The following is a 140,769-nucleotide window of genomic DNA, read 5'->3' as shown; positions in this document are numbered from 1 at the left end:
CACATAGTGACCTGACTGACCAGGCCAGACAAACAGAAAAGCAACAGCGCAACAATCTGTCAGGGAAAATAAGCAGCTGTGCATCTGAACTTCTCATGTGGTCATGTCACACAAATATCAACTTTCTTTCCTCGCTGCGTTTCATTTTCTTTTGACCACTCGCCCTTGGGGAAACCCCCTTTTAAAACCAGAAATCAGCCTGTCATCATGTTAAGTGCCACTGCTTTCTGCCAGGAACCAACCTCTGAGTGCTGAGGGAACGGGGCTGTACCCGATTCTAAAAATCTGCCCCGTAACTATCTGGGGATAAAAACTCAAAGTTCATTAAAAGCTAAATACAACTGATAAAATACATTTGTTAGCAAACCCATTTAGATTGTGATCTTTTTCATGTAAAAAGCGTTTAAAGGGATTCATCTTTAAATTAGCAGCTCATTTTAGAGTTCAGTTGTCAGAGGACTTTGTCGTGTCACAAAATGTCACTCAAAAGGAAACTTTGGCCTGATCCACAGTCCTTCACAGACAGATGAAACATGTCTATCTAACCCTAATATCAAAAGCAAACAAACAAAAAAGGGATTTCAAATCAGTGATGATAAAACTGGTGTGTCTGTGTGTTGCAGTGCGTTCTCGCAGCCTGCTCTTCTACAATGAAGGAGCTCCGCTGGAGGAGAGTTCGGTGACGTCAGAAGGGGAGAGGCTGCAGTCAGAAGCCCGCTCCCACATCCAGACGAGCCGATACACAGCAGACGCCCAGAGCAACCAGACAACTGGGCCCAATTCAGATTGGAGGTCAGAATCCACCTGAATAATGTTAGTTGTTAAGTTATCTTTGTATGTTACATGTCAAACAACATTAACAAGCTTTCGTCTCTCTGTCTTCAGAGAAACCAAACCAGAAGGAGTCTCAGAGTTCTTCTAACAGACAGCCTGACTCCATCTCACATGACTTCTCACCTCTGACCCCTACAAGGACCAAAACCTTCTCATTCCTGGACTCTTCACATCTTCATCTAACTCAACCAAAACCTGCCTGTATCTACGTATTTCATCGTCCCCTTCAGTGAGCTTCGAGACGCAGTCCTCCCGTTGTCCTCAGCCAGCTTGTACGTTGTGCTTCACGACTCCGCTACACCTGAATATACTTGATTTTATATGGGCCCTATTAGCAGAATGTCCATTGTTACATATTTAAAGTTCTAAATATCCCACCAAAATATTCAGTTTTAACAACCACAAAGACAATTTTAATTCATTTAACCTAATTAATTAAAGAATATATTGAAATTTCTAGCATGTTCACATTAACTATTACAAAACATCACATAAAGAGTATTATGTGATCATGTCATGACAGATCTATAATGATTATGGACCACGGCCACTTTTGCCTTTTAGAAAAGAGTTTTATGGGATTTTTATGTGGCGTCATATATGAAATATATTGTGTACATGGAAAACTTCCATGGGCTGGCTAGGTGATCAATGCAATGTACAACCAATCACACACCATATGTTGACAAAGGGCTGCAACTAATGATTCTTGTGATTAATGAGTCATCTGTTATTGTTTTGATAAATTAATTGCTAAAAGTCCAAAACCAAAAAGGCAGAGACAGCGAAAAAGGCCCGTCATAGTTTCCAAAGCCGAGGACAAATCATCTGCTGTTTGTGTTTTGTCCAAACACCAGTTACATGGATATTAACCACAGGAAAACAGCAAATCCTCTCATATGAAATGCTACAGCATCAAATAACCATTCCACCTCTGTGTTTTTAACAGTAAACATAAAATCATTATGTGTTGCAGTAAGCACATTACACATCGAGACATGTTGGTGTGTTTAGCACAAACACGTCACTGTGCCAATGTTAAAGTGCCTTCACTTCAGTCACACACGACTAACTTGGCCTTAACATGAGCTAAACCTGGAAACTTTAACTCCAACTAGTTCACTCAGTGTATCAATCAGAGCTGGCCTCAGCTTCATTTCACCACTTCTTGTATCTTTTAACTAATCTTAAACTGGATTAATGTTCAGGATTGACCTGGGTGTATTTGGGGCCATTGTTTCCGTTGCCATCTTACATTTTTTATTCCATCTCTAAAGTTAAAGGTAGTTTTTAAAAAATTCAAAACTCATATTTTTTAGGGGAAACCATATTTCATTAAAGGGGTTCTGACAGAGGTTGGGAAACAAAGTATTTTTATGGAATTTAATTTTGTATATGTAATATATTTGCAGCATCAAAAAAAGAGCATATTTAATTTATGCAACAAAAAAATAAATACTGAATTTTGTTTTTAACGTTAGTTTATATTATTGTCTCATTTTTCTAAATAATGTTCATGAAAAAAACTAACAAAAATACAACTCATAATATATTCTGAGCATCAAAAAAGAGCATATTTATTTTATGCAAAAAAAAAAAGAAGAAATTGTCTGTTGTGATTTGGCATTTAGGATGATGTGAGGTTTTACATGATGGTGTGTTGTTTACATGCTGTTTCATGACGTATAAAGCTTTGACATGATCTGTTTGTCTTAACTGTAATACAGTGTTTATGTTTCACTGCTGTCGCATGAAAATCTCGGATTTTGTCCCCTCATAATTTCAAAATGTCCATAGATCACATAATAAACCACAAAAATAAATTTTTGTCTCTGAATCTGAACTGTCTCTTGACCCAAAAAGCACAAAAAAATAATAAACCAACTGTAGACTTTAAAAAATGAACATTGACAATAATGCTTTAATTAAATTTTCTGCTAAAAATAAATAATTACACACCCAAACAGAAGAGAAAACTTTTGAACATGGATGCTAAATGTGCTCATGCGACAGCAGTGTATGTTGTATTTATTCCTGTTTGTAGAAAGTGTGTATATATTGATGAAGCCAATCAGGGGACTAATACATTCCAGAAAGTGAAACACCACTAGCTTTGTTCTCTGCACAGTTTGAAGGAAGACCACGACATTTAAAATAAATCTTTATGTCATCACCACTAGTCAGAAAAACAAGGATGCTCCCAAAAATGTCATGGTTTTCCTTCAAATTAAAACTTACTAAAACCAACATTTCACTGTCACAGTCAAAATCCTGGAAGAAATAATTATAGGTTCTGACAATAAAACACCCATATATACTATTTTAATCTCCAAAACATTTCAATTAACTACACTTTTCTGTTTTTTCTTTCCTGCATTTGTTTCCTTTTTTGTCCCTCATGCTAAAAATACACAAAACAATCATGTGACTGCAGCCTGTTGCGCAAACATCCTGTCATTCTCACACTTAACAGTCTCAGAGCACCAGTGTACATAAATAATGACAACTTAATGTGCAGATGTTGTAAATAAGGGCCTTGTTTTTGTATTGTGATATGGTCCAAGATTGTAACCTGTGGAACTACGTGGGAACGGGGAGAATAAGAAAAGTAATTAGTGGTTGTTTTGGGGAAAAAATTGGGGAGGGACAAAAGAAATAACAAGGAATGTGACTTTTCCCACTTGAAACCTGGACGACACAGTAGCTACACACAGTTCGAGTAGTTATAAAACACCAGGAAGTGCTTGGTTATTCTAACCTCTCCTTGATTATTTGGAAAAGGTTTGAATGTCCAGAGAGAATAATCCAGCACTTCCCAAGGACTTCAGTTATTTGAAATGTGTTTGGATATGATGTTGTCTTGGTTTGTTGTATAGCATCCTGCATGTTCCTCCATATAAAACTATGTTATCTTAGTGTAGTCAGTAGAGTAGAAACCAGCAAAATATTAAAAAACTGCATCAGCAACTCTGTGTCTGTGGACTTTTCTTGCTTTAAATATAACTTCAGAATCATTTCTTTGGCTAATAAAATACAATCAGTCTTTATCTCCTTCAAACTTCAGAGTTCAGCTAAGTTTAGCTGAAGTGTTTAAGAATGAGCTGTGTTCTGAGGTCCTCTGCCTGGCTGTCGCGGTCCTCAGGTCTCTGTTCCAGGCTCTCAGGTTGCTCTAGAGGGTCAGTCCTCTCCAGAGTCCAGGCGTCTAATCCAGACTGTAGTGAGGCGTTGTGCAGGACACAGCAGGCCAGCAGGATGGACGAACTCCTCTCTGGAGAATACTGCAGACATGAAGAAAGAGATGACCATAAAGGCTTTAATACATATACAACACTGCTCAGTTTAATACTAGTCATTAACTCTTTTTTTTTTTTTGATTAAGTGATAATGATAAAGCAACATAGAATACAAAAAATAGAATGAACAGTACTGTAGAGAGCAGAGTAGTGTACCTGTAAGTATCCTTTGGTGCCATCTAAACATTTGAATCTGGTCTGGATGGCTCTGAAGGTTCTGTCCACTATCTCATGTGTAGCAGTGTGGGCTAGATTATATCGAAACTCTGCAGGTGATTCAGGACAGTCAACCGGCGTCATCAACCACTTCTTTAGAGGGTAACGGCGGTCACCTAGGAAATAGAAAAACCTTAAAATTCTGATCTCTGTAACAAGGTCCAACATCTACTGTGTGCTGGGTCCTTTTAACACTTTACAGAGTGAAGTTTAAAATCTGTGTCTCACCCAGCAGCCAGCCCTCCTCTGTGTCCTGCAGCTGTTTGCAAAGAGCAGATCTCTGCAGAACATCAGTGTCTTTGAGCCCACCTGGCCAGTGGGTTTCTGCACTGAGCAACAATCCTCGCGAATCACAAACCAGCTGACAGCCCACAGAGTGAAACCCCTTCTTGTTCACATAAGATGAGTCCTCACTGTTTGGAGCTTTGATGGCAACCTGGAGAGGAAAGATAAACAAAACATTGTTAAGCTGTTAAGCATTTTCCCCCTCATGCTGTCATCTGCAAATGTGGTGACTAGAAAAGTAATATAATATAATATAATATAATATAATATAATATAATATAATATAATATAATATAATATAATATAATATAATATAATATAATAAACCTGAACACAGTCCAGCACCCCCAGAACTCCTGGAAATCCTGCAACCCTCTGAAATTCCTGGAAGGACTGCTCTCTGCTGGAGGGATCTCTGTTTGGAAAACAGTGTTATTGCATCTGTTGTCTTTGTCTTTCTGTAAAGGTAATGATGTTCATGCTCATTCACAAGCATGAATCAGACTGTGGGTTGTTAACTAGTAAGCCACTGAAGTGCTGTTTTTCTCATCACTGGTTCTTCTTTGTGTAACCACAAAATTGCTAGCATATATCACACCTGTTGAATGTGATGAACTGAGGCGCTTTCTCCACCAACGCTCTGGTCACATTGGACACACATCTTGACATGGAAGCCTGGCTGATCCCTATAGTGTCTCCCATAGACGTCTGGAATGAGCCCGATGTGTAGAAGCCCAAAGCCGCCAACACCTGGACCTCAGGACTGATGGCTCTAGACCTCTGGGTGCGTCTACAAAGAGCCTAACACACAGAAATAATAAACAACATAACCACATTAAACTTGACATAGTTGTATACAGATTTTGAGGAAGGAATTGGAAACGTTTTCAATTGAATGTGTGTATTGAAAACTGAGGACAGGGACATACTCACCTCTCTGAGTAATTCGACCAGATACAGAATAAACTCCCTGGGGAAGCCAAATTGTGTGAGGAGGAAGGTGTCTGAGACAGAGTCCAGGTCAAAGCGGTCCAAGGTCTTATGACCTCGACCATGTAAGAGGAGATCACAATCCAAAATGGCTATGGGGATTGCCATACTGGAGGTAATTCACATAAATACATTATTTCATAATATTATGATTTTGTTTTACATTCACATGTTTATATTTACATTTTGTGACTATACACATTCATTCAAACCACTGATATTATCTAACTATGGGCTAAGGCTGCAGTTTGTTTACACATATACATCTACATACAATGTAGAACAACTACCATATAAAAATAGCCATTTTGTGCAGTATATTTTCCACATTATATCACACTTTTATTTAGTTTCCTGCTATTATTGTGCCATTATAACCTCTGCAGGCTGAATACATGTGAAGGTATGAGTCTGCAGTATGTATTCTACTGAATGAGACACAGTCATGAGATAAACAGTCCTTTCTGTTTAATTCAGACATATTTATTTTGTTCATTGTGGGCTGTTACTTATAAATTAATGGTGTTTTAAAATTATGAAGCAATGTGCCCATTGTTTAAGACTTACTATCAGTAAACAATCAACCTAAATGTTAGCTACTACAACATAACTGATTCAACGCAACCCAGAGTGCTAACTAGCTAGCTAGCTAGGTGTATTTTAGCTAACGCTATCCTAATTGCCGCTTTGCGTGCTTGTGGTAGTTACTGAACATATCTGCATATATATTTAGGCTTACATCTATAAATAAAAACAGAAAACATGATTATGTGCATTAATCGAAAGCCCAGCTTACCTGTACGAAGAGTTATGAACCAAAACAAGCCGCACGAACCCAGCTTGCGGCTCAAATTCGCAGATTCGACACACAGAGAGGACTATTGTGTTTCCACAAAGACGAGAGTTGTAAAGTAGGAATTGTCATTTTATTTGTATAAGATTAGTCTTGTTTTTATTGTGCATGTGTGGGTTCCGGGCTGTACGTGTTAAAGACGTTTACACGACTTGTAGGAAAGTGCTTCTGTGAACGTGCCGCTATCCAAACACGTCGACATGGAGAAGATAAACAGAAAAGTAGCACAGCCGCTGTTGATGTTGTTTACATCGGCATTGTGTAAATAATTGTTTGTGGGGCGTATGGTTGACCATCACCTGTGTCGACTTCAGTTGTAGAGCATTGAAACTGCATTGTGAAGGAAAAAGCTAATGTAAGTGTTGTGCTATTTTACGATAAACTTAGAGTGCGTCGTGTTCAGCCAGTTAGCTAGTTAGCTTAGCCGTAGGCTAACGTTAGTTGCCCAGCGACTCACCTATCCAGTGTCGCCTTTATGACACGTAAATGTCGATTAATATTAAATGAAATTATCCAGATGCATTATTTTAATTTGTGAGGGGATGTAGTGTGTCGTGTAAGGTGACCGTCAGTGTTCTGTAGTCTACCGTGACCTCCAAATCTTAACGTTAACGAACAGTTTCATGTGGACGTGGAGGCCTCGCTTGCTAGCTTGTTATAGACAGATGCTGAATGGAGGGTTAACAGGAGAACTGTGTTAGCTAAATTGTAGGTATTTATCACCCTTAATTCAGTTAAAATACCAGTATACATAGGCTATTTTGTTCTAACCTAAATGTTACTTGACTGTAATGTTAGAGGAGCAAATTAATTTTTTATTCATTTATTTAATTTTAAATATTTACAGATATGGTAGTTAACATTCACCCTATTCTGCAAATATTTGTATTTATCCATCTCAGTTCAGTAAACACAATTTTCGATACATGTAAATAATAGCTTGTGCAGTTAATTTGAAGCTGTATATTTTCTACAAACTATCTCTGTCATTGGTCGTCTTGTTTGATTGCAGGGTTTTGTCAACATGGACAGTGACCTGAGCCCCCAGGATAAGAAAGACTTGGACAAGTTCATAAAGTTCTTTGCCTTGAAGGTAAAAGGCTGATACGATAGTCACATGCGTCTGCTGAATAATGTCAATGATAAAAGGTTACTGAGGGGACTTGCTGAACCCAACAGGGCTTTCTAGTTGCCTTAAGTTTCCCTCAATTCTAAAGGGGCTTAATAATTAATTACTCGAATCTTGTAATCCCTTTCTTCATGTTAATATAATAGACATACAGTATATTTTATTTCTGGTGCTGACACCGTTAAAAAATACAGTTTGAACTATTGAGCAACATTTTACCTTTGCACAACACAACAGTATCCATGTTCGTCCAGGTAAATTTTGTGGCAGCTGTTTGGTTTTTCATATCCTGTTATGTATTTGCAGACTGTCCAGGTGATTGTCCAGGCTCGTCTTGGAGAGAAGATCTGCACTCGATCTTCATCATCGCCTACTGGCTCTGATTGGGTAAAATAATGTAGTCCTTCTCTGTTCATGTTTTGTAACAACTGATGACAAATTATATCACATAGTTTGCTATAGATTAACATACATGCACACAGTTTTGATTGCTTGTTTGTTATGCCTTGTAAAAGTAAAATTAGGTTAGTTTTATATTCAGTGGATCTCTTTTCTTACATCCTAGCTTTTTTCTGTTCTGTTGCAACCTGTGTCTCCCCTCTATGATCAGTAGAAATCTTATCTTCTTCATTTTCTATAGTTTAATTTGGCTATAAAAGACATCCCGGAGGTGACTCATGAAGCCAAGAAGGCACTGGCTGGCCAGCTTCCAGGTATCGGACGGTCCATGTGTGTCGAGATCTCCCTGAAAACGTCAGAGGTAAAAACCTCCCTATCTGGGGCAACCTTGCCTCATATTCTGCTTATCTCGTGATTTCAACATAACGTGAGATCAGGTGAATAAACCATAACACCAAACGTGTTTGTATAAAAGAAGTTCATAGAAATATGATCATTATTTTACGAATTGACATCAATGGACTCATCTACTCTGTGTGTTTAAAAAAACAGAAAATTATTTACAATATTTTTTTTGTCTCAATGTCATGCTCCTTTGTTCATTTGTCTTTCTCTGACTGACTCAGGGTGACTCCATGGAGTTGGAGACTTGGTGCCTGGAGATGAATGAAAAGTAAGTTGGGTTTTGCTTTCACATTGGTTTTTAAATGTTCAACTGGGGGAATCTTTAATGAAACACAAGATCTATCTGCACCGTCTACATGTAACCTAACCAACAGGATTAGTCTGGAAGACAATGCATTCGTATCTGTGGTAATAGAGTTCAAGTTCTGATGATTGTTTTGTCATGCGCAGCACTCTCTCTGCTTGGTTTTTCAAACAACTAAAACACAACAGTCTGTCACCTGTATTGGACATAAAGCTTTGTGAGTGGATTGTGGAGAGGCATAAAAATACATCACAGCCAGCATTTTCACCATCAGCTTCACTGAGCTATAAATGGTTCACTTTGTCTCTATTTCAGTGACACTTTGTAATTTTATCACATCTAAAGTGCTGCTGTTTGAAAAATGCAGTTTTAGTGAAGGCGAGACATCCTGTCCAAACCTTGTGCCACAACAGGTCCCCACTGACCGTGCATGAGTTAACAAAGACACTTAAGGAAAACTATATCTATACCTAGCCTATTAAGGAAATTTCTTAATGTTAGATTAGCAAATTGAAATAAAATAGTGTTGTATGCATGTATTCTAACAGGAAAAAAACAATGAATTTAAGTCATATTTGATAAAATAATGTATCTCGGGCAACAGAATTGTCAGGATGTCTTTAGTTACTGCTTCTGCAAAAAATGTGAAGGATTACTGATTTTAAAAAAGTATTTTAGGACTAGGAACTATTGAGATCATATGCAATAAATTTTTCTTCTTAATGGAAAGAAGCTTTTAATGATAACAATAGGACAACAAGCAAACTACAATGTCCATAAAAATATTCTTATTGACAAACTGCAGATATTTTTTAAATATGAAGCTGACATTTAGTTAAATACCACCAAGCTGCTGTATTGTAACAAGTCCGTGTATTGTCTGTCCTTGCTGCAGGTGTGATAAAGACATCAAGGTGTCATATACAGTCTACAATCGTCTGTCTGTCCTTCTTAAGTCTCTGCTGGCCATCACCAGAGTAACACCTGCATATAAACTGTCCAGAAAGCAGGGACACGACTATGTCATACTGTACAGGTGTGTGGACTGTTAATTGCCTCGTTAAACAGTAGATTTGCAATCACACTGGTTTTAATCTAACTTTCTGGTTCCACTGCTTCTGCTTAGTAATGTCATTTAAACATAGAGGGTTTCTCTTATTTCTGCTGCTCTTCTTCTGTTTAGGATATACTTTGGAGAAGTCCAGCTGACTGGATTAGGAGAAGGTAACTGTAAACTCAGCTTTACTGTCTTAAGTCACTGAAACAAGACTCACATTTAAGAGTCTTTGCAGCCTCGTGTGACTTCAGAACTTATTAACATTTCTGAATATTTCAGAAGTAAATTAACTTATTAGATGTGGTTACCTAGTGAAGTCAGTGTTTAGGATAACACATTGATGTCTCTAACTAGTTTACTCAGGTTTGTTGATGTTTGTTTTAAAGGTTTTCAGACGGTGCGTGTCGGTGTTGTTGGTACGCCTGTTGGCACAGTCACACTTTCTTGTGCCTACCGCACCAACTTGGCATTTATGTCTAACAGGTAACTTATACACCGCTGCTAAACCAAAACAGCTCTCTCACAAAGAAAGTTATTGTTTATTTGATTGTCTTGACTTGTGAAAATTAGCATAATTTATCTGCTTTTTAAACGTCGTCCTCTGCAGGCAGTTTGAGCGGTCAGCTCCTATCATGGGGATCATTGTGGATCATTTTGTGGATCCTCCCTGCAGCAGCCAGCGTCCTGCAAACATGGGACAGCCCTGCAACTACAGGTAGCTCTGCAAAGCACGTAACTGTTGATTTTGAAATGCTGATATCATCTGGACAAAACGCCACTCAAGTTTAAACAACCACAAACAACAGAGAGCTTATAGGTGATGTAATGCATCCTTTGGAGGTCACATCAGGTCTTTCTCACTTATGTCTATTGGACTCTTATTTAATATTTTAACATGTGACTCAACTGGACCAACAGAATACAACAACAGCTTTTTTATGAAGGGATTTTAGTTTTAAAACTATAAATATATGTCCATATAAATATGTCATATTATAAAAACACGTTTTCCTTTTTGTTTTGTTTTTTGGAGTTGATTCTTCCATATAAAACAATGTCCTCACATAAATTATAATATGCGTATCTAGAGCCCCAGACGAGGAAGATGGAGGACCATTTGCAGGAGCTCAAGATTCACAAGAGGTCTGCACCACGTCCTTCTCCACCTCCCCTCCTTCTCAGGTAGGTCAACATGCTCCATTACTCCTCTGTACTGTGTCGTTCTTTATCAAATGGTGACTTCTCTTCATTTTCATTCCTGTTTTTACTTCACTTTCTCCCTCTCTTTCTCTCTTCTCTTTCCTGTTGTCTTTTTATTGTGTGTTTATCCGCATGTGTGTCTATGTGTGTGTGTGTGTGTGTGTGTGTGCCTGCGTTCCCTCAGTGTGTGTGTACACTGAGTCCGTCTCCCTCTAAACTGTCTAAGCCCCTTCCCCTGGACAGTCTGCAGCTTCCATTGGCTCCTGGACTTGTCACTCACACTGTGAGTCTATTCTGGCCACAATGAGAGTGTGACTGTGTGCGAGACACCCTGAAACTGGAAATTATTTCTCATTTGTTTTGGGATGTGTGCTGCTCTTTGGTGTGTCAGGGTTGCATCAGAAACTTTTTTTTAACCATCATCCTTTTTGACTGTGTTCAAACTTCCATCACTTACTTCAGCACAGAGCTTATAGTGTTGTAGCTTCAGTTTGTTGCGAATGCTGCTGTTAATTAGACCTGTTTTATCATCTCCATGCGCAGTAGTACGCCTCACTCATCCTTCATCCATGTCGAGAGCTGTTGTTTGACTCATACTTCTTGTTTCTGTCTGTTCCGTTCTCTCTAGCTGTATGCTTCTAGGTTGTCCTACCAACCTCCAGCTCTAGGAGGAGCTGCTGAGCTTTGCCACCCTGCTGCCAATCCAAACCAGGTGATGCATAATCATTCAGTCATTAATTAATTTTAATATAATAGTAGACTCTGATACATTACCATACTTTTTTTTTTTTAGGTGCTAAAACACTTTAGCTTGATTGTTGTACATGTGACTTTATATCAGTTTTTATGGGATAATCAATTTATTAAGTAAGTTTTGGGATAATCCATCAGACGCTAACTGAACCCTGACTAATATATCTAAAGAAAAAGCAAGCATCTTGGTATAAATAACAAAAAGCACTGTTCTTCCTCTTCAGGTGTTGCAAGCTGGGAAGGAGGGTGGGGTTGTGTTGGTTCCTGCTCAGCCTCCTGATGTCCATGTGACAGTAGAGCACGCTCTCAACACACCTGGCAGCAGGTACCTCTCTCCTGGCATCTCCTGAACTCAGCATTTCTATTTCTGAGATGTGATATTTCAGTCTTAGTGTGAACCCGCTGTAACAGTGTCTGATCTCTCTCCTCAGTGGCGATGACGACGGCCTGTCACAGAGTGGAGAAGGAAGGAGGAGTGTTTCTCCCTCTGATCCCGTTGAGTCTCTCAATGCTTTCACAAGGAAAGTTGGAGCCTTTGTCAATAAACCCAGCACACAGGTAAATCAAACGGAGTTGTGTTAATTCCCTACATTGTGTAACTGTTCATTAACACAGTGTCAGAATTGTCTTTGCTGAAGACTAGACTGTGTGTTATTTGTAGATAACAGCAGCCAGTCTGGATCTGCCATTTGCTGCATTTGCTCCTCGAGGCCTGGACTCAGAGGAGAACGATCCCATGGTAAGTGTAGATTTAATTTTGATGACGATCCTCATGAAGTCCTCTCATTAATATTTTAAAATGGAGATGTTTGAATCTTAAAGATTACATAAAATTTCCTAGCTAATATTGTTTGTGTTCAGGTGCAACCTCCAGAGTCTCCTCCCTGCCCATCCCCCCTGCAGGCCAGCCTTCACTCCGAGGGCTCAGAGGGATCTGGGCAGCAAGATGATTTCGTCATGGTCGACTTTGTACGTAACTATTATCCCATTTTCTACAACCCAGGCTTGAAACTAGAGGTGCAACAAGATCAGATATTGTGTTGAACTGTGAATGTTGTTATCAGTACTCATTGTGAACTCCACGTGTCTCTTCATCTGTCTGTAGCGGCCGGCGTTCTCTAAAGACGACTTATTGCCAATGGACCTGGGCACCTTCTACAGAGAGTTTCAAAACCCTCCACAACTGGCCAGTCTCTCACTGCACATCAGCTCCCAGTCCATGGCTGATGACCTGGTTAAGTGCCTGTTCTTTTTATTGTTGATGTCTTTGTTTTCATGGTGTGGTTCAGGGAAAAACATGAAGTCAAATAAGTAATTTTTGCCCTTTTTCTCTGCAGGACTCGCTGCCAGAGAAACTGGCCGTGTATGAGAAAAACATAGATGAGTTTGATGCTTTTGTGGACATGCTCCAGTAGTGGAGGAGTGAGCGCTAAAAGGAGACAAGGACTACCTGTGAAAAAAGACTAAATGAAGGAGGGAAGAAGAGTGAGAGAAGCTGACTGGAGGATGTCATTATTTATCCTGTGAGAATCACTGACTAAATCACGTTTCAATGTGGAGCACTTCATTTCTGACACCTTCCTGTTCCACACGCTCATTTTGCTTACCAGCTTGTACAGATCGTCCTCCTCACTATAAATACTGTATTTTCTCCTGACTCTGGCACACTCTCTCCTCCCTGCTCTGGTAGTGGTAAACTGAATCTTTATTTTCTGCTCATCAGTCTTTAATCAGAATCATCATGGGGTTTCCTGTCACTTTAACAGCCATGCTATTCAAGAACTTTTTTTTTTTTTTAAACTGTACCTCACTAGAATTGATGAATTGATCCCCTTTTGCATCCAGCTGGCCACTGAAGGTTTCATTTACAACATGCTCTTGATCATGTCTAAGCTAAAAGACCAGCATTGTTACTTTAAATCCAACCAGTACTGTTTGTGCTTCAGAAGAGATTTTAAGAACTGACATCTTAAATCTGGTTCTAGCAAAGAAAACTGCATTTTGCCTTACAGCAGATACTAGTCCTGTGTTATGGTTCAGAAATGTCTTTCACACAAGAACGGTGCAGACAGGAAGTGACAGACCTTCATTTGCCCTAGCCCCGTTTTCCCAGCTGGTCTGGGGATGTAAACTTCCAAGTTCAATTGTAAAAAAAAAAAATAACCCCAGTAAAGTTTAAAGTGAACAAACTCATTATTTTCCCTGCACAAACAAACATTCTCCAGCAACATTCTCCAGTGGAACAACATTACTGCGTGTTGCTAATAAATTATATTTAGCTAAAGGCTAATACAGCAGCCCTGCAATAAACTATTTTATGAAGATAATGTGGAGGTTTGCGCTGCTGGGTGTGTTGTGTAATACTGAGGGTGTTTAGAGTATTTTGTTTATAAGTGTAACACCAGAATTTAAACAGCACAAACTAGCCTCCAACTGACCATGACAGTAAATCGTTACCAGTCCAGTAAAAAAAAAATATATATATATAAAGCCTCTGTAAATGGAGGATTTGTTGCAGGACTGTTGCATTACCTTTATCTACCTAACAAACTGCATGTCTTACTGCAAGCTGTACAATGTATATTTTGAAAAACAATTCCAGCTGTCTACAGAAGACACCAGGTCACCATCCATTAATGTAGTTTGGTTGAAAGCTTTAATTTTTTTTTGTTGTTGGTCTAGGTGTTTGAATAAAGCATGGCTGCTCTGTTGAAACAGACTTCTGTCAACAAATGCCTGATGTCTTGGGTTTGCATTTATAAGGATACAGTTAACATGACAAAACTCATTCTGCTTTAGTTTACTTTAAGCAAATGTTTTACTCCTGAAAGATTTATGCAGCCACTTTGACTAAATATGAATTCACTTCAGATGTTGTGGGAAAATTGTGACATCTCTGAACATGCAAGGGTCAGTTTTGTGACCAGTTTATGAGACGTAACTGCCAAAATATAGTACGATAGCATGTAGCATGACTGATTGGTGAGAGAACACACTTCAACACCTCCATGTCAACAATTAATGAGGAAAAAAACTAAACAAGCAATTTGTTAACTTAGTTTAGAGAACAGAAACTACGAACTGTTGACAACTTTAAAAAATGTAAATTATAACTTTCTGACAAACATCACATTTAACAAAAAATGTGAAGTAGCCTCTTTTGAAGACCGTTTCTTTACTTTTAGTTACCCAATAGTCGTATGGATAGTCCAGCACCTGACCCAGATAAGACTGCCTGTCTTCACAGTAATTTATCCTAGTGCCAGCTTTTAGTAAGCCAACAGGTTTCAACTTGAAGCTAGTTAATCCACCTCTGCAAGAAAACTAGATGTATTTTAGGTAAGTAACAGACTAATTTCTCTGACTTCTCAAATGTTATTTTATTGTTGGTATGTTCTGGAATTCCATCACAAACCTGCAGGACTGCAAAGGGTCAAAACCATAAAGTTAAGAATATGGTAATGTTAGCACGCAGATTACAAATACTCTACTATTCAAGTTCCTCCAGCTTGTACCACTTTGTGGCCATGACCAACTAACGTTACAGGTTACCGACTTCTTAGAACCCCTTACTCTTCTTAAACTGCTATGTTTAATGAGTTGAATTCAGCAAACATTTAATCTTCAGTCTCAATTCATTTCCTGTGAACAGCTGTCTGGAAGGCTATGGAGGAGAGCTGCATAAATCAATGTTAATTCTTCCAGACAATGATGTAAATTTCCTAACTATTTATATTTTCTAGAGTTAGCCACTTAAACATGCCGATACTGTTGAAACATGCTCTCTGGAGCTGTGGCAGACAGAGGCAGTTTCCCTCCCCAGGTAACACTGGGGACATGGAACAAGTAATAAAATAAAAATACAAAAAAAAAAAAATTCACAGGAGACAGGCAGTGATTGCCCAGTGTGCATTTTCACCCCATTCAATTGCTCAGTCCATTCGAGTGTCCTGTCCCCAATTCCCCCTCCCCCACTATGGCCATTCTGAGCCTTACTGTCCAATGAGTTGTGTTGGCCAATGTAGAGAACAAGTCCATCAGGGCACAGCGAGACAAGTCAAACGTCAGGGAATGGTTGGAAACAAAACGTCCAGATAGAAGACTTAACCGTGATGACCCAGGGATTACCGATAGACACTCGTTCCCATTTCCTTGGGCACGGGGTGTATGGCTCTAATGTGGATGGCCAATGTCCTCTGTCAAATGTCCAACCTGCTCCCCAGTTGGCTTAATGTAGGTAGAGTTATACAATAGTAAGGTGGGGGTGGTGATGAAGCCAGCGTCCATACACACTACAGATCAGAGCAGGAGGAAGAAGGTGTATGGAAGAAATCCAGGAGCTCAACTTTTCTTCACTGGCTTTTTCAAGAGCGGGGAGGTGACGGGGGATTCAGGCTCAGGCAGTATTCAGTAGGTCCTGTATGGCTTTCTGCTGCGTCTCGTTCAGCGTTGATACACACTGTGTCCATAACCCTGCTGACACCTGGAGCACACAACAAAAAGTGGTCAATCTCTGAACTGACATATGGATGTCGAATAATGCCCATATCAATTGTGACTGAGCTCTACAACTTTGGATGTTAAAACGTTAAGTTGTTAGATTCTTAAGCTTTACTACGATTTCCTTATTGACATGGAAACTTCAAGCCAAGTGTACTCCGTTTCCAAACTTGTTTCTAAGAAGTACCTGTACTTGACGTATGACATTTGCAAGTCTTTTGCTGCAAGCATCTTCACTCTTGACAGATTCGTTTGCAACTCCATCTGCGATGATGAGGAAAATTTTAGGAAGGTTGGAGTTGTCTGGGCCGAGGACAATGGGGTTGTTGCTGTGGAGAGATAAATAAGGAAAAAAAACTGAAAACAAAAATCTACATTTCTAAAGATTTGATGCATCATCATCTGAGCAATTAATGGGGAAAACTAGAAGGTGGCTGTCCTACCTTTCAATGAGGTCGCACAGAAAGTCAAACGTGTGGACAGCCTCCTCTTTGTCCTCATTGAGTGGGAGCCAACTGAGCCAATGGGGAAGAATCTCATTGACATTGACGCACTCTGGCCGAAACCTCATGACCTTTCCAACAGCAGAGATGCAGTTTTCTGTGGCATTGACATTCTCTTTGGAGCGTGAGTCGGCTGCCTGGATGACTCTGACCAACAGGGGAATGGCCTCTGAACCAAGCAAAGATGCAAAGACATTAATTGTCAGCTAAAAGCAATATGCTGCCAATAGCGTCATAACGCCAGAGTCGCATTGTACCTGTACAGAACGGGCGATAATTCTCTCCTCCATACTGAGCCATGACGCCGACCCCATAGGCTGCGGCCTGTCGAACCTCTGGGCTCGAGTCACACAGTGACTGCAACATTGGCCGCAGGAAATACTCTGCATATTTGAAAGAGGATGGGCTACAGTGCTCCACCACATCATCAAAGATGCACAGACCCCACTGCCGGTCCGCCCACGGCCTGTTGGGACACTGGAACAGTTGCAAGACAGTTTAGTTACTGTTGAATTCTCAGTGTGTGATGTGCAGCATAATTTACAAGTAATGGAGGTGCTGTTCCCAATCAGGTATGGGGTACTTACTATTAGCTGTACGATGAGCTGCAGCAGCTGTTCAAACCATGGCAGCACCTTCTCTTTGTAGCTACTGAACACAGAGTGCAGGATGTCCGACACTTTGGTCAGGATGTACACGTCATTCTCATCCTGTTTGGATGAGGGAGAAAAAAAAAAAAAAAAAAAAAAAAAAACACAAGAGGAGAGATGAGCACATTGAAGGAAAGACAGCACAGTCCTACATCCCAGAGTAAAGATTGTGTGTAAGACATAGCATGAAATGGCAAAATTTCCAGGTGTTTGTAACCACACTTACCTCATCTTGTAAGGTTTCCTCTACCTGCTCATCATAGTCTTCATCCTGTCTCTTGGCTGTGAATGAGTGTGTTTAAGGATTACTTAAAAAAATGTCATTAACAACTAGTACAGTTGTAGTACAGGAAGAGAAAAAAAATGCTGCAAGCATGACTCATGTCTATAATTTGAGCCTTCAGCTTCTGTCCCCAACAAGTTGATTTGCATAACAGTTTGCATTGTTAAACAGCAGACTCACCCTGTCTGAGCTCCTGGTTTTTAAAATGCTCCTCCAACTTTCCTTTTAGGATGCCGCCCAGCTCCTCAAAATGCTCGTTGTTCAGGCAGCCGTCTCCCATCAACTCAACACACTGTAAACAAGCTCCAGTCAGATCAAAGAAGTGGACCTGGTTCCTAATGCATTCAAATTTTCTGGGACAAAGGAAAACAACAACAACCGTCCCTCTGATGTTACCTTGGCAAAAGCGTGCATGATTTCCGAGAGAACATCTGAGTCTGGCTCGGTGCCGATGGCCTTGATCAGGGCGTCGCACATGAAATGCCACATCTGGGTGAGGTACTCTGGCCCTCGGACACGTGCACACTCCAGCAGCAGGGGCATAGATTCAGCTGCTGCGACCCGCACGCGTGAGACAGTCAAGGAAACCAAACCAAAAACCTAGCTAAATGTTTTGTAATTCATCAAGTACGAAACTAAAATGAGTGAGAATGTCTAATGAAACAAAAAGGATATCATCATGGAAGTAGAACTTGAGTAGTGGAACCATCAGCTTCACCACCTGCTCTGTGTACTCGACAAAACCCTCCTTCAACTCTTTGGCGTAACAAACCTGGAAAATAAATTAAAAAAACAAAACATTTTTTTTAATCAACAAACAATGACCTGGGTTTTAAGGATGCTGAGAATTTGTGCATTTTGCATCTCTCAGCTCACCAACATCTGGCAGGCGGTGGCCTTCTCCTCCAGGCCGGCTGTCTTGATGCCAAAACTCTGTTGGTCTCCCAAGTTTACGAACTCCCAGCCATCATCCTCTGATATGTTCTCCATGTCCTGGGCTGAAGACACAAATGCACATTTTCAAATACTGTCTGAAAAGCAGAACAGCTGTAGATAGAGAAGTATAAAGTTACACTGAAAACAAAGTGAAACTTGTCTTAGATGTTCAAAGCTTTCAGCACAGATACCTAAATGTGTATCTGCGAATGCCACTCTTTATAAACCTCCACAGTATATGGTTGAAATACATTGTGCTACTTACTGTCAAGGAGGGCCACCTCAGGCTTGATGGAGGCAGTCTTCATCAGGGGGCCCATCACCACAGGCAGGTACTGTTGAAACTCCTTCCCCAAGATCTTACACATTCTGGCCCAGGCTGAGATCATGTAGGAGATCTAAAAACCATACAACGTGACACATTTACTACACAGCAACAGAAATAAAAAAAAAAAGGATCATGAGAGATATAGAGAGCCAAGTTTTCATACCTGAGGATCGTCATCCTCCAGGTCATTGAAGTCTGTCTGGGTTTTAAGGAGCAGCTGCATGACAGCAGATGCATCTGGCATGAACTAGGACAGAAATAAGAGAACAGCTATGAAGACATCTGAAGCACAAACAAGCAGTGAAACCTGTCAAAAGTGGATAGTTTGATTACAGTGGCTGCACATACCTTCTCTTTGCCAACAGCCAGGCCAATTAGACTGATGCACTCTATAGTCTTGCCACGCAGCAGCCGGAGCTCCTTCTGCACTGCGTTTTCTACGATGTGTTTCAGTGAGGGCATGAACAGGTCATAATATGGCACAAACTTCTCCTCAGCTGTGTCAGCCACTGAGGCAATGGACGTCACTACCTGCTCCAAGACCAGTTTGGTGCCCTTCTGGATCAGCTGAAAAGGCAGAAGCCGACATTTGTTGAACATTTTGGCAGCAGGATCTAAAATGGCAGGTTTCAAAGAAACAACCAAATTTCTCTTTAAATTTTTCTTAAAATTAAGGAATATTTGTACCTCTTGCAGCTTGGCAACCATAATGACATGAAGGTGCTGAACCAAACTGTCCAGATAAGGAATGAGCAGTGATTTGGGGCAGTCCTCTGTAAAGTTTATTAAGGCGGCAGCAGCGTGCGCCTGCACCCTAGGGTTACTCTGGTCCTCCATGGTTTGAAGCAGAGCTGAAATCACCTGAAAAGGACAGAGGATGGAGGCTCAGAGTCTTGACTTGGAACTGTAACCTTCTTCCTCCTTCTTGACAACTTTGTGAAGACTTTTCTTTGCACACCTTGTTAGAAGAGATTACAGCTTTACTAAACCTATAATTCACTACATATCACTTTAGTTACCTTGTCATGGAATTTCTTCTGGAAAGTTGGAGCAAAGTCTGTGGCCATCTGTCCAATAGCGTTACAGGCAGCATAACGCACCCTCGGGTGCTGAGGAAGGAAAAGGAAGCCAAACTCAAAACCACCTTACAACATAGCACCTGCTGTGTAACCAGGTCGGTAACCAAATATTTTGCCAAAACAAGAAAACCTGATCATCTATTCATACATTAACTAATGTACTTCACACGTCACCCTAAGCTGACGTAAGGTTGCTGGGTGGTTTATCTTTGTCTAAAAGACTCGAGTTTGAATATGTTTTGCTTACAGGGTCGGAGCAGAAGAGGAGGACAAAGCTGACGATCTCTTGGAGGATGGCCTCCATCTGCTGATGACAGCCCTCACCAATGGCTGACAGCGCCATCAGTCCAGCATGGCGGTACTTCCAGTCAGCTAGAGACAAACCGTGTTCATATCATTTTCTAGTTCTCAAACTTATTGTGACATTTTGTGTTGAATTTTCAGTGGTTTCACTTACGGTTCTGCAGCATCTGCATGATGTGCTGTTTGATCATGGGTAAAATTATCTTTCCTCCCAAACCACATGCGATTCTGTCCAGAGCGCTCTCCCCAGCCACTGCATTACTGGTAAGTGGCAAGAAACATACCCCAATATAAACATTAATATATTAAAAAGGAACAAGTGATGTTTCAAGTTTAAGAAATTGGCAAAAATAGATCAAAGGTCCTACAAAGTTTTTATCCTAACAGTTGTGATAATGCTGACAGTTCTGTTCTATGAGGTCATTAACCAACAATCAAAACATGTTGACTGTGACGTAATGTCTAATCCTTTGAATTGTCTTTGTATACCAGGCCGTACCTGTCAAAGTCATCGTCCTCCAGCTCATCAGCCATAGCCCACTCATCATCATCCTCAAGGTCCACCATCATTGCCAACATCTGGGGCACTGAGCACACAAAGAATGCTACTGTCTAAAGGTATTCCAGACATCTTTTAGGTTAGCAAATCTAAGCTAGGCAACAGCAAATACGTTTTGACGATTCAAATCCTCACCACTCTGAGCCACAATAGTGGTGTGTTTCCTCAGCATGGCTGCTGCCGTCTCAGATAAGGTGACAATGACCTCCAAAGCCAACTGCCTCTGCATGTTTGTTAGGTTGGTGTCGGCACATAGCTGAAGAGACAAGGCAACACTTTGGTGAAACGTTTCAAATAAAGCTGACCATGCAGACACCACTAAGCTTATGTACTTTAATGGCAGTAAAGTGATACTTGCTGTCTCACCTTCAGACAGAGCTGCAGAGTGGCCTCTAGGTTGGGCCTTAGGTATTTGGGAGCCGTGTCTGCAATTTCCACTAAAGACTTGAGCACAGAATCATCTCCCTGGTAGCAGGACTCGTTGATGGCCTAATCGAAACCAAAGTCAAGGTTAGTGTTGTAGCTCCACCTGGCAGTGGTTTGCAGACAATGTTGAATTTGTGGCTTAACTACCACCTCTGTCATCCCAAGTCAGACTGCTTAGTAAGGAATTTTAAACATTGATAGCTGATGTGGAGTGACAATGTTAATATACTACTTACTAAAAAAAAAAAAAAAAATGAAAAATTATGAATATAATATGAATATAATATGAATATATTTTAACTAAAGAGTTATATAATCACTCCTGGGACAACAACCATCTGTTCTGTAGGCTGTGAGCACATCGTGTGTGAATGAGTTTCTTACCTGCAGGATTCCCGGCAGCAGGTCAGCAAAATGTTTCAGCAGTGCCGTGTTGCTTTCGTTGGATAAAACAAAAGATGCTGCAGCCCTAGCTGCCAGGGTTCGAATCTGAAGGATATTTAAATAAATTAAATATACAGGCATATGAATTAAGTAGTCGAGTAGTCAACTGCCTAAACTGAACAGTGCTGAAAGCTCACCTGTGGATTTGCTTGGTCTTGCATGCACTGGACCAGCATGCGCTTGATAACTTCCATGTAGTGCTGCTGCTGGTTGCCAAAGATTCCTGGAAAGTTCCTAGAAAAAGGCCAAGACACAACGTGGTAAATAAAGCACACAACAGCCCTAATGTCAGTAGTTTGCCTGTTGATCATGTAAACACTTTTCATAAATAAAAAGGAACCCACCAGAATATGTGCAGGGCAGCTTCTCGTAGGCCAACATTGTCAGAATTGACAGAGTCAAACAGAAACTTCAGTACCTCTGGCCACTGGTTATTCCCATCATCATCTAAATGAAATAAACCAAAAATCAGATTCATCTTAAGAGCAATAACTACAACGTTGTTTAATGACTAAGGCATTATATGAATAACTAACACTCAAAAAAAAAAAAAAAAAAAAAAAAAAGTATAAAATCGGAGAGAGCAAACGAGATATATTCAGTCACTGTTAACCTTTATATTTCATTCTCACCTGGCCACTGTTCTAAGTTCCTAGAACACGGAAAATACCTACATAATCAGTAAACAGCTTAAGGAGGTTGAGAAAAATGCTAGAAGATCATTACCGATGAGGTTGCGTGAGAGCTCAGCAGCAATGTCGCAGACCTTCTTGCGGATGTTTGGCGAGGTTTCTTGTTGGATGCTGGTCAGCAGCTCTGTCTTGATGGCCGTCTGCATCTCTATGGTCAGGCTTGGGTAGATCTCCTCAAAGGAGGAAGACAGCAGTCGCCGCAGCAGCACTGCTGCCATCTGTTTGACCTGAGCAGATGAAACACAGGTGTTTTAACCATAATCACATCAGACCTGACAAAGTTGTTAAATGTAAGTGTCACAGGCGAGAAAACATGTTTGTAGCTGTCAGATCATGTACAGGGTATAAGCTGAAGTTTTTAGAGTGGATAGTGACGATCATTAACAATTATAATTTTTAAAATAACAACCGCGAGAAGACCTGCAGCATCGCAGAAAGGCAGAGTCACTCTCCCTGGGCCAAGTACCTCTCTGCCTGCTCCCATTTCAAGACTAAAAATATCAGCCTCGAGGTAAAGCCATGGAGAGGAAGCATGAGGGACCAAGCAGCTGGTGGATTCAGAGTAAACATTACTGCTCAAATGCCAAAACTGTGACTCACTACAAGTCTTCGCGTCAGGCTATAGTGACGGCCCACATGTGACGACCAGACTACATTCTCAAAATGCCTTCAACATGCACTTTTTAAAGTTAATATATTGCTTTATGCAGAAAGGATCGTCACTGGAGATGTTACATCACATGAACTTTGACTTTCCAAGACTTGGTACCAAGGCCAGAAAAGTCTGTTTATAATTGACTAATAAATTTGAATATCAGACAACTGCAAGCACTGATTTAACCACTGCTGTCAAATCACACAAGAGTATACTAAAGTCTAACATGGGACAAATGGACAACAAAATAGGTTTAAAAAAATAAATAAACAAAAAAAAAAAAAAAAAAAGTCCCATAGCCTTGTCGTAAAACATGTGAAGCCTTAGAAGTCCATATACGAACCTCCTCTGCAGCAGCTGCATCTCTGATGGCCTGCAGCAAGAACGTGATCTTATTCTGTCCTGGGATAGTGTCATACGTCTCCTGTAAAGAAAATGAATGGACAGTGGTAAGGATGACACATACCATTTGGTGTATGCATCACATTGGCACACTTAGTCTCATGGAAGACTAATTTCTACTAGTAAAGGAACATCATGCCAACTTTACTACAGTCCCAAATGGCATTTCGCACACGTTTGTAATTCTACGCTTTGACATGTTTAACTAGAAACTATGGCTGGACAAACATGGGCGTGACCATCAAAAAGGTTTTTATCAGCTGGATTTTTTTACATTTTATCTGTATAACATGGCTGAATTGAAAAATGTAAGCATGTTGTTCAGTGTTGAAAGAATAATGTGCACAATATGTGAACTTGGAAGCTGTATATAGATTAAAAAAAAATAAATAAAAAAATAAAAAATAAAAAAAAAAAAAGATATTTGTAATGAATGACTCACTGGGTTGGGATTTGGAAGGGGGGAAAAAAATGAAAGAAATGAAGCACACACCATGTATCAACAATGACTACTCAAATTTATTCTATTATGTCATTATGAAAATACAAAGATCCCCAATTTACATCATGGGATATGTTTTTCCACTAAAGGGCCAATTTAACATAAACAAGACTGGTCGTTCAGATGCACACTATATTCTGCCCATTTGTTTTGGTTTCTGTTGATCTTAAGGTGGTTCATTAAGGTCCCATGAGAAATGCAAGCACACAGGAGGCTCTGTGGGGATGTTGTGACCCATGGGTGTGTTTTCTGAGAAGATGATCACTGATCATGCACAAGTTGTACTAATGGTAAACAAAACTATTCAGTCTTGTAAGGTTGAAGGACCAAAATCCAGCTAACACCATTGGGCAAAGGTGAAAAACACTCGAATGGATTTTTAAGTAGAAACATTTGCATAACAAGTAAAAACTAGCCAATTATATGGCAATAAACCACAACTGGCTTCTCCTTAACATGATGTCAAACAATAGACTGGTCTTGGTTAAATAGATGCCACTAGCTGTAGCAATCCATCCCCAATACTAGAAGAAAACCACCACACCCCCATTTTAACTTCAACTTCCACTTTGGCTTCCTATAACATATACATGTTCTAACTTCACTGATTACCATCACCCTCACCTACAAATGTGTATTAGTGGAAGTCACTGGCTGTATGAATACGGGTTTAAAGTCCTTTATAGACAGATCTATTCCTATTATGTGAGTGTAAGGCAGAGAGAGCTCCTATAAAGGATGGATTCCAATGAGCTTAGCATCGCGGCCGACAGTCTGCGTTTTATAAAGAGAAACGCTGACTGCCAGTGGGGGTTGTGTGATAAGATTCAATCACCTCATCCAAAAGTCGGGGTATTGAAGAGGGTAACAATGCATTGCCTCAACGAGAGGCTAATCGTGGTGGGGGGGAAGTGAATAGGGCAGCTAGACTGAGCCCAAACAAATCCTCAGAAGCTAATCCAGTGAGAGTGGATGGCCAGTGTCTTTCTAATGACGTGGCGGAAACCGAGATAATTTGCTTCACGGATAGCATTAAACTATACAAGAGATGAGAGAGAGCATGTTTTAAAGTGTTCTGTTAGACTGATTTTCACATATGAAGTGACAGAAGGCCATTGCCTTACGTACGCAACTGCTAACCGGGCTCGTCCTCTGAATGGGTTGCCCCTTTAAACTTCAGCTAAAACATATTTATCAGGGGGTTTCGTTGAGTGTCGCCGCAACTACACAGTGGCGTATATGTCTACGTTTAATCTCTGGACTCCCACGGTTAATGTTGAAGTAGTCCAAGAAGTCTACTGCTAGCCTGTTAGCTTAGCCACCGTTAGCTTCATGCTACTTCCTGCACTCCACAAGCTACACTACCAGCTGGAGAAAATGGGATTGGTACCCAGCAACGGGAACATTTCACGTTAAATCAACGCGCCTGGGCTTCACACAGACACACACGAACAGACACGACACAAGTGGGCTCGTATGTGCATGATCTACATGATGTCCACGTAACTACGCAGCATGGTGAAGGTAGTTAGCGTTAGCTGACTAGTACTCGCTGTCGGCTTCACACTGCACGTGGGCTACGGAGCCTGACGTGAAAGCTCGCTGCGCGCGCGGCCAGGCTGGCTAGCTAACGGGCGGTTAGCCCCAACTAACCCCGTCACACTGTGTCCTACAGTAGCCGAACTTGTCAGCCACGTTTTCTCGTCTTACCTCTGACTGTTTCCTGACGTTGTTGTCAGGGCTCATGAGGTTACCCAGCAAGAGGTAGAACTGCTGCTGTTCCGCCATTGCAGTGAGATCCAAAAAGAGCAGCCGGGTGGAGAAGCGGCGAAATGAGCCCGGCAAGACCCTGCTTCGGTCACACAGTGATACTCGACCCCCATTGGCTGGTTTTACCGATCCTACTTGCAGCTCATTGGACGAAAGAGCAGCAGCACAGCCTCCCAATTGGCTCAGACGGATTCTCAACGTCGGTTGGATGGTATCGACCCAGGAAAGTAAATGCGTGCTTTCGATTGGCTGATAGTGAATTACCGAAGCGCGGGAAATCTCTGCATCAGTGCTGCGAAAATAGAAACAACAAACAAAACATAGTATTTATAAAAAATAATTATTCAAGTACTCAAGTACAAGTACTTTACTTTTTTAATGTTACTTAAGTATTCTGCTTCACTACAATTCACAGGTAATTATAGTCATTATAACTTCAATCCAAGCTAACTATAAGTTCTCTAAGTTAGCTAACATGTTAGCTACTTTAGGAAGGTTTTTAGGAAAAGCACTTTTAAGATTTCATTATTTAATGTTTTATAAAATGATACATAAGAAAAGTAAATGCTTCAATAGTAATTTGCCTACAACTAACTTACAACTAACTGTAGCTCACACTGGTCTTCTTAAATCATACCTGTACAATGTCACAAAGTCTCACTGAATGGAACCTAACTCTTTTGGTTGTATGCAAAACTCAGGTGTGTGCATTTAAAATAACCTGGCTCTGTGACCCATTAGTTGTGACATTTCTTTCTAGTACATATTTACTCCAGACTGAGAAATGTATTTATATTCGTGCCATTTAAACTGAAAAAGGTAAATGAAGAGATAAACAAAGACCTAAGTTAATGCTTCATATGGGACAAATGCAAACTGAATTCAGCTCAATCTTTAGTTTAAAGAACCATCTGCCACTAGATGGCAGCCATGCTTTGTTTACCAACACATCAATGAACGACAGTAAATGCTGCAAACTTGAAAATTAAATGCTGGGTAAGTAGCCAAGTTGTTTGCCTTTGTGTCATTATTATTATTATCAGTATTGTTCTGTGAATCCCCAAGATGCTACATGTAGACACAGTTCAATCAGGATCTTAAAGAAAGAAAAAACATAATATAAATTGTCATAATAATTTCTAACCATGCGATGAAAAGCTATGGCAATAGTTTGATTTACACTTCTTTTAAATGAAGTGTATGTATTTATTTCATCTGGCCTGGGCCACCTGTAAATCCCATTTTAATGGGTGTTTTTTGAGCAGAAAAATCTCTACACATGGGACACAAACTCATGTAAAAAACGTTATAAAAAGTTATTAAAAGTTAATATATTATGGCAGCCACTTTTCAGACAGAGAGGGACGCACTCCTATTTTAAGAGCTATTTATTGCTATGTTTTTTTAGTGACTGTTCTGTTCACAGCACCCCTATTGGTCTGAGTTAGACCTGTAACTTGCCACTGTTCACAGTGCTACATCAGTCCAGACCTCCTGATGGTGAGCTGCCCTGAATCTGCACCATCTCTGCCTCTGTGTGCCACCAGGCAAGTTACATCTGCAGGGAGCCCACGATGAGTCAAAGTGAAAGGTAAGCTGCATTCACTGTCATTCATAACCGAGCTATTAAAACACATGGGAACAGTCTCATTGTCGTTTTCCGATACCTTCAGCGCCGACGTTAAAAAGGTGAATTTCATAGAAAAATAAAATATTTTTTGTTGTCGAGCTTTTTGTAAAAGACTTAAGTACTTAAAACATGTAAGGAGCTTTTTGTATGCGCTACAACACTTACAGTACAGCCAGCAGTTACCAGAGATTAGTGAAACCTGTTTGAGGAAAATATAAAGCTGGACACAAATTCGTTAAGTTCTTAGCCTGTAAAATGAAGCTCATGTCACTGGTGTGTTATTGTTTTTAAATTAAGGAAGACAGGGAGATGAATTCCACCTTAAATTAGGCGTCGTGCCAAAAAGTGATAGTCTGCCAGAAACTGATTACAGTCCGCGGGAGCGCGCACAGCCCGTCAAAGACGGTGTATCTCCGACTACAGCTGCTTGTGTCGGTATCAAACCGTCTTAAATAATCGTAATAACAATGAGAGGAACTCGATGCCATGTAAAATGCTTTAAATCAGTGTTCAGTCTTAACTGTGTTGTATTAAAACCTGTATGAAATTAAACGAGGACGAAGACTGTTCAAATACTGCACATGATTGTATCTTGATGTTTGTAAAGGTTACCTACGTTTAAATGTTTTATGTGTCTGATATTCTGCTTCTGTCTACTCTACTGATGAGGACCACATATAAAATAAGAAAGTTCTAATGAGTCAGGGACTTTTCCTGCCCTGTGCTCTGCAGTATAAACCATCCAGTCCATTTGACCACTTTCTACACCTCTCTTAAAAAGTTTAGCCAGTGAAATGCTGTTTTCTCATTGCCAAAATGTGATTAAGACCAATGTCTTGTTACTGAAAGGTCTTTTCTGTCTCAGTTTAACTTTATTTCACTCTTGTTAGTTACATTTAAGTAATTCTTAAACATCTGATCCATTTTACCAAGTTCCATACCTCTGTCAGTTAAACCAGTAAATTGCTGAAAGGTGGGTATGCTGATAAAAAGAAACTTTTAACTGCTACATTTCAAGTAATTGTACATCAATTTTTATTAAATTAAACACATTTCTGTGTTAGCACAGATTTCTTTTGATATGAGTGTTAAACTTAAACTACCTTGAGTTCATTAATTCATCCCAACTGCTTTACTTTTTGTCCTTGTCAGGTTTTGATTCATACCACAGTAAAATAATCAGGAGCGAGTGGCCACCTATGGCAGGAAAAACACATTAAAATGGAAAGGTATGTAGCAAGACAGCCAGACATAAATTATGTAGGAAGTATCAGATGTATTTATTGTTATTTAATAGTCAGAGCCATAACTTGTACTTTTATTTTCCAACATATCTTACATACCAGCTAAACATCTTTTTGTGAGCTATGAAAACAGAGCTGACTAGGGTCTTCTATCACATAGCAGGACTTACTGCTGCTAATGTATAACTCAGTAAATGCAAGTAGCATTAAATCATTAAACCAAATGCCTCAATGCGGTACCCACAGACCTCAACGTTTTCACTGGTCAGACTGAAGTGGAAAAGGAGAGAAAGATGGATGAGGAGAGTGAGGGAAAGAGAAAGTGTAGTGCTGAAGGTGCTGCTAGACAGGCGGCTGGTTTTTCTCCACTCACACAGCCCAGAATTCAGTAGAAGTCTCCGTGACTGTGTGAGAGTTAATCAGGAAAAGTTGTTAGTTGTTTATGTTTTTCCTAGAAATCCCAGTAGAAAGCCACAGTCAGCATGTGAGCATGTTGGTGTTTACCACCTGGGGGGAGAAAAAAGAAAACAGAGCCTTTATTAACTTATCTACTAAAATTTTCTCAGCTAGTTTAGGGATTTGATTCAGCAGCTTTTCAATCACAAGGGAATCACAGGTAAGCAGAGTGAGATCTTACATGAGATGTTAACCCAAACTCTTGTGCAAGAAATAGCTCAACTGGTCCCAAAACCACAGTCTCTCACTTTTACATTTCTATTTCTACACAAGTAAATAAACAACATATAAAGTGTATACGAGACATGTTTGGAGCTGTCAGACTAAGAATACAAATTTCTTTTTAAATTTTTGACACAGCTTGGCCAGCAGCTTTCCTTTACCCCAGCACGTTCTGGTTAGGTCATATTTAGCATATTTCTCATAACTTGTTATATTAACATAACATTTACCGCAATGTCACACACTCAGTGTAACCTACATGCTTATAATTCACTATGAATGTTTTCAATGGGCTGCTTCTCTAACCTCTAAACTCCAGCTTTCCCTCGGGTGTGTGACTCTCGTAAGCACAGTTTTATTGCAGGAGTAGAAAAGTAAACCTCAGTGACTGCAGGGTTTCCAAAGATCAACACAGCTAGGCTTGTTTTAAACGGAGCAAGCTTAATGTTTGAAGTATTAAAAGTCAATATTTCTTTGTGACACACAGGGCAGCGTTGTGTGCTGGACAAGGAATCCATTGAGGGCTGTGAAGCAGGGGTGGGCGGCGGGGGTCGGGTGCTGGTTTGGGGGTTAAGGGTTGTTGGGTAACCACTGTAGGACTCCCTTACAGTCATGGATTAATGGAAACCTGTGGAGGATCACTGATATATTAGTAATTGCTGCATGGAATAAAGGTATTAACAAATTCATAATTATTATAAGAATTTAAGTAAGTAAAATTCTTCTCTTCAGGTTTATCATGTGAAAAATATCAGATTTTCTTAGTTTTCTATAATGGTAATCAGATTTTCTTTCAGTTTTGAACTGCTGTTCAGACAAAATCAGACGTATGAAGACACCATATCTCTAGTTGTGTGAAACTGTGATGAATTTTAAACATTTTTTGATATTTCAACCTGCAGTGTAATGTGTTTTCTGATTATTTGAATATGATTTTTTTCTTTTTTATTATGACATACTCTGCAGGCCAAAGATGCGTCACCATATATAGCAACCGATCAACTGACTACATGGGGTAGCTTGTACTGAAAAAAGCATGGAGACTGTTTATTACCAATTCTGCAGCAACTCATATTTTTGTTTTGTGGTCTGCAACTTTACAGTTCTGATTCGTTCTCATTGCTCTCATTAATCTAATTTCCAAATGCATCAGACAAATAGACTGTATGTTATCATGTCAAGCACAAAATAGCATTCACAGAAAGTAACAAGCCAAATGTAATTGAACATGTAGCAGCTAAAGAGCCACATTTCCCTCAGAAGTTAATAAACTTCAGTACAAAACAGACCTAAAAACAGACAGTGAATTAGACTTAGACTCACCAAGAAGCTAGAAACACAACTTCATATATACTGAACGTCCATAACCTTAAAGCCAGCATGGCTAATCTGACCATTCTGCAGCTAGACGGCCCCAAACACAGAATCTGTGATGCACTGTGCGTTCTGACAGCCACCAATCATGACCAGCATTACAGTTTTTAGCAATTTGTGCTACAGTAGCTCTTCAGTGAGATCAGACCAGACAGGCTCCCCACTGCAAGAACTAACTTTTCACATGCCGCCTAACACATCTCAACCCATGTGACAGGTGCCATTGTAATAAGCTAATCGGTGTCACCTATGTACCTGTTAGTGGTTTTAATGTTGTGGTTGATTGGTAAAAGCTAAACCTTGTGTGCTGAATGTGGAAATAAATAACAGTTTAACATTTTGTCATATGAATGTTGACCTCCAAAATTAGTAATTAATTTTTGAAGTGTAAGTGTTGATTAGAAGATATACTGGTAAGTGATCCTTAAATATGATGGTTATTGTTGTAATAAAATAGTACATAAATAGGTACTAAAATGATTTGGAACATCCATCTGCCAACTTTTCAAAAGATGCTGGGACACAGTAGCAATCATTAGTACTGACACATTTCATACAGTTACAAAGTCATATAGAAGTTACTATCGTTTTCACTCATTTTAGTTGACAGCTTGTTGGCCTTCTTTTAGCCCCCCTGAAGTCCACTGTCCTCTGTAGTGTTCAAATATGATCTTTCTGTGGTCCTGGTTTTGGCTTTCGCTCAGCTCTCCCCCCTATGTGACTGTAATCTTTCAGCCTCAGCAGTGACAGGAGGGCTGTAAAAACAGAGCCGGAGGAGGTCATCCTGAAGTTTGCACAGGAACGAGCCATTCGTCCTCTCAGGGGGGTTTGGTGCTCTGCTGTGGTGAGACTGAGGCAGGGAGAGATGAATATCCTGCTCTGTAAAGGTTGGGGATGAGGCAGTGAAGTGTTATTTGTCTCTCATGCCCTGCTGGGCACGCAGGAAGCTAAACGAGCCTGTCGTTTTTCAGCGAATATGATTTATTGGCTCCATTAATTTCCCAAATAGGAGGTCACCCCTTCGCCTTCTCAGATTGACAGTCTCTTCCACAGTCTTAACTGACTGGTGTCTCTGCCAACAGTACAGAGACCTGACATATTTCATGCTTGTTGACATACAGAGAAACTAGGCTGATGGATGTGAAGTAGAATACCTCCATACACAGTAAATTTGAGCGTGCACCATTTCAATCACATTTCTGGCCTCCATCCTCTTAGTTTTACTGTCACATAACCCCCTGACCAGGATTACCTAAAAATAATGTTGAGAGCAGGACAAAATTAAACCTTGGTGACATGCTGTACCTTTGATAATGTATTACAAACTTAAGGTTTAGGTCATTGTTCAATTCAGAATAATTTATCACAGAAAGTTCATTGGTACTTTCCCTGTTGTTCATGTGGGTATCAGCTTACCCTGAATATACATGTAGTGCATTTAGTGAAGGAAAAAAACTTGCTGAAAAATGAGAAAAGTGTGAAATCATGCACTGGGATTTGAATGAGCCTTTAGGGCAGAACATAATGAAGCTCAGTCAGCACATGCAGTTCAGGGGATACACCTGGAAATCTAATGTAATTCTCTGACCTGTAATAAATGTCACGTTTCTGAACAATGCTAAGAAACTGTGAGGCAAGAGGGGTGATTTAAAGCCACTATGTGTAGTAATAGTAAGAATATAACTTGTATGTAAGATATAAAAGAAAACATGAACCCTTTCAGTATTTTTTAATGTTGCACTCACTCTTTGTGTCATTGATGGTGACTCTGAAGGCCAGACCTGATTTCTTTGTTTAGGCAAATACAATGTTTGTCAGAGTTAATGACTTTTGCTATTGACTCTGTCCCCTGATTCATTTGCACTGTGTTGATGATACTGCAGCTGCGTTTGACCAACACCAAGGTTCATTTTTGTATCCACATGATTTGATCATTTAGTTTGCCAGCAGCAACAAAGTACAATATGCAACATAAGCTAGTGCTATCATGAGATTGGAAATTAATCCACTCTGCTCCACCCAACCTTCCCCATCTCTGCTCTGCTCTGCTGTGCTCTTCTACTGTGTGCTACGCTATGTTAAGTCACTTCTGACTTAACAGGAGAGGTAGACAGTACCTCTTCACAATAAGATAAAAAAAAGTTTTATACTTTTACTTTATTTATTGGGAGAACTCAACAAGCCCGACATGTTTATATATTTCTTTTACTACAGAAAAAGGTTTTGACAATGGTGAAAATTAAACATAGCTACATCTGGATTGTCTTCTGCACAATGTAAGTGTGGCTCTTTCCATTTGTGATCAATCAAAAATCTTATTTTTGTGATTTGTCAATTGAAAATGGTTTATAAAGTGTAGCAGCACAATGTCACACTTATAAGATACCAACAAGGCTGATAAACGACTTGAACCAGTCCTTGAATTAGAACAAAAAAGATTGTTTGGCTTCTATCATGTACTTTCAGGTAAAATGTATTACTACTAGAAATTCTACAAGAACCTATTGTTGAAATAACAAAATAGTTTCTTTCATGATGTTTAATGTACATAAATATGATTTTTTAAGTAGACTTTGATAAAACAATGGAATATAGAAATTTTTGAACTAAATCTAGTTGCAAGAGTTTCAAGTTAGTGCTTTTGGCACTGTTAACATTTTAGTTAGGTTAAAGATGCTATTTGGACTTTACTGTAAATTAAACTAAAGTTAGAATTATATATATTTTACAACAACACATATGTTTTTATTCTTCTGTTTGTTGGTTGATTGGTTCCCCTTTTTCCCTATTATTGCAACCACCTGTTAATTCCTGGAAAACATTTTCGCTCTTTAGCATTGAAAGGAAGTCAACAGGGCTTTTTTTTGGATACTTTTGGCTTTTGGTTCATTCCTCAATTCACCAAGTGGCAGCAGAATACAATTAATGTTCACACCAACCAGTCACTGACTGTTCTGCATTATTCTGGGTTAGTGGAGCAGACTGAAGTGAAAACACCACAAAATTAAGCTTATAATATGTAATATAAGGACAAATCATAACAAATGTACTTGTTTCAGATTGTTACCGCCTTGATCTCAAATCTAAAACTGGATCTCACGAGCATGTCGACACAGACACACACGCTGACACAGGACAGACATCCCCTCTCCATTCAGCGACTTAACAGTTTGCTCTGCACAAACAGGAATGCTTTGCTCCCCCCACCACACACACCCTTTTACCCCCACCCCCCACCCCCCCTGCACACACTCTGGTCAGCGTGCCACCGTGTGTCGATGTGTAACAAGTTCTCCCTCTCTTGTTTCTCATACCTCTTTCTTTCTCTCCCAGCATGTGAGGCGTCTGGATCGGTGCCATCCGTTCGTTTCGCAAAGCAGTTTGGTGATGGTTAACAAGTAAGTTTGTTTTCCTGTACATATAGATTTATTTCTGTGCGCAGTCTGTGTATCCATTCACAGATCCCATGTGGAGATGCTGTTTCCGTGCAATTACTTATTCTTTTGTGTTGTCCTTTCTGTCTTTGTGTCTAGCTCGCCTACTTTTTTGTGCCTGTTTTTGTGCCTGTTTGCCAGTTTATTTGTCTCTTTCCTCTCTGCTGGCTCATTTCTCCTTTAATGATCTATAATCTGACCCTTCACCTCTCCCTCCTCCCTCTCCCTCACATTTCACTCCCATCCTCAGCGTATATCACTCTGTCTCAGACTTCAGAGGGTACGTGTAGCGTGTGTTAACACTTGGGGGGTTCAGGTAATGTGTGATGGATATTTCCTTTGTTCCGTCTCAGGCATTAGTGCTGAAATTGGCATGAGGATGGTGTAGGAGAGAGAAGCAGAGGAGAGAGAGAGGGAAATACTCCCTCCCTTCATCAACAACCTCAGTCTGGATTCTAAAATAATGTCTGAATGTGTGTCATTTATTTTAGCTGGATGTTCAGTATATGATTAATTAGCCTTTTGTTAGGCAGGAGCCACATGTTGCACCGTTAAGATACTAAATAGTCTCACTAGACGTTGATAATACTTTGCAGTTTCTCTCTAAAAATTGCAGTTATCCTTTCTTTTTCCCACAAAATAGCTGGTACCCTTCCTTCTTGATTGAATGACTGTAATATTGTGATGTGCAGCTTTTTAGTTGATTAGTTTTTCATGGCATTTCTATGAAGCCAGCTATTACTCATTACTGGAAAATAATGGTATCACAATTATTCTCACAGAAATGCTTCAGCCTGTAATAAGAAATAGATATTATGTTACTCTTCTCCATGACAACAACATCGATTTGATGCAATGGATTATATACAGTCTCACCACAGCCATGCGTGACACAAGATATAATAAAGAAAATAATTCCAAAGACATATTTTTTAGTTATGTATACTTGTGCTATACGTTATAGCTTTTTGTCCATTTTTTAAATGGACTATTATGGTCATTTTTAAAAGACTGTAATAGTTGTTTATATTGAAACGTATCGGCTAATCACACATGATATTGTCAGGTGGTCCTGCAGTGTCTGTCTTAGCTATAGATGACCACATTTGCCAAAGATTCAGATTTAATTGTTATGTATCCAGATTTTGAGTAAGCACATTCCTATCTCTCATCAACTTGTGATAAATAAGCTAGAAAACTACACACATTTGACCAATTTTATTAATACATCCCAAAAGAATAAAAGGCTTTATAATCTGAACAGCACAGAACAACACCTACAATTTCTTTCGCCTCTTATTGGGAGCTTTTAAGGTTGATATTGCTAACGCTTTGGCATCACACATCCAGAAGACAAAAAGCAACTTTAGGAATAATTTTGAACAACATCATCAACATAAAGGTCACTCTCCATATGATTTTGTTTTGCTCTCTATCAAGTCTGCAAAACATGTCTTGCTCTTTAGTAATTAAAAGCTCTGTTAGATATAAAACAAACTGTGAGCTGATAATAGGTTTCTTTGGCTTTGCCACTACCTTACCTTTCACATCACACGTACTCTATGTATTTATTTGAAACATTATTGAATATGTTTATCTGTTCAACTTACACTACCTGAACAGTTGCTTAATGGCTAAAGAGTGACAGACAACACTGTTCCAATCAGTTCTTTCTCATTCTTTTTTCGCCTTCCCTTCATCTTCCATTTGCTATTGCTATTGATATTAATGTTAGAAGACACTGGGTGGGACAACCAGTTGTTTTTCTTCTTGTCTACTGATGGTAGGTATGAAATTGGTTTTATTTATTTCAGAAAGTGAAAGAAGCAGGAATTCATGATAAGAGAACAGAGGGAGACAGAGAAGGGAGAGTAGCGATAGGAAGAGCAGGATCAGTGCAGCTGTGTGCCTCTTTAGGATTCCTGCTCTCTACCTCCTCTCGCCGGGGCCAAACCGGCATCATTAGGTTTGGCAAATTACCCGAGCGGCCATTGTGGCGCAGCCATGGCACGTTAGTGTGTCTTTTTAACTGTGGCTAAACTCAGTCTATTCACTTGTAAAAGAGAGCGGCCATTGGCAGATAGTTGGCAGGTTGCACAGAGAGGCCATTCACCCCGGTAGGAAGGAGCTGAGAACGCTGCCTCGGAAATGGTCCTCTCTGAATTTTTTGATGGAGAGACTTTGGATGCACCCTCAGTGTCCATTTGGTCCAGCTAACAAATCTCCATGAACTGACTTCATTGGTAATTAATATTATTACTTTCTATAGCTGAAGGCTCAGTTAACATTACAGTAGGAGCTGCTGTACTGTAGCACTCAGAGAGATTTCTGCTTTCAGTAACAGTTGTTTTGTGAGCTTCTCTTATTTGAGGAGGAATTGTTTTTTTTTCCAGTTTCCTTTAATGATTTTGAATGTAGTCCAAGTACTCTGGTGGAGAGCGCTTAGACAAGAGGCTGATATACAAAGGTCAGACGCTGCATTCCCTCCTTTTATTTTTGATGCCTCAGAGGAACAAATTACTGGGCTTCTGAATGAAGAAATAATTAATTGTAATTAATTTCCCGTCATATATCACCTCAGTAAAGAGGCTTTGTCTGGATTTTATAGAAGTCCATTTATCATGTACACGCAGTGTCTCAGCATGCTCATTTTGTAGCCCGAGTAATCCTGGTAGAAGTGCTATTAAGCTTTTTTTCAGGGTCATTGTGTGTCTTTTGTAGCCAGATCACGACATATAATTGCCTATAATAGCTGTTTTGTAAGAAATGACTGGAGAGGTTCTACTCCTGACAGAAAATGTAATGGCACCTTCACAATGTCAGCATGGCTGTCCTATTACCCTCAAAAACAGTCTATCCATGCCACACTCCCTGCACCATCAAATCAGCTCATTCATATATAAGCTATGTAGTGAATCTATCCACACCATGGGTGGGCCGTCCTTTTGGTTTCTGTGAAGGCTGAAATGTTCTACTGCTTCAGTTTATCTAAAGACAAGAGTGCTTGAGTCAAAGGTTCTCAAAATAAAGCAGAGAGGTTCAGTGAAAATACCCAAGTTCAATGCAACTTTGATTTTGCATGCATTAAAAGATTCATTGCCTGTTTTTTTAGGTTGTGGCAGGAGTGGTTGTTCTTGCAAAAGGGGCGTAAAGCCAAACAGACAGATCTCAAATTGCCAAAAGGGTATTTATAAGGAGAAATAACCCTTTAATTGGCCACCACTTGGAGGCATAGTTAGTAAGGAAAGTCAAAAAGGTCGAAATTGAGTGATCCACGCTGCCATCTACTAAATGATTTATACATATGATTTCTAACCTAATCAGGATGAAATTTTCTTATAGCAGACATTCCAGTAAAGCTATATCCACTTTATTCCTAGCTACATGACACAACCTACTTTCCTGAATCATCCAGGAAAACTCTCAGTAAACAGGGAAAAACAGCTGTAGGACACTGTTAATTCTTTTGCTCATTGACATTTAGTCAGGGTAAACATAAGGAGGTCTTGCCTAAGAACCCCTACTGGAGGTAGACCGCAGCCAGGATTCGACCCCTAGTCTTCCGCATGGAGGGTGGTGAGCTTACCACTAACTATAATTCCAGGCATCACTAGCAATCAGGTGCATATATTGGTCAATAGGACAAGGAGATACCTTAACTTTACCCTCTTTTTAAGTACAAAAAGGAATATTTATTTAAATGTGAATAAAATGTCAGCACGTGCATTAGCATCAAAATTCAGTTTGGGTTGAGAGAAATTAAGATCATTATCAAACTGAATTTGTTGAGAGAGTACCGTCAACATATGATTGTTTGGGGGGGATTGTTTTACCATACATGGTTTGCGTATTCTTAAAATGAAGACACTGCAACAAATCAAGTACCAGTGATAAATGTCAAAGTAAAACAAGAGGGCAGGTAAACACTCTATATATGGACATACTGTATGTTTTAAAAAAAGGTAGCGATGACCTGTTTTTGTTAAATCTATAAATGAAGGGATTATGGACGACTCCTCCAAGTTAGACAAACCTTTAAGGATTTTAAGACCAACTATGATCATGAGTTTGGTCAACTTGACTTTGGTTCAATTGTTTCAGAGTTGGTTTGTTCTACTTGCTGAAAAACAGTTCAGAGAGGAAATCCAACTGCCAGTCTCTCAAGAGTTAACCTCATCCTCTCACTCAAGACCAGGCTGATTTGCATCTTGTTACACAATCAGTGCTCAGATTCATCTGTGTCTTTTTAAGCAACTAATACATATATGCATTGAATTCCGCCTTGTGTCAACAGTGAATAATATGAGGTGTTATTTATGCAAACACTTTCAAAGCAGTTCTACTAATATCAGAGTCTTGTTCAACATACAGTGGAGACAGATTATATAAACATCTACTCACTCCATTGTTAATATCATTTTCTGAATCTCATTTGTGAGCAATGGAAGTTTGACTCCCTTCAAATCTTTAATTCATTTCTGCAAGATGAACCTATTTTAACATTATTAATATATTTAGTTTGTGTTTTAGTGTCTGTATGTATCTGTGAAAATGACACAGACATTAAGCAGACACACTAACATGCTGCATGGTCTGTGGTGGTCTCAGAGTGAGGTGATGGACTCCATGAGATGTTCAAGTGCTCCTCAACGGAGCAGTTACAGGGAAACTGAAGGAAATTAATCCAACACCAGCCAAAAGTAAACAACCACCTGTTGTAGTTTGTTTAGGTTTTTTTTGATACAGTCATTAAACCATGACTTTAACTTTATGCACGGTGGCTCAGAGGTTAAAATCTTGGCAGTGTTCCTCTCCGTGTAGCTGTCACATGTTTACCCCGTGTTTCTGTAGCTTCCCGCCCCCAACAGTCCAAACAAGTCACATGAATCGGAGACTCTGTATTGCTAATCTCTTCAGAGGTTGTTATGACTTTATGGTGTTTTTCCAACACAGGCAGCAACATGAATTAATTAATGTTCTGACACGCTCGTGGCTCCAGGAAAACAAAGCTAGGACTGGATATTTGCTGCTTTTGGTCAACTCTGGTTTCCTCCCAAGAGACTTTAATGTTTACCATGTTTAGTGTGACATTAGTGTAACATTGTAGTTAGTTTTGCAGGTATTTGGACATTTGCAACTTTGACCTGCTGGTGGTGCTAGATATAGAGTCAGAATCCATTACCTGGAAGCCATTTGTACAAGATTTTATTGCAAGTCATCCAATGTTTTTTGACCTAATCTAGTCTGGATTAGCTAATCCATTTAGCAGCAGTTCTACTACAGAAATGTAAAGACACACTGTTAATTTGTCAAAATGCCAAACAACACAGACAAACTTATTAGCTCTTTCTTCTAGGAGCAGTACTTATTAACTTATTAACAAAGTTAATTAAAAACAAAGCATTGGTTGTTAAATTGCTTTAAAATTGATTTAAATTTCCCTGCCTTGAACTCTTATAATCTAAGTTACAGTTGTACTAGTAATGTATGTTCAAAGCAAAGGCAGAAGCACCATTAAGTCATGGTTGGGTGTACAATGTGTCTAAAAGTGACTTTTACATAATAATAAAGTGTTGTGCACCAGTTAATATATGTCTCTTTTAATCAAAATCTTTCTCTACAAAAGTAGTTACAGCTGAACAAACCTGACTAAAAGATCCATAATCAGACAATGTTCATATGAACATTTTTCTGGACACTGGCCCATTTTGTTATTTAGGTGGACTTGTTCACTCTTGGTTCTTAGCCAGGGCTGACCACAGAGTAAAAATCTACGTCTTTGCATTTCCTACTGCCCCTGAACAATCTGACTGACGTTTGCTGCAGCTCCCCCTCGTTGCACTGAATAGACAAATCCCAGAACATTAGGCCTCTCACTGGCCAGTCTTTCCACGGTGAGAGGAGTATGGCCACATAACAAAAGTGAGGCCAGCGGTGGAGGCTCTGTTACTGTCGCTTCATTAAGCAGCAATGTTAGACCCAGTAGGTTGAAATCCTCTGCCTCCACACACTTTCTGTCCTCGTGGTGAGCAGTAGACAGACATTCATTGCTTCTATTCTCCAAAGCACAGAGGAGCTGCAAGGACGCTGGTTTTAGGGTTAAAAGTAGGAGAGAGTGGGAAAAGATTAAGAATGAAAACTGTGGTAAAAATGGCTGTATACTTTTTATTTTGCCATTTAAAAATAGTTCATTTCTTATTTTAATTAGTCCAACTTATCTTCTACCTTTTCAGTGGCTGCTTCAATTACACAAATGGATGTAGGTGAGGGAGGATTCTTGAAAACTGGTGTAACTGTAGCTGTTTTAGCAATAATCTTCTGATCCCTGTCTTCTTACCAGGGAGATTTGTGTGATTTTTTTCACCATTTAAAAGAACAATGCACGTCCGCTTTGTTAAAACAAGGTCTTCATCATTGCTAACAAGCAACTGCCACAACAATTTTCTGCTGTTAAGATCTGTTTAGCCAGTCACAACAAGGAACAAGCTGTGCTGGTACTTTGGATGTAGTTAGCACAGCTTGTCACAGCTGTAGAAAATCAAACCATCCTTGCAATTTAATCCAGTGTTTTTTTACTATTTTGTATGTCTCGTATGTTCCAAATAATTGCCGCTACAAATCCATTCAACCCTTTTTATAAAGACAAAAATGTTGCAAGCATTTTGGTTGAGTCACAAAATGTGCTTATTCAATGTGAAACTTGGGACACTGTGAGCAGCAAGTCCAGTCTGGGTAATTTACATGTATACAAAATCCTGATATTAAGTATACACAAGACAGGAAGAAATATCATATTAATATTGATTTGTAAATAAGATTTGTACCTAATATTTAGCTCTTCTGTCATAATTATAAAGACAGATTATTTTTTTAATTCAGGTACCTGATGTAAAAACTGAAACAGCTGTTTACTGCAGCTTTGTTCTCTGTTCATCATTAGAAGTGTGGCTGATATCAAAGAAGACATCTTCTGTTTAAATCACAGTAAATAATACTTTGGATACAACAAGTAAACGGCTTAATATTAGGATTTTGGGCTCAACTATGACCCCTGTGCATACATAGTGAGATAATCATCTTTGATTTGATGGATTTTGATGCCGAGACAAAGACCCTTCATGTGGCTCACAGTTCAAAGTTCACACCCCCTGTTTGGCTCTGTGCCCAGGCTCGTTTTTGAATAGGTCTCCTCAGTCATGAAGAGCTCTGCTGATGGCACCCTCCGTTAGAGAGTTGGCATTAAGAAGATTGGCAGCTCTGGCCTTTTGAGGTGAATTAGCTGTGGCCGAGTCATGCTGACAATGAAAGACTGGACACCCAGAGCAAACAGACAGAGGCAGCAGAGTGACTTCTGGGCTACAGGACTGGCAAAACTTATTTAGATGGATGGATAGGCAGGCAGAGAGCAAGGATGTAGTAAATGTCTGGTATTAAACTGAGATTTGAAGACAATGACCGAAAGACTGTTTCCCTCTTGAGCTTCGATGTAAAATTATCTAAAGATGTCGCTGGTGTTTTAACAGGTGTTTCCTGAAGACCTGATAGAAGACTGGATGTGGTTGTAACTATGGTTCTGCCAGGGTGGGGGGTGTGGGCCCTCTTCCCCTGTGGCCTCGTGTTGGTCATCTGTTCATCTGTGTGTCTGTCCCAGGAGCCTCACATCAAACCTGCAGACTGCAGTAGAAAGGAACATCCTGTTGTCTCCTACCAAGGTGAGTGAATCAGTACAGTGAGCTTTTCTTCCAGTGTCACTTTTTTTTATCATTGCTCGACCAACTTAAGAGATTGGGGCAAATTGGTTAATAAGGAATTAAAATTTAAAGAGGAACCTGATTGTACGGGCTACAGTAGCCCAGCAGGGAGAGCAGGTCACCCAGTAATCGCAGGGCTGGTGACTTAATCACCCACTACTCTTTTTCATATGTCGAAGCATCTTTGGGCAAGACAAGTGCCAGAATTGTTCATCCTCCTCTGTGAATTAACTCTACAGACAAAAAGGTAGTAAAAAATCTCTTCTGGGTTTCAGCTACACCCTGACATTATCCTGTTGGATACCTCAATAAACTTGGGAATTTGATGATAGCCCAAATCGTGATGAACCCTTTATCAATCTTCTCAGTTGTTTGGATGATGTTTTCATGCTGGTTTACAGTGTCTTAAGAAACTCTCAAGAAGACAGAATAACCCACACTGTACCTCTAACTTGGTAGATTGGACTCTTTTTGAAGAACTTGTTATTGGTTAAAGTAGATTTGTTCATAATAGCCACCTCTGACCACTTTAATACACATTTAGATAATTCCAGATGAGGCCAGATGGTTATATTTCTTGATCAAATATAGCACAAATATAAATATATGACACATTCTCACTTATAAAACATATTGCCAACAAACATAAGGAGGATGAAACTAGACTCCACCCTTATGAATGTTGACTCCTTGCATGCATGAAGCTTCGATTGTCTGTTTTCATATTTGATAGGCTTTATCACCAAATGGGAGTCTTAGTTCTCCTGTAGTTAACTGTGGGTGAGGCGTCAGGATGAAACTGAAAACCAGTCATACCTCCTGCTGCGCTGTTGGAATATTATTTGTGAATATGACTGTATGCAGTGACTGTCTGTACTTGTTTGTATTGCCACGGGTCTTTATGTACACATGCAAGTCAACAAAGGCAATTTGGCAATGTCTGACATAGAATTGTCTTTTTAATGCTTTTCCAAGTGAAGCTGAAGCCAGACAGGCATGATGGTTCAGTTTTGTGTCTAATAACCAGGTTCTTCAGACTGAAGAAGCTACTTGAAAGTGTAGTGAAATGTTTCAACCTTACAAGAAAGAAGTCCAGCTGCCACGATTCAGCTTCTAGATATTTTGACACAGTGTTTGCTCATAATTTTGCTCAGTGAAGGAGGCAGAGCTGAAATTTAGTATACAATGTCTGTTTTTTGGGCTTTCCACATATAGTAGTCTTGCTCAAAATGTTGCTTCTGATGTTTGGCTTTAATATAGCGACAATAAAAGTCTGGCAGTGCTCAAAGCTCTCAGATGACATTAATCTGCATTAATGAGGTTTTGTGTGTTGTGTTTCTCTAATGCTTGCAATGAGATGCACTGAAAATTATAGTCAGTGTTTACTAATGGTTAATATTTGGGAACAATGCTTAGACATTTTAACAGGCAAGAAAATAACTTGACAACACGAGTTTACTAATGGAATGATCTTCTTTATCATACCAATGCCTTTCATCAGGGTAGTTTACAGACATAAAGATTTCTATGAACTTAATAAAAGTTGTGAAGTCTCTGCAGTGAGGCTTCATTAAATATTCCTCAGCTATCACCAGGCTTGGTGATATTATTTGACTGGATGTCAGTTTCCATCCTTTCAAATTGCTTGCCTGGCAAACTGTGCTGTTATTGTTTTGGATTTAGTTGTCCAGAAGAGCCAGCTTTCATTTAGCTGAGGCAGCAATAATTTGTTCTGAAACAGTGAAGAAGGATTAATTTGTTGCACGTCATGCTGCCCAAAGCTCATGTAAAACAAATGAGGTTTTGTTTATCATCATGCCTGCATCAGAGTTTTAAATCAGGAGCATTTAATTTAATCCAAAATAGATAAGCTAAAAAAAAAAAAAACGGAAATAAGAACACTGCACTTTTGTTTGCTCATTTTAAAATAGCTAATAGAATATAATTTAAATTTAATTCAATTCAATTCAATTTTAACAGTCATCTCAAGGCACTTTACAGTGTTTAAGGTTTAAGGTCTTACACAATATAACTGTATACAGAATTATTTAGACCCAACCCAACAACCCCACTGAGCAGCACTAGGCAACAGTAGAGAGGAAAAACTTCCTTTAGAGGAACAAACCTCCAGCAGAACCAGGCTCAGGGTGGGGCAAGTCGGTAGGACCAGTAACTGCACTCAGGAGATATACAGCTCTGGGGTCGAGGAAACCTGCAGAAAAGTGCAGAGAGAGGGAGGAAGATAACTCAGAGATTCCTCACAGTAGCAGTAAATGATCAATTTCAACACTGTATGTCAAAACAAGATCAACGGTTTGATTAAAACAGTTAGGGGTAATAGTGAATAGTAAATTAAATGCAGTGTTGAGGCAGTTATCATCAACATCTACATGAATGTTGAAGTCACCCACTATAATGACTTTATCTGGACTGAGAACTAAATCGTCTGAGAAAGTCTGAGAATTTAGTTAAAAACTCAGAGTAAGGGACAGGAGGACGGTACACAATAACAAACAGGACTGGTTCAGAGAGGCTAAGAGTGAGGCTCTCAAATGAATTCAAACTATGTTTAGGTCTGAGGTTGATTAATAAGCTTGAGTGGAAGATTGCTGCTACTTCTCCACCCCGACCTCTATTTCTAGGAACATGATAATTAATATGACTTGGGGGGGTTGACTCATTCAGACGGACATTTTCTTCCTGCTGCAGCCAATTTTCAGTAAGACAAAATGGTCACTTATCAAATCATTAACTAACAGGGATTTAGACGAGAGAGATCTGATATCTCTTGTGTTGGTTTTTGATATCTATAATTTAGGTGGTCGGGGAGCAGACACTGTCTCTATGGGGTTCTGGTAATTTTGGGGGGTGACGACTGTGAGGAAACTGCAGAGAGGTGTGTAAGACTGCATCTCTGACTGCTTTGGCTCCACTCTGAGATGTCAGGCTTTATGTTGTCTGATAAACTCAGCCATACTTCATACATATGTATGGGACATATGTAAACTAGAACCACTTAGTTCAAGTCATCAAATATATTTTACACCGAGAGAAAAAAGAGGGATAACTAACCAATTAATACATTTGGGACTGAGCCTCTGTTCTGCCATCAGCTGTAAATTTAAAGACTGATCCCACATTCTTGACGTGCTGGAGCTTGGTGAAGACACATTCTCACACAAATGCCGGTTAACTGAACTGGATGTCTTTTGTCTCTCCTCCCATCAATCTTTATTCTTCTCTTTGTTGCCCTCTTCATTGTTCATCTCTCACCTACTGCCACACCCTGTCTTTTCTCCTCTCGTCCCTCGTCCTTTTACTTAACTTTTACTCCAACGATTAACCTTTTTCTTCTTGCCACCGCTCATTCTCCATGCAGCGTTAAGGCCATGGATGTCAGAGTTCTCCCATCCAGGAGTGAGGGATTTCTCCCAGCTGGCTCTGGACCTGAGCAGAAACCAGCTCATTGTTGGAGCAAGGTAACAAATAACTACACTTAAAGTTAGCATTCATCACTAAGTGTCTTGTAAGGAATGTACAGTGAAGTGTATAAATAAATAATGATTATATGTTTTTTTAGTTTGTCCTCTGACCATCACAATAAGTGGAGTCAGGACTTGTAGCTTGTAATCACGAGGGTGGCATTAACCATACAGGAGTTACAGCCATTTTTATATGCACACACACAGTTTTGGAGGCTCATAAATAATGGAAAGAATGACTTACAAGCTGTTGCATGGCCATTGATCCATTACTTATGGTTAACTGTATAGATAGCTGTATCCAAAGAGGTTTATAGGACTGTGTCAGGAGAGAAAATGGGAGAAGATATAGAAATATTGAGACATACAGGCTCTTATATTTAGAAATACTATAAAAAATAACCTGGACACGCCCAGAGTGAAATAAAAAATCATATGTAGTCTATAAAACCCTCTGCAGTCTGTGTTTGTCTGCTGCTTTACCTCCAACATTTTTTGGATTTTATTTTTTTCAGAAACTTCATTTTCAGACTGAGTTTAAGTAACGCCTCCCTCATACAGGTAACATTTAGAAATAAGTTATGTGACATTCAAACTTTGGATTCCTTCTTATTTTGCACAACTAAATTAATAAAAAATAACAAAACAACAACTTTATACTGCATTGTTTTCTTCAGGCAACAGAATGGGCACCTGATGAAGACACAAAACGTTCATGTCAGAGCAAGGGCAAATCCGAGGTAACGTACTCTGTCATAAAATGCACAATTATGGTCACATAAGTTTTTTCTTCACGCTAATCAAACTGTGGTTAAGATTAATTATCATGAAATAGTAAAACGGGGTTGTGTGTCTTTTTTTGCAGGAGGAATGTCAAAACTACATCAGAGTTTTATTAATCAGTGGAAGGATGCTCTTCACATGTGGCACCAACGCTTTCACCCCCGTCTGTATTACCAGGCAGGTTGGTACATTAAATTATCATGAAGCAAGTTACTAGCAAGATCAGGTTTTAGCCATCAGCATCATTCCTCATCAACATTTGTAAAAAAGACAATTGTTAGGAATAGAAATGTAGAAATGTAAAGCCTGATAACTGAAGTGATCTATGAAAGCTGAAGAGGATTTCCTCTTTTGATAATTAAGAAGGTAGTGCAGCATCTGATCATTACCTTAAATATCAGTTAAACTGTTTTCAGAAAATGTGATGTATCAGAAGATGTGACTGTCAAACTGTTAATTAAGTAATTTTCTGGTTATTAAGTAATCAATATATTCACATTCTATTTTATCCATAAAATGCATTTAGTTCTCTGCAATAAATTGTTTTGGCATCTTTATGATCCAAGTCTTAATGTGTATAAGAGATTTTTCTAACAAATTAATTAAATATTTTAAAAAATGTGAATGGGAGTTCAAAGGTGTCCATAAAACCTAAGCGAAAGACATTATTTGCCAGTCATTTAATTTGCAACCCACCGTGCAGACAAAATACTAAAACCGAAGCTGTAGATTTTCTTTTCCCTGTGTTGAATTCACCAGTTTTTGCGTTGTCTTTCTGTCAGATTGGTAACGTCAGTCAGGTGTTAGACACAGTGAACGGTGTTGCCCGATGCCCTTACGACCCGCGCCACAACTCCACTGCCATGATAACAGAGAAGGGCGAGTTGTATGCTGCTACAGTGATCGACTTCTCAGGACGTGACCCAGTCATCTACAGGAGCCTGGGGAACCTGCCACCACTGCGCACCGCCCAATACAACTCTAAATGGCTCAATGGTAAACAAAGCACCACGCTCTTGTCTGTTTTTTTCTGACCCAAGTATCTGTTTGTGAATATCAGATCTTATTTCCCTGTTCCTCCCTCATGTGTCCACCAGAGCCTCATTTTGTGTCTGTTTATGAGATTGGCCGGTTTGCGTACTTCTTCTTGAGAGAAACTGCAGTTGAAAACGACTGCGGGAAGATGGTTTTCTCTCGAGTAGCCCGGGTTTGTAAGAATGACATGGGTGGAAGATTCCTTCTGGAAGACACTTGGACCACCTTTATGAAGGCCAGACTGAACTGCTCCCGATCAGGAGAAATACCCTTCTACTACAACGAGCTGCAGAGCACCTTTTACTTACCAGAGCAGGATGTGATCTACGGCATCTTTACCACTAATGTGTAAGTGAAGTTCATTGATAACCTCTTTTAAATTCACAAAAACTAAAGACTGTATTTGGATACTTTTTGTATATTAAGTATTTGAAAACTATGTAAAAGTAATTTTGAATTAAAGTACTTTGTGTAGTATTAGTGAGAAGATCTAAACTACTTGTTTCTCACTCACTTTTGCTAAGATTTACAAAGATCTAACCACAATTACATCTTGGCTTCCTTCAGGAACAGCATATCTGCTTCAGCAGTCTGTGCCTTCAACCTGAGCTCCATCACTCAGGCCTTCAATGGACCCTTCCGCTACCAGGAGAATCCCCGCACTGCCTGGCTCTCCACCCCAAATCCCATACCCAATTTTCAGGTAGCTAGCATATTTATATAAACAAAAAAGATTTCAAACTGCATCCACACAGCTGTTTTTCTCTGACAACATGGTGTTGATAGGTGTGAGAGAGTTTTCTCCTTCCACAATTTCACTGCCTTTCCCCAAAGGCTTATAAAAGAGTTTTCACAAGACTGACATCTATTTCACCTCTGTGTGCTTACGGAGATAGCTTATTGCAGTCCAGCGCACAGAAAATTGCAGCCTAGCTCTATTAAATGCACCAACAATAAATTCATGGAAACTTTCCAACCACTATACAAAATGTTTTCTAAACAGCTGGGACATTGTAAATTATGTAATGGCTGCATTTCATATGCAAAAGTTCTGCTATTTGTGGTTTTGAATTTGCATTTATTTAACATATATTTATTTTTGCCATTCATATTGATGTTTCCAATGCCAGGAATTTTGGCTTTAAGCAAAAAGCAATAAATAAAACACATGTATACCCACTACAATGTCTACATCTAATTCAGATACACCCATTAATGTTTCCAGTTGCACTAGAATAATTAAAATTAGCTGCTGAACTGTATTGTTTAAGTGAAACTTTTCTGTTCTGACGTCTCAGTGTGGCACATTGGAGGAGGGAGGCCCTGGAGGTAATCTAACAGAGCGCAACCTCCAGGATGCTCAGCGACTCTTCCTGATGAATGACGTGGTCCAGCCAGTGACCATCAACCCTCTTCTCACACAGGACAATCTGCGCTTCTCCAAGCTGGTGGTTGACATTGTGCAGGGCCGAGACACACTTTACCATGTCATGTACATTGGCACTGGTGAGCGAGAGAAAAGCTGGCTTTTTATTCCTTCAAGTATGTAAAACACTTAATTCCAGATATGTTCTGATTTCTCATCATGTTCAATCAGAATATGGCACCATCCTGAAGGCTCTCTCCACAACCAATACAAGCCTTCATGGCTGCTACCTGGAGGAGCTCAGGATCCTCCCTGAAGGGCAGATCAGGCCAATTAAAAGCCTTCAAATCCTCCACAGTGACAGGTCCTTGTTCGTGGGACTTGATGACAGACTGGTGAAGATCCCATTAGAGCGATGCTCCAACTTTCCAACAGAACGGTACGATCCATAGCGTCCTCAAGGCTGCAATGGCAAAATAAGGAATTTTTCTTTGGGATTAACAAGTGGGGCTTTTAGATAACTTGTAGACATTTGTTTATAACAAGGAGCATAAATATGAGTGGTTAAATTTAAGTATATATTTAAGTATATGCAGACATCCGCGATCGGATGTCAGCTTAAATTTATGAGCCTGCTCAGTCTGTAACTGTTCTTCTGCTGGTGGTTGCAAATTTACTAACTCAACTTAACAACACTTAAAAAGATTTATTAACTGCATTGAAGAGAAAAACACCTGTGGATGTCCAGGTCTGGACGGCTCCCAATAAACACTGAGAAAGATGATTATGTTAAGAGCCCAGTTTATTTTCCCTGTCGAGAAACTACTTTTGAACTGTCAGTCTACATTTTGGCACAGACCAGACATTACATAAAGAGGTTATTAATTAATTTGTTGACAGTAAATTAACCACTAGAATTTGCTGTCACCCTAGCAGAATACTGTATAATGTACAGGAGTTTGTCAGAGCCCATTTAGCAGCCTTAAAATGTACCAGAAATTCTTTTATAGAGAGAAAACATCTGTACACTGTATAAATATCTTGGCAAACAGAATTATGTCACAGAGAGACTTGTTAATTCTGCAACAGTAACAATTTAAGACAAATTGTCTGAACTCACATTAGTCATTGCATGGAGGCTCGAGACCCTTACTGTGGCTGGGATCACAAACAGAAGCGCTGCACCACCATCGAAGAGAGCTCCAACATGAACCAGTGGACCCAAAACATCACAAAGTGCCCAGTAAGATACACAGTTAGTGCTGTGTTTTTTACTAAATACACAATGTATTTAACTATAAATATATTGAACTGTAGTCTGTGAGGTTTTAATTTGATACAAATCATTATTGTCCAGAATTAATTTCACATGTAATTGTTATTTATCGCATACAGCAGAACATGTTACATACTCTTAGCAATATCATGATCATATTTGTGAGATACACAAAATACACAAAAGGAGTTTTGGTGCATTTAGACAAATGTGACTTATTCGGGTGCCCCTGGCCCTTACATATCATCTACAAAGGTGAGGAACCTGACACAGGATGGGGGTTTTGGTCCTTGGACACCGTGGCGACCCTGTAATCACGATGATGGCGAGGGCTCCGTCAGTAGCTGTTCATGTCGGTCTCGGTCATGTGATGGACCAGTAGCTCGATGTGGTGGAGTCGAGTGCAAGGGCCCAACTATCCAGGTGGCAAACTGTTCCAGGTACGGCTTCTTTATAAATATTATAATACATTGGTTAAAATAATGTATTCCTGGATTATGTGACATTTACTGTATATTTCATGTCTCCATGTCTGTCCCTCAGGAATGGAGGCTGGACTCCATGGTCTTCATGGGGCCAGTGCAGCAGCAGCTGCGGAATCGGTTTTGAAGTGAGGCAGCGGTCCTGCAACAACCCCTCCCCTCGCCATGGTGGTCGAATATGCGTTGGCCAGGGTCGAGAAGAGAGGTGACAAGATTGTGTTTATATAATTTTGGCAATGTTAAAACAGTCACATACAGAAAATAAGAAACACATGTCCAGTGAGGTCATTTTTATAATTGAAAGGGTTCATATATCTAATATCTGAGGAAAAGGGTCTTGTGTCAGCAAAAAATATAATGATCTATCAATGCATTTGTTTAATTATTTATGTATGTTTATTTCTTTTCTGGAATTATTATTTGAACTATGTAAGCACCTTCCTTGTAGGAGTTAAACTGCTGTATTGGTAATTCTCATGTAAACACATTACTACATAACACTGTTTGGATTTCAAACACCACTATTTTGGATAGTAATAACATCAGTGTCTCTGTGTTTCCAGGTTATGCAATGAGAAAAAACTATGTCCCCTGCCAGTTTTGTGGACAGCGTGGGGCCCCTGGGCTCATTGCAGCGCTGAATGTGGAGGAGGGGTCCATTCTAGGACCAGAACCTGTGAGAATGGAAACACTTGTCCTGGATGTGCCACGGTATTGCAGTGTATAAATATTAAAAATGTAGTTAAGATGTTGCTTTGAAGTTTGAGACAAACCCAGATTATTATTCTTAAACATTTAATTTAAATGATATTTTCTTGCCTTGCCAACAACATAAAATTGAGCAGTGGAGTTGGTGCTGACATGGCTTTTTAGATTAAGAGTTTGGCAAGGTTTCTGTACACTTTAAATAATATGGTTACATTTTTAATTCTAGTCTCTGAAGAAGATGGATAACTGAGATAACTGAGATGAAAGATTATTGAAGGTGGTTCCTTTCTGACATACAGTACATACTATGGATACATTTTAATTTTTATTTGCAAATACCAAACAACAAGACAGTTACAGACAGCAATAGCTGGAGCCTGCAGTGACAGGTTTACACTTTTCATTATTAGTAATGTTGTTGCTTTTGTACATCCTGTCTTCCAGGAATATAAGGCCTGTAATCTGGAGGCTTGCCCTGAGGTGCGCCGCAACACCCCCTGGACACCGTGGATGCCAGTGAACGTTAGTCAAGATGGGTCACGGCAAGAGCAGAGATACAGGTACATCTGCCGGGCATTGCTACCCAACCCCCAGGAGCTCCAGTTGGGCAAGAAGAAGGTGGAGACCCGGTTCTGCCCTAATGACGGTTCTGGAGCCTGTCAGACTGACTGTGAGTACTTGGAATGGTATACGTATATAATGGAAACATCATATTAACAGCTCTTTCCCTTCGCACATTTTGTGCCACAGTAATGTTGATCGTGTTTTTCTTTTGGCAGGTGTCCTTAATTTTTACTGTAGAAACACAGATGGTGTGGTGATTATTTAGCAGTGTATCCAGATGCCATCCTAACCTAGAGGCTGGGTTACTGGGGCTTTTTTACGGTTTCAGTTGTTTGCGCAGCTACCTAACTTGTTTAAGATGTACACAAGGATGTGATTAGTCTAATTCACTGTATCTGTAAAGCAGGCTACAACAGATGTCTACTTCCTCCAAACAAGACACATTCAACTTTTCTCATCATAGAATCTGAATTATTTAATGTTTTTTAATTATTATTTTTTTATTATTTATTGTATGATTAGATTGTTGATGCTTATTTATTTGTTTTTGAGACCCCTTCGCCAAGAATGTTCTGGAGGAGTTGTGATTTCTGTGGTTGAGCCCTCGGTCCTCATAATTCAAATGTTATCTGAAACCCTCAGGAAGTCTTGATTTATGTAGATAATTTGTGATTGTGGGTGCTCGTGTATACACTGGAAATACCAACTCAATCTTCAGCACATCTCACGTTGCACTCACTAATTAATGCTGCAAAACAAATTTCTTCTGCTGAGTTTGGGGATATAAATATTAAGTTCTGTGGTTCTCATTTAGGCTCCGAAGCTTCTAGAAGTTAAGATATTCTGAACAAAACACTCACTCAGCATTTTGTGTGAAAGAATTAGTTTTTTGAGTAGTAGTAGTTTGAGTCTTAGAATTCTTTCTCACATTGCTCCAGGTGCATTGCTTATCATGTGAAGGGGAAATATCATGCTTTTATATTCTAATAAAGTATATGATAAACTTAAAATGTTTTCCAGCTCTGGTTGAAGACTTGGTGAAGACTAGCGGCCAAACTCTCTCCCAGCCTCAAGGTGCACGCTGGGGATCCTGGGAAACATGGTCCAGCTGTTCCCAGCACTGTTCCAGAGGCTTTCGTACTCGGAAACGTAGCTGTTCAACAGCAGAGGGCAGAACCAACCCCAGTGTCTGTGTAGGGTCTCCAGTGGAGTATCAGGACTGCAACACTCAACCCTGCCCAGGTAATAGAACATTTTATAACTAGTTGCAAACTATGTCAAATGTATATTATATAAATAAACACTATTGTGTGCACGTGTGTTCTAGTGAGTGGGGCCTGGTCTTGCTGGTCCTCCTGGTCCCAGTGCTCGTCTAGCTGTGGGGGCGGACACTACCAACGAACTCGGGCATGCAGCAGTCCACCACCTGCCAATGGAGGAGACATCTGTATAGGTCTTCACACTGAAGAAGCTCTCTGCAACACACATGCCTGTGAAGGTATAAATATTAATGCATAAATGTTGTCTACATTTAAAATGAAAGAATGTGTGTAAAATGGCTTACAATTTCTCCATTTTATGCACATAACTGTTTGCCACAACTGCCCTTTTGGTACATGCATTAGTTTTCTTGTGTATAATAATCATCATTTTATGTTAAGGCTCTTGCATATTTGTTATTTAAATTGCCCATTTTTCCTTTCAAACCTTTTTTGCTGTTTACCACGTGGTAACTATGTGCTCCACAAACGTATTCATTTATCATTATGATTAGACCATAAAAACACTCTATAGACCACTCTGTCTCCCTAGATTAAATAATGGTGTTTGTATGGGCGCTGATCGGAAATCACCTCCACACAGCAAGTGGTGAATCAATATTTGTGTTGCAAAGGCAAATAACATGGTTTGGAGGCTATCCCAGCATGCATCAGCTCAAAGACAGAAAATACACATGAAAAAATGTGTTCCCATTTACACCACAAATGCTGTTTGTTTGGTCATTACTTTATTCTTTTGGTGTTCAAAAGAAAAATAGAAACATGGGAAGCAAATGGGGGTAATCAACTTCTCGTTGATTTTACTCTTTTGTCCACTGAAACAAAGTATGTCTCGCAGACAGACATGGAGGCTGGACGGGCTGTTGACTGATGATGACCATTGTGCTGTAGCCAACATTTCTCACCATGCACACTTGTTAATCTTCCATACGCTTTCTCTGCTCACAAAGTTCCACATTTTGTTAATGTTCTTCAAAATGTGCAGAGACATGTTGTTCTTATTAGATATCTATACAAAAAAGTTACTTCATGCTGCCTTATTGAAGAAAAACAGCAGACATGGATTTGGTTACATAAAAGAAAATAATTCTAAATACATAACTGCATTGTGAGTTTTCTTTTAAAGTTCTTGTATTTAATGTTACTTGGCAGTAATGTGCCGATGCTGCATCTTTAATGCTGACTATTAAACAAGAAGATAAGGACACAGGAGCAGATCAGATAATTGTTTTTGTCAACTCTCGTGTTCGGTTGTCAGGTTGGGGTGAATGGACAGAGTGGGGGGACTGTGATGACGAAGGTCTGCAGCATCGCACTCGGCGCTGTAGTGAGGACCACGAGGCTGAGGCCAGTCTCTGCCAGGGCAACATTACCCAGTCCAGGCTATGCCAGCCTCATGAGGTGCCAGGTAAGCGTGTTCTTTTTAGTAAATTGCTGTAACAACTTTTCTGCACATAATAAATTGCTGCAGACGGGTGCTGATACAAGCTGGAAAAATCCAGTTTGTCACACAGAAAGTTTAATCAGGTTAATGCTGACTTTTTCATGCCGTGTCTGTAGAAATTAAAAAGACAAATGAATGGGGATGTCAGCATTCTGCCTACCTCGAGTAAAGTGGAGCCTTTGAGGGACATTAACTGGTCTTGTCATTTTTGTTGTTCCCGATTCCTGATTTTACTGCATGACAATGTTTTTTCAGTCTCTTTTTCATTTCTGTCTGTCTGTCTCGTTCCAGTTATTTTACCTGGACAGGACGACCAAAGCTGTGGAAGTGAGTGAAAACAAGTGATGTTTTCCATGAAGTCTCCCCCTATTCTTATAGTCACACACACACATCCTGTATATGTGTGTGCACTCTAATTCCCAACAGAAAATCTACTTGATTTTGTCCCTTTGTACTTTTGCTGTATCCAAAGAAAATCAATGTCACCTCAGTTTAACTGCAGTCTCTGAACATCTAGCAACACCTAAGCAAGGTTACTGGCTTGTTTCCTTGTTTATGTACCACATAGTAGGTAGCATATTGACTTTTATTTACGACATTTGGCCCCCTGTGGCAGGGGATTGGTGTCGTTTCTGGCCTGATTGAGTTAGATAGCAGATAGTGACAAATAATAAAGAGCATTATAAAGGATTTTCCTGTCCTGTCCTATAGGGACTACTACTGTTTACCCTTCATAGTTGTTGTACAAAGCAACATAGCATTTACCAGCCAGACTGCAATGGAATTCTATTTGGCTATATATGTTTCCATGATGATTGTTCCTAATTACTTTATTTAATTACTTAATTACTTTACCCCTCTTCTGTCCATCTTGTCCAGAATCAGGCCATCATCCATACAATTAACATTGAATCTGCAGTAGCAATTGCTAAAAGTACATATTATTTTATTTGTCACATCAGTTGAATAAATTAAAATACATTTAATCATTATTTCTGTAATTTAAATTACCACATGTTCACCTTTGTCAAGTTTACATGCAGCTGTTGTCATTTTCCTGCATCTGGCACTGGAAGATAACGTTCCAGTTTTTAATCCTCTGGCTCTGACTTGATTGTTATTCAAGGAAACAACTCAAAACTGACTCCAGATATGTTTGAAAAAGGTTAGAAAACTAATTTCATGACCTAGGTTAAGGATAAATCTGTCTCCATCCAGCTTGAAGATGCACAGGTGGTGGCATAGACTCACCTGAGATACTTGTTCCCCATGACAGAACTCATGCTTTTACGTAACAATTAGTCAACATTTTTGGTTTTATTAGTTTTTCTCATCCTCTGTCTCTGCTCTCTCCTTCTCTTTTACCCAAACTGCTTCCAGCCTTTACCTTGTTCCAGCTTGTGGCTGTGGGCTCAGCTAGTTTCTTTGCGGCAGCACTACTGTCAGCACTGGCTTACACCTACTGCCACCACATGAATCGACCATCAGCAGAGTCAGCAGTCATCCACCCCAGCACACCCAACCACCTTAGCTACAACAAGCAGGGCAACTCCGCACCAAAGAATGAAAAGTACATCCCCATGGAGTTTAAGGTAGACCAGTTCAGCTGTTTCATTTTCTATGAAGTCATTGTTTGCTGCACTCTGTGGCTTTAGCTGACCGACTGTTTCTCTGTCTTAATCTAGACGCTAAACAAAAACAATCTTCATGTGAATGACGAGACGTGTAACCACTTCCCCTCGCCTCTGCCCTCCAGTAATATGTTCACCACCACCTATTACCCTTCAACCCTGAGCAAGTATGACTTCCATCAAGACTCCCCCTGCAGATCCTACATGCAGAGCTGAGAGAAAACCAACCTACTTTTCTAACATTACCACTCTGAAAGGTTCCAAATTTTCCCAGGATTTTGATAGACTATCCTTTTGGTCAAGAAAGTCTAAAATGAAACGACAAAATCTACCTTGTTGATGAAATCCTAAAGTTCAGTTCACCCAAACGACTTAACAAGCTGTCTACAAACAGTTTCAGTTTATTTGGCCAGATTTTCCAATGTCTATTATTTCTTTCAGTGTTTCTTCAGTAGAAAATTGTTGCAGCTTCATGTAACTGCATTTCACATTGTGCAGTTACTGCTACAACTTTTTACTGAGTTGCTGCAGCAAAGATTGTTAAGCACTGACTTGTGTGCCATCTGCTGACCATGTGTTCTGAAGGTGTGTGTGCACCATATACAACCAATTACACATACATACTACTGGGTTCTTGTCTGAACAGAATTTTTTTACTGGATTCTAAGATTTAAGCTGAAGAGAACATTTTTGTTATCTGGCTAAAGGTTCACTTACGAATGCTCCGTCCAACAAAACAAAGTGATGGCCGGCGGTGTATATTCATAGGAAACAAAAGTGAGTATTTGCAGACATTACTAATCTGATCAAACTAAGTGTGCTTTTGGATTGGTTGGTTGGTTTGGTGCAAAGTCTCTTGTGAAACCTGGCCGCCTAGTTTTCTCCCATTTTTCAAAATGTGGTTGTTTTCTTTTGGATTGAGACACACAGACACTGGTCACACAGACAATGAGTCAGTCACCAACAAGAAGCTGCGTGCACTCAGGTAGACTGCAGTCCTTCTTACAAATTTAGGGCACACAACAGCCTTTACAGTACCTCCCATGTTTTCAAGGATCCAGGTCCAGCTGGGTACCGGTGTCCCCTTCCTCTCACTTCACCCACCCTGAGATGCTCTATTTGCGCTCAGGTCAGGTTGAAAGCAAGGTAGGACTCCAAACTCCAGGGCTTCAACTCGACTTCACACTAACTACTGTATATACCTGGATCTCCACTGGTCTGAGAAGACACTCATCTGCTGGTTATTGTTGTGCAGACTTTATATATTTTTGGCAGAGGTCCTCAGAGGACTCAGTCTTACTGTTTGCTTCTCTACAGGAGACGTGGGCACTTGTTGACTGTGTGCTGCCATCAGCAAAGATGAATATCTGTGAAACATGTCCACACGTTTTCCTTCACATCATGCGAATGGAACAAAACAATATAACAGAGACCTGCAGATTTCTGCCATATTTGCTTTAATTTTTATGTTTAGCATCTTTTACCAGGAAAACAACACTGAAGGGGTCTCACTATGCACATCATTGACAGGAAAGTCATCTGTGCTGACTTTCCTGTCAGTAGGCTATATTAAATATTTCCTGGATCTTTTTATTGTATCTGCTGAAGAAGATATTTTGCTTCAGAAAGGGCATTTATTGTCTCATTCCTTTTTTCTGGATGTGAATGCATTGAGGTTATTGCTTACCAATCACCAAATATAATGCAGCTCTAGGTGTCAACAAAAAGTAACACCACAATACTGTACATATTACAGTGATGGGTTAACTTGCTCAAGCAGGTTTCAAGTCTTTAAATCTTGTTTTCCATAGTGTGCTGAAATAAATGGAAAACAATGGCTGCCAGGAAAGTAAAAAACATCCTATAACCTTTTTGTATGTAGAAATTGTTCTGCAACAAAGTGAAAAGTTATAACTTTGAGGTTTAAAGAAAACAAAGCAAACATGAATTTTATGGACTACAGCTATGCTTTCTTTTTACGCTTTGGAATACAAATAATCGTGAACACATTAGAGGAGAACATGTAGAAAACATGTTTTTTGACCTTTTACATTTTTCCATGACTGCAAGGATTTTCTCCAGGACTCCAGTTTCCTCCCACAATCCAAAATCCTGCAGGTAAAGTGAACTTGATACTCTAAACTGTCTAATGTGAGTGTTTTTGTGCGTTCTGTATATTTGAATTTTACCTATATGAGGTATTAGTGCTCGTACTACATGCAACCAGTAGCCTCCTGGACTCAATTGTCACATTTACCAGTTTAACATCGCTGTACTTGTATAAATGTTTTTCCGATTTCTTTTGCTTCTTTCCACACATTATGGAGAACAGTGTATAAGCATTTATTTGGTCAAATGTGCTAGATGACCCATGTGATGTCAAAATTAAGTATTTAAAATGTATTCTAAAAAGTGTAAAATATCTAGTTTTTGCACATTTTGCAGCTGAAAAGCCACAATGGATACTACAGATAAAAAAAGACATTTCCCTGCATTCATGAATTCAACCAAGTATTTTAAAAGTTTTAAAAGGTTTACAAATAAAACTATGTCAGATTAATTCATAATTCTAATATCACAGGGGAAATCTGCACATGGCTTTTAACTTTGAAAACAAGTTCAAATATTCACCATCTGGGTTTTCTGTTATGTTCCATTACAGTAGCATTTATATTTAAGTTAGTATGTGCTGTAAAATGTATATTGCATACAGTGTCTTGTCTTTCTATATTGTAAATACTAAGAAATGTAGTCAGGTGTTTTGCACCATTTACAGTGTGTTATGTGAAACAAACTGCCCTGATAATATGTGTTCATGTTTGTTTTGGTGCTTGTGTATAAGTATTAGCCTGCACTTTTACATGAGAAAACAATATGAAAAGCAGTTATTTTGCTTCCCAGAAACACAACACTTCTCAATAAGATTGTGAATGATGTGAATTTGACTGAATGCTGCCTTTCCAACACTGTGAACTTTTGGTACTCTATATTTTTGTACAATGTACACTGTATAAAAAACTGTAAAAATCAAATTGAATAAATCAGTTTTGGTGCCAATATTTTGCTTCTACGTGGTAAAGCCCTAGCCATGACTGAAGATATTAGAAAGTGCTTTTGTCACATTACAACCAGTTTTTGCAGTGGATTTTTTATTTATGTGTTGGTATTCCTGCTCACAATATTGAAAATCAGTTAGCCCTTGCACAGTAGCTTTGTGGCTTCCAGGGTATCAAATATTTTGGGAAAAACCTGAAAACATCTACCACTGAGAAGCTGGAATGTTAACTTTCTGCCAATAGAATATATGAAAAATAGGCTATTGTTATCTCTCTATTCACAGTATAAATGTTGTTCATGCATTTGAGTAGTGGCACCACTAAGTAAGTGTTATGTATTAATATTCCACCATGTACATGTATGTATGATATTGTATTACTTCACTCTGTCACTGTGACATCACGTCACACTCCGTCATGTCTTTAATAACTGACAACGCTTGAGAGAAGACAGACAGGACATGCAGGTAAGTCATAAAGATCTTGAACAGTTTTATCTTGTGTAACATGGAGATTATGTGTCTGACTTTTGTGCAGGCAGGTCAACCTACCTGATGAATACAGGGACCAATAGATACACCTGGTGGCGGGAACAGCAGAATATTCCCCTGATGTTTTTTACATGAAACTGAGAGATGCCTCTCTCTCATCCAAGCAGTGATGTCAGCAAGGCATGCAGAGATGTGTAGTCATCCAGTGGAAACAGCAGGAACCTAGGGATGTAGTATAGATGGAGAAGCGTAGAGGACCAAGAACTGAGCCAAGTGGCACGCCAGGGGAGAGACAGTGAGATTAGAGAATGGCCCCTGCCAAGAAACTTTAAGGTACGTCCAGACAAGTGGGACTTAAGACAGGCCAGAGCTGTACCAGTGATGCCTAACTCTGAAAGTGTAGAAAGGAGGATCTGGGGGGTCAAAGGCTGCAGATAGATCAGATTAAGACAGATAATTGAGCTGCAGCTTTTGTAGCCTGCAGATATTCCACAACCTTCAGGAGTGCTACCAGTACCAAACCTGTGCAGACAAACGTCCATGACACAAGAAGTGTTCAGACACATACAGTATGGAGCAGTCGGACCGTGACATTTGTTACTTCTGGGACTCTTTTTTTTTTTTTTTTTGGTTATTACAGTTAAAATATTGCTACAGTCCACAATATTGCAATTATATAAAACAGAAAAAGGACAAATGTCCTGGCATATTTACTTAAAATTCACTTAAATTATTTATAATTTAATAAGATTATTAAATATTCCTCGTGTGATCCACCTTCATGATTAAAATCACCACAGTATAAGCTGCAGAACATTGATAACAGGAGTTTAAAAATGACAGCACTTACAGGAATATAATGAGATGAAATGTGCCTTACCACCACTAAAAGCCTTTTATACAGCTGTCTGTTGAGTATACCAATGCTCTGTATTCACCATTAGAAAGTATTTTACTTTGTCTGTGGTACAACATCACCCTCTTGAGGTCCAGAAATCACTTGTGATGCTTTTCCAGTTTCCTTCATTTTGATACTGCTGACATCTGCTGGTCAAAGGGAAACTAAACACGGAATAAACACGATTTACTGAAAGATATTTCTATATTTTTAGTCTGTCATAAAATAGGTTTTCATACGAATGCTGATATAAAGCCTCAATGGTAGATGCATATCTTGCAAAGTTGCAGCTTTTCTAAATTACCCCGTTTATTGTGATTCTTCCACTACAGAGTGGCACTACAGAGTGGTATAGTCCAGGTAAACACTAAGAGAGAGTTTTATACTTTAACTTTGGAAAATTATGCCCCTGATGTAATTATGTTTCATATTAGCTGTTGTGCAACCTATTACATTATCATTAGTTAGTAATATTCCCCTAGTCTTGCTAATGGTAATTTTACCTCAGAGTATTCTTTCCATGTTCTTATCAGTAGTTTTTTTAGATCACTGCATACATATTGTATATTCAGGTTTTAAAAGTGACATAAAATAATGATCTTGCAAAACAAGCTGTTATTCAAAATGTTTCTGAGGGTTGCGTAATACTGGGCTGCAGTGGTCTGATCAAAAGGATTCAGAGGAAGCTTTTGCACTGTCCAACACATGGAAATGTCATCAAATGGAAACATTACCTGTGAAAGTGCCTTCAAAAACTGTTTTTAACAGGACCTCTGGGGACAGAGCTTTTAAATACAAGAACAGCTTGGCAATCATGAAGCATGCACATTATTACACTTGGCTTCACTTCCCAGGGGCTCAGGAAAAACTATGCAGGTAGAGGAAAGAATAGCCTACATTTTGAGAAATATTCTGGTGAAGGTAAAGCAGCAGCTACAGGACAAAGAAGCAATCATGCTCTATATATTCTATTTAAAGAGTAAGATTTTGCAGCAGCTTTCATATTCCTTATACCTGAGTTTTATAGATAACTTGTGGTGAGAGCTCATGCACAATCTAATGGCCTATTTCAGAACTATCAACATTCAGGCTTTCAAAAGGGTGGAGGGCATTCTTCAATGTTCTGTTATTATTATTATTTAGAGCAGTAGATCCAGTGACAAAGCTGGTGTATAGGGACCTGAATGATTATTTATATATGGAAGTATTATTTTCATAGGCTATATTGCATAGTGTTGGGATAGTGACTGAATTTAGTGTCACATTTAGAACTTGACTTTGTGTTTGCAGAACTTTTCCAGCCAGTATCTAAATCTGCTCATGTTCATTTTGTGTCTTACCATTGCAGGTCTTTTGGTCGTTTTGAACCAGTTTGTTGTCATTTTGCATGTTTTTTTTTTTGTTTTTTTTTGTAATCTTCTGATATGTTGAAGTTGTATAATTGACTTTGCAACAACACATGTTAACAGTCAATCAGAGGCACTGATGCACTAATTCACCTATTAGGTCCACTGGTCTAATCCATTAATAACATCCAATAGGCTACTAATGTGTTGTTTTATTTTAAAAACATAACAGATGAATATTAAAGAAAGCTAAATCTGAAATCTCATTTTATTTTACTCTGTGTGGGGTCATGACCCCGGGTTAGGAACATCACACCGTCCACAAGACCGTCAAATCCATGATTCCCCTCATACTAAATAACAATAACAATAAATTGTAGAAGTACGTGATTAATTTCTCCCTGTTGCTGGTTTGATCCTAAAATAGTCTCTTGTTATATGTAAAACTGTCTTTTAAAGACACTTGTCCTGCTCGCCCCCCCCCCTCCGGTTTCTAAAGTAGTTCCGTCCATCAGTCAGGCGCGCGCGGCAGACCGAGCCGAGCACCTGTCTCGAGGCGGACCGTTGAGAGGAGAGGAGCTCGCGAGCGCACGTGCTGTGCCGCCGCGCGGCGCGAAGCTGGAGCACGCAGCCCGGAACCCGGCGCCCCCCCGCTGGGCTGGACCGGAGCAGCCGGCCCTGTGGACCGATGTCCTGGCCGAAATGTCCCGACACATCTACATACGGAACAAGATCGGCGAGGGCATCCAGGCGCCCATCTTTCAGGTAGGACCGTTAAAGTTCGCTAACGGGACGTTAGTCAATTACAACATACGTTGGTTTCATTGTTCATTCGCTTCAGACACGTCCGCGAAAACACTTCAACGAACCGGGTTTAGTACCAAAGTACTGGAGACAACTAGCTTAGTCGGCACACGAATACCAGCGGTACTCGGATAACTGTAGTCAAAACGACAGAACCGTGTATACAAACTGTTTTACCCTGTGTCCCGGTGCTGGTGACTTCAGTTTTGGTTCCGTTCTCCGAGAACTGGACTTGAACCTGACATTTCACTTCTTCAGTCTGTGATAACGAACAAGGTGAAACACACAGAAAACACTGTGTGCACAAGTCAGAGCTGGTTCACATAAACAATATCTAAATAAATAAAACGTGTCAGAGCTGGTTCACATAAACAATATCTAAATAAATAAAACGTGTCAGAGCTGGTTCACATAAACAATATCTAAATAAATAAAACGTGTCAGAGCTGGTTCACATAAACAATATCTAAATAAATAAAACGTGTCAGAGCTGGTTCACATAAACAATATCTAAATAAATAAAACGTGTCAGAGCTGGTTCACATAAAAAACATCTAAATAAATAAAACGTCTTTGATAACATTCACCTCTGTATATCTCCGTGATATGTATAACAACTAAAGGACATAGATCTATTTTTGGAAGCCTTTAAAAACCTGCAGGTGTGTTAAACATGTCATGTGTAAATGTGTAGCTATTAATAATATGTATGCAGAAACTTTTTGTTTTCTCTCATTAGGGTGTTGTGTAAGTGTAATACATGGGTTATTTATCTTCTTTCTTACAGTTACAAATTGCACACCAAACACCTAACAACATTATCATTTATTTAAGTATAACACCGTTCTGCCTGTTGTTTTTGCTGCCTGTTTATTTTTTCGTATTGTAACCATGTTGTCCTGTTAATGTTTTTAAGATATTATCCCTTATATCCTTATTTATATCTCATTATTTAAATTAACAGATGCTAGGTGGGACAAAATGTATGTCAAATAAATAAGCAATTAAGCAAAATGAGTATTAACTGATTTGGGTTTATAATATGTTTTAAGGAGTGCCTCATAGAATTAGCTGATTTTTGACTGAAGTTCTGTGTCTAAAGATACAGTATCTGACTGTGTCAGCCTGCAAAGTTTTCTTCACCTTAACTGATCAATTGAGTCTACGTGCTGATATTAATGGCTTGCTATTTATAGACTTAGCTAACTTTATCCGTCATATCTCTTGGCTTTGGGCTGTTGGCTTGAATTGAGAGACTGAGAGAGAGAGAGACAGACGATAGATGGTGACCCAGATTAATGGCCCTGTTTTATAAATTCAGGGAACTAGGTTCTGACTTTTTAACGGTGACATTGTCATTAACTCTGGAGACTTGAAAAGAAATAGGGCAAATCACTGGCAGATAATTAATTTAGCTCCCTAGAGATGAACTCTGTGGATATATTTGGACTTTTTGGAAGAGAAAAAGAAAGAAAGAGAAAGTCAGGAGGTAAGTAAAAAAAGTATGTAGACAAGAGAAACATAATGCAGAACCATTTACTTGTGGTGAATGTGTTTTGGGTGCTGTGGCATTTATACACGTGACTAGATGCTTCTAAAGTTTACCCTATTATTTGACCTTATTGTGCCAATTAAATCTTTATATATCTTTTTATTTATTATTATTTTTTGTGCAGGTGAACCGAGGCACTTATTCCCGGAGGAGTCGACTCAAGAGGTCTGATGGCAGCACCACCTCGACCAGCTTCATCCTCAGACAGGTAGTGAACTGCAGCCCAAAACCTGGGACATACAGTAGGTTTCTATTCAAATGGGTACATAGTTCTTAAATGTTGAAGAAAAACATAATGCTGAGAGACCTGCTAATGTTTCCACAGTTTGGTTGTTATCTTCTGTGAGGAGAGAGTATAAGCAGCTCTAACTTTATGGAAATCACATCAGTATAATGAACAGATGTTTCTATGTTAAGCTGATCTCATTCGTTTGTGTCTCATTCATTTGTGGTTAAGCTTCTGTGCACAATGTTTATGGTTGAAGGAACTGTCTGGACTTTGTGACATCTACTGACCCTTTACAGTGATGAGCTGATGAGCGTGTTTTACAGTTGTTTGAATCACACCTGAGACATTTGACGTAGCTAAGGGAGATGATACGTATGATTGTTGACAGCAGAGGGCAGTAATTTTCTTCCAGTAGGAGTTTGGAATTTACCAGGAGACAAAGATCACTACACACGAGACACTGTGTTACACAGTGCATGATTGTATGAGGAAAAGCAAACCTTATTTTTTATAAAATATATTGGTGTGTAAAACGCATATTTTTCTGATACAAAAGTAGCTCGTAGTCAGCAAAATATTTAGCATTAAAAGTGCATGTGTGCATGTTCATGTGCATATTTGTTACCAGGTTATGTGTTGTTTAATCCCTCTGTCTAAACTTTCGAAACATCATTAATTTTCTACATGACTGTGTATTTTCATGTGTTGGACTAAAAAAATGCAAAATACACAATGCATAATGTATCAGCGGATCTTCAACCCCCATGCAGACTCTGCTCCCTTTGCACCATATATAGATATAGCCACTGCAATGATGCACATCACTACCTTTTACCAAGTGCACAGACTGGTTCAGCAAAGTGTAGGTTGCAGATAGTATACAATATTTATGATGTGTATAATTTAGAGCTGTATAATGTAGCTTTATTTGTAACTGTAATATACAATAGATGATAGTAGTGTATTCTCAAAGGTTCTATTAATGCTTAGAGAGGATTAGGTACACCAAGCTGAAATAGATTTTAAGGTGCCAGTGGCCAAAACTATAAAGAAATCAGTAAGGAAAATCCACACAATAAGTAGGCTTCTGTCTATCATGGGTATAAAGAATTTTATTTGCAGACTCTGCAGACATACACATATCTAATTCAGGTTTTAATATGTACAGCTCCAGTGAATTCAGTAGCACTCTGGAAGAACTCCTTGTTGAATACAGTATATTTTTAAAAAATAGAGCACTGTTTTCCAGCATATTGATATCCATACATACTTTGAAGATAAAGTTTTACCTGGACCTCATGGATATAAGTAGGTTTTAGGATGGTCTAGAACAGATATAGGTGGTTACTGCCTCTGCATGTTTGATGGTGCTGTATTTTTCCCTGATATTAGCATTTTGTATTACTTTATACCTAATACCCTGTGTGTTGTTCACTGCTGTAATATTAGGGCTGTCGAAGTCAAGTGTCAAGAGAATAAATGTCCCCTCATCACTTATCAAATTTCCTACACTTTTTTATGCAACTATCCTTTAAATTTGACGTAGATATCTATCAATGTACTTGTCTGCCTCAGTATTCATTACACTTTACATGTGGACAGAGACACAAAGTGTTTCTTAGATGCCGTGCAGAAAGAATGTTTTAATCCAGTGACACAACCGAAATTACATTAAGTCGACTATATTTGGTATTAGTATACTTTATTTCAGACAATCCAAGTCTGAAACAATTGTATTTTCTGACTTGTCATAATCTAAATAATGACTCAGTTAATTGAGAAGGTAATTAATCGATTAATAGATAATGAAAAAACAGTTTGATGGAGCCCTAGATTCTCAAGATGATTAATTTTATTGTTTTCCAATTTCATTCAGTGTAGCTGGACTTTAAACAAAGGCTAGCAATAAATAAAATATCTGAACATACTGTTGCTTTCATAGAGAACACTGAGGGGTTTTTACAAGCTTATGTCAGTATGTTCACACTAGATATACTTCCATTATGTTAGTATTAAGCCAGAAAAAACAAAAATTGAAAAAGCCGAACTCAGTATAGATGGTGGTGCCTGAACAATACTGTATACAGCACCAAATCTATTTCTTGTATAACAACAAACCCAAACTAGAGTTTCCCATTTAGGTAAAAAAATATATATACAAAACATAAATACATGCACATTAATGTTGATTTGATTCTCAGCAGGAAATTAACTGTTCATAAAAATGAATGGCTCAAATGTATAAATTCATAAAACCTTGTTTTTATTAGAACCAAATTAAATGTGTTTGTCTGCTTTGTTGTAAATAAGCAGTGAGGATAAGGGGTAACAGGGAAATGGAGGATGCTGCTCCCCTCTTTCACTCCTCCTTCCCCCTCACCCGATCCCTGCTACCTCCCTGCACGAAAAAAAAAAAAAGAAAATCAAGGAGAGCGCTCATCCAAGCTGAGTGGACAGCCAGCCAGCCAATCAGCTCCTTGAACAGTGGGTCTGTCATCAGGCTTGGATATTGAGGAAGGATCCGCTGCTCTTCTGCTGCTGCTGCTGCTGCTGCTGCTGCTGCTCCTGCCTCTTCTGCTCTTGCTGTGTGTGTATATATATATATGTTTGTGTGTGTGTGTGTGCATGTGTGTGTGGAAGCTTGATGAAATGAAATACCAGGATTGGGCTACCTCCAGGGAGAGCCTCTCCATCCTATAATGTGAGCAGCCAACAGCACTGTGGGATCAGGTAGAAGCTGCATCTATCAAGCCACGGGGCCTCCGGAGGACCAGGCGTGATCCGACGGGAGGGGAGATATTTTTTTAAATTATTCTTCTCTGCTGTGGAGAGACGGGATTGTCGTCATCACCCCCATCCAGCCTTTTTTTTCCCTCTGTGGTGCCCCCTCCTTCCTCCTCTGCCTCCACTCTCATTTTTTCTCCCTCATTCTTCTAAAGGTGCTCTTCGGAATATCAAACCTCCATGTATGACAATTTGTACCTGCATGGATTTGAAGACTCGGAGGCGGTGAGTGTTTGGGTGTGTGTGTATGTGTGAATCTTGCTTCTGTGCTCTCTTATTGATGGAAGCAGCTCAGCTGTGCACACACACACACACCAACACACATAAGAGGCCTTTGATGGGTTAGCCAACGGTACAGTGTAGCGTGATCGTGGGCTATGCTTGGCTGGAAGGGGGTTGGGTGAGTGGGTGGGTGTTGCTGTGTGTGTGTGTGTAGGGAGGTTTGCACATTAGGCAGATGGCTTCTGATGAGTGACATTCACACATTTCTGTATATCTCTCTCTAAATATGCATGTGCTTGTGATGTGTGGTTCTGTATTTGCTGTATAAGGCTGTAAGAACGGATGTCAGGAAACCACCAGAGCCAAGAGGAGCCATTTACCGTTCATCACACTCTGTACCTTTCAGAGATGGACCGAGCCCTGATTCAAAGAGGAAGAGGAGAAGGTGTTCTTTTCTCTTCTAATGCCCATAACACAGCCACACTAAAATGCTAAAGGCTTGTGTTTTACGTTTATCACTTTTTAAAAAATGTTCCGCCGAGCATTTCATATCTGTCCCTATGACTGTGTGTTGAATAGGCTCTGCGAAACATGCATCGTGATGTCATTAAGTGGATTCTGATGCTGATGAGTCACATGCTGAAGCTACTCCATTGGATAATAGCTCGGATGCTACAGTGCACCCCCCAAAGCTTCCACACAGATAGATGAAATTATATTCAGAAGGGCTTGTTAATGTTAGACTGAGTGATTATTGGACAACCATATGAAGAGAATTTGAAGAGTCTATTTTTAGGACACAGTTTATGCTTCCATAAACAGTAGAGAGACTTGACTTATATTTATGATTGTTAAATAATTACTGCACCAAGATGTCTGATCTACTGCATGATTCATCCAATCAACAGAGGATGAAATATTCTGACTTTTAATGTGTGGTATGTGTTAAACCCCAAAACCCTTCTTCCTTCAGTTCCCATAATGCAACTCAGTAGCATCTTTCAATAGACATTCCCCATTTGGTTCATGTTTTTACGATTCCACAGCGCTGTGTTTCTGTTAAAAAATACAGAGCCTGAGATAACCCTATTAACACTACTGTGTCAACATCAGGATTAGATTTGACAAAACTTTAGAACTTTAGAGCCACAGAAGAGGTGCAAGTCAACTGTATTGATCATCACTTTCCATGACTGATTGAGAGGGGTGCAGTTAGTGCAGTACCCTTTTTAATACAGTACATCTGAAATTCTCCTGACCTATCCAGGAGAAATATTTGATATTGTTCCAGTTTATGACCTTTCTGTTAATTTATTGTTAAGTGTGTTTGTATCTTCTTAAATTAAGACATGATTTGAACTCCTTGAATGTGCCACTTGCACAATCCACACTTGCACAGTGTGCTGAAGTCAGACCCTGCTACTGCTAGCTTGTGGGGAAAAAAACAAAACAAAAAGTGCTTAGCTGTGATGACTAGCGTGATTGATCTTCTTGAGACTAATGGTCTTGCTTAATTGAATCATCACTAGTTGCTGATTGTTTAGATTAACACAGCAGAAGGAAGCACTTGATCCAGTCATGTCCAAGCACAAAAATGTAGCATTACAGGAATCCTCGTGCTGTTGCAGGGTGAATTCTAGCAAGTCTCAAAGGACTGGAGTAATTAAAAATAGCTGATGGTGTGCTCACTCACAGTAACTAAACAAAAAACAAAACATAAGTCACAAACTGTGAAGGCCTCCATTAGCTCCCTTGATTGCTAAAATCGGCTAAGGTTAATGTACAGTAGAAAGGTGTCACTAAAAGACAAACATTCAGAAATCTGAGGATATAATCCAGCAGCACACCTTTATGACTCAGTGTGATGTTGTACTTTATCATCAAAGCTCTTTGCAGTAACTTTCCAAACAGTTGTGCATCACGTGTTAGTTATGTTTACAGTGTTTGTCCAATTTCAAAACACAGATAAGTCCTTATGCTGATGCTACCGCTGTAATGCTGCTTATGTTGACACGATGAACTTGTTTGTGCCCTTTTCTGTACTTTATCCCTTCATGCTAAACTGCAGTTTGCCATCACTTCACTTAGTTTTGAAAGGCAGTTAAAGTTACTGTAGTAGTAGTAGTAGTAGTAGTAGTAGTAGTAGTAGTAGTACACTACTAGTGGTAGTTTTGTGTCTCTTTGTGATCATTTTGTATTTTTTGTTGTTGTTTAGTGTATTAGTTGTTAGGTTAGGTTATTAGGTTGTTTTGTCTGGGAGATATGAATACTTAGTGCCTCCTGACCCTCTGGGCCCCCTCGACCAGTGCCCAATAGGCCCATATAATAATTAGTACATGTACTTCAGGTTCATTTAGAAGGGTGATAAATTATTTCAAAGACATAACTTTGAAATAACTTTGTTTATGAGTCCAACTAAACCAACATCTAAAGTTGTTATTGTAAACTGTGTTTTTGAATGTGATTGCAGCCCATCTTGTATTGTTGGGGAAATTCTGAAAAATAAATATTGGTAGCCACACAACTGGGTCTTGAATAATAGGTAGTTTGTCTGTATGAATAAAGAAAGGCCAGGATGCAAAAGGTGGGAAACGTATATGTGACGTTTCACCAAAAAGGCTTTCAAGAGAGAGCAGAAAGAATCATTCACATTTCAACCGCTGGAAGTGTTTCAATGTAAAAGAGATGGAAGACATTTGCATGATCAACACACAACAGTGAATCAAGTGTGTGAGGGCAGATCAGAAAACCGAAGTCTTACTGATTAAATTGACTAATCAAACACATCACTAATAATGGGCAGCTGTCAAACACCTGCACAAGTACAAAATATTATTTATATTATATTATATATTTATATTTGTCCCAATGCAGCAGCTGCTCCATTACTGTCAGCTTTGTTTAGCAGAAATATATACAGTGGGTGATAATACTACAGTATTGGCTAAAGTGACACAAACACACCCTGAGTTTAGTTTCAGTAGCATTTGTCAAATAATTAACAATGTTTTTGTCTCTTGAAAGCAGATGATTTAGATTTTCATATACTTTTTGTATACTCCAAAATATGAAATGCTAAATGAATACATCATTGATGTAGAATGTCCTTATTTTGTCGAATAGCTTATATTCACTTTGTCTTATGACCCAATGTGTTTGAACTAGAGCTTTACAAATTCATATATATTTAGAGCCACATAGTATAGTTTGTTTTTTTTGTTTTTTTTTCTGGCGTAATGGGGGGTAAGCTTTTGATAGCTTTTCATAAGGAAAGAGATATTTGCCACTCGTTTTAGTTTTGGATCATGTTAACATGTCACATGCCAAAAGTGCACACAGGCCTTGGAAAGATATTGTGAAGAGTCAAGTCATGATGAACATTGATGAAATTCATCACTATCCAGAATTGTCTATGTCAAACTTGATTGATCCCACAGCGGGGAAATTTACTTGTTAGGCAACTTACAGATACAGTTAAGGTGCAAGAAAGAGAAGTAAATATCAAAATAATACAGGTATTTTCCAACATGTTTACAAAGTATTTACAGAATTGCGCTGTGATATTTCAAAGTTTTTTAAGAATTATGTAGTAATATTTTAAATTGGAACAGTATGACCAGAAGAATGCAGTTAAACTGTTGAGTTGTACAGTCTTACAGCGGTGGGAATGAAAGATCTGTGATACCACTCCTTTCTACACTGAGGGTGTATCCGTCTGCCGCTGAAGGAGCTGCACAGAGCCTCCACTGTCTGATGCAGCGGGTGAGAGGTATTGTCCATAATGGATGTCAGCTTGGCTAACATCCTAGCAGAGTGAGATTGGCTGTGTGTGGTCATAAAAACCGCTGACAATACAGGAATAAAAATTCCACTTTGTCCGAGTTTCTCCTGGCAGTCGGATCTTCCTCCTAATCCGTTTCACCTGGTCTGCAGTCAGAGTAGCAAGTCCAGTGTGGTGACTTGGCACGGTGAAACCAAAACCTGTGATAGTCTTCTCATAAAAAGAAGAAAAAAGAAATAAAGTAGATAATAAAGAAAATAAAGGAAGTTTTATTTTTCTCTTTTGATCTCATTGTTCTAAGCAATTCTGAATTTAGATGAAGTTACAGTTCCTTTTAATGTCTATATGAACCTCAGAGCTTTTGTGCTGTTTGAATGTTTAGAGAGAAAAAGCTAGTACTGGATCAGGGTCTCACTGTATGGAAAGGTGTAGTGTTTTTGTGACTCAACATAAATGGATTTTTAACAGTGAATCATCAATGAATTACAAGTAGAGTGCTCATCTTTATTAGCCATGGCGTGATCACACATTCACAGTTCTGTTTATAGTCCAGTTTCCTGTTGATCTAAATGCAGCTTTGGCTACTGCACTTGCTGGGCAGGGTAAAATTTTACAACATCGCTGACCGGCAAGAAAGTCGAGTCTACAGTATTTTAACTCCCTTCAGCAGGACTGCAGTTTTTGAGTCTAGTCTCTGTCTTAAGGTTTTCCCACTTTTTCACACTTTGTATAATGGACCATAACCCTAGGAATGTAAGATCAGTAACTTACAATTTGATTTCTGTTTGCAGGGCTCAGCTGATTCTTATACTAGCAGACCATCAGACTCAGATGTCTCTCTGGAGGAGGAACGGGAGGTGCAGGGCCAGGTCCAGAGCCAGAGCCCAAGCCAGAGCCAAGGACCGGGACAGAGCCGTCAGGAAAGGGAGCAGCAGGCCGCCATTCAACTGGAGAGAGCCAAGGTAGCCACCCTGCGACACTTGATCACCAAATTCTTCTGTGCTTACTGTAAATACACAGACTGGTCTCCTTTTGGCCTTATAGGAGTTAGGAACGTTGGTGCCTACAATCCTTAAATCCAGACAATCAATAATTTTTTTTGCTGAGAAAAGCTTTTAAAGGCAGACATTTTCCAGTGACACATAAATACTTATTCCAGCCATGTAGGTTTTGTCTCGGATATCAAAAGTGCTCTTCATACACAAAAATATTAGGATTTGTGTAATCTAATTGCAAATGTGTTTTCACACTCTAGACGAAGCCTGTGGCATTTGCAGTAAGGACCAATGTCAGCTACTGTGGTGCACTGGATGAGGATGTTCCAGTACCAGCCACAGCCATCTCCTTCGATGCAAAGGATTTCCTTCACATAAAAGAGGTAATGAAACATGGTGCCTACTGCATATTTGCCTGTGTTGATGGTTGTCAGCCAAAAATCTATCAAATGTGAACCTATTCATGAGAGTTTTTATTATTATTATTTTTTGTTTCTCTTTTTTTTTTTTTTTTTTTTTGTTCTTTAATGTTGTCGTTCTCAGAAGTTCAACAATGACTGGTGGATCGGTCGGTTAGTGAAAGAGGGCTGTGAGATCGGCTTCATCCCCAGTCCCCTGAAGCTTGAGAACATCCGGCTCCAGCAGGAGCAAAAGAGAGGACGAGTCCAAGGGTAAGTAACAGAAAAACACGCTTTCCCATTGTCTGTCTCATAAACTAAGCACAAACATAACACATTGTTCTTTAAAGTAGCTGTGAATTTGTGTATTGTAAACTGTATAAACAACTTACAAGTTGTTCCATCCATTGATCCATAGTAGTATACTGACAGAAAAACAGCTTGTGCTCTGAAATAGGATACCTCAGCCTTTCATTTTTAGATATTTAATACAGTAAGTAGAATAAGAGAGTGACAGTATATTATGCAGTCAAAAACAGAATCGGTGTGTGTCCACACCGCCCCTGAGCAGAAATGGGTTAAAGTAATATAGACACTATGTATATTTTAACCAGATAAGGTACATTTTGTCCATTAACTCCCCCATAAAAGGCTTACAATCTCATCGACTGTCAGTCCTACTTTATTTTCAAATCTACTCTGATTCAGGTCTGCTTATGACTCATGCCTATTTACTCCATCAGTTCTACTCACGCCTACTGTACCAGTGAAACAGTTTCAGTAGCTGTAATTAGCGCTCCTATCAGCCGCCTAGTTCCCGTGTGTGTAATGTGTTTTGAAGGTTCTGTCATCCAGAGTTTGTACAGTAACTCACACGCACTACCACAAGCCTTGTTTATGAGTTTAATACTAATCTTACTAGACTCAAGTGTTTCATCACTTCACATTCTAGTTTAACTTCTGTGGCTTTGTGTCAGTGAGCCTGTCAGACAACGAGAGACCCTCTGAGAGAGATGCTGTGTTACTGAGATGTTGCGTATCTTTCTTGAAAGGTGCTCTATAAATTAACAGTTGTACTCTTATATTTTCTATTCTCTACTCTTTTCTAGATAAAGTATGGTCTGTGTTGCTCTACTGCTTTTGTTGTTGTCAGACCAAACATAGGTGTTTCCTGTATTGAAACAAGCAACTTTGTTTATACATTTGTGAGACAAACATTTGTTGAATTACAGACAACCAGACAATGGTAAAATATTTGTACTGCTGTGAAATGCGATTTTTAATAATTATTTATCTTTAGATTTAAAGAGAGTGCTTTATTTCCCTTTGCACCTAATGGCAACTCTGAATTATGTTGGAGATTTAGGCAAAAAGTGAATGAGGTTCTGTTGTAAATGAGTCTTTAGACTCCTGAATTATGGTCCTCTGTAGCTGATCATCTGTAAGTTTCAGACTTCCCGCTTCTGTATGGAACTAAAAACATCTGCTTGTTTTCTTATCCTGTGTAAAGCCAGTCCAGGTCCCTGTCATAAATACATATGGACCATGCAGTATCCTATTTATCAGAGTCTAAATGACTTTAAAAAATGGACACGTTGAAAGAACCAGTATGGGTAATGTAATCTGCATTTTAGATTTTACTGATCAGTAGTCCAGTGTGTGGATTTGGAAGAGCTGAGACTAGAGGGTGAATGATTCCTAATGCTTTGTGCAGATAAAATCAGAAAGTAATCAGAGTAATATAAGGAATGACTTTGATATTATAAAGTGAAGGCCTTCGTAGGTTGTCTGTGTAACTATGATTATAACTGAAAATCTTCACTTTTATGGCCACGGACATGTGACATCACTGGATTGACTCTGCAATTGGTTTTGCCAAAGGGAAGAAATCAGATATCCGGCCTCTTAAGTAGTTATTACAGTACATTTAACATGAACATTTTACAGTTGATAAATTACATTTATTGCCATTATGGTATGAATTATTAACATTTACCCTTTTGTGATCCATGTAAAAACGTTTTTCTTCAGCCGTCTTGGTAGTTTGATTTATTTCATGATATATATTTTTTTACTTTTCTGCATTAATACCGTGATGTGTTTTTGTCTTTTTTATCCCCTCTTGTCTTTTCCAGTAAGTCTGGAGGGAACTCATCTTCCAGTGTAGAGGATGAGGTATCTGCCTCTATCCGACCCCTCATATCCTCAGCAGGTGAGAACATCGTGCAGGGGGAGAGGGCTGTTAATAGCCAGCTGCCAGCTTAGAGCCAAGCTTCTTGAAGTGCTGCAACATAGAGAGCATAAAACTCCAAACCCTTCCCATGTCTCTGCATAGAGCATAAGTTCACTGCGTAGAGTTGTTGGTACATTTTCCCATGATCCTCCTCTTCCTCCAGTTGAGGACTGCAGGCGCTCTGAGACTGGGGCTTACCACAGTGTGAACCCAACGACAAGACTATGAACCCCCCTCTGAACTGCACTCATGTGACCTTGTGAATATAACCTTAGGACATAGAAATATATTTATAAATTTGTTTCCTATTATCTTTGATAGGTTTCATTTGGTAAGAATTATGATGAAAAGTTGCTCATGTGAGGCATGTTTGGATGTTTCTAACATCTTATGGCGATGCCTCCTCTGGCCACAGCTACTGACAATACTTTCACTGTCTTCTCTCCCTTCCTACAGGAAAGCAGAAACAGAAAGTGGTAAGTTGGTGACGGTAAAACCCACTCATTTACCATCTACTAGACTTTTGTTACTGCCATCATGAAATTATAGACATAAGTACCAGTGAAACTTTTTTCAGACAGAAAGTTAGAGCCCTGTGCTACAATACTTCAGCCCACTGAAGTATACTCTGCCAAATCATCACCATTCCTGTGACGCCAAAGTACTGAATTCAGGCTTTGATAATAATGGTTCTGATAATATTTCTGGGAAACTAGAAGGCATTTTACAATTGGTTTTATAGATCATAACAAGATGGTGTTTTATGTAGTTGAAGTCAATTGTGGTGGAGTCAACCGTTTATAAGGAATCATATCACATTTGGGAAATACACTTGTTCACTTTCCTGCCAAGATGAGAAAATGTACACCACTTTCATATTTGTACAGAAAATATGAAGCTACAACTAGGAGATTAATATATGTAATTTTTGTACCAAACCAGGCCATCTGTTTCCCACTGTTTTCAGTCTTATGCTAAGCTAAACTAACTGGCTGCTGGTTACTGCACAGACATGAGCAATGTCAGTGAATGAGTGGATTTCCCGAAATATCAAACTATTCATCAAAAGCCAGGAGAGCATTTCATGTACAAGACAGATAGAGGTGTTCTGGACAGAACGAGACATCTGCAGACATTTTTATTGCTCTTTGAACTAAAAATATGTGACCTGAGCATAGTCTAGAAAAAGCTCATTGGAGTTATTAAAATAAAAATGGCTTATAGAATAAATATATATAGAATAAAGCAACTACATAACTAATACTGAAATGAATATGTATACATGGCAAATTGTATAGATCACAATTCACAGAGCTGGATATAGAGACACTTACTTTTTCTAGAGCTTTCAACTGCATCTCCTGATCCTCCTCAGCTCAGTTTACTGTCTGTACTCTACTGTCCAAACTCCATCCACCGAGGTAAAGATGGGTGAGAAGGGTGAGATGCTGTTGAATGCCCAGTGTTTTTATTTCAAACTACTGTCCATACGGTAGCTCACAAACCTTAGAACCCCAGAAAAAAATACATAAAGGGCAAACATAAACATTAAAACAGATAAAGTAATAGGTAATCTCAAGTTTTAAACTTAGTGGTAGTGATACTATTTATTTATTTTTATTTTTTATTTTATTAATTGTTGTGCTTTTACCTTAAACTGATTTCCATATCTACACAATATTTAGTATTACCACTTTGGCATGGTATGGTGTCATGGTGCTTCTTATTGTGATATTTGGTCTGGTATTGTGTTAATGGGTTAGACTTGTAATGTTTACAACATAAATGAAGCAATCATATCCATCTCTGTAGAAAATGACAACTCATTTATTAGTCAAAATGTAATGACATGTTCTTCTAAGTGGTGTGATATTAAATACAGTGAATACAACAAAGGATATATTCACTAGCTAAAATGCTAACATTTTTATTATCTTATTATTATCTATGTAATAATAGATAGATCAGTCAGTATAATAATTCCTGCAAGACATTTTGCAGGAAATAATTGCTGCAATATTTTCAGTAAATTTCATTACATTTTGACAAGTTACAATAATTTGTCAGTTGTCATTTGCTACATGCAACAACATGGTAATATACCAGTCACGCATTCTGCACATTTGATTGTAACTGAGGTTCAGATATCTGTGGTTTTAATTTAAACTATTTTTGGGTGCATTGTTTTGTTTGCGTTGAGTCGACTGCTGCTGATTAAACATCTTTGTGTTAACAGACAGAACACATTCCCCCATATGATGTAGTTCCCTCCATGAGGCCCGTAGTTCTGGTGGGACCCTCTCTCAAGGGTTATGAGGTAAGCTGCCAGTCGAAGGAAAGGAAGTCAAATATGTCCTTTTACTTTTGTCACTGATTCAGTGTATATGAATGAAATGCAAAAATATAGCAGATTACATGCAGCGTTTGCTGCAAAAAGGATAAGACTACAGAAAGGAAATGAGTCCTGTACATCTTTTCAAAATTGCTTGTTGTTGGCGCAGTTAATTGTGAGTGTGTCATCGCCCACATAACATCCAGATTGAAGCCAGACTGTCGTGAAGAGGTCAGATGAAAATATGTTGTGTAATTGGCACATCTGAGCTTTTCTGGGGAGAGCTTTAACTGTCATATTGATTTCATTAAGGCACTGTTTAAAAATAATGTTTAAAAAATTAGGGACAGTATGCAGTACTGTTATCGTCATGAAATACACATTTGGTGAGGTAAATGCAAGATATAATGATTATCACTGGAGGTTTAGATTCACAGATTCAGGAAGGATACATTTAGGATTTACAGACTTAAGATAGGAGCATATCCATAAAAATTACATGCTTTTAGCATAGATAACACTAAGAGAAACATCAACTATGACTTTATGACTGCATAGACCATTTGCTTACAGGAAAACAAGCTGAAAATAAAACATTTACATACTTGTAGCATATTAGGAATATGTGGATCATAAACTTCATATTAATGGATACAATTCCAAATGCAAACATGCAAGTTCCTGTATAAAAAAGTCACTTTAAATAATTTATCCCTCTGTTGCACACATTTTAACCATCCAGCCCAGTAAGATTTTGAAGAAATACTGTAGATATCTTTAACTAATTTAACACAGTCAGAATTAAACAGAAATGTTATACATCTACATGATGTTGTCCTTAAAATAACAAAATTGCAACTTAAACCAGCTCAGTAACTTTAAATAACCCTAAAATAATTATAATATTCATGAAGATGCAATGTCTTCTCTTTTTCTGTTCAGGTCACAGATATGATGCAGAAAGCACTGTTCGACTTCCTTAAGCACAGATTTGATGGCAGGTAAGACGAGTGTGACAAACATTTGTACTGATATAATGACATATAATGATATAACTAAAACTTTTACAGTAGATGAATTTGTTCTGTTTAATCATTTTGCAGGATAACTATCACACGTGTGACGGCAGATATATCTTTAGCCAAGCGCTCTGTTCTCAACAACCCCAGTAAGAGGGCCATCATTGAAAGATCCAACACTCGCTCAAGCCTAGGTAAGAAAACTCCCCATTCTTCTGTGTTCAGTTTATTTCCAGTTTAGTCATACTAAGAAGAATAAGAATTAAGTTCCTTGTCTTATCTGAATTTTCTGATACTAATTGTTTGAGTTCTAAACTATACTATTATTAAAATAGACAAGGACATGGACGGATTTAATTCATTTTCTATATTTGTCTCATCAGCTGAGGTGCAGAGTGAGATTGAGAGGATCTTTGAGCTGGCTCGCTCCCTGCAGCTGGTGGTGCTCGACGCTGACACCATCAACCACCCGGCCCAGCTCCTCAAGACCTCCCTCGCCCCAATCATCGTCCATGTTAAAGTCTCCTCGCCAAAGGTACTGTATGATGAGAGGACAAAGACACATGGAAAGAGTCTTACTTTTTTATTTAGTGGGTTAAAAGGGTTATAACCTAATCATCATGTCAGATCTTAGTATTAGAAAATTAAGCAAATGACATGATCTCTACAGATCCTGTCCCACAGAGTCAGTTGGTGGAGACAAACAACAAGACATGTTAAAGGTAACAGATCCTATGTTAGACTAGGTTGATATGTTCCCTCCACTGATGCAGCAGCTCAACATAAGCACAATGCTGCCTGCAAAACCAGCATGACATACTTTGTTTTAAAGCCTTTGTCTAAGTTGCAAGGCTTTAAATCCTGTGTGAGGAGTTAGTAGAGGCTTTAAATCTGCACTGTAGCTCACCTCTGCATGGACAAGTACGTCTGCTGCACGTTCTCCCTCTACACTGGGACACAGCAATGACCACTTAAACTAGCTGAGAGCTTCACAAATACTCTGTCTGTCTTCAGAGTTTGACTGAGAGGGTTGCCACGCTACACCTGAATGTACAAACAATTAAAAATCCAGGAGCAGCATTTTCGAAATACTTGAGAAAATATATTAAATCTGTTTATATTTCATCATTTATTTCTTAATATATATATATCAGCTTGTTTGCTTAACATTCAAATGTAATTCTATTATTCTACATGCCAGTAATGATAGTGTTTCATTAATATAAATGTTATGATGAACAGGCATAAATACATTTTATCAGGCTACACAAGATACACCAAGTATGCAGCGAGTGATTTAATTAATTATTATTATCGGATTCATAGATCATTCTGAAAAATAATGGCACTGTAGTTTATCTATAAAGAGCTCCACTTTCTGTCCTGTTGCCTATTATGAATTCGAATTTCAAAATCCCTCTGCCACCATGGCACTTTTGCATGTAATGACGAGGGTGCAGAGTGACCTGACAGAGATTAACCTAATCATGTGACACCTTCAGTGAACTTTTGTCTATTTCTTATACTGTCATCCAGGTCTTGCAGAGGTTAGTCAAGTCCAGAGGAAAGTCCCAGAGTAAACACCTGAACGTCCAGCTTGTGGCAGCAGACAAATTGGCCCAGTGCCCTCCAGTAAGTGTCCATTTTCATATTCTTACCATTACTTTTTTGTTTTAAATGAAGTTATCACTTCATAAATGTGCTTCTGCTTCTGACACCGGTACATATTTGTGTATTTTAAAAACTAGTCCGTAACTGCAATTTTGAATTGGACATCACCTAACAAACATAAATGTATTGGAATTTTTTAATAGGATTCTCCTTACGTTGAATTAGCCAAATGTATTCAAGTTTCCACTCACAAAATCTACTCAGGCCAGTCATATGTTCATATATCTCTTCATTCTAAATCTTACTTTTTGCATTTTAATGTGATTTCTCTGTTTTTTTTTTTATATTCTCTTAATCAACATACAATTCTAATATAATATTATTTTTAAATGCTGCACAGTAACACAGCAGGACCTCTCCTACACAGTTTGGAGGTCAATTATGTTCCATCTCATTTTCATCAGTAGCTTTGTCTGACTTTTCTTTCTCCAACCATCTGCTAACAGGAAATGTTTGACGTCATCCTGGACGAGAACCAGCTGGAGGACGCCTGTGAGCACCTCGCTGAATACCTCGAGGCCTACTGGAAAGCGACCCATACCTCCATGGCGACACCCCTAAACCCCCTGCTGGGACGCAACCTGGGCCCCACCACTCTCACCCCCTACCCCACCAGCATCTCTGGACTGCAGGTACACATTGACTACTCTATGGGCCCCTTCCTGAGCTATTTTAGTTATTATTATTTTATTTAGTTATTGTTTTCATTTATTTTTTCATTTTAATTTGAAAGCCTTGCAGGAGGTCCAGCACAATACCACTGTTGGACACGACAGGCAAATCCTTGTTTTTTACAAAAATGCATTTCAGTTCAGTCAAGCTGGAATGTATAAAAAGTGTTGACTTTACTGTAATTGGTGGAAGAAAATTATGTTATTTGACATGTTGCACCTTTGGCTAGTCGTGTTGTCCCAGCCTTACCTGTGTTGTTATGCGTATGTGATTGACAGAGCCAAAGAATGCGACAGAGCAACCACACAGGAGACCATTCTACCCCAAATGAACGACGCAACCTGATGACATCAGACGAAAATTACCACAATGAGCGGGCGCACAAGGGACGCAACCGCATGTCATCCGGCTCGCAGCATAGCCGTGAGCAGCAGGACCCCTACCAGGACTACCAGGACCCCTATCAGGATGCATATAAGCCACATCGCAATCGCAGTTCACCGGGCAGCTACAGCCATGACTCCCGGCACCGGCTCTGAACCCACTTCCATCACCACCAGGGTCCATGTGGCCCAGATTCTACCCAAAATAAACGCTGCAACAGAGCCAAGACAGTCCCAAATTGTACCTTTTTATTTTGAGTTGCATCAATTTGTTTTAACTCGCTATTTTTCTCTGTCAAAATTCAAGTCACATTTGGTTTTAATCAAACTGCCAGAGCAACACCCTCAATCAACAGTCTCAGTGGTCAGGAGGTTCTGTATACCAATATTAACTAATGCTGTAAAATGAATTCCTTTAATTGATGTTACTGGGACATTTTGGGATTGTCCCAACTCGATGCTCAGCAGACGTGCAGCGCAGATTGTGCTTGCTGCCTGTGTCAGCAAGCTCATTATGGATAGTGGTCAGATGGTGATGGTGTATGGGCTTCTAAGTGCCTGGAACATTGCACCAGGTTGGAGGGAGGTCCACTGCACACAGACTGCTGAAGGCTGCTGACCCCTATCCTGGGCCATGTATAAATCCTCTCACCATTTAGCTTATTGCATGCTGATAGATGATCAACCTCTGCATCCACTTCACTGATATTTTGTACCTAGCATTATGGATTCTCCCACGATGGAGTGTAGATACGGAGGTCCAATTTTCTAAATCACCTGGTTGTGGATAGGTGGTGGGTGGCGGGTTTGTGGTGCAGATAATATCTGGCTGCTAGTTTTGAAAACTGGTGCTTCACATTCCCAGACTATTTTGCTATTTGAAAGTCACTTTGAGCAAGGCCAGCTTTTCTGTAGCATAGCTTTAGGATTTCATTTGGGTGATGACCCTCACCATCATAAGGAGAACAGATTCTGATGGTGCTGGGATCAGATCTCAGTTACACTGTAGGAGAAGGCAATACTGCTTCTGTTCTAAACAGCTAGCACTTAGAGCGTTAGAGAAGGCGATAGCTGTGACAGTCTGTCGGATAGTATAGGCAAATACAATAGCAAAATACTCGTTGAGATGCATTTGATGTTGTTGAGATGTGGACCGGCATAAAAACAATGCTGTAAGAACTTTTCCAGCAGCTTGGGATGTTCAGGCTGGTACATTCCAGCTTGAATTATAAGATTGAGGTTTTATTTATTTATTTATTTGTTAGATAGACCTGCTGCTGAAGCCACAAGTTGTTTTCCAATTGTTTGCAATGATATCAAGGTAATTTAGAGGTAAAACAAACATACAGGTGTTGTTAACCAAGTCATTAGTAGGTTAATTGCTATTGAAGTTCCTTCTTTTGGTTTTAGGGGATAAAAGCATTAAATATGTGACATGGCGGGGTCGGTTGCATCATGTTAATTCTCTGTGTAGCTGGCATGTTGTCCTGACTGCAGAGCATGTTCACTCCAAACATAAAATAGAATCAAGTTGATGTTTGTAAAAAAAAAAAATAAATAGGGCATCTTTCTCAAAAAAAACAAAAAAAAAGAACATAACAGAAAAGAAAAGAGATGACCCAAAATACATATGAATGATATCACTGGAAACCTGACGTTTGTAACTAAACACGCAGAAATGGCACACAGGAAAGTTCAGCTGTTGGTTAATGTCACTACGAAGGTTTTAAAAGTGTTTTGGTGCATTGCATGACTCATAAGAGGGGACAGCATAATGATAATAGTTTATATTGATTCAGAATTATGCTACATGTTAGAAACAACTGTCAAACAGTGATATAGTGCCAGCCCTCACAAAAACAGGTCGTTTGAGATAATGGGGAATGGTTTACTTAACAAACATGGTGCTCCGTATGGAAGCAAAGAGCTGCTGTAGTTGCTATTTTTTTTAAGCTATTTATCATTATCACAGTTTACTACACACATTAAATTAATATATCAGATTGTGTTGTGATGATGACTTAATTATCTTCATATTTACAGCCAATTTTATGCCTAAAAACAAGAAAACAAGGTAATAAACCTTTTAAACTTTGGGCTGCTCTTGGCCTCCATAGCTGTGTCCACAAATATTGCAATATTTGGATTATTAATTCATGTATTTCATTGGCAGTGAGCAGTTTGTCCTTGTTGTGCGTTGTTTTACTGCACAATGTTTATAATGTCACATAAGCCCCAACTAATGGAAATGACTAAACAACATAAACTTCCTGTTTGACAGGGTATAATGACAAACAAGTGTTGAGGCAGCTAGTTGGTTTGCTTTACAAACGCTGCACTGACGCTTTGCAATGACATTAAATTCTACAAACAACAAAAAATCTATTTATATTATTTTCTTCCCGTGTATGAAGGACCAAACCCGATGTATTATATTTATCCATTTTTTCATTGGTTTGTTTTGTAGTACAGTCGAGACACACTGCCAGGGAAATACATTTTAAAATGAATTTGAAAAGGCATCACAGTGAAATGATGATGAGGATGAACAGTATTTAGAAACGGGACACGTTTGTTAAAACTGTTTTCTTTAGCACGATCACACAACCACTGAAGCTGCTCTTTAACATTTAGACTTCTTCTCCTTCTGTCAGATGTGATGTACAGTAGTGACCGCCACAGCACCAGATCAGCTTGGTGCCTTACCAACAGAGAAAGAACCTCAGCAAATAAATAGTGGCTCAGTAGATTATCCAGTTGGAACATCTGTAATGCTCTATGGTAATTAGTGAATTAGTATTAATGCTGGATGCAGGCAGAAGCGTACTTCTACGCAGAACTCTGGACTGTGTTTAATCACAATATTTAATAAGAAATGCTAAAGTTTTTAAATGACTTCATTCTACAGTATCTGTCCAGCAGCTGCAGTGTGGTTAAGGTTTACTCAAGATTATTACGACAAAACAATTAGTGAAGTTAGGCCAAAAAAACACTTTGTTAATTAAGGTGCGGCTGAACAAGAAGGCTATTCATACTGTGTAGCATTTTTTAAATATTTGAGTCATCAGAAAGTAGACACAATTTCTATCTGGTATAATACATATTACTATATTGGATTAATATGATTAGATTTTAATAATGTGGCACAATTTTCAATGCATAATTAGTTTCAAAGGGCTTCTCCTCCCCTGAGTTCAGCTTAAGGTTTGTTAACATCGAATGCAAATGTTTTCTGGTGCAAAGAAGCTTCTGATTTTCTGATTTGATTTTAAAACTTTGGTTTCATATCCTCTCTCGATAGATCACTTTGTGTAGCTCTGGATAAAGAGGAAGTTCTTTTGGGAAACTTGCATAGCACAAAGAAGTAAGCAAAAAAAAAACGAAGGTGGTTTTTGAGCAACTGTTCCTACAATGTGAACCTGGTACAAGTTTATCTCTTTGTTATGCACAGTTTGTTAACAACTGAAACACTAAGGCTGCAAACAGGGAGGGGGTGGGGGGGGGGGGGGGGGGGGGGGTAGAATTAGTGTGTAATGCTACTGTTTACAAGCATGCTTTTCTGTCTCATCCTGCCCCATAGCATAAAAATCTCACTGGCTGATTGTACAGGAAGCCATTTTTCATTTGAAATCAAACCAACCAATGTTGAGCTGGGCTGCCTGAGACAATCAGAAGGGATTTCCAGACCAGCGTCCCGTGAGAGATACAGTATTTTCCCATTTGAGCTGTGGAATTAGGTCAGAACAAAATAACACGCTCACAGACCTCAAAGAACTTTAATTTCACCTTCACCTGTGGCCAAACTTTTGTCTCAAAACAAAATTCATGACCTGTTCTTTATTCTTTTTTTCATGGACTAAATCTCAAGGTGACCACAAAACACAGAACTTATCAGGAGGATTTTCTTTGGTAAAATGTAAAACAAAAGAAAAACAAGAATCAAAAGAAGAAAAAGAACAAACATTTATTCCAGTAGAAAAGTAATAGATGAATATTTGCTGGCAATTATTTTTATAACAAATAAAAATGTACATAATGTCTTTGAGAGATGCTATTTGCTGTATACATGCTGAAATGAGACGACACCGACTACCCATGTGGGACACTTGGAACAACAGCAAGGTTCAGTATACAAAGTTTCAGTAATGTGCAATACAAAACGGCATGCTGTTTTAAAATGAGGAACTTCATGTACTGTACTATGCAACCGCAAACTGTGTACATCGCTTCATGCTGTGGCTTCTCCCACCACCCTTTTGCAAGCAGCTTCATCTGGACTTTGAAGGGAATCTTTCTTTTGTGTGCGTGTTTTTATTTTCTGTGGAAGATGAAAACCTAAGCGGCTAATGCGGTATTGCATGCATAATATACCATTCTAATTTATAAAAAAGGAATTAAAGAAAAATACATGAGAATTGGAGGTGATTGTGTTTAAGGCAAAGCTACAAGTGACTTAAAACATTTCTTTTTCAAAATAAAAGAGTAATTCTTACATTGTGTAATGTTGTTTTCACATCATTATACAGTGAATTAATGATGGTGTCTGATATTATGAGCTTCTAATGTTAACAAGGCAGTAAATCCCACACCTGAACCTGTGTGATACCTGACATCTAGTGTTGAAAAGCAGGTACAGTATGGTGACACTCCAGATCGATTAAAGCCGCCAAACTACCTCACAAACCCAGAATCTGTTCACACTGAGCAGCTGAATTTGTGAAAGCTAAAAAACAGGTTAAGTGAAAATAGATTTGTAACCGTGTAATCAGTTAATTGTTGCAGGTAAATGTGACAGGATTGAACTAGAAAATGCAGATTCATGTAAAATCAACAATTATCAGTTATCATCTATGAAAGGTTTGACATCAAAGAGCTAAAACGATCAAAGTGCACTGATGTAAAATGTAATATTCACTAAAACTGCAGTAGGGATCATCAGCTTCAGCTCACGTCTTTGTGTTCTGCAGACTGCATCTCTGTGCATCTGGGTCAGTCCAGCACCATGTGACTGAGGTGTGGCGTCCAGGTAAAACTGGTTGTTTGTGCGCTTTCAATTCATTTACATACTGAGAATTACAACGGATTAGCAAAGTACTGTGGTAACTTAGTGTAGTGATGTAACCACAGACTAGTAGACAGGTGTGGAAGCACCACTTTAATCTTTCCTTTTCTGTAGAGAGGCATGACATTGAACAATTTCTAAAAATGCTGGTTTATCTGACAGAGACACAGAAAGGACATTTACTGGTACTATGAAATAAAGTGCTATCTCAGAAGCAAAATTTGTTTCCGCCCGGTTTCGAACCGGGGACCTTTCGCGTGTTAGGCGAACGTGATAACCACTACACTACGGAAACGCTGTGACATCACGAGTGACGTAGAAACATCCACATGTGGTGTGGTGAAGGTAGATGTTCATATATTGGACAGAGAAGACAGGTGGTTTGAGAGAGGTGTGTGTAAATCAACACCCCCTCACTCAACAGAGGTGGAGGCCTCAGAAACAATCTGTCTTCTATTTATCATGCTGCATCAATCCCCAGAAAGATGAGGCTCAATTCACACCTGCACCAGGTTGGACACACCTAGAGGGGGTGGCAGAGGTGTGACATTACAATAATTTCTCTAAGGTCACAGAGGAGAAACACACAAACTTTAATTGGTAACTGCAGAAACACCTGCAGCTTTTAATCTCAGTTGGCCATTTAGTGAAGTATTGTAGTTAAATAACATTTAGACGTCATTACCATAATGAATGGTCACTGATTAGCCTAAGATGTGTGTCTGTGGACGGTGGGAGGAAACCACAGAGACACAGAAAGGACATTTACTGGTACTATGAAATAAAGTCTCATACTATCTCAGAAGCAAAACCTGTTTCCGCCCGGTTTCGAACCGGGGACCTTTCGCGTGTTAGGCGAACGTGATAACCACTACACTACGGAAACGCTGTGACATCACCAGTGACGTAGAAACTTACACATGCATCATATGTCGGTGTGTACGTCAGTGATGAAGGTCTAATACACAAGATGAGGAATTTAGTGTATGTGGTCCAGTGCAGTGGAGGATACTCTCATATGTCGGTGTGTACGTCAGTGATGAAGGTCTAATACACAAGATGAGGAATATAGTGTATGTGGTCCAGTGCAGTGGAGGATGAGAAATTTGAGGACAGTGATGTTCATATATTGGACAGAGAAGACAAGTGGTTTGAGAGACCTAAGACCATGATGACCAAATGACTGACCTAAACCCCTATTAGGGTGTGTCCTTCCTGACGCAACCCTCTCTATTTATCCGGGCTTGGGACAGAAGTCACTGGCTTGCAACCCCTGTGGCTAGATTCCTCTCATTTAATATTTAATATATATCTATTATATATATAACATTATATATATTATATATGGTATAACATTACAAACATCTATTTATATAATGCACTCTAGTATGTTTCCACTGTCCACTAGAACTTATAATCAATAATAAACATGTTAAAGACGGTGGGAGGAAACCACAGAGCCCCCGAAGGAACATGCAAACTCTACAACTAGCACCAGTATAAATTAAAACTATGACTCAGAAGCAAAACCTGTTTCCGCCCGGTTTCGAACCGGGGACCTTTCGCGTGTTAGGCGAACGTGATAACCACTACACTACGGAAACGCTGTGACATCACGTGTGACGTAGAAACATCCACATGCAGCATATGGAGCAGGGTAGTTGGTGAATGCTGGATCTATCTAGTGTATGTGGTCCAGGGCAGTGGAGGATGAGGCCTCAGATACAACCTGTCTCCTACTTATCATGCTGCATCAATCCCCAGAAAGGGGATTACAAACGTGTATTTATATAATAGACTCCAGTATGTCTCCACTGTCCACTAGAACTTCAATAATAAACATGTTGATTGACACTTCACTGAAGGAATAATACTGTATCAAAGCACCGTTTCTTTTGCTGAGGTCATTGTCACAAAGAAGACAAAAACAGTCCCTCATCTCAATTGGCCATTCAGTAGTTTATTGTTGTCCAAGGACTGTGAAGTATTGTAGTTAAATAACATTTAGACATCATTACCATAATGAATGGTCACTGATTAGCCTAAGATGTGTGTCTGTGGACGGTGGGAGGAAACCACAGAGACACCGAAGGAACATGCAAACTCTACAACTAGCACCAGTATGAAATAAAGGTGTAACTCAGAAGCCAAAGAGCAAAACCTGTTTCCGCCCGGTCTCGAACCGGGGACCTTTCGCGTGTTAGGCGAACGTGATAACCACTACACTACGGAAACGCTGTGACATCACTGATGACGTAGAAACATCTACATGTAGCATATGTCGGTGTGTACGTCAGTGATGAAAGTTGCTGTGGAATGGGGGGTTTTACTTTTATCGCAATGACTTTAATTAACGAATAACTAGTGAACACAATCAGAAAGAGACTCGTCCACCAAAGTCCAAAGACCGAACCCCAAAACACAAGATGAGGAATTTAGTGTATGTGGTCCAGTGCAGTGGAGGATGCTCTCATTTGAGGATAATGATGTTCATATATTGGACAGAGAAGACAAGTGGTTTGAGAGAGGTGTGTGCAAATCAACACCCCCTCACTCAACAGAGGTGGAGGCCTCAGAAACAATCTGTCTTCTATTTATCATGCTGCATCAATCCCCAGAAAGATGAGGCTCAATTCACACCTGCACCAGGTTGGACACACCTAAGGACCCACTTAAGTGGACAGGAGGGGGTGGCAGAGGTGTGACTATTAGATCCTTCACATCCTCCCCCTCCATTGTCTTCATCTGAGCCTATTCAGACCAGGGGTGGAGTGAAACCAAATCTGGAGGACAGATTTGTGGACTCCAACCAACTTCAGACTGAAGAAGCATCTTGTATGAGTGAAACATTTCGACCTATGACCATGATGTCTTGTCATGATATCATCAAGACCTGTTTGGAAAATTATAATCTAAAATAAAATATGTTACAGCATCTTTAAAGGAGCTCTCTGAAGCAGCTACTGTCAGATACGGCTCATTTGTTGCAAAGAAAACAAACAAACAGACAAAGCACTTCGCTGGAGTGAAGATTTATCACTTCATAAGGAATAATACTGTATCATGTGGAAGAAATTTAATAGGATCACAAAAATGTACATGTTACAGAACAAACAGTATGCTGCATTTATATAAATAAGCAGATTTTACAAAGCACTGTTTCTTTCGCTGAGGTCATTGTCACAAAGAAGACAAAACAGTTCCTCATCTCAGTTTTACTTCAGGAGTCCACGTGGTTTCTGCTGTAAATCCATCCTACCAAAGTGTGGTTCAGTACAAGTGTTACACAACATATATACTATAAAACTGATGTGGTGAACAGTCCCAGTACTGCAACCCCGAATTATGCCCTGAAGCACAGCGAAGTCCTCCTGTTGCCGACAGCACCGCATCTGGTTCATATTCAGAGGAAGCAGCTTGTTGCATTAACACGTTTCCCTGAAGAAAAGGAAAGTTAGGGAGGAAAATCTAAATTAGTAACATATAAATGAGATTTATTTCCCACATATAAACATGTAAGTTAGTAATTTTACTCATGTAGTCACTGACTACTGCTGATGACAATCAATATATCTTTAACTGTACTCTATATGTTCATATTAATGTGATTTTTTTAGCAGCTCTGGTGGGGACTAGCTGATACATACAGTAGTTACTGAAAATAAATTACATTTAATACCTCTTAACAAGACAGGGAAATTGACTGCAATGGATACATAATACAATGACATGAATGACAACTGCATGTAAAAAAGTATTAGAGGTAACCATCACTGTAGACATACATATTTATTCATAACTTCACGCATTCCACCGCAGTACCTTGTGTACACCAGCGTCCCGTGAGAGATACAGTATTTTCCCATTTGAGCTGTGGAATTAGGTCAGAACAAAATAACACGCTCACAGACCTCAAAGAACTTTAATTTCACCTTCACCTGTGGCCAAACTTTTGTCTCAAAACAAAATTCATGACCTGTTCTTTATTCTTTTTTCATGGACTAAATCTCAAGGTGACCACAAAACACAGAACTTATCAGGAGGATTTTCTTTGGTAAAATGTAAAACAAAAGAAAAACAAGAAGAAAAAGAACAAACATTTATTCCAGTAGAAAAGTAATAGATGAATATTTGCTGGCAATTATTTTTATAACAAATAAAAATGTACATAATGTCTTTGAGAGATGCTATTTGCTGTATCCATGCTGAAATGAGACGACACCGACTACCCATGTGGGACACTTGGAACAACAGCAAGGTTCAGTATACAAAGTTTCAGTAATGTGCAATACAAAACGGCATGCTGTTTTAAAATGAGGAACTTCATGTACTGTACTATGCAACCGCAAACTGTGTACATCGCTTCATGCTGTGGCTTCTCCCACCACCCTTTTCCAAGCAGCTTCATCTGGACTTTGAAGGGAATCTTTCTTTTGTGTGCGTGTTTTTATTTTCTGTGGAAGATGAAAACCTAAGCGGCTAATGCGGTATTGCATGCATAATATACCATTCTAATTTATAAAAAAGGAATTAAAGAAAAATACATGAGAATTGGAGGTGATTGTGTTTAAGGCAAAGCTACAAGTGACTTAAAACATTTCTTTTTCAAAATAAAAGAGTAATTCTTACGTTGTGTAATGTTGTTTTCACATCATTATACAGTGAATTAATGATGGTGTCTGATATTATGAGCTTCTAATGTTAACAAGGCAGTAAATCCCACACCTGAACCTGTGTGATACCTGACATCCAGTGTTGAAAAGCAGGTACAGTATGGTGACACTCCAGATCGATTAAAGCCGCCAAACTACCTCACAAACCCAGAATCTGTTCACACTGAGCAGCTGAATTTGTGAAAGCTAAAAAACAGGTTAAGTGAAAATAGATTTGTAACCGTGTAATCAGTTAATTGTTGCAGGTAAATGTGACAGGATTGAACTAGAAAATGCAGATTCATGTAAAATCAACAATTATCAGTTATCATCTATGAAAGGTTTGACATCAAAGAGCTAAAACGATCAAAGTGCACTGATGTAAAATGTAATATTCACTAAAACTGCAGTAGGGATCATCAGCTTCAGCTCACGTCTTTGTGTTCTGCAGACTGCATCTCTGTGCATCTGGGTCAGTCCAGCACCATGTGACTGAGGTGTGGCGTCCAGGTAAAACTGGTTGTTTGTGCGCTTTCAATTCATTTAAATACTGAGAATTACAACTGATTAGCAAAGTACTGTGGTAACTTAGTGTAGTGATGTAACCACAGACTAGTAGACAGGTGTGGAAGTAATATGGTAATATGAAATGAAGTCTCATACTGAAATAAAGTCTCATACTATCTCAGAAGCAAAATCTGTTTCCGCCCGGTTTCGAACCGGGGACCTTTCGCGTGTTAGGCGAACGTGATAACCACTACACTACGGAAACGCTGTGACATCACGAGTGACGTAGAAACATCCACATGTGGTGTGGTGAAGGTAGATGTTCATATATTGGACAGAGAAGACAGGTGGTTTGAGAGAGGTGTGTGTAAATCAACACCCCCTCACTCAACAGAGGTGGAGGCCTCAGAAACAATCTGTCTTCTATTTATCATGCTGCATCAATCCCCAGAAAGATGAGGCTCAATTCACACCTGCACCAGGTTGGACACACCTAGAGGGGGTGGCAGAGGTGTGACATTACAATAATTTCTCTAAGGTCACAGAGGAGAAACACACAAACTTTAATTGGTAACTGCAGAAACACCTGCAGCTTTAGTTTGATTAATCTCAGTTGGCCATTTAGTGAAGTATTGTAGTTAAATAACATTTAGACATCATTACCATAATGAATGGTCACTGATTAGCCTAAGATGTGTGTCTGTGGACGGTTGGAGGAAACCACAGAGACACAGAAAGGACATTTACTGGTAGTATGAAATAAAGTCTCACACTATCTCAGAAGCAAAATCTGTTTCCGCCCGGTTTCGAACCGGGGACCTTTCGCGTGTTAGGCGAACGTGATAACCACTACAATACGGAAACGCTGTGACATCACGAGTGACGTAGAAACTTGCACATGTAGCATATGTCGGTGTGTACGTCAGTGATGAAGGTCTAATACACAAGATGAGGAATATAGTGTATGTGGTCCAGTGCAGTGGAGGATGAGAAATTTGAGGACAGTGATGTTCATATATTGGACAGAGAAGACAAGTGGTTTGAGAGACCTAAGACCGTGATGACTAAATGATTGACCTAAACCCCTATTAGGGTGTTTTGACCCTCTTATTTAATATTTTTACACCTGCACCAGGTTGGACACACCGAAGGACCCACTGTAGAGGATAAGAGGGGGTGGCAGAGGTGTGACATTACAATAATGTGAATTTTAGCAGTACAAGCAGTTCATTGTTTTAGCAGCTGTAGTGGGGACCAGCTGATGTAGTTACTGAAATAAATTAACAGTTAACACCTAACAGGTTTGCAGGACGAGGACATTGACTGGAATAGATACAAAATACAATGACATGAATGACAGACAGATGTACTGGAGTGGACAACATGTACTGTTTGTCACAGGTCAATAAGAAATGAATACGAAAAAGGATAACAAAGCTCTGGAACAGTTTGGACAACCCCCCTCTCATCGTATCCACCAGAGACCTCAGCTGTCTAGATGGGAGGTGGGAGTTCATTTGGTCACAGACAGAGGAGGTGGTGTGTGACAGAGATATGAAGGTTCATAAAAGGTGGTATATCAAGTTTCTTTATGTTGAATTGTTCCTTCTGACGATAATTGTCCAACAGTAATTTTCTCTAAGTTCACAGAGGAGAAACACACAAACTTTAATTGGTAACTGCAGAAACACCTGCAGCTTTAGTTTGATTAATCTCAATTGGCCATTTAGTGAAGTATTTTAGTTACAGAGACACAGACAGGACATTTACTGGTAATATGAAATAAAGTCTCATACTATCTCAGAAGCAAAAGAGCAAAATTTGTTTCCGCCCGGTTTCGAACCGGGGACCTTTCGCGTGTTAGGCGAACGTGATAACCACTACACTACGGAAACGCTGTGACATCACGAGTGACGTAGAAACATCCACATGCATCATATGTCGGTGTGTACGTCAGTGATGAAGGTCTAATACACAAGATGAGCGGTATAGTGTATGTGGTCCAGTGCAGTGGAGGATGAGAAATTTGAGGACAGTGATGTTCATATATTGGACAGAGAAGACAAGTGGTTTGAGAGACCTAAGACCGTGATGACTAAATGATTGACCTAAACCCCTATTAGGGTGTTTTGGCCCTCTCATTTAATATTTCTTCTTCTCTTTCAGCTTTTCCCATCAGGGGTCGCCACAGCGAATCATCCTTTTGTTGCTAACACAGGCAACGTGAGCCGTCCCTCTGATGTACTCGTTTCTTATTCTGTCTAACCTGGCCACTCCTAAGGAGAACCTCAACATCTTCATCTCTGCTACCTCCATCTCAGCCTCTTGTCTTTTTCTCACTGCTACCGTCTCTAACCCATAGAGCAGAGCTGGTCTCACCACTGTCTTGTACACCTTTCCTTTGAGTCTTGCTGACACTCTTCTGTCACACAACACTCCTGACACTTTCCTCCACCCGCTCCAACCTGCCTGCACTCGCCAAGTGCACCAAGTGTCTTTACCTTCTTTCCTCTTCCCAGATGACACACCTAGCACCTTCCTACCTGTTTCCCTGATAACCTCTGCTGTAGTTTCCCAGTCATCTGGAAGCTCATCCTGCCCATCACCTCCTCATCACCTCTGTTGCCCTCACCAACATGCCCATTGAAGTCTGCTCCAACAACAACTCTCTCTCCTCTGGGGATACTCTCTATGACCTCATCAAACTAACTCCAGAATCTCTCCTTCTCTTCTAACTCACAGCCAACCTGTGGCGCATACCCACTGACTACATTCATCATCACCCCTTCAATTTCTAGCTTTATGCTCATCACCCTGTCTGAGACTCTTTTCACCTCTAGGACATTGTTCACAAACTCCCCCTTCAGGATCACTCCTACCCCGTTTCTCTTCCTATCCACACCATGGTAGAACAGTTTGTATCCTCCTCCGATACTACGTGCCTTGCTCCCCTTCCACCTTGTCTCCTGCACACACAGAACATCTACCTTCTCTCTCTCCATCATGTCTGCCAGCTCTCTGCCTTTCCCTGTCTTTGTGCCAACGTTAAGAGTCCCTATTCTCAAACCTATGCTCCTTCCTTTTCCCTTCTCTCTCTGACCACGAACCCTTCTGCCTCCCCTCTTTCTTCGACCAACAGTAGTCGAATTTCCACCGGCACCCTGTAGGTTAACAGCATCGGTGGTGGTCGTTGTTAACCCGGGCCTCGACCGATCCAGTATGAAAGTCTTATTGATGATTTGCATGGTTATTTTGGCAATTTTTACGCCGGATGTCCTTCCTGAAGCAACCCTCTCTATTTATCCGGGCTTGGGACAGAAGTCACTGGCTTGCAACCCCTGTGGCTAGATTCCTCTCATTTAATATTTAATATATAACATTATATATATTATATATGGTATAACATTACAAACATCTATTTATATAATGCACTCTAGTATGTTTCCACTGTCCACTAGAACTTATAATCAATAATAAACATGTTTAAGACGGTGGGAGGAAACCACAGAGCCCCCGAAGGAACATGCAAACTCTACAACTAGCACCAGTATAAATTAAAACTATAACTCAGAAGCAAAACCTGTTTCCGCCCGGTTTCGAACCGGGGACCTTTCGCGTGTTAGGCGAACGTGATAACCACTACACTACGGAAACGCTGTGACATCACGTGTGACGTAGAAACATCCACATGCAGCATATGTAGCAGGGTAGTTGGTGAATGCTGGATCTATCTAGTGTATGTGGTCCAGGGCAGTGGAGGATGAGGCCTCAGATACAACCTGTCTCCTACTTATCATGCTGCATCAATCCCCAGAAAGGGGATTACAAACATGTATTTATATAATAGACTCCAGTATGTCTCCACTGTCCACTAGAACTTCAATAATAAACATGTTGATTGACACTTCACTGAAGGAATAATACTGTATCAAAGCACCGTTTCTTTTGCTGAGGTCATTGTCACAAAGAAGACAAAAACAGTCCCTCATCTCAATTGGCCATTCAGTAGTTTATTGTTGTCCAAGGACTGTGAAGTATTGTAGTTAAATAACATTTAGACATCATTACCATAATGAATGGTCACTGATTAGCCTAAGATGTGTGTCTGTGGACGGTGGGAGGAAACCACAGAGACACCGAAGGAACATGCAAACTCTACAACTAGCACCAGTATAAATTAAAACTATAACTCAGAAGCCAAAGAGCAAAACCTGTTTCCGCCCGGTTTCGAACCGGGGACCTTTCGCGTGTTAGGCGAACGTGATAACCACTACACTACGGAAACGCTGTGACATCACGTGTGACGTAGAAACATCCACATGCAGCATATGTAGCAGGGTAGTTGGTGAATGCTGGATCTATCTAGTGTATGTGGTCCAGGGCAGTGGAGGATGAGGCCTCAGATACAACCTGTCTCCTACTTATCATGCTGCATCAATCCCCAGAAAGGGGATTACAAACATGTATTTATATAATAGACTCCAGTATGTCTCCACTGTCCACTAGAACTTCAATAATAAACATGTTGATTGACACTTCACTGAAGGAATAATACTGTATCAAAGCACCGTTTCTTTTGCTGAGGTCATTGTCACAAAGAAGACAAAAACAGTCCCTCATCTCAATTGGCCATTCAGTAGTTTATTGTTGTCCAAGGACTGTGAAGTATTGTAGTTAAATAACATTTAGACATCATTACCATAATGAATGGTCACTGATTAGCCTAAGATGTGTGTCTGTGGACGGTGGGAGGAAACCACAGAGCCAACGAAGGAACATGCAAACTCTACTACTAGCACCAGTATGAAATAAAGGTATAACTCAGAAGCCAAAGAGCAAAAATCTGTTTCCGCCCGGTCTCGAACCGGGGACCTTTCGCGTGTTAGGCGAACGTGATAACCACTACACTACGGAAACGCTGTGACATCACGAGTGACGTAGAAACATCTACATGTAGCATATGTCGGTGTGTACGTCAGTGATGAAAGTTGAGAGGATGCTCTCATTTGAGGATAATGATGTTCATATATTGGACAGAGAAGACAAGTGGTTTGAGAGAGGTGTGTGTAAATCAACACCCCCTCGCTCAACAGAGGTGGAGGCCTCAGAAACAATCTGTCTTCTATTTATCATGTTGCATCAATCCCCAGAAAGATGAGGCTCAATTCACACCTGCACCAGGTTGGACACACCTAAGGACCCACTTAAGTGGACAGGAGGGGGTGGCAGAGGTGTGACTATTAGATCCTTCACATCTTCCCCCTCCATTGTCTTCATCTGAGCCTATTCAGACCAGGGGTGGAGTGAAACCAAATCTGGAGGACAGATTTGTGGACTCCAACCAACTTCAGACTGAAGAAGCATCTTGTATGAGTGAAACATTTCGACCTATGGCCATGATGTCTTGTCATGATATCATCAAGACCTGTTTGGAAAATTATAATCTAAAATAAAATATGTTACAGCATCTTTAAAGGAGCTCTCTGAAGCAGCTACTGTCACATACGGCTCATTTGTTGCAAAGAAAACAAACAAACAGACAAAGCACTTCGCTGGAGTGAAGATTTATCACTTCATAAGGAATAATACTGTATCATGTGGAAGAAATTTAATAGGATCACAAAAATGTACATGTTACAGAACAAACAGTATGCTGCATTTATATAAATAAGCAGATTTTACAAAGCACTGTTTCTTTCGCTGAGGTCATTGTCACAAAGAAGACAAAACAGTTCCTCATCTCAGTTTTACTTCAGGAGTCCACGTGGTTTCTGCTGTAAATCCATCCTACCAAAGTGTGGTTCAGTACAAGTGTTACACAACATATATACTATAAAACTGATGTGGTGAACAGTCCCAGTACTGCAACCCCGAATTATGCCCTGAAGCACAGCGAAGTCCTCCTGTTGCCGACAGCACCGCATCTGGTTCATATTCAGAGGAAGCAGCTTGTTGCATTAACACGTTTCCCTGAAGAAAAGGAAAGTTAGGGAGGAAAATCTAAATTAGTAACATATAAATGAGATTTATTTCCCACATATAAACATGTAAGTTAGTAATTTTACTCATGTAGTCACTGACTACTGCTGATGACAATCAATATATCTTTAACTGTACTCTATATGTTCATATTAATGTGATTTTTTTTAGCAGCTCTGGTGGGGACTAGCTGATACATACAGTAGTTACTGAAAATAAATTACATTTAATACCTCTTAACAAGACAGGGAAATTGACTGCAATGGATACATAATACAATGACATGAATGACAACTGCATGTAAAAAAGTATTAGAGGTAACCATCACTGTAGACATACATATTTATTCATAACTTCACGCATTCCACCGCAGTACCTTGTGTACAGCAGCTCTTCTCTTCTCAATCTTCCTTTAAGTTGTCAATGAGCATTTGTGTTTGCTGAGCCAGCCTCCTCTTCTCTGCCAGTTGTTTCTTCTGGGCCTCCTCGGCTTTCTTACTCTGATAGATCTTGACCCCCGCAAACGCCAAACACAACAGCAATGTCTTCAGGGCAAGGATGTACAGGAGGATGGGGACGTTGTCCAAAGCCTAAGATGAGAAAGTTTGTGTATAAGGAGAACTTGTGACTTAAGACTACTATACAGATGAAAACACATTTCTGTGGAGGAAGCAGAGCTGTTCATAACTATGACATAACTGATATATAAGAACGATAACACAGGACATAACAGCAACTTTGTCATTGGACAAGAGTGGACAACATTTACTGTTTGTCACAGGTCAATAAGAAAATAAGAAAAAGGATAAGAAAGCTCTGGAACAGTTCGGAAGACCCCCCCTCTCTTATCCAACAGAGACCTCAGCTGTCTAGATGGGAGGTGGGAGTTAATTTGGTCACAGATAGAGGAGGTGGTGTGTGAAAGGGAGAAGCAGCTGCACACCATGTGCAATCTGGGCTTGTAGTTGTACACGGCTCATGCACATGAAACGTCCTTTTAACAAACTTCATTTAGAACTGGGACAATTTCAGAATGTCTATACATACACAGACTGAATCTATACACCATTCAATGAATTTCACCCTCGTACTATTCAGCTGAGATCACTCGTCAATTCGGCATAAATCAAATCAATTAACATCTAATAAATTATTTTCTTTAAGCAGTACAACTACTTCCCAACCTATTTCTCGAGGTTAGCGTCAACGTATTTCAAAATGTTGGGAACTACATTACAAATGCAGTGTAATTTGTTTCCATTTTGATATCTGTTCATCTTTATATTAAGCTTAAACTTCTCAGTAGCCCTGGATGTTTAAACTGGAACCAAAAGAGTAACTCTGTCAAACCTAAGTCTTTACTATGTGGCTAAATTTGAGGTTAGCAGCTAACTTACTCAGTGTGCATATATGTCGTAAAGTTAGCATCATGCTAACGACAGTACCCTGAATCTAACGCTATGCTTTAAGACAACAAAGTTAGAAACAGTGATTTAACTGACAGCTCAACATGTATAAGTGACTATAAAACAATAAATGTCATTTTATTTACCTTCCAGTTGATCATTTTAGCTTCTGTAGTGCTGAAGTTGCTTCTTCACTGCAGCGACCAGAGAGCTATTAATGTGTTTCTACAGAGGGCGGGGCTTGGCGTAGCGGACCAATGGAAATGCTGTGTCAGTTTGACGTAATCTGTGCTGCATTCAACAGTCATGGGACAAAACAACCTGTAAAGTCAGACCCGTTGTTTAACAACCATTATAGCGTTAGTATGATTCACCCATCCCTCAAAATTAATATTAAAGAAACTAAACTTTAGGTATGAAACTCAAATAAATTAAATTAAATCAAAGCCTCCACAGTGGAATAAAACACTATAGGATTAGTGTATTCCTTAATTCATATATTAAATACAGAGCACCAATTAGTCAAAGTACCAGTAGACGTCTGCTCAAACAAATCAATTACTGATAGAAATGTGAACTAATCATTTCTTACTGCTCCTCTTCATGCTAGACATGCAACATAGCACAACAACTATTACACCTGCTTATAATACATCTTTAACTCTGACAAAACAGCCACAAATAGGCTAATTAACTCCAATTCTTCTATTAACGACAATAATACAAACAACTGAGTGCAAAAGTGTTAGAGTCACTTATCTTATAACTAAACTAGTAAACCTTTGTGTTGTTTGTGTTTCTTCGTCCTCTCCTTTGCTAACTTAGCTGAAGTCGTAACGTTATAGTTTATAAGAAAACCTGCTGTGTCCTGGTTGTTACTCGTTAATAACGAGACTACATTGCTGTAATTGGCGTGAAGCCACACAGGTCGGTTAAATGACACATTCTCATTTAAAACACAAAAACTAGCAGCTATGTAGCTAAACTTCCTTTAAGTCCATTTATTGTGTAATGCTAACGGAGCTAAAACAGACGTTAGCTAACTTAACGTTACGGTGGTCACATTTAGTCATGTCTGTTGCCTTTTAAATTATTGACGTATATATAGTTTCATATCGCCATAATAAAACAAAAACAATATATATAAAAACATAAGATTTGATCTGAGTTGTTATTTATATACCATTCTGGCCCGTCATACACACATGCGTAGTCACGGTGGCCGAGAGGTTAAGGCGTTGGACTCGAAATCCAATGGGGTTTCCCCGCACAGGTTCGAATCCTGTTCGTGACGAAACTACATTTATGTTATTTTTACCGAAAGAAAAGCTGATGTGCACTAACAGAAGATGAATGAGAACGATAAAACCAATGCACAGGTTGATAGAGTGTGCTGTGATTTATACCATGAGCTATTGAGGTCAATAGTACAAATACAGCTTGTTTTGTTATTTACCTTTATGCAAAAAGCAAACAAACAGAATAAGGCATCGTGTATTGTGCTCATGCAGCACAATAGATTGCACAGTCCTGTATGTAGATAAACTACAGCCACTGCATGTGTCATATATCTTTGGCACATAAGCAAATAGCTTAGCAAATTTAGCAAATTGCTAAATTAAAAGAAGTGAGTTACTTTTATTGCAAATGTTGGTTGATTTTAGTTAATAAGTGGCCCAATTTGTGTTTAATCAGTCACATTTGTTGAACTGACAGCATGAACAACAAGAATCACGACAGTTTTCAGAGTTAGCTTGTTTTCTTTAAAATATATTTCATTACAGTGACCTTGTTACAGTTATCTGGATCACAGGTCTCACATTTTCACAGGTTACACAAAATAACTTCATGTAATATGTGTAAAATCAAATGTAAAAAGTGAATTTAGTAAAAAATAAAAGGAATAAGTAGACACTTTTTAAATTAAATGTTTTGAAACTAAATTCACCAATGAATGAATGATGAATTATTCAGCACACTACAACCAGAGCTCTCTTATTTACGTATCTATTTAAAATCAGATTGTCACTGTGGGACAAAACAAGTGAACTGTATGCATTCTTGTGCATCGATATACAGCACAAATCAAACGGGAAATGCACATACTGTTTTAGTGCAAACCAATGTACAACAAGAGCTAAAAGAAAAGAAAAGATTGCACATTTTATGATTAACAAACCATCCACAAAGGCTCATATTCAAGTATAATGTCATAACTGAGATACATGATTTGAATTCCTACCAGCCCAGCAGCTCAACACCTGAAAACTAATAACTTATTATTCCTAGGGAAACTCTGTGTGTGTGTGTGTGTTAATTTATACAGCTGAGCATGAAAGTGTGTTACACCTTTACAAAAACAAAAATCTACTGAGCAGTGTTTTTGAGAGTGGATTGTTTTGCGATAGTATAGAGGCAATGCAACACACAATCCCATCCCTGGTTTCATGCTATTGCTCTGTCTGTCAGTTGGCAATAATATGATATCGAGTGTTGTACTTACTGCATCAGTATAAAAAAAACACCTCGATCGCCATCTCCTGATGTTTTATAAAGCAAACAATTAATCGAGTAATCAAAGAAATAATAAATACCTTAACAATAATGAAAATAATTATTAAAGAGTTGGTCTAATTATATGTTAGCTGTTTAAAGGCTTAATATGCTTCAATAAAACACATAAATCTTTACAGTAACTGAGTTATCTTCTGTATATAGTAGTTTTCCTTTGAAAAATAAATACACAATGAAAAAACTTGTGTCAGCCCTCAGTTTGTTATTTCATTGTGTATAATTTCTATATTAATATCAGCATCATGTTAAATATGGCAAATTCCTAATGAAGTACTCACATTGGATTCAGAGTTGCACAATAAAGAATAAAAAACAAAAATGGAAAAATGGAAATGTGAACCTGGCAATTTCAATGGAATCTTTTTATACACTGGACTCATATGAATCCATATGTGACCAAAAGCTTTCCGAGCTGACTTTGGTTTCCCCTGATCTGTTTTTTTTTTTTTTTTTAAACACAAGAGGTAAAAAATAGGATAAATCATGCAGAGTCTCGGGCTACATCATATGATTTCAGAGGTTCAGGTGTCACATGCTGTCAGCTCATAAATTCATGTCACCAGTGAAGGAATAAATTACAGCTTGATCTGTGAGGTACAGGGAACACACACTGATCTTTTGGCTCATTACCTTGAATATGCAAAGAAAAAAAAACTTTTTTATTACACTTTCTAACAAAAGCATCCACCTGTTTCCACCTGGCCAAACTTTATCCACACCTCCACTTGTCCACCTGTCTGTCACATGGTCATCCATTAACCCATCTATTTCTCTAAGCTCCTACTGTCAACACATGATCCTACACTGTACTAAAAGCCTGATCTTATTCTGAAACTATTAGAAACACATCAGTAAGCTGTTGCACTGTACTTTGAACTTCTCTCTACTCTCACTAGAACTATTAAGGTTTATTCATCTGGAGCAGAAAAGAAGTTGCCAACAAACAAGCACGGTTTGCTCCTGTTTCAGGACAGAATATCCAGCTGTCTTAGGAAATTACTGAGCACTTTTTAAATTCAACTACATATTTATGAGATGTTTTTAAGTCTATTGTAGAGAAACCAAGAAGCTTAAGGTTCAAACCACAGATTTGTACAGGGAAGGTAGAAAAGTCATTTTTCAGAGCTGAATTGTTGGTTTTGTTCTTTTCATTAGATCCATTAACGGTGAAAACATTATAGAATAACAACAACTTTATCTTTTCTTTGTTTTGTTTCTTTCTCTTTGGCAACATGATCCATGTCTACTTTAATAAGCAGGATAATTTCATTTACAAGGATCCTTATGGTACTTTGTGCTTACAAGCTACTGCCCTCTATATGCTAAACAAATGCCAGCAACACAAAATCTAAAACCAGAGCTGTACGCTGGCTTTGTCATTTTCAAAGTGCATTCTGCATGCCTTTGTGTCCATGCTCAGTGGTCGCCCTAAAAACAATAAATGTCTTCAAAATTGGACTTCTCTTGCTTTTGCTCAGTTGCATTCTGGACATCTATGTTGCCAGCAGCCGTATCCATCATCCTTGTGTCTCTGTCATTGGAAAAATTGTACTTTGGCAGTTAGGACATCCAGCATGTCTTAGAGAGCACAAGATATCACTTGAAAGCCTCGTGTCTTTTCTCTTTGTGGTGCTGCATTAAATACGTTTTACTCCTGTTCGGCTTGTCTGGTCAAAAAATCGTTTGTCACTAGAGGTAGAGTCACTGTAAGTATCAACCTCTGACTTTGCTTTAAAGAGGACACAGCAGAGGAAGGAAACCAGTCCCTGCAGTGTTACGGCACATTGTGTGTATCTTTGCTTCTTCATCCTCAGGGAGTCTCCCTCCTCTGACAGGAGGTCAGGTGGGAGGTTCAGGGAGGAGAAGCCTCTGTGTCGTAGTGTATTCTCAGTCTCCCATGATGACCAGATAGAAGAGTAGACAGTGGCCATGTTCAGTAGCGTCCCCTGTGGTTTGTCCTTGACATAGTGAGCGGCAGAGACACAGAGGAGAGAGAGGACACCTCCCAGTAGAGCGAACGAGACAGGAAGAGCTGGTAGAGGATCACCATGGAGATGGACTGGCAGAGGATCACACCGATGGTCACCACCTACAGAGGCAGGGAGTTACAGTCAGCGAGTGGACAGTTGAATTAACCATGTAGGGTCAAAGGAAGAAATTGGACATGTAAAATATTATCAGCTTATACAGCTTGAGTGGTAAATATACCAGTAATCTAATAGTCTTTTCTGTAATTGACACTAAAGGATAAATACACAGATAATTTTTGACGTGAACAAAACATTCATATCTGAACTTGAACACTTGTACAAACCTTCTCCCTCTGGTGATCGTTGAAGATAACAGATATGAGGACGAGGACGGGGTGACAGAGGAACCACAGGAAGCATCCCTGTGAAGAAGTCCACACGACCATATGAGAAGCTGTAAGCGAATGTTTTTTTCTCTGAAGGCTGCCTAAATTCACAGTGTAGTTTACCTTGGCGAAGCTGAGGTAGAAGTCTCTCTTCAGGGTGCTTCTCTCAGTAGAGATGATCTGATAGAGGACAGAGGCCAGCAGAAGGGCCAGACCCACTCTGAGAGCCATGAGGAGGAGACCTGCCAGGCTCTGTTGAGCATGGTAGCTGTGATGTTCACTCTCTGACTCTGAATACTGCTCCCACAGCAGCAGCACCCCCTGAAATGACAATGAACAGCTCTGTTATGGACAGGTGGCTCTGTCTGAACTATATCATACTTGATGAGGATCACACGTCCTGCACCAAAGTCTGTAATAAACAAACATTATCACCCTAAAATATCACTCTTAGAATCTTTTGTACCTGTGTAATGACTCCACCGACCGCAACAGCTGTGGAGGCCGGAGACTGTTCCCACTGCAAAGGTCTGGACTGAGGCTTCCTGCCCCGACTCAGAGTCCAGCCCATACACAGACTCAGCAACATATACAGCATGGACACCTGAGACACCATATCCCAGACTGCACAAGGGCAGAAACAATCAGGATAAAAAAATGAAAAGGTGCGTAACATAATTAATTTCCCATCTCTTTAGAAATGAATCTAATATGAAATGAGTTTAATTTTTAATACTCAGATTCAGGTTTAAGCGGCACATATACAGTAGAAATAGATGGAGAGAAAAGACATTGAGTAACCTACACTCTGCCATGCTGCCCATCAGAGGAATACCAATACCATCTCGAGAATATCTGCAGAGGGAACAGGACACAATACTGCGTTATTTAATTTTCTTTTCAGAACCAATACAGCCCGATTTATCTGTCCAAGGGCAGTTCAAAGCTGAAAAGCGAGATGTGGGGCTGACTGTAAATATCCTAATAAGTATATATGCATGTTTCCTGCCTTACAACCTGCAGCAAACTACTGCACGTGATGTCCCTGGAGTATATAGTGATATTTTATATATTGTTGTTGAGTTACTGTGTTGCACAGACAATGCATTAAAAGAAATAATATCCCACTTACAGGACATAAAAATAAATAAAGTCAGAAGAGTTTTGTTCACCAAGAATTAAACCATGTATTAAACCAACTGAAAATGCACATGACACCGATTTCTAATTTTAACCACTCCACGGTGGCAGCTCCCAAACCCACAGAAAATAAAATGCTAAAAGTAAATGTACTTGTCAGACTTCACAGTTCACAGTCACAAGGGTGGACAAAAAAAGGATAGAAACCAATGTGCTCTGATTATAACTACAGCAGTGTCAGATACCTGGCCAAATGGATGTAGTTGCACAGAGCAGAGCAGCCCTGTAATGCCAGTGCAGTGGTCAGGACTTTAAGAACTGTGTGCATGGGACCTCCTTTCCTCAAAGCCTGGTACAGAGGCTGGATGTAGATACAGCAGGCTATAAAGTAGGCCAGCAACAGGAGGAAGTAAAAACTGTGGATACCTGAGGGAGAGAGAGAAGAAAAAATAATGCCGATCCCTCAGAACCAGTCGCTACAGCTCTTAGAAGTAACAGCATCTGCTTAAATTACTGCTATAATGTCACATCTGTGCTGAGTAGAGCTGAGGTGGAGAGAGTATTCAGGATGTCTGACCTGCCTCCTCTGCACTGAAGTGCTCCAGCGGATTTCCAGCTGAGTCGGCGTTAAACAGCAAAATAGTAAAACTGAGATCAGCATGGGAAGGAATTGCTGCACTTTCCTAAAGAGACAGACAAAAACAGTGAGAAAAGACATAAGGGGGAAAAAACAGCTGAGACTAGATATACACTCTGAACAGGTTAACAGTACATAAACTAAGGTACGACTACTATTAATAGTATTACTATCAGCTTTGTATATAATGTATTTAGTTAAAGCTAAGATGCTGCATGACCTCAATGGGTTTTTAAATTCAGGTTAAAACAGCTCAACGAACAGTATTTGACTGGCATATGTTGTAGGTATGAAAGTGTAAGCAGATGTATCCAGAAGGTAAGCACAAATGTTGTTCAAGCTTTTGTTTCACTAAAAAAACAACTGAATAAACTAACGTCTGGTTGTAAACTGGAAGTTTTATAATTAAATTCTGCCAGAAAACCTGAAACATCTTTCTCTGCCAACCTCCCTATCCCCTCAGCTTAGGAAGAGTTGCAGTCTATGACGCTGCTGTTACCTGACATGTATATCTGTCAGCATACAGGGCCTGCCAGGCTGTAGGGGACGACTGTCGAGGTATTGTCTGGTTGTGTTCTTCTTTACTCAGTGAAACTGTAGCAGGAGCAGGAAGAGGGCAGTGAGAGTATGTGTGGAGGAAGGAGACGAGAAGAAAAAAATCAATACAATGCACCACATCCGTCATGTCAGTGCTCAGTACTTCGTATCACTGGATGCTAGTTCTTACTGGTGAAGTGAGCACTGCCGAGCCTCTCAGAGCAGCTGAGGTTGTCCAGGTCCGAGTCCATATCCTGATACAGCAGCAGTCTGGACTCCTTCTCTGCTGCCAGGGCAGAGTTGTCCAGTCGACAAACCAACAGACCATTATCACCTAGACAAAAGAAACAAGATGAGACACACATTCATTTAGTATGGCCTTTTGATTAGAAGAGTTGAACCCAACTTATAGTCAAGTCCATTGAAATTGTAGCAGCCTAAATGCTGTAAATCCGTAATCCGTAAAAAAATATTGTGCATATTCACAAAAGTATTTTCAATAAATGAGCACAGTCCAGCTGAGGAAAAGAGACTGGGGGGTTCCAGGGTCCTGTGGAAGTTGGTAATCCAGCATCTTACCCATTACCTTTTTTATTTCTTAATCATCTTCTGAAGATTGTAGGATTACCTCACAAGCCTTGTTTTTTCATGTACTGACACCAGTGCAGTTTATTAGTTTAGGACAAGCGGAAAGTGCAGAAGCGTAACATGCCAGATAACACAAACCTACATACCATGACACACGTTGTGGGTTTTGTGGCCTATTATTTTCACAAGCTGCACAGTTTAACCAGATAACCCTGAAGAGCTCTGCAGTCAGACGGCTCAGGGAGGTCTGGGACTGACCTACAACCTCACTCAGGATGGGTGTGGAGGATCAGGAGAAAGAGCAGCTTCTTCTTGGATCATTTGGAAGTGTAATCATATTAAAAGAGGCTGGTTTGAATGTAAGGACCTGCAATCTCAAAATCACATGTAGTGTCCTGCAGCAATTTGATGGAAGTCAATGAGAAACTTATAAAAACAAACCTCTGATTATGTTGGAGCGAAGCAGATGTGTCCTGTTACATGATAGGAACTACAAACAAAGTAGTGTTATGTAAATAAACGTCATCTGTGCACATTATCTGGTAAAATGATGATGGCATGCTAGCTACATCCATCAATGGGTGTAAAAAAAAAAGAAGACAAAAAACAAATAAAAAAGCTAGAAAATGAAACTCAAACAGAGGCTTGTGTGACTACTTTGCCTTCACACCGTGTTAAAATGAATAAACAGATAAAAGTTAACCCTGTCCCTGCTGAAGTGACACGTTGCAGCAGCATCGTTACCTTGGTACATGAATTTAGTGATGAACTGGCCGTTCTGCTGTCTCGCCGCCTCGCTCCGAAAAAGTCCCGTCACAGTTTTCCCAAAAGCCTCTGCACTGAGCAGTGTTACAGCTAGAACACTGACTAACAACCGAGACATTTTCCTTTTGCTCAGTTTGGCGTTATCGATATTTAAACGTTAGCTAATCAATTCAATGAACCACGAAGACAAAACTAAACCAGCTGCGTCAAGTTGCCTAACGTCACCCAGGCAACGACCGGAAGGGAAAAGGGTCTGCCTCAAATAAAAGAATACATGTATTAATGTGGGGAATAAATGAAGAGCAAGTGTGCATTATGTACATAATATGATTGCAGCTGCTAGAGATGGGGCTGTATTTGAATGCTTTGTGTACAGTTAGTTAGTTCAAGGGCTAACTGTACCAACTATTTACACCAAACTCTTATTTTGAAGAACACTTACGGACTGCGCATGTCTGCTATAGCTCGCTTGAGACGATTGACTTGTCCCGTCGGCACTGTTGACAGTTTGATTGACGTGGGAGTTACACAATCAGAAGGCTCTTACGTGACACGTCACATGGGAACAACCACTCAGGGAGTAGAGAGCGGTTTGCACAGGCTAAGGCCCCGCCCATTTTCAACGTGTCAACACTGCCGTAAAACAGACGCGACTGTCGTACATAGCACAATACTTCCACTGTAGTGAAGAACAGAGAACTTCTGTGTTAAATTAGCTTTTATTTAGCCATCAGGCTTAATAACGGAGAATAAGAACGAAGATACTGGTGTTGGAGACCTTCATGTGATCCGACGTTACCTGGTTCAGTGTGGTGATGACTAACGCCAGAGGATGGACTTCAACAGGACTGTTTTGGTGACTGGAGGATGTGGATTCATGTGAGTTCAGATAAAATCACTTCAACAATGTTGTTACACCTTGAACACTAAATAAGACCTCTCTGTCTCTCTCTGTGTCTCTCTGTCTCTCTCTGTCTCTCTCTCGATCCAGTGGCTCCCATCTTGTGTGTTCACTTGTCACTAGAAACCCACACTGGAGGATTATTAACCTGGATGTTGTAAGTCCTCACTTTTACTGTGTGTGTGCTGTTCACTGACCTTCTCATGATGATTTAAATATGTCAGATCACTTCGTAGCAAATATACAATTCTGCTGTAAGCAGTGGATATTTATCTATGTGTGTCATTTGTCTTATAACTTCAGTTAGATTACTGCTGCAGTCCGAGGAGTCTGGAGAGTATTGAAGACAGAACTAACTACACTTTTATCAGGGTAAGAGCTGCTGCACTATGACATTTTAACAACTAACCATAATCTCTGAGGGTGAAGCTGTGACATTTGTACTATATGCATACCTATTAATATCACTACTTACATCTGTGTTTAACAGGGAGATGTGTGTAACTCCCGGCTGCTAAACCACATTTTCAGCACAGAAAACATTGATGTGATCTTTCACCTGGCAGCAAAAACACACGTTGGTGAGAAGCTGTAGTTTAAACAGAGGTTACGCTCGTATGTCAGGGTGACGGTCCTGCTTCTGTTTTGCTCACACTGTGTTGTTTGTTCCTTCAGAGTCATCGTTTGAATCTCCGTCCAGTTTCCAGCGGGTTAACATCGATGGAACCAGAGTTTTACTGGGAGCTGCCCATCAGGCCCGACATCGACCACAGCGCTTCATCTACGTCAGCACTGATGAAGTGTACGGAGCCGGTCTGGACCAGGTCACCAAACAGATTGACATTTGATGTTTGTGCGTTGAAGGGTTATTGGGTCATTTATTGACTTGGATATTGGGTGTTTGTTCTGTGCAGGTGTTTGATGAGAGCAGTCCGGTGAGACCCTCCAACCCGTATTCTGCCACTAAAGCAGCTGCAGAATACCTGGTTAAATCCTACTGGGACAAATACAAGGTACACACACACACACACACACACACACACACACACACACACACACACACACACACACACACACACACACACACACACAGTCCTTTTCAGAGTGATAACTGAGCATTTTAGGCTGATTTTTATTTTGCTGATGATCACATCATTTTCACACATGGATTGGCCACCACACAGTCCAGACCTTAACCCCATTAAGAGTCTTTGCGATGTGCTGGAGAAGATTTTGCGCAGCGTCCAACTCCCATCAACACAAGATCTTGGTGAAAAATTAATGCAACTCAGAGCAGGAATAAATGTTGTGACAGCTTATTGAAACAATGCCACAGTGAATGTGTGATGTAATCAAAGCTGAAGGAGGTCCAACGAAATATTAATGTGGGACTTCTCTGTTAAAAAGAGCTCTTTTTGTCTGTAACTACTGTAGTTTCCCATCATCATTACCAGAAGCAACAACATCTATGGGCCCAGACAGTACACTGAAAAGGTACAGTCCTGCACTTTTATAAGCACACCTCCACATCTCCAGCAGACATTTAATATATAATGCATTATCGTCTTGATTTTTTAGGTCATTCCAAGGTTTCTCAACCTCCTGCAAATGAACAAGAAGTGGTAGGTTGGGGTTTTTCTAAGAACCTGTAGTTGTTATCCACCATCAGAAATGATCTGACATAGTAAATCAGCTTAAAAAAAACAAAGCGGAATAAATCAAGTTTGTCTTTGTCCTGTCTGCTGCAGCACCATCCAGGGGACCCTCCCTAAATCCCGCCACTTCTTGTTTGTTGATGATGCTATCAGTGCCTTTCTGCTGCTTCTGGAGAAAGGGACTGTGGGAGAAATCTACAACGTGGGGACAAGCTGTGAGATTCCCATTATGCAGTTGGCCAGGGAGCTTATTAAAATGGTGTGTTTTCCTAACTGAAAGATAAAGCAGGAGGCAGCAATAAGGACAGAATCTAAAATGAAATAATATTCTCTGAGTAAATTTGTGTTTATTACATTATTATTATTAAAACTGTGTATGGTTTTTTTTTAGGTTAAAAATGTACAAGACTCTGAGGTGAATGATTGGTTGGAGTTTGTGCCTGACAGGTGAGTCGAGTAGTGAACAGAGTAAACTGAGTATAGCTGGGTCTGCAGTAACATAGAGAGTTTTACTCCCAGTTAAAATTACTGTTAAACATGAGAAACATGCAAATGTACTGATCTTTACCAGGCCGCGGGTCGACCTGTGCTATCCCATCAAATGTGAGAAGCTGCAGCAGCTGGGCTGGAGAGCTGAAGTGTCCTGGGTTGAAGGCATCAGACAGACTGGTACAGTGACCCGTACACACACAGCACAGTAAACAAGTGTTTGTTTCATCTGCAAAATGCTAATTTCTGTGTATTTTGTATGTGCGTTATAGTGAAATGGTACCATGACAACCCAGACTTCTGGACAGAAGCAGGTGAGGACCAAGGACAAGTCAGAAGCAAGTTTCAAAAGACCAATGAATAAGTGCCCTAAGGCTACTGAAAGGACACAAAATGATGATTTTTTACATTTTTTCCTACAAACATAAATGATTTCATAATATTTATGCAGCACAGAGGCTACTGTGGCTGATTTTCAGCTCACATAAAAAACCACAGAACATGAGGAAACATTCGTATTACTGTAGAGAATAATTTATTATTCTCAACCGTTGGACGGTTGATTGGACCAACTGGCCCTCGAGTGACAGCTAACAGGAAGAAGGTTGAAAACTTCCTTTAACCAAAGCAATGTTAAAACTGGAAATAAAAGCACTTTACCCTGATATGAATTAACTGACTTTCAGGAGCATGCAGTTTTATGTAATTCCACAAGAAGAAGTGTTTCAGGATTTTTGGGACGTCAGAACTGTGAAATGTGTTTTTTTCCTTTGTTGTTTTCATCCAAACTTCATGTTCAGCAGTAGCATAAATCCAGTGACCAAATATTCTGCTGGTGGTCAGCTCAAAACAGGGAAAATGAAATTATTACATTTACAATAAAGATGATTCATCATAGAAGTCAAATTACCCTGTTAATGCATTTTTATGTACTGTAGTAACTGGTTTATTGTAACATGTATCAGGTTCCCTGCTGATCACTGAACTTACTTTGGAAGCTGTTCTTTTAATTGTTGGAATGGTGCAATAAGCAACTTTTAAAGAGATTTGCTGATTCTCTCAGATGTTAATGTGTGTTAGTTTCATGTTCATGCATACATCAAAAAGCCAGTTATGTCTGTTAGTGGCCTGGAAAAGCTTGTGGGTTTCTCGTCCTCATGAAGTTTAATTTATCTCAGACGTAAGTGGATGTAAACATCCCACCAGACATGAAATCATCAGGTGCTATGAAAACCCTGATTCCAGACAGTTTTATTTAACTTTTTACAGCACAAAGATTTGTATTAGTTCAAAGATGATTCCGTTTTCTTACAGTATTAGTCTAATAATAATAATAAAGAACGGCATAGAGAGGGTCAGGTTTGTTTCACACATGTCCCAAACCGTTTTAATAATCTCACCATTGCTAATAAATCTATTGCTTAACAGCTTCACTGTATTCTGCAGATTATTTTTCCCTAAAACATCTAAAATCCCTTGATTTTCAAGTCAAACATACACTGAAGAAGAGGAAACATCAACACACCAGTTACATTTGCAAATCCAAACCTTTATTTGTGGTAAAATCAGAATAGATACACAGTTTTGTTTTCTTCGTGCAGTGCTCCTCATCGTGCACAACTGCTAAACTAATACATAAAGCAAATACTAACTACCAGGCCGATGCTGCTGTCCCCACACCGAGGGGTCTGGCCAGTCAGCAATGGAGACAACACGGGGCTTCATTTCACTGCAATCCATTTACTAAACAGCATCACTCCTAATTAAGAATATACCTTTTAAACCTTAAATCACTTTCAGTTCAAAGTGAAATAGTGTTATTGAGTACTGTCTTTACTGGAGTGCTAAAGAACTACACAAACTTATGGTTGCAATGAAAAATGTAATTGTGCAAAAGGCATTAAAATGTTATTATTTACCTATGTGCCATTTGTTTGACCTCTCAGTGATCGAAGCTGTGCCACTGGACATATTCGTTATCTCAGTATAACTACAGTGTCTGTGCTAAGTGGACCTACAGCAGAAATACAAGTTGCAATAATCTTCTCGTGCTCTAATGTGAAGGCACCAGGCTGGATCCCCATTTCTGACTGGCCACAAACTCCCCCTGTGAAAGCATCAACACACCTGAAAATATGCAAATCACAACAACATAGTAATAGAACCACAGTTAATTCTGTGTTATGAAGACTTTAAAGATCGCCACTTGCCAGACATTCACAACAAGGGTGTTAACGGGAAGGAAAAGTGTCAAAACTCAAATGAACAGAACAAAAAACTGACTTGGAGAGAATCTGGATCCTTTTTGTACTGCATGTTTTTTGTTGTTTTCTTGTTTTACAAAATGGTCTTTGGTTGTAATGTTTAATTTTTTTTTTAATCCAAACCTTGGCATATAGGGTGTGCTGTCCCAAATTTCAGTTGCCAATTAAAAATGGCTGTTTATGGTTGATAATCATTGTAGCAATGGAACCTGTGCACGGACAGGTTTGTGGATCGGATACTGAGTCCAATGTGACTTTAAAGGTAACCCGTGTAGGACGTTTCTCTTAATAGGTCACATTAACTGTAATACGACTAACATGTGTCACCACGTGCGCATCTTCATGTACTGTTGTAATTCTAAAATTACAGAGAGCTTTAGCCATATTGGATTGACGTGACAATTCACTGCATTAGCTGTAACAGGCAGTTACTACGTGGTCATTTTGTTTATGGTTTTTCAATTACATTTTCCAGTATATCACAAAATTGCATATACTGAGATGGATTTTAGCCACACAGTACCCTGTTTATGCTCACAGTGTATGATAAAAAGGCTACAGCCATGCTAGCATGTGAGGTACTTAAATTCTAATGTCAAGTAAGCAAACATTTCTCACAATAATCATGCAAACATGCTTGGTTTTCACACTTCATCCATTAACTGATGTGCTAAATTTGGTCAAACCAAACACTACAGTTGTCAAGATATCACAACACAGCTTGCATTTTTAATAGAGGTATTCAAGGTCTAAGTTTGCTGCAACAAACCTTCAGAACATTTGTAGTAGAAAAACAGAGATGCATGTGGTGCGGGTACCTTAGTGTTGGGTTTTACCAACAAACTGATTCATTTGTATATTGTTAAAGTTTTTTGTTACAGTGACATATCCAAAGAGAAACTCCTACACATCGCATCTTTAACATTAAAAAGCTCACACTACCCCAGAAAAATAGAAATTTTCACTCATACCTATGACATTCAACATTCAAGTGCCAGTGTTTTTGTTTACTGTCTTTTGGCCAAGTCATTTAGTAAAATATCAACTTTTGTATTAGGCTTATAAAAATAAATATTTCTCAAAAATGGTTGATAAATTACACAAACTAGCAGCAAAAGTAGATTCGAGAACTCTGTGTGCAAACAGCTGAATCCTAGGGTTGCTGTTAACTAGAACTCCACCTGCCCCCCCGCCCCCCAAAAACAACAGAGAAAACAGAAAAAGAAACAAACCAAACAACTGCTCCTGTGTTTCTATGTATCTGCACTAACTTTTCCATGCAACACACACACTCGCACTAAACCGCCTTCTGATGCTTGGCTGTGCTATACTTCAGTCACTCGAGCTCACTCATACGCACCTCTTGGAGGTTTTTTAAGCACGCGTGCTACAGAAAACTTGCTGAACGTTGAAGCACTTTCTGTAAAGCAAAGTGGGATTTCTACAACAGAGGGGGGCCTGCAGGCCGCAGCAATGGGAGCATAGCACCACTAATTGTTCACCAACTATCCAAGCAGTCCTGATGGTAAGTTAGTTACCGTGGTGATGCAAAATCCTCTGCCACGGTGACTGTCGCTATGGTAATGCCACGTACAGTACAGTGTAACCAACTCCACTATCTGCTCCATTAGGGCTGGGTATCACCCTTGAACTTAAGGCATCAAAAGATTTCATTTTAAATATTAAAAAGCTAAAGTGCTGCAGTTTTAAATGACAAACTGAGTTTTCTTTCAGAGGAACTAAACTGAACATCCTCTGCTTTTTAAATACTAAAGCTGACGCTCTGTTAATGTGGTACCCCTTTACTACTGAGGCTGGGAAGACTAACAGCAAGAGCATCTACTGTACAGTCACTGTGCGTAACATGCTGACAATGACAACATTAACATGCTGATGTTTACCAGAAATCTTATTTTAGCATATTAGCATAAATTCAAATTATGCCCCAATGAAGGCACTGATCATCACAGCATGCAGGAGGATTTAGACTAGTGTGGACCAAGTGGTGGATCTGACCTACGTTTCTATCTATAGATAACATAGCTAAAAAGTCAGGATCAAAACGACTGACAGGGATCTATTTTAAAATGTAAACTAATGATACATATTGGCAACTACATAATAAGTTTCAGCACCAGGAACAATCGGTCAACTCTTTCTTTTGGTCTTCAGTATTACTGTCTCCAAAACATCTCTCTATTGAATATTTGTGCCATCGACTTCTGACACAAAGTCTGAAGCAACTCTGCTTTATTCAGCACTTGGGTTTGTAATTCTACAGTATTTCTGCTCGTCAATGACTGTGGCGACTTCTACGTACAGAAATGGCACATGCATACCCACTACTGCATTAACGCATTTATTTTGTTTGTTTATGTCATAGTTTGATTTTTACATCTGTACTGAAAAATACCCAGCCCTAACACACACACACACACACACACACACACACACACTTGGACACAAATAGAAGTAACAAAACTCATGAATCCTGTTGATGGCAAAGGGAAAGCAAGTCATGTATAACTGATCTCCATAGAAATTAATTGCCCAGGGGGGGCGTTCTGATGATGTGAGAGTTTGGGGCACAGTGGTAATTAATGTTACTCCAACACAGGTGAAAAGTAATTACAACTGACGGATAATCTGTCTGCCTTAGAAAAAGACTTAAATACATTGCATATTTATGTGCGCACTCTGAATACTACTACTTGACATGACATAATCTCTAAACAAGATAAAAAGTGAGGTAAACTGAAGTTTGACCTTTTATCGACTCCCAGCAGCAGAACTCACATTTTTTAAATGACTTTAATGAATCTCCACTACCAGCAATGTTGTACCAGGAATTCGCTCCAATTGTTTTTTATCTACATTTTCTTGCATCTTTATCGCTGCTTGTGAGACGGTTACGCCATCTGCCCCCTAGTGGCTGTTAGAAGGCACTACAACGTCTACACAGAGAGCCAGATTCTGCACTGCATGTCCAGTCTGCATACTAAGTCTGTAGTCTGCAACAGCCATGGATTCAAGTTAGAATGGCTGACAGTACACCCCCCCCCCACAATAAATATGTAACAGTGTCAGCACACTGTGTGATTCAGTCAACGATTAAAGGTCAGCTCTCTCGTAACTGATACAGACCAAATTTCTTCAACCGCTCTGTAATATCAACAATCAGGGGATGTGGGGAACACAGCTGGGTAACGTAACACAAAGTTACATGTTATATTCAACTGTAAGGTAATGAGCTTCAGTTTGTCATGTGCAGGTGGACGCAAGGTGGACGTGCATTTTAAAATCGGAGGGTCAACTGAATGTTGATGTCTAGATGTAAAGTTGACCATCAGCACGATTTAAGTGTTCTGTTGACGTGTAAAGTGAGTAATCCTTGAAAACTGATTGTCATTTGCAATGTTATCTTCACCATATTGTTCTGTTACTGATTTCTATCTTTCTGTTGGTTATTTTTTCATACTTAACATTAACTTAAAATGGAGACTATCCACCATTGCTGCAGGAGAAACTTAACATACTATTAATATCAGAGCTACTGAAAAAATTCTTTAATGAGTTAACAGGTGCTTAAATCTTCTAACGGGACACAGACAGTTTTAATTGCTGTACTAACAAGTGCTCACAGTCATGTTGCCAGTATTCAACTGCACACTGAACCTGAGCAACAACACAATGTTTTGTACCACACTTTAACAGTGGCCAAAAGAAAACGCAAACAAGTCTTCTGTTTTCGGTTCATTTAGGAACCTCGACCTGACAGGACGTACGGTCTCTACCCTCTACTTATTTTAAACACTTTATCCTATGACGACTGTCCTTGTAGTATTGTCCCTTTAAACTGGTCCTTCAGTTTAACCACCACTTCAGGGTGAATCAGGTTTGGTGAGATATAGATATAGCTGAAATCATTTCACCCACCGTTAAGTTCATTGTGACATGAAGAACACTCAGCGTTACTCAGCCGGAAGCTCTTCTACAACTGTATTAAAGCCTACCTGTGTCCTACCAATCATCCTTGGAGAAAGATTTAAACATTGGCCCACTGATTAAGAAGTTATCTAAAATCAGATGACGGTAAAAAATAATTGAAAATAAAAATAAATACTGATTTCTAACATAACTAAAGCCTGCTGTAGAATTGGATTTATTTGCTTTAGCATTTTTACGTCCTTGACCAAAAAAAAACAACAACACTTGCATATGTTTTATATTCTTGGTCCCTCATTGTAATTTGCCACAGTCAGTGGGCAATTTGAGAAAATCTGTCTCATAAGCATCAATTGATTGATTCATTCCTTTTATTAGTTTGTGTTTAAACACCTGTATATGCTGTAAACACTACCTATGAAGAATAAACCTGCCAATCTTGTTCAAATTGCTCACTGAACACAGCTAACGAGACACTGTGTTATTTTACTTACAATTCAGTCTCTTTCAGCTGAGATTCTTCTCTTTTGTTTTGAAGAGTTTAACTATTTACATTAAATCTGTATTTTTATTTAACTTAAATTGTGAATGTAAACAAAATAAATTAAGACTATGATAAAAAAAACACACTTCTCCCCCACCAGGTAGTAACAGAATAGTTTTTGGCTCATTCTGCAGCTAGTTTACAGAATGGGGGATTTGACTTCTGCCACTGAACTGTCCAAACCAACAGTGGAGTCCTTTTAACAGGGATGAAACTTGGACGTACTGGGTGCAGGTCAGCTGCCCCCTGTAGCCTGGTTTCAGAGCAGAGTAAAGTGGAGCTAACCAGGTACATTAATTACCTCACAGAACATTAATGTGAAGCTCAAACTTCTCCGTTTTATTATGCCACTCTTCTACTAGCACACTTTGCCCTGTATCTTGCTGACATTAATTAGCAGGGCTAAAGTGGGACGAGTTAAACTGCAGCAAGCACCAGCCAGTTTATGGAGAGTCGACATGCATCAATGCAAAGAAATCCAACTACCTGAAGGCTCAGACAATAAAATACAAGTCGTCAGTTTGAGTTGGCCCTGCAGGTTAAATTTTCTTTCTTTAATTTCTGTGTTTTGTTATGTAGAATTTGCTTCATCATAATCCTGACCAGTCAAATGAAGCACAAAGGAACAATATCCACTAAATTAACACTGTTGTATCGACAACAATGATAGAACCTGCAATCTTAAGCAGTATTGTGTGAGAAGGGCTAAAAATGGAACTAAAGAAGATCTAGGATAGTGGCTATAGAATACTATGGAGGTTTGGCTCCAGCTGCCTCTGCTGTGAAATTAGTTAGGCTAGCTTATCCAATTCCTAACTTTCATCCCTGACCTCAACAGACTTAACGATTAAACTGAAATGACTTATTCTTAGAGAAGACTCTTCAGGTAACTCTCCAGGATAGAGTGAGCAAGACATTTTTGAACTCTTATAGCATTTTAGTTGCGTGTCCCTTTGAAAGAAGCTTTTGGTAAACAAGGGTCTCAATGTTTGTGGTGGAAGAGGAGCCAGTTTCCAAAGATCATGGTGACACTAAGAGTCAGTCCAACAGCCACAGTCACTGATACGGTTAACAGTTGTCAGCAGCAGCGATCACTTTTATACCCCAAAAATGTTGTAGCATTGCTTTCACTGCAATATGTTGTGCTGTTTCTTAGCATGGACAGTTTCCTTGTTGGATAAGCTATGTTTGCAACCTGTATGGAAACATCTCCGGGGTTGAAGATGTTCACTGGAAGATACCAAAGACTTCTACGGCTACCACAAGTGAGTCACATGTACAGAAGAATAACGTTTTAGCAGTTAATGTAAATCTGACATGACTCGAAAGCTGCATCAAGAGGGAGCAGTAAGAGTGCGAGAGACGACATAACACAGCTGCTGCTGCTGCACGACTACACCAGATTCTGTCTCAGTGACTGTGCTGCCGACGTCAATTGACCCAACAGTTAGTGTCAAAATGATTTTGAGAAACCCAAACTCAAGCTCTAACCAGAGCTGTAGATGTGACATACAGGTCAATGAGTAGGACTCACTTTTTCCAAAAGCATTAAACCACTGCTGCTACCTCTGCTCCAAGCCTAAAAAGGCAAAGAGGACTGTTTTTCCTATTAATAAAATGTATTTTTTAAACAAATGTAATGTTTTTGACCAGCTTTATTGGCGTTAGATGAAGGCGTTTTTAAGATATATCTATATGGTCACAGTGGTAACATGCTTTTGGGAATCAGCTCGTCAGAGACCTAACAAATTTGAACTCCAATAGACTGATAAGGAATAGCTTTGAGTTTCCTCATCGCAGTCTTTTAGTTTTTTGTTTGCTTGTTTTTTTGCCAAGGTTTGATTTAGTTCAAGCCTAGTTAGTTTCCTTCCAAATAGAAATAAGGAAAAACATGTTTAAACCCATACATGACATTAAATATACATTATTTTAGTCACAGTTGGCCAATACTTGTAGCCAGGTACGTATTGTGGCAATAAAAACAACAGAAATAGGAGACAAAGTTCAAATTCTCAAAGGCACAGTACAGAAACAAATGATCCTCCGTTATTTTTGTTTCAAACTAAAAAAAAAATGCTGCCTTGTAGTTGTGATAGAACTCCTAAAACTGTTTGCTAGCATCACTGCTGATGGGCAACACTATCTGCTTTCAGTTTGTCCAGTCTCTCGTCTTAATATCTCAGTTAGACTTAGTTCAAAATGGTTTAAAAAGGTGAAAAAAAAAAACAAAAAAAAAAACATTTTGTTGTTTCTGTGCCCCCTTTTATGTATGTCATGTAACTGAAGGAGACCTCAGCCAGTTCCCATTGTTGAATACATATGCAGACACATATATTGCTCAGATTTGACGTCATGCCTGTCTCTGAGTTATATGTTAAAAAACCTTTTGGCCTGTGATTTACAACATGGCCGTGTGTTACATACAAAGATGACGTGTGAAGGTTCACAAGGAGCCTGGCTGGCTTTAGGTGAATTAAAGATTAAAATAAAATGAAGCCAAAACACAAATCTGAAGTGAAGAAATGCATATCGCCCTGGTTTCCTACAGCTGTATTAGAGATGACTGCACACTGTAAATACTACATGTCCGCCTATTGAAAAGAACACCTAGAACTTTAATTTAATTGGTTATTTTTTGTCACAGAGAAAAACTATTTGAAAAGTCATCACTAAAACCAAATAATGTAACTAGCTGAAAGCTAATCTGTTGCTAGTGTTAAAAAATAACCAACCAAAATCCCTTTAAATCGTGGCCTACTTAAAGGGGTGAGATCATCAGCAATGAATAAAACAAAAAATAAAAAACAGTGGACTGTAAAGATGAAGGTGGAGGTGAAAAGAAATTAGACAGATTTTAGTGAACAGGAATGGAAGAAGAGATATTTAAATGAGTATAAATAGGTTAATAACATGCATTTAGGTTTTTGGGGTTAATGGAGAGGTGGATAAAGATGAAGCACAGACAGTAGGTGAAGTTGGTAGAAGAAAGAGGGATGAGTTAAAGTGGGATGGAGGAACCTAGTTGCCCCACCAGTCAACTTGAGAGTGGGAGTAGTTGCCTCCATAGCCGTCACTGGTGTAGAAGTTACCAAAACCACCTGGGAGGGAGAAAACAGAAAAGAGAAGCCTCAAAGTTAATACGGTTAAAGTTGTTTCCCATGAGCAGAAACCTGTTGGCAAGTCATATCACACTGTGTTCATTCCAAAAATATCTGAGGAAAGATTAACCATCTGCCATAAATATTAGCTGAGAACAGAACTAAGGTGATGAAACGTGTAACAAACATTGTTAATGTTGTAAATGACTATCAGGTGGAAATAAGTGGAATATCAGAAAACTGTATTTATAAATTGTTAATTTACTAACGAAACTCTAACTCATCATTAGAAAAGCTTTTTGCAATTATGTTAGCACAGCTGTAGGTGACCTCCAACCATCTAATATTCACAAATCACAGTGGTGAAAAAACACATCAAAGGGTGCTGCAGTAAAAACCACACATGATATTTTATATTGTGCTCTACTTTATCTATTAATTCTCCACCAATAACATTAAAAGTTGAAGTTCATCATTAATCCATCTTTAAGTCTATAAGCATAAAGATAGAAAACCTCTACCTCTCATTTGGTGATATCTGAATTAATTATTATGGTCACATTTTCTCATTCATTATCACCAAATGTATGTTAAGATCAGATCCTCACCTCCTCCAAAGCCACGGGTTCCACCATGTCCTGCTGGATTGCGACCTCCGCGTCCTCCAAATCCAGCATTGCCTCCAGCGGCTGTCTGACGATAATCACGTGCTCCAAAACCTCCAGAAAACCTGATGGTGAAATTAAATACATGTTAAATACACATTGAACAAGACAAGAAAGTGGTTTAATTTGACATTTGGCTTGACATACATTTACACAGAGAAGACGACGTATGCGTACCTCTTAGAGCGACCTCTGTTGCTGCTCTTATGCTGGTGCTCATAGGCCAAGCTCTCAAGCCATGAGGGAACTTCCTGTTTGGCCTCTACCAGGATGTCCAGCAGGTCTTTAGTGATGTTTGCATTTTTATCATTGAAGAACGACGTGGCCAAACCTAGAGGTAAAAAAGCAGAAAGTGGCTGCATCATTGAATCACAGCTCAAAAGGCTTAGAGTCTATGCTCAGTTTAAATCGTGCATCACTTCCATTAACTGGCAATAGTTGTAGTCTTACCCAGGTTTCCAACTCTTCCTGTACGTCCAATACGGTGGACATACTCCTCTATGTCACTGGGCAGGTCAAAGTTAATAACATGTTTCACATTGGAGATGTCCAGACCGCGAGCCGCTACCTGATAGTGTAAAAATACCTCACATCAAACTTAATTTAAAAAGCAAAGAAAACAAAGGTTCTTCACACTCTCACATGTACAATTATAGTATTATAGGAAGTTTACAACTTTTCACAAAGATATATAATCAGTGTTTGTACCAGGATAATTATATTTACTGACCGCTGTTGCCACCAGAATGGGACATTTTCCTGATCTGAACTGGTTCAGAGCCTCCTCTCTGTCTCTCTGGGAGCGGTCACCATGGATACTTGTGCAGGCATAGCCCTCCCTATACAGGAAGTCCTCCAAGGCGTCAGCACCCTTCTTGGTCTCCACAAAAACCAGAGTCAATGAGTCCTTGCCTGGTCATTCAAGAGAAAGGATACTCGAGGTTAGTAATTATCTGTGAGTGGACATGTGAAGGCCAGTGGATTTATTTTTTCTTTTTCTGCATTAAAAAAAGCTAAACACATAATCCTTAAACCTGGATTTTTGTTGCAGAGCTCTAGTGTGTGAGCTTAGGAGATAAAAACACTAGATGACCTCACAATGGACATAACAAAAAATAAGTTTCAGATGTCCCATTTCATTTCCAGTTGTGAATCTTACTTGTAGTGAAGGTATTATGGCACCATAGACAGCAATGTCTGGGAGCTTAACTTACTGTATCACATTCATATTATTTTTTAAAAACAAACTGAGCTGTAGATGCAAACGTCATCATTTAGACAACCCTGAAATATAAATCTTTTCGTGTACAGGAATAATTTCAGTTGCTGAGCCCTACAGAGAAGCTGTGTTCACTGATCAGTGAGTGGTCTTATAAATAAATAATATTAATAACATGCACTTTATGACTTAATTGTTTACATGTACATCACATCACAATAGATGCTCTTGTGTGAACAGAATAGTGCAACAGGCAGTAAATGGTGCAATGTGAATAAAAACAAAAATAAATCACAAGGAAACACAGCTACAAAAAAACAAAAAAACATCAGCAGCACTATGACTAGAGCCGCTGATGGAAAGAGTTTGGTCAGAGTTTCCTACTCAGTGCTCCTGCTGTGTTAACATAACCACCTCATTATGAAGTGAAGGACGCTGGCACCTATTTATATGCACTTGTTAGCTGTTGAGTCTAACATAAACAGACTCTCTCCATCAAGGCTTTGGGTCTGAAATGAAGACGCCACAGCAACATACAGTACATAGAAATGCCACAAAAACTCTGAAACTAAGAAAAAAAATACAACAGGCATGTATGGTTTAAGCTGACAAAATCTGAAATGGCACACAGAACCAAAAATAACAGACTAAATACGATTCTCCACCCACAGAGAAAAATATTAAACGCAGGCAAAAATACATAAAATATGAAATGACAAGTTGATTGATTGAGAATCTTACCAGGTTTCTCTATGTTGTCTCCAGTATTGTCCTGTACCTCGCTGGGGATGACTTGGGATAAAACCACACCAAACCACCAACATGTAAACTGCACTCAATCACCAGTAGAAAACCAACTCTGTATATTTAATGTCCCTAATAGACCAAATATCTGCCTCAGTTTACTTATTTACTTATTCTCCAAATTGCAAAAAAAGAGGTTTTTATAGTAAACTGGAGAAGGAACAGCAAATATTTGTTGAATCTAGTGATGTGGCAATGACATTTTCTCTTATAGATCATCCTCACCATTGCCTTCCTGAGGCCAATAAAAAAAATTAATATAAATCATAAATCATTATGTACAAGCCCGGCTGGTTGTTGCTCCTGTTAATCCAGAGAAAGACAGAATACGCAGACAGACTTTATCTAGGTCCTCAGCATGTTTAGGAAAGTCAAAATTAGAATTTTTAACTGGTTTTAAAATTTTTAATTGGTAACTAGAAATCAGTTCATGCCAATAAAAAGTAAACATATCTATGTGAAAGTTCTGAACCAAATGTTTCCAAGTGGTTGACAGACAAGGGGTGTTGATGGGCATTACACTGTGCTAAACATAAGACACAAAGTAATGTATTAGCTGAGATGCAGGGACAACAATATGACAATGGCAAAAGGACGAGGGAAATAAAACTAATGTGTATATGTATGTGTGTGTTTGCAGTAGCTCAACACAGACAGAAAAGTTGTTGCTGTGTGACTGTCTCACCTGTAGCACTGAGCAGGTCCAGGAGGAAAGACCTCTTATCACTCTCTTCCACCCACACCACTTTCTGAGTTATGTTCTCTGAGGTGGAACCCACTCTGCCCACTGCCAGGAAGATGTACTCTTCCAGGAAATCCCTGGCCAGTATCTGCAGGAGGAGAAAACCATGTGCTCATTAACAAGTTTTCAGCACTGCATAGGAAGAAAGTGGAGCTAGTTTCAAACTAACGATCCTCACACTTAAGAAGTTCTGCACTTTGACTAAAAGGTCCCTGGAATTATAGAACCTGAGGAACTAAACTAAGAACTGGACTTAATGCAAACATACCTGGATCTCTTTTGGAAATGTAGCACTGAACATCATGGTTTGTCTGATGCCTTTATGCGGCATGGTGTCCTGTTCAACGATGCGTCTTATCTGTGGTTCAAATCCCATGTCAAGCATACGATCTGCCTCATCCAGGACCAGGTAGCTGAAATGATGGAGACATAGTGGAAGAAATTGTAGACTTTAAAATACAACTAAAATTTAATAAAATGCAATTACACAAGATGCATCCTATTTCAAAAAACAGTAATATCCTTCTTTCCATGTCGTACTTGCAGTAGTCCAGTCCAATTTTGCCCCTCTCCATCATGTCCACAAGTCTTCCTGGAGTGGCCACCAGCAGGTGGCAGCCTCTCTCCAGATCTCTAATCTGCTGGCCAATATCTGCTCCTCCATATACAACACAGGGACGCACTCTGGACCGGTATGAAAACTTTAAGAGAAACAAGCAGGATGAAGAAATGCATTGATAAATGCTTTTCAGTTATTCAGGAAATTAAAGACAATGTGTTTTCCTGTTTGTCTATGTTAATATATACCTTCCTGGCTTCATCGTATATCTGCAGAGCCAGCTCTCTGGTTGGAGCCAGTACCAGAGCAATAGGGTACTGCTTACGGCGTCCATATTTCCCATTCTCCTGTGATACAGCGAAAGGAGCACAGCACACTTCATTTGTACAGTAGATAAACATTAGTTTTAAGAAGATGGACTATTGTAAATACTGTCTGTGTGTTGTCTACTATTGTCTAACATTTGTCAGTGTGTTCTCCATCCAAACTTAATTTAATGTTTTGTTCTTCGTCTACTAAAATCCACCAGAAATTTCAGGACCCTTCATGAATTAAAGTATTCTTACCTGTCCTGAGGCTTTAGCTGCATTAAGAGCTTCTCCTGGTCCATCAGTGTAGATCTGGCTGAGAATGGGCAGCAGAAACGCTGCAGTCTTCCCAGAACCTACACACACACACATTCAGCAGTCATCACTTCATTGCAGTACCTTGAGAGAACAACATCAACTCAGTGTGTGTTTTTTTGTTCTGGAGAGGTGACTGTACGAACACGTGTCCTACCTGTCTGTGCACAGGCCATGAGGTCTCTCTTTGACTTTACAATAGGGATGGCATATTTCTGGACAGGCGTTGGTCTGGTGTAGCGACTCAGAGCAATGTTCCCCATGATGATCTCACCCATATCTACATCCTGGAACTACACAGCACAAACACAGACAGAGGGGATCATTAAAAGAGTGATATCAAATAGTCGCTCATATATGAATTTGTTAGATTCCTACTGAACAACAGCAGCTTACACTCTCTATGTGGTGAGGGCAGTTCTGTCCTGTGGCCTCAACAGGAATGTCATCGTATTTCTCAAAGTTTATCCCAGTGTTACTGCCGGAGAACAACTCACTACAGAGCAAGAAAACAGGAGAAAAAGGCCTTTAGAAGTGTTCAGAAACAATATGCAACGTAATGTTATTTAATGCTGCACTGTGGTAGGAGATGTAATGATTCTCCGATCTACAGTTCTGTTGAGATCTCCGTTTTTGTTTTGTTTTAGTAAACTAGAAAACACCATGGGGCTCTGAGCAGTTTTAAAATGACCTAGATTGACCCAAAATATTATCTAGATATAAAAACTCTTCATTGTTCCTGAACACCTGAAACACATAGACAATTGTGTAGCAGTTTCAGTCTTAGATTCAGAATCATGATGCCCCTACTGTTTTGGTTCAAATAAAGCACATAGAAATGTTTCTCATGCCTAATCTCTATATCCAACTTTTGCAATTACATGACTAAAATAAATCACAAAACATAATGTCTATGTAAATAATTCAGTCATTTAATGTATGCGAGCTATGAAACTGTCACAATCTCGTCTAGTCTAGTCAACAGATTGTTGTAATTATTTAAAGAAACAATCAAGTTATTCGGTTATTAACACTACTTCAATTCAGTGAGAATCTTCCCTGCAAAGTTGATGATCCAGTTTTCCCTGTTTTGAGTATATCTCCATCACGAATACCAAAACCAGACTCACTGTTCAAGGCATTCGTTACGCGGCATCGGTTTGGACCAATCTCCGTCATCTCTGGACTCCTCCACCCAGCGGCTGTTTCCTCCTCCTCCTCCACCACCACCACCAAAACCACCATGCTCAAACCTAAGTAAAACACAAAGATTTTTCATTTTAAAGTATCAATACTCAGTACTGTGCCTTAACCTGAAGTCGTTTTAGTACAGCAAAAGGGAAATAAAAAGAGAAACAAGTTGTAGGACTGCTAAAGTCTGTCTCTGTGATTCATCTGCTCACCTCCCTCTATTAGCATTGCCTCTGTCATTGAAGAAAGCAGACTTCCCTCGATTGTTGCCAAAACTGCCATAGGCGTCCTTGACTGTGCTCCAGGTGCCTGCATCTGACATCAGAACAAACACAAAACTTTAAAAAAGACATTTTCATACATACACTATTAGAGGAACATTAAACAGGGTGTAAAGACGACAGCTCGTTCAACTGCATAAGAATTCTTTTCTTAAGACCCATTTTATGTCTACACAACTCCACACCTCTAGAATTACACTTTTTCACTGAGGGTTAGCTGCAGCTAAACATTTATTTTCCAAACTCTTGATTGGATTTCTAAGTATATTGTATATTAAAGTGATGTACACATATATTTTCACTTACATTTGTTTCTACTCTAGATATTATTTCAGCAACCTTTGATTCATCTCTATTACAGTGAAGAAAAAGCTGATAATGTTCTGAAGAAAACAGCTTCTTTAAAAGTCTGTGTCACAGTCCTAACCATAAAATACACTACTCATCCAAAAAGTCACAAACTAATATTTCGTTGAACCTTTTTTAGCTTCTTGAGGTGCGTGGCATCGTTTCATTAAGCTTTTGCAATGTCACAACATTTATTCCTGTCCTGAGTTGCACAAATTTTAAAGATCTTTTATTGATGATAGGAGAGTCGGACCGCTGCACATAGTCTTCTCCAGCACATCCCAACTTTTATTCAATGGGGCTAAGATCTGGACTCCGTGGTGGTCAATCCATGTGTTAAAAATGATGCGACTTGGTCCCTGAACCACTCTTTCACAATTTGAGCCTGATAAATCCTGACATTGTCATCTTGAAACATGCCCGTGACATCAGGGAAGAAAAAAATCCATTGATGGGATAACCTGGTCATTCAGTATATTCAGGTAGTCAGCTGACCTCATTCTTTGAACACATAACGTTGCTGAACCTAGACCTGACCAACTGCAGCAACCCCAGATCATAGCACTGCCCCCACGGGCTTGTACAGTAGGCACTAGGCCCATCACTCTGAAACAGGGTAAATCTGGACTCATCCGACCACCATTGCTCCAATGTTCAATCTTTATGCTCCTTAGCAAATTGAAGCCTTTTTTGCGATTAGCCTCACTGACAAGTGGTTTTCTTACATTTTTACTTTACATTTGTAAGGAGGTCTCGCCTAAGAACCCCTACTGGAGATAGGCCACAGCTGGGATTGGATGTTACCACTACACTATCTAGCCGGCTTAAGGCTACAGAGCTTGAGTTTCCTTCGCATTGTAAGCCACATTTCTTCCTTGAAGATGACGGTTCCCCACTATCTCTCCAGCTTTAATAATGCATTTGACAGTTCTTAACCTAGTTTTAGTAGTTTCATCAATCTCCTTAGATGTTTTCTTTGCTTGATTCATGCCAATAATTTGACCCTTCTGAAACAGATTAACATCTTTTCCATGACCACAGGATGTGTCTTCTGATTTGGTTGTATAAGAAATGAGAAGCTACTCACTGCATCAGTTAGGGTTAAATAACTTGTTGGAAGCTGAAACATAATCATTCACACAGTAATTATCCAAAGGAAGGCTCTTACCTATTTGATTAGTTAGATCCAGGTAGTGTACATTATAAATGCTTATGAATATTGAGAACATGGAGGAAATTTATGTGGATGAGACCTGATACATATTTAGTGACTTAAAGGAATTGTGTAAAGAAAAAAATAACAGCATTATAAATGTATTTAATTAAATAGTTACTCCTTCTTTGGAGAGATAAAACAAAGTGTTTTGACACAAATTCAGGTTGATAAATTATATGAAACAAGGCAGAAAGCAAGTAAAACAAACTCTTTTAGACAAACATAACAATACATACATATGGCTTGATAGCTTTTTGGATATATGTTTAATTTAATTAAATAGTGTTTCCAGATTTTCAAACCCAAAACAAAGGTGTAAATTTAGAAGGAAAAGAGAAGCGACACTAATGCTTGTTGTGTAGTATATGCACACAGAGGATATCATGATACTGTTAACTTAAGTCAGGTGCTTTGCTCCAAAGCAACTTGCAAGCGAGGAACACACACACCAGGAGCAACTATGGGACGCCTGGGATGAACCGCCAACTCTGAGTTTAGAGGACGACCCACTCCCCCTCCTGAGCCACAGGTTTACACAGATTTACCCACTGTGGAGGAAAATTAAGTTGGCTGTGATTAAGCTAAACCTCACCTTTATTTGCAAAACCAGTAAATCCCATTTGCTGTGCTGGGTTGATGGGGTTAAAGGCTCCTCCTCTGTTGCCACGGTAACCACCTCCTCCGACGCCACTTCGGCCACGCTCCATGCGAGGTGGGCCCCAGTTAAAGGAGTTGCCCGTCATGCGGTTGTCATGGTAGCCATTAACAAAATTGTTGCGCCCACCATCCCAACCATCTGCAGAGGGAGGAAGGAGAATAAATTATCTCAGTTTCCCAGTAACAGTTACACCACATCTGCAGGGTTATTACCTGTCGCTGCCGTTAAAGTGAGAGTGCTGGTGATATTTTAGCTCTTTTTGTGTAAGAAAAACAGATTGACCTCAAGACGAAAGATTAGTTACAACCCTTTTGTCTATGAATATATTAATTTTTACTTATCATAATCACACAATGACGTGTTGGCCAAGGCACACCTTTGTGTCTATGTTGTACACTCAGAAATCAGGAAGTTCTGTTTTGTTTCGTTTTTTTACATGCACCATTAATTTTTAACACCAAAAACCATTATTCTTAAATTTAAAAGATAGATCGGCAACATTACTATCCCTTGAAAAAAATAAGGGGTATGTTTTAGCTGCTGATAGTCATTTATATATGATGACAAGAGTGCTCACTGCTAAGTAACTCTGACTTTGGTAGAAGCTCAAAAGAGGAACTTACAGCTGGCTGGAGGCGCCATGGTGTAGCCACCTTGTCGACCTGCAGCAAAGGCATTTCCTGCTGTATGGGAAGAAAGCGTTTCAGTTGTGGTTTTTATCAGAATCAACATTTAAAACAACCTCCAAGTACCCTGTGGAGGTTTTTTTTTTTTTTTTTAAATCACTGTTAGCAGAGCTGTAGACAGAGTTGAATTTTTATTTCTTAAGGATACAGTACAACTATTTAATATGTTTTTAGTAGGAATATGCCCCATCTGATCTTAACTGACTTTTTTCAACAGCACTGCCAGAAGAGCCGTTTTTTAGTGAGGCTTGGCCTTCTAACCAATCAGAAAATTCTTCTTAACTTTAAATGTTAACTCGGTAAACATTATAAACATAAATGTTCATTTATGCTAAATACATGTATTTATTTATGGGTATGCAATGGTTATATGTTTAAAGTGGTTCAGTTCTGGTTGAATGGGTAACCTATACTTGAAATGAAACTGAGTTTTTATAACATGGACAAAAATTATTTATATGATAACTGCTATATTAGCCGACCTGAAGTACAACAGTCTCAAAATGTGATATGGGAAATTACAGTCATAATATAGTTTACAGGACTTTTATGACTTAGGACGGTTAGCTGATTATGGCTATCTCAAAATGAATCTAAAGGTCGACTATAAAAGAGGGATCAAAGCAGGCTGTGATCTGAGCACTGTCTGCTTGCACTGAAGTATTATCTCTAGCTGTGAACTATGAATCTGCCAATGTTACCTGAACAGAGTATGGATTCTGCTTTACTGAGACTGTCCCTGTCTGGGAGCTACCACTATCCAACAGCTGTCAGTAAATGTCAAGCTCAATCGTTTTCCACAGTTTTTGAAGCAGGGAACAAGTTTACAGTCAAGTGTAAGTGTTGCTCAAATTTTATGTATTAAACATAAACACATCTATGATCCGGTATAGCTTTAACTTGAGATTATTCACCATTTTTGGAGGTGTCTTTGTTCCGTAAATGTGGAGGAATGTATCGCCCTGTGGAAAGAAAGAGAGAATATTAGTATCACAGTTTACATCCTTAAAAGGACTCAGAGTCTGAAAATATAATTCTATAAATGTAAACAGGGAATGCAAAGCTACCAAAACCACCCTAATTCTGATTTAATACAAAATACCAAACCTATAAACAAAATGTTGTAAAGCTACAAAATAAATTTTTAAAGAAAACTGGGATACACTACAGTATAAATCTTTAAGATGGTAAAAAGTTCAGGTTTATGAGTGGTTTGAGAGTCTATGTTCATTTGTTAGTCAGAGACAATGAAAAGTGACAAAAAAAAAAAACAAAAACAAAAAAACATTTGGCTGCTTACTGTTGGTGCCGCCACCTTGTCCGTCTGCTGCACTCAAGTCTAGGACAGCAAGCTGGAGACACAGAGTCAAATATTAAGAAAAACACTTGAGAAATAGCACGTACCATCAATCCAATTCTCTAGTCTGAATGCATGCCTTCTACTAAGACATGTAACAAGAGGAAACCCATTGTGAATTAATTTATGTGCTCAGTGAGCACAGTGTGATGTTACTGGTACTTCCTGATTTATTTTCACGTCTAGCAATTTCTATTTCTATCCTATTAATTGGAATAATCGTTAGTGCATCATTTTTTTGTGATTTTCCATCCATATTGTCATGGGAATAAACGATGTGATCAGACCGAACCAAAAACAAACTGAAATAGCTAGTTTATTATTTCAGCAACTGATAACTCTGCACACAAGGTTGAGCTACAGCATGCAGAAATCCTGTTCCGTTAATGTCAGCAAATTGCACAGCCCCAGCTGCTCTGAGATACTTTACAACAGAGGATACCAAAGTGATGAGAGGGGAAAGACTTTATGGTGACGCGTCAAGCTTTCTCTCAGCAGAGGCTGCTGTCCAGGAAACTTTGAATTTTATGCTCTCATATGCAGAAACAGAATTTGGGTCATGGGGTGGGATGCTTCTCTACACTGCAGCAACATTTAGTTAACTAGCTAAAATAACAGGATGGGTTAATTTCTGCAAAGAGCCTTTTGCACTGCAATTTTCTTTTTGCATTTAGCTGAGACAGAGGATGCATAATTTGTTAGACGTGAGTGTTGTGCATCCAATTACCCAGTACACGTTAGGTCACTTGGACCTCTGTAAACCATGAACTGAGAACACACAGTACTTTTCTGTTGCTATCCAAGTGTCTGGCCAGTCAGACACAGCTACATTAACGTTACGTTACTGGTGACGCAGATAAAATGAGCATTTTTAAGCGGGACGCAGTCAAGACCAGCATTAATACTGTGCAATACCGTGTGTCACATGAAAGCCGGTTTGCTAAACTATCAAACGCCGTGTTGATTGTGTGTCAGTTCTGCTAGCTCAATCCCCACATGCCCCATTTTTATTATTGTATACAGCTGCAAAACAAACGCAGTGAAGATAATAGTTGATGGGTGCGTTTCATATGTGCACGACGAGGAGCCGGCGGGTCGTTCGGCCGTCATTTTTCGTTTTGCTCTGTGCTACAACGACGGTTCGCCCGCAGTCTACGCTAGTCGTCGCATTTAGCAGTAATGATAGCGCCGTATTAATCGTGGCTAACTCTTGCGTACACACATGCACACATAGGCGAGTTTTATCAGGCATGTGTGCACAACTTCACCGAGTGTTTTCCCCCATCGTACGCTCCGCTCCCCACTCCGCAACCACCTTTGCTCATCCAGGCGTGAAATTGAAGCGCACCCACCGCTAGCTAGCCTCATAGCATCATTAGCGGTGTTTTTAGGCTAGCCGGCAAGCTAACGTTTCTCCCTGCCGTTATAACACTTCTCATCAGCTCACGCTGCAAGACACATTAAACTCACACCGCTTACCTGCTGCTCTAGACCGTGGGCATTTTCGACGGCCACATGACTCATAACTATTGAATATGGAGGAAAAATGTTGTCGTTGAAAGGAGGACCTCTTTGTTTGCCGGGTTTGATGTAATATTACTTCTCCTTCGCTTCTGTCCTGTTTCTGTGGCTACGACAGATGACAGTTACTTCATTTGATTAACAGCTTGCTGAATTTTACGTGCTGATAAATTGCTGTATTTTAGCTACAAGGACGGCACTTGATGCAAACTCAGTTTATGTCTGTTTGCGCTTCAGCTGAAGCTGAGATGAAGCCGCGGTGCTGGTCAAGTCAGCCCGAATATCACAGCAAAACATCCGGTAACGCCAAAATAAAAGTCCTTCAACAACCACCAGTCAATGAGATAGTGTGCTTGTTTATTTAATTATATTATTATATGCAGTACATTTAGCATATTTTACGACCGGGTTCTACAGCTACATTTAAAGCAAATATAACACACTTTATTCTATTTACTTGTACAAAATTATATCAACTTAAGCAAATGAAAAGCCTAATTTTGTTGTTCGAAATGTTTAAAGAATTGTCACGTCAAATGGATCATTTACAAATTACTAATACATTTGGTTTTAATTCCATATGTTGCACATTCCGCATTCTCTTTCTAAATAAGTCAAAAATTATTCAAAGTTTTATTTTTTAGTGCAACTCAATTTCCGGAATTTCACCCGGCTAACAATGCTAACTTAACCAACACAGCTAAAAACATTATTAATCCAGACACCACGAGATTTTAACAACAGTTTGTCGCGATAACGCCACTGCACAGTATAAAAACAATGCTGTTCTATTTATGCAAACGGTGCACAGTGCAGATAGTGAATTGTTTTTATTTTTGTTCAGTTTCTTTAATTACTTTTTTATGAACTGATGCACAAATATGGTGAAACCCAACAATGGTCGCTGTCTGCTTCCACAAAAATAATATTTTAGTAAGGATACCCCCAAAGTAGTTGACAAATGTACAGTGCTGTATGTACAGGCCTCCATGATGTGGGCTTACTGCCTGAGACGATCACAGCTGCCCTATGAAATTGGTACTTGTGTCATGTTTGACATCGTTAGACAAGTGTCTGTGTAAACACACCCCTGCCCACAGCATATTTCGACAACTGTTAAAAGTTGTCATGGATCTTAAATCAGTAATTAGCAGTTTAAAGTCACAGTTGGGCATAGATCTATAGATCACTACAAAAGATGTTTTAATTTGCACATATTACAGGCTACGTAAATTAAAAAAACAACTATTTTTGCAGAAATCCAATGTTAAGAATAATATACGATCCACAGTTTATCTAATGTATGCATCTTTAATCTGCATATGTGTGCGAGGTGTAAAAATGCTGCAAAGTGATCACAACCACGTTTGGAGTTGGTCACTACCTATTATCTGTACTTTGTATTGAGGTTCTAATCACATGCTTTCATTAATATTATTATTATTGACACACAAGGCAGAAACTACAAAGAAAATCTTATAGGTTGTAAATATAGATTTCATTGTTTTTCTAGCTTTGACTAAATTAAGGCTTCTGCTACTTTTCAAAATTAAGTTGTCAAACTAAAGCGTTACCCTTTTTCCAAAGTGTGGTTGGTTTACTGACACATTTCAGTAACTCTTATTCTGACTGTTCACACAGTTTCCCTAGACGCAGTACAACACCTATAGTGTTTATGTGCAGTGGTCTACTAAAACCAAACAGACAACCACACACAAATTTCCAGCATGTTGTAGATTTTAAACAGAAACCCACAACCACATACACCACACCAGCAAAATATACCTGTTCATTTTATGCTGTTTCAGTGGTTTGGTCACTCTGAATATACACGTTGGCAAACAGAGTTTAATTTCCATTTTGGTATGGAACCAAACTCGAAATAAAACATTGAGAAAAGCTGTGCAACCAGTACAACGTTATATAAAATTGGACTTCACTGAAATGTCCAGTTTTACACTGAAAATAGGCTCTGTCACCTGCTGTTGCAACTTTTGAGCAAAAGTCAATCTTGAGCTAAATTTTATTCAGTTCTATGACAGCAAAATAGATTTATTTTAATGACGCACACCTTGTTCTTATTTTGCACTTTGACCCAGGTGGACTATGTATTTAGCGATTTAATTATACACATTAATTGTGTTAAAGCTTGATTATGCGCATCTCCTCCACTGGTGACTAAATCTTGTACAATAAGCCCCAAACTGTTGCACAGTAATCACATAAATGTCTGCATCCTTACACATATCAAACTACTTTATGACTGGTTATTTAACATAATGTTGTATTTTACCCTACACATGTAATTAATAAAGAAATACAAAATTAAAAACACTGAAGAAAGGCAACTCGACCTAGTAACTTTCCATTTCCACTCTGTAACTTTCCACTGTGACAGAGACTGTTATTAATGTCATCTTATCCAAGTGGTAGGATGTTTGCTTGTTGTGGTTCCTTTTAATAGAGTATGCAAAGTCTCTTTTACAGACTATGACATGCTGGTTTATCTTTTGAAGTTTACTTACTCCTACAGCGCCCTGTCCTTTTTTTTATAAAGTATTTATGATTATGATGATGATAATGCTCAGTTTGGTGTGATGATTTTGGTACAAACTAAGTGACTGAGATATCAGACTGGACAGACATTAATAAGAAGGCCGAACTAGGCTGTTCCACCCTTATTTTTATTGTGTAAAACAGGATTGTGTGTATGAAAAGACAACTTGGAACTTGCACCTCAGGTTATTCCTGATTATTCCTCATGATGTGGAGAAATGCCAGTCAAGTTTCACAGAGGAGGTTCTACTGTAAGATTCATTTAGGTAAACTGTTTTGTTTTCGGTGGCTAAAGCAGGAAAAAAAAGTGTGAAATGCTTTTTTCCTAACATATTCTCAACAGCAACACTTGGATGTGTTGAAAATAACTACCCTTACAACTACCAAAAGGCCTGAAAAGTTAAAAGACAATGTAATAAAGAGAAAATGTAATAATTACACATTTCCAGTAATATGACAATTAATGAAAAATCACATTAAATTCACATTCACTATGAATTTCCATGTCATGAAAACATCCCCTTGGGAATAAATTCAGGAATATGTTATAGACACTGTACACAATAAGAGAACAAATGCAAGCACATTTTGTAAATTCAACAGTTTCATAAATAGTAGATCCTGAATTCTTAAAAATATGTAAATAAAAAAAAACTGCACATAAAACCAACCCCTGTCAGTGATAACATTTAATATACTGCACACATCAGCAGTGACATGTTACACACTACATATTCACTCATCTGTTATTATTTACTATTCATGAATGTTATATATTTTTGATTGTGAATAAAAATATGTAGCTGGCACATAATTTAAAGCTATTTCCCTGAAAACAACAAACATACAAACAGTGTTATAAAGCAACACTGATGTTGTGTTTGATAATGTCAGATAGCTGCTACAACGCCCCACACAACTATTAGCGGGTCAGCTGCCAACAAAAAATGGAAAGTTTATCTAATAGAAACTAAAATTAGATATAAATTCAGTTTACCTATGCGACTGTTGCTGTTTGATTTGACCCTCAGCTGAACTCTGGAGTCCGCTGTTAGCAAGTAAGAGACCTTAGGGCACTTTAAGGGCCAGCACAGAGTGATGGATGTACCTGTATAATTAGTTAGAGCAGTGGTAAACAAGATGTGCAATAAAACGCTCTGATGACAGAAACTGCAGTTTTCCTGTTCACCACTCCTCCATTATTTAAATATTAAGGGAAATTGAAATCTGCTTACCTGCAGATCATTCCCACTTCCTGTTTTTTGGAAAAATGTACCTCTATGTTTGGAATTAACAGAGCCTATAATGAGAAATAGATGAAGAGAAAGATCCCAATAGAGCAAATCACCACCAGTCCAACATTAAGGACGATCCTGGTTCGTGGAGGTTCGTGGAGGAGCTCATCCACGGTCTTCTGTTCCTCAACTGTAATGACCTCAGCTTTCTCCTGTAAGCCACAGAACCAATCTAAAACCTTCATACACTTCCCACCCTCTACTCCTCCACCAAAGCAGCCCTCCTCCATCTCTCCATCCGCCACTCGATTCCCTGCTGCCATTTTAGGGTCTGAAATCAGTGTGTGACATCCATTCTGGATTGATTGGTGGGTTTCTGCGACACTGGCTGTGATATTATGAGCATTGATTGGTTGTTCATTTCTGTGACTGGTCTTGTTCGGGTGGTCTTGACACTTTCCTTTCTCAAGCTCACGGTTTCCATTCAGGTTCAGAGGCTGCAAAGTACTGATGTCTTCCTCAGTTTTCTTTTTATCTTGCTCTTTTAGTCTCCTTCCCTTCTTTATTCCCCACAGAGTAGTGGCTCCTATCTGTTCTTTTCTGGGTGGAGGAGTGCAGAGACTCACAACCACAGTCACCAAAGCTGACACCCAAAATAAGATGGCTGCCACATACATGAAGTGGACATCTTTAATAAACGATGGCCGCGTATCAGGCTGGTCGCAGTGAGGCTCACGGTAAACAAACGCCAGAACCAGACGCAGTGCTCCAAGTACAAATCCAACCATCCCGCCCCAAAAGGCTCCTGTCTCATTGCAGCGATGCCACAGAACACCAAGCAAGAAGAGAGCTGCTATGGGTGGAGTCAGGTAATCAGATACTTCTTGGATGTAATAGAACATTTGGCCTCCCTGCATCTCGATAATGACCGGCACCCAGGCAATGCTTACGATCACCATGAAAACAACAAACAGTCTGCCGACTATCACCAGCTCCCTGGATGACACCTGCTTTCGTAGCATTTTGTAAACATCCAGTGTGAATATGGTGCTCGCTGAATTGAAGATAGAGTCCAAGTCACTCATGAGAGCTGCGATCATGACGGCCATCATCAGGCCACGGAGACCGACAGGCAGCACTGACTTCACAAGCCGTGGGTAAGCCACATTGCTACAGCCAGCCGCAGAACCGCAGACTTCCTTGCAGTGCTCTGGACTGATACACATCAACTCATCAGCAAACAAGATCCTGGAAATCATCCCTGGAATCATTATGATAAATAAATCAGACATTTAGTGAGTCCACACTTCAGGTTTTAGTCATTCAAACACCAATTAATGACTGTACCTGGGATGACAATGATAAACATAGGCAGGATCTTCAGGAAGCCGGCCATGAGGGTCGAACCTTTGGCGTGGGCAATGTTCTTTGCTGCTAGAACCCGCTGTACAATCACTTGATCTGCACACCAGTACCTGGAACACACAGTGAGGTGTTGGTTTGTTGGTCGGTTAGGCCAGTAGTTTGGTCCAGATTGGAATATCTTGACCACGATTGGATGCATATCTATAAACATCTACACGGATATTTATTCTTTCAGATTCTGAATGACACTGACAAAAGTGACATTTGAAATCTTTTAGGATGCTTGTTTCTTTTTGTAACATGCCAATTCAATATCATGAATAGGAATGATCTAATCAGATTTCATACATTCAAAATTACTGAACTGAACCTGGTAAAAGCACAATCTATGTGAAAAAATGTTGGTGAGTACCAAATAGAGGCAGGTGTCTGGCCCAGTAAGAAACCGGGCCAAGGCATGTCTCGATCCGTTGGGCCTCGCAGGATCTTCATAGCATCTGGCTTTGGTTTGAGGTGGCAGGACTCTGAGTATGTCAGGTTGGGAAATGATAGCAATATTGCAGTGATGTTTGGAGTAGCCTGCATGTACTTGGTCTTCACCCCTTAAAGCACATGAGCAGCACATGAGTCAGGATATGGCATAGTATGCAGATCAAACTGTACTTCAGTCAATGACTAAGTTCAAATTGTAAAACGTGTGGAGTAAATAAATACCTTCAAGTCCTCCTACTTTGAAGAGGCTAATGGCTGTAAGACAAAGTGCTCCAGCGATCATGAGAAATGCCTGGAGAGTATCCGTGTAGATGACAGCAACCAGTCCTCCAGTGACAGTGAGCAAAGCAGTCATAGCAATTAGGATGATGATTGACAGATAAAGGTTCCACCCCAAAGATTCCTGAATGAACAAGGCTCCAGAGTAGAGATCCACCGACAGCTTGGTGAAGATGTAAAGGACTAGAGATAATGTGGCATAATAAACCTTTAGTCGCCTCCCTCCATATCGTTTGGACAGGTACTCTGGCATGGTGTAGACCCCACACTGGATATACACAGGGATAAACATCCAGCCTAACAACTGGAGTAGTAATAGGGCATTGAATTCCCATGCAGCCACACTCATCCCACTAGCAGCACCTGATCCAGCTAGTCCAATAAAATGCTCACTTCCTATGTTGCTAACAAAGAGAGAAGCTCCTACTGCTGCCCAATTCATGGAGCGACCAGCGAGGAAATAACCACTCACTGTGTTCCTATCGGCTTTCCTCATGACGAGGAAACCGATGGCTAGGATCAGGATGAAATAGATGGCTACAACGATGATGTCTGCCGCTTCCATTGCGGTGGCGGTTGCAATGTTTGACTTTACAACAGAACTCATGGAGTAACGTTGTTTTCTTGTGCTTAATATTTAGTTTTACATAAAAAGCAAATGTATATAAACTCCTCACTAGACCAAAGTTCAGTCACTGCTGCTCATAAACAGTGTGAGATAAAAAAAAAAGTCTTTGGGCAACTTATTCGAAGTAGTTCCAAGTCATCTTTCAAGTTTTTATTCTGATGTATTCAACCTCATCTTAAGGGATCTGGGCTCAGTGTATGTCAACTTACAGGAACGATGGCACACAGCTGATTTTAAACTGAAGAAGTGGGTAAAGATAAAAACACAAAGAGTCATCTGGAGCCTGCAACAAACACATACACAGAGAAACAATCTTATTGCTTGGATAAGAAGATGTGTAAATAAATATGTCACTGATCTCTACAACAGGCTTTAAGTTTAAAAAAGTTCTTATATAATTAAAATATGTATATTTTATGAGAGTATTAATTATAGAGATTATAAATTCACACACATTATACATATTTTCTACAGAGGTTTTATAATTATGCTCAAGATCCTACTAGAAAAGTGTAAGATTGAACTGAATGATTTTAATAAGATAGTATACTACACCACTCACATGGGGTTTTAGCAGTTCACCACAGCTTTCCATAACTGATGACAAACTGTTTAATGGTACACTTTGAGCAGCAGAGACGGAAACAGACTCCACACCAGCTTGTTTTTACAAATGCAGAAACTTCCCCAGACAAATAAACAGATTTCTATCAGTTAGGTGTTTTCCCTGCTCAGATCAAACATCTCATCTTATAATCATCATTTCACTTTGTTTCAAACCTCAACTGGCATCAATGAGAAGTAAGAGGAGGTTTGATGGTGAGGAACCCAACTTTATATCAAGACGTCTGGAAGCTGGAGAAACACAGAGAACCATGCTTACTTTCCGGTGCACCTGCACAGCACAGGCTCTCATGAAGCCTGTTATTCCCTCAAGTCTGCGGTCTGTTCAGATTGGAGGAGGTTGGACATGACAGCTGTTTGTGTTGTGTGAGCTTCAGAGAAGTGGAGCCAACACTTAACACTTTCAGCCGAGCTGTGGCTCAGCACTGACACATCTGAGGCCACCAGTTCACGATTTTATTCATATTTCGTCCTGATGCTGTGTCCGAAGGACGTTTTTGGACCTAAATTCCCTCCTTCTCCTTTCCTTTCCTTTCTTTCCCAATTAACACGCCATTAATTTAACATCTCCAAATGATCTCCGACAAAATAACACTTTAACAATATACTGTAAGACATCAGACTTACCTGCTGTTTCTTTTCGTGTCGTGTCCCAGTTTGTGTTTGCACAGGAAAGTTTGCAGTCAGGTTGGTTTGAGCTTCATGTCCTCAGCCCATTAACAGAAGCCTCCGCCCACAGCAGCAGCAGCAGCATCATCATCTCCTGGCTGCAGGGGAAACACAAAATATCACCGCGCGTAACTCAGACTCCAACATGAACCATGATCTGTGCCGGTGGTCACACAGACCCCTCCTCAGCCTTTTATACGCGCAAGTGAGCCTGGGGAGGACACACACCCCCACACACACTCACGCACACTAGTAGGCATTGGTGAGGAGTGGAGATCCAGTGGCGGGGAGGCGCGCGTAATACCTTCACCCCCAAATGTTGGATAATGGAGAAAAGGTGTAAACAACGGTGACAACATCAAAGATTAGACCAAGTACAGTGGTAAAGCTTCAGTGTCAATAGTGACAGGCTTAACAAGTTTTGCCCCCACAGCTTTGCCCTGATAACCTACCATAGGCTGGTCAAAGTAAAATTTTTACAATCAAATTTGTCTCTGACAGGCTCTGAGCTGCTGAATGACCTCATTCACCCAAGAGCTCAAACAGCCAACGTGTGTGACATATCAGGTTCTACAGTAGACTACTGTTTTACATCCTGCTGAATTGTGAAGGGGATCACACAAAAAACTGATATTACTATACAAAGAAAATAAATATTATCTTATGCTGTAGGCATTTTTGCAGATATTAGACTTTTTGTTGCTTAAATTATTTTGTATTTTAGAAAAATAAAATATTTCTGGCCCCCCATGGACCCTCACGCACCAGTCTTGTGCTTTAATTATACCAGGATCTCCAGAAAGTTCCAGTTCTGTACGTTCCAACTCCACACTGACTCAAAACCATGCAGAGATAAAAATTACTTTGAAGCATTGCAGAGAAGTGGTGGTAAGATACAGAAACAACGTGAACTCAATCAGATGACAAGAATATAATACCTACAGAATGTATTGATATTAACAGGCTGGATGTCTTCTAAAGAGGTTTTTTTTACTGATGTCACCTCCTCTTGTGATACCAGCTTGTCACACCTGAATGGCAAAACAAACTTACCATGGCAGCTTCACCAGCATGACCAGTAGGAAGGGAGTGGCAGCACACACTTATATATAAACACCTAATATATATAAACACTTCTTAAACACACCTTCAGCTACAATAATAAAGACGCTTG

At 39.4% G+C, this 140,769-nt stretch overlaps 11 protein-coding genes and 11 non-coding genes across 30 annotated transcripts in view; 6 read left to right on the top strand and 16 right to left on the bottom strand.

Moving 5' to 3' along the window:
* Positions 1–995, top strand: part of creb3l1 (cAMP responsive element binding protein 3-like 1) — a 28,631-nt gene extending 27,636 nt beyond the window's left edge. The window contains exons 12-13 of the mRNA XM_026363985.1: positions 624–792; positions 886–995. Coding sequence (XP_026219770.1) covers positions 624–792; positions 886–922 — 206 coding nt within the window. The 3' untranslated portion in view covers positions 923–995. The remainder of the gene's footprint in view (positions 1–623; positions 793–885) is intronic.
* Positions 996–3,894: 2,899 nt separating this feature from the next.
* Positions 3,895–6,520, bottom strand: harbi1 (harbinger transposase derived 1). The gene is made up of 7 exons (XM_026363987.1): positions 6,415–6,520; positions 5,562–5,727; positions 5,227–5,429; positions 4,956–5,043; positions 4,572–4,779; positions 4,284–4,459; positions 3,895–4,112 (listed from the first exon to the last, which is right to left on the bottom strand). Exons 2-7 carry the CDS (start codon positions 5,724–5,726, stop codon positions 3,912–3,914), a joined length of 1,041 nt encoding a protein of 346 aa, XP_026219772.1. The 5' UTR covers position 5,727; positions 6,415–6,520; the 3' UTR covers positions 3,895–3,911.
* Positions 6,521–6,664: 144 nt separating this feature from the next.
* Positions 6,665–14,194, top strand: atg13 (ATG13 autophagy related 13 homolog (S. cerevisiae)). Of its 2 annotated transcripts, XM_026361887.1 has the most exons (18): positions 6,665–6,826; positions 7,484–7,564; positions 7,907–7,987; positions 8,241–8,360; positions 8,626–8,672; positions 9,604–9,744; positions 9,892–9,932; positions 10,152–10,248; positions 10,373–10,480; positions 10,854–10,947; positions 11,150–11,248; positions 11,594–11,677; positions 11,943–12,043; positions 12,150–12,276; positions 12,380–12,457; positions 12,580–12,687; positions 12,824–12,952; positions 13,056–14,194. In XM_026361887.1, exons 2-18 carry the CDS (start codon positions 7,496–7,498, stop codon positions 13,131–13,133), a joined length of 1,602 nt encoding a protein of 533 aa, XP_026217672.1. In that variant the 5' UTR covers positions 6,665–6,826; positions 7,484–7,495; the 3' UTR covers positions 13,134–14,194. The 2 variants fall into 2 exon arrangements, with proteins under 2 accessions (XP_026217672.1, XP_026217673.1); XM_026361888.1 differs by lacking the exon at positions 11,150–11,248.
* A 161-nt stretch (positions 14,195–14,355) lies between these two features.
* kpnb3 (karyopherin (importin) beta 3) lies at positions 14,356–25,852 on the bottom strand. The gene is made up of 26 exons (XM_026361886.1): positions 25,691–25,852; positions 23,420–23,500; positions 22,456–22,648; positions 22,074–22,176; positions 21,867–21,963; positions 21,670–21,774; positions 21,226–21,348; positions 20,995–21,115; positions 20,800–20,887; positions 20,455–20,561; positions 20,245–20,369; positions 19,938–20,027; positions 19,606–19,779; positions 19,267–19,485; positions 19,082–19,165; positions 18,856–18,988; positions 18,531–18,652; positions 18,330–18,426; positions 18,051–18,223; positions 17,835–17,946; positions 17,598–17,653; positions 17,309–17,431; positions 16,979–17,198; positions 16,662–16,890; positions 16,406–16,547; positions 14,356–16,201 (listed from the first exon to the last, which is right to left on the bottom strand). Exons 1-26 carry the CDS (start codon positions 25,766–25,768, stop codon positions 16,115–16,117), a joined length of 3,282 nt encoding a protein of 1,093 aa, XP_026217671.1. The 5' UTR covers positions 25,769–25,852; the 3' UTR covers positions 14,356–16,114.
* Positions 25,853–26,045: 193 nt separating this feature from the next.
* On the top strand, positions 26,046–57,385 carry LOC113163056 (semaphorin-5B-like). Its single transcript, XM_026361369.1, has 24 exons — positions 26,046–26,165; positions 27,224–27,341; positions 34,010–34,074; positions 41,634–41,822; positions 45,241–45,340; positions 45,859–45,904; positions 46,021–46,083; positions 46,209–46,307; positions 46,909–47,122; positions 47,224–47,509; positions 47,729–47,864; positions 48,460–48,667; positions 48,759–48,966; positions 49,653–49,770; positions 50,059–50,243; positions 50,347–50,490; positions 50,849–50,996; positions 51,438–51,663; positions 52,578–52,799; positions 52,885–53,055; positions 54,096–54,245; positions 54,573–54,608; positions 55,662–55,873; positions 55,967–57,385. The coding sequence occupies exons 4-24, from the start codon at positions 41,678–41,680 to the stop codon at positions 56,126–56,128; spliced, it is 3,279 nt and encodes a 1,092-aa protein (XP_026217154.1). The 5' UTR covers positions 26,046–26,165; positions 27,224–27,341; positions 34,010–34,074; positions 41,634–41,677; the 3' UTR covers positions 56,129–57,385.
* Positions 57,386–62,281: 4,896 nt separating this feature from the next.
* Positions 62,282–84,260, top strand: LOC113162804 (voltage-dependent L-type calcium channel subunit beta-4-like). Of its 4 annotated transcripts, XM_026361014.1 has the most exons (15): positions 62,335–62,468; positions 64,184–64,267; positions 67,228–67,297; positions 71,867–72,037; positions 72,331–72,453; positions 72,614–72,741; positions 74,604–74,680; positions 75,158–75,177; positions 76,938–77,018; positions 77,976–78,034; positions 78,137–78,246; positions 78,436–78,587; positions 79,589–79,684; positions 80,170–80,355; positions 80,674–84,260. In XM_026361014.1, the coding sequence occupies exons 2-15, from the start codon at positions 64,230–64,232 to the stop codon at positions 80,932–80,934; spliced, it is 1,572 nt and encodes a 523-aa protein (XP_026216799.1). In that variant the 5' UTR covers positions 62,335–62,468; positions 64,184–64,229; the 3' UTR covers positions 80,935–84,260. The 4 variants fall into 4 exon arrangements, with proteins under 4 accessions (XP_026216798.1, XP_026216800.1, XP_026216799.1 ...); XM_026361013.1 differs by lacking the exon at positions 67,228–67,297 and having other exon boundaries at positions 62,282–62,468; XM_026361015.1 differs by lacking the exons at positions 67,228–67,297; positions 74,604–74,680 and having other exon boundaries at positions 62,282–62,468; positions 75,159–75,177.
* Positions 84,261–86,062: 1,802 nt separating this feature from the next.
* trnav-aac lies at positions 86,063–86,135 on the bottom strand. The gene has a single exon. It is a non-coding gene; the product is annotated as a tRNA-Val (tRNA).
* Positions 86,136–86,653: 518 nt separating this feature from the next.
* trnav-aac lies at positions 86,654–86,726 on the bottom strand. Its single transcript has one exon. It is a non-coding gene; the product is annotated as a tRNA-Val (tRNA).
* Positions 86,727–87,371: 645 nt separating this feature from the next.
* trnav-aac lies at positions 87,372–87,444 on the bottom strand. The gene has a single exon. It is a non-coding gene; the product is annotated as a tRNA-Val (tRNA).
* Positions 87,445–88,002: 558 nt separating this feature from the next.
* Positions 88,003–88,075, bottom strand: trnav-aac. Its single transcript has one exon. It is a non-coding gene; the product is annotated as a tRNA-Val (tRNA).
* A 3,116-nt stretch (positions 88,076–91,191) lies between these two features.
* On the bottom strand, positions 91,192–91,264 carry trnav-aac. The gene has a single exon. It is a non-coding gene; the product is annotated as a tRNA-Val (tRNA).
* A 526-nt stretch (positions 91,265–91,790) lies between these two features.
* Positions 91,791–91,863, bottom strand: trnav-aac. The gene has a single exon. It is a non-coding gene; the product is annotated as a tRNA-Val (tRNA).
* A 958-nt stretch (positions 91,864–92,821) lies between these two features.
* On the bottom strand, positions 92,822–92,894 carry trnav-aac. Its single transcript has one exon. It is a non-coding gene; the product is annotated as a tRNA-Val (tRNA).
* A 1,686-nt stretch (positions 92,895–94,580) lies between these two features.
* Positions 94,581–94,653, bottom strand: trnav-aac. Its single transcript has one exon. It is a non-coding gene; the product is annotated as a tRNA-Val (tRNA).
* A 558-nt stretch (positions 94,654–95,211) lies between these two features.
* Positions 95,212–95,284, bottom strand: trnav-aac. Its single transcript has one exon. It is a non-coding gene; the product is annotated as a tRNA-Val (tRNA).
* A 559-nt stretch (positions 95,285–95,843) lies between these two features.
* Positions 95,844–95,916, bottom strand: trnav-aac. Its single transcript has one exon. It is a non-coding gene; the product is annotated as a tRNA-Val (tRNA).
* A 676-nt stretch (positions 95,917–96,592) lies between these two features.
* On the bottom strand, positions 96,593–98,680 carry LOC113164169 (small integral membrane protein 11A-like). Its single transcript, XM_026363328.1, has 3 exons — positions 98,531–98,680; positions 97,355–97,568; positions 96,593–96,969 (listed from the first exon to the last, which is right to left on the bottom strand). The coding sequence occupies exons 1-2, from the start codon at positions 98,543–98,545 to the stop codon at positions 97,380–97,382; spliced, it is 204 nt and encodes a 67-aa protein (XP_026219113.1). The 5' UTR covers positions 98,546–98,680; the 3' UTR covers positions 96,593–96,969; positions 97,355–97,379.
* A 916-nt stretch (positions 98,681–99,596) lies between these two features.
* trnas-cga lies at positions 99,597–99,678 on the top strand. Its single transcript has one exon. It is a non-coding gene; the product is annotated as a tRNA-Ser (tRNA).
* Positions 99,679–101,734: 2,056 nt separating this feature from the next.
* On the bottom strand, positions 101,735–107,173 carry gpr180 (G protein-coupled receptor 180). Its single transcript, XM_026361358.1, has 10 exons — positions 106,961–107,173; positions 105,819–105,962; positions 105,591–105,685; positions 105,032–105,137; positions 104,700–104,880; positions 104,120–104,169; positions 103,781–103,938; positions 103,438–103,635; positions 103,273–103,350; positions 101,735–103,047 (listed from the first exon to the last, which is right to left on the bottom strand). Exons 1-10 carry the CDS (start codon positions 107,097–107,099, stop codon positions 102,892–102,894), a joined length of 1,305 nt encoding a protein of 434 aa, XP_026217143.1. The 5' UTR covers positions 107,100–107,173; the 3' UTR covers positions 101,735–102,891.
* A 480-nt stretch (positions 107,174–107,653) lies between these two features.
* LOC113164677 (dTDP-D-glucose 4,6-dehydratase) lies at positions 107,654–113,206 on the top strand. Its single transcript, XM_026364074.1, has 12 exons — positions 107,654–107,860; positions 107,973–108,039; positions 108,186–108,254; positions 108,373–108,463; positions 108,558–108,706; positions 108,797–108,895; positions 109,317–109,376; positions 109,461–109,504; positions 109,631–109,796; positions 109,929–109,984; positions 110,109–110,206; positions 110,299–113,206. Exons 1-12 carry the CDS (start codon positions 107,814–107,816, stop codon positions 110,388–110,390), a joined length of 1,038 nt encoding a protein of 345 aa, XP_026219859.1. The 5' UTR covers positions 107,654–107,813; the 3' UTR covers positions 110,391–113,206.
* LOC113164676 (ATP-dependent RNA helicase DDX3X-like) lies at positions 112,459–132,018 on the bottom strand. Of its 2 annotated transcripts, XM_026364072.1 has the most exons (20): positions 131,706–131,750; positions 130,170–130,221; positions 129,784–129,831; positions 128,807–128,866; positions 128,118–128,321; positions 125,893–125,995; positions 125,620–125,742; positions 124,886–124,985; positions 124,647–124,782; positions 124,433–124,530; positions 124,115–124,213; positions 123,848–124,008; positions 123,576–123,720; positions 123,251–123,395; positions 122,503–122,553; positions 121,273–121,454; positions 120,993–121,110; positions 120,720–120,873; positions 120,486–120,607; positions 112,459–119,877 (listed from the first exon to the last, which is right to left on the bottom strand). In XM_026364072.1, the coding sequence occupies exons 1-20, from the start codon at positions 131,748–131,750 to the stop codon at positions 119,798–119,800; spliced, it is 2,226 nt and encodes a 741-aa protein (XP_026219857.1). In that variant the 3' UTR covers positions 112,459–119,797. The 2 variants fall into 2 exon arrangements, with proteins under 2 accessions (XP_026219857.1, XP_026219858.1); XM_026364073.1 differs by lacking the exon at positions 122,503–122,553 and having other exon boundaries at positions 119,798–119,877; positions 131,706–132,018.
* Positions 132,019–134,413: 2,395 nt separating this feature from the next.
* Positions 134,414–139,696, bottom strand: LOC113164808 (sodium/myo-inositol cotransporter-like). 4 transcript variants are annotated; one of them, XR_003299036.1, is made up of 6 exons: positions 139,554–139,696; positions 137,618–138,585; positions 137,316–137,505; positions 136,886–137,013; positions 135,539–136,799; positions 134,414–135,411 (listed from the first exon to the last, which is right to left on the bottom strand). XR_003299036.1 is itself a non-coding variant. In XM_026364302.1 (6 exons), the coding sequence occupies exons 3-6, from the start codon at positions 138,279–138,281 to the stop codon at positions 135,604–135,606; spliced, it is 2,178 nt and encodes a 725-aa protein (XP_026220087.1). In that variant the 5' UTR covers positions 138,282–138,585; positions 138,865–139,157; positions 139,554–139,696; the 3' UTR covers positions 134,414–135,603. The 4 variants fall into 4 exon arrangements, 3 of the variants coding, with proteins under 3 accessions (XP_026220087.1, XP_026220085.1, XP_026220086.1); XM_026364302.1 differs by adding an exon at positions 138,865–139,157 and having other exon boundaries at positions 134,414–136,799; XM_026364300.1 differs by having other exon boundaries at positions 134,414–136,799.
* Positions 139,697–140,769: the final 1,073 nt, after the last annotated feature.

Source organism: Anabas testudineus, chromosome 2 (assembly GCF_900324465.2).
Source record: "Anabas testudineus chromosome 2, fAnaTes1.2, whole genome shotgun sequence".
NCBI lineage: Eukaryota > Metazoa > Chordata > Actinopteri > Anabantiformes > Anabantidae > Anabas > Anabas testudineus.
Note: the sequence above shows the minus strand (reverse complement) of the source record. Positions and strands in the feature narration are given on the sequence as shown.

Excerpts from the sequence above, each read along its gene's own strand:
- harbi1 (XM_026363987.1), bottom strand. The coding sequence starts at position 5,726 with ATGGCAATCCCCATAGCCATTTTGGATTGTGATCTCCTCTTACATGGT. Across the intron at positions 4,780-4,955 it reads GGGTGCTGGACTGTGTTCAG|GTTGCCATCAAAGCTCCAAA; the intron begins GTTTATTATATT and ends TTTCCTCTCCAG. Across the intron at positions 4,460-4,571 it reads AGAGGAGGGCTGGCTGCTGG|GTGACCGCCGTTACCCTCTA; the intron begins GTGAGACACAGA and ends TCTATTTCCTAG.
- LOC113163056 (XM_026361369.1), top strand. The coding sequence starts at position 41,678 with ATGGTTCTGCCAGGGTGGGGGGTGTGGGCCCTCTTCCCCTGTGGCCTC. Across the intron at positions 48,967-49,652 it reads TCCAACTTTCCAACAGAACG|TCATTGCATGGAGGCTCGAG; the intron begins GTACGATCCATA and ends AACTCACATTAG. Across the intron at positions 50,244-50,346 it reads CAGGTGGCAAACTGTTCCAG|GAATGGAGGCTGGACTCCAT; the intron begins GTACGGCTTCTT and ends TCTGTCCCTCAG.
- atg13 (XM_026361887.1), top strand. The coding sequence starts at position 7,496 with ATGGACAGTGACCTGAGCCCCCAGGATAAGAAAGACTTGGACAAGTTC. Across the intron at positions 7,565-7,906 it reads TAAAGTTCTTTGCCTTGAAG|ACTGTCCAGGTGATTGTCCA; the intron begins GTAAAAGGCTGA and ends ATGTATTTGCAG. Across the intron at positions 12,953-13,055 it reads AGTCCATGGCTGATGACCTG|GACTCGCTGCCAGAGAAACT; the intron begins GTTAAGTGCCTG and ends TTTTCTCTGCAG.
- gpr180 (XM_026361358.1), bottom strand. The coding sequence starts at position 107,099 with ATGTCTCGGTTGTTAGTCAGTGTTCTAGCTGTAACACTGCTCAGTGCA. Across the intron at positions 105,963-106,960 it reads CACTAAATTCATGTACCAAG|GTGATAATGGTCTGTTGGTT; the intron begins GTAACGATGCTG and ends TCTTTTGTCTAG. Across the intron at positions 103,636-103,780 it reads TCGGTGGAGTCATTACACAG|GGGGTGCTGCTGCTGTGGGA; the intron begins GTACAAAAGATT and ends TTGTCATTTCAG.
- LOC113164677 (XM_026364074.1), top strand. The coding sequence starts at position 107,814 with ATGGACTTCAACAGGACTGTTTTGGTGACTGGAGGATGTGGATTCAT. Across the intron at positions 108,464-108,557 it reads GGCAGCAAAAACACACGTTG|AGTCATCGTTTGAATCTCCG; the intron begins GTGAGAAGCTGT and ends TTGTTCCTTCAG. Across the intron at positions 109,797-109,928 it reads CCAGGGAGCTTATTAAAATG|GTTAAAAATGTACAAGACTC; the intron begins GTGTGTTTTCCT and ends GTTTTTTTTTAG.
- kpnb3 (XM_026361886.1), bottom strand. The coding sequence starts at position 25,768 with ATGGCGGAACAGCAGCAGTTCTACCTCTTGCTGGGTAACCTCATGAGC. Across the intron at positions 19,780-19,937 it reads AGAAGAAATTCCATGACAAG|GTGATTTCAGCTCTGCTTCA; the intron begins GTAACTAAAGTG and ends TGTCCTTTTCAG. Across the intron at positions 18,224-18,329 it reads CAAGTTCTACTTCCATGATG|GCGTGCGGGTCGCAGCAGCT; the intron begins ATATCCTTTTTG and ends TGACTGTCTCAC.
- LOC113164808 (XM_026364302.1), bottom strand. The coding sequence starts at position 138,281 with ATGAGTTCTGTTGTAAAGTCAAACATTGCAACCGCCACCGCAATGGAA. Across the intron at positions 137,506-137,617 it reads CAAAGTAGGAGGACTTGAAG|GGGTGAAGACCAAGTACATG; the intron begins GTATTTATTTAC and ends ATGTGCTTTAAG. Across the intron at positions 136,800-136,885 it reads GTTTATCATTGTCATCCCAG|GGATGATTTCCAGGATCTTG; the intron begins GTACAGTCATTA and ends TAATGATTCCAG.
- LOC113162804 (XM_026361013.1), top strand. The coding sequence starts at position 62,406 with ATGTCCCGACACATCTACATACGGAACAAGATCGGCGAGGGCATCCAG. Across the intron at positions 72,454-72,613 it reads ATTTCCTTCACATAAAAGAG|AAGTTCAACAATGACTGGTG; the intron begins GTAATGAAACAT and ends TGTCGTTCTCAG. Across the intron at positions 75,178-76,937 it reads GAAAGCAGAAACAGAAAGTG|ACAGAACACATTCCCCCATA; the intron begins GTAAGTTGGTGA and ends TTGTGTTAACAG.
- LOC113164676 (XM_026364072.1), bottom strand. The coding sequence starts at position 131,750 with ATGAGTCATGTGGCCGTCGAAAATGCCCACGGTCTAGAGCAGCAG. Across the intron at positions 123,396-123,575 it reads CATTTCCAAAAGAGATCCAG|ATACTGGCCAGGGATTTCCT; the intron begins GTATGTTTGCAT and ends CTCCTCCTGCAG. Across the intron at positions 122,554-123,250 it reads GGACCTGCTCAGTGCTACAG|TCATCCCCAGCGAGGTACAG; the intron begins GTGAGACAGTCA and ends TTTTATCCCAAG.